We start from the raw sequence: 105669 nt of genomic DNA, 5'->3' as shown, positions 1-105669 counted from the left end.
AATGAGAAGGCAGGGGCGGGGCAGGCTTCCCGGAGGGGCGAGGCGGGGGATGCGGAGGGTTTGCAGAGGCCGAGGGGCGAGCGAGGGCCCGTGGGCGGAAGGGCAGGCACCAGCAAAGGCACGGAGAAGGGACGTGGCTTGGCAAGCAGCAAATGTGATGCCAGGCCCTGGTGCCGAGGCCGGGCGGGCCGGCTGGGGGTGTCCTCAAACGCCCCGGGTGCCAGGCAGGCTCCAGGTGGGCACTGGAGGTCCCACCTCCCACCGCTCTCTCCCAGTTTACAACGCCCATCTGGTTTCCACGCCCCCGCCCCACAAGCCTTTGCTGGCTGATTGGGGGTCCCTGTTTGGAGCCATGCAGGGCAGGACCCCTCTAAGGAAGCCCTCCCTGAACCCCAGGCCAGGGCAAGAACCCCTCGACTGGGATGGGTCCATGCCGCCGCAAGGGGAAGGCGCTGATACCCTCCCCATTTCACAGAGGAGGAAATGGGGGCTCAGAGAGGGTCCGCCTTGTCCAGGGTTGAACAGGCAGCCCAGCTTCCTCCTTTGCATCCTTCTGCTGCCCGCCCCCTCGCCCTGTGCCTCCTCTTGGATCCAGCCCCGGGATGTCGCTGACCCTGTGGCTCTCACCCTCACTTCACGGAGGAGGAAACCAAAGCCCAGAGAAGGCTGGGACGCGCCTGCTGCCACCAGGAAGCGGCGGAGCAGATCCTGAAGCCGCGGGAGGCTGACACGGTGGGGGGTAGGGGGGCAGGGAAGGGAGGCCACAGCCCGAGGCCCGGTGACAGCTGGGAGCCCTGGAAGGTGGCAAAGTAAAGTGGGGGCACCAGGAGTCCAGCGCAGACTGCCCGGTGTGTGGTTCTGCAAAAGTTGGGGGACAGCTGGGCCATGGCAAGGCGGCCAGCCCGAAATGGTGGTCCTGGAAATGGGGGGAGCAGGGGGAGAGGAGCAGGGCAAGGAGCAGAGAAGGCGCAGCTGGAGAGGCAGGACGGGAACCAGGAGGGCTTGGGGGGGCTCCCAAAGCCCGGGAAGCCCAGGCCCTGTCCAGGCTCGGCGTCCAGTGCCTGCCCCCTGGGGCCGTGCTGGGGACGGGGGTCAGGTGGCGCACACAGGCCTCTCCTACCTCTCGGGATCAAAGGGGTTGGGGCCCCCGGTGGGAAGGGCGCTTGGAGACAGGGCGGGTCACGTGAGCGTCGCCCGGTGCGGGCACAGTGCCCTCACCCCGCGTCACCCACTCGCGGAGGAGCGGAAGCCTCCAGGCCCTGCCACGCGGCACTGCCATCGGTCGGCCGAGTCACATGGGGGGCAGGCGGGCGGGGGCCACGGCGCCTTCCTGTGGCCGCCCTGCCCCCGCCCCGCCCTCGGGATCCTGCCACAGCTCTTGGAAAACAACTGAGGAAATCAAGTGGAAACACAAATCCGCCACCCCGGCCCTCCCGCTGGCTGGCCTTGGGCTCCCCAGCGCGCCCGGGAAGGGGGCTCCGCCGCAGAGGCCGCCGGGCCGTCCGCCTCGGCGAGGTGGGCTCCGGCGCTTGACCCTCGGCTCCCAGCAGCTGGGCCCGTGGCCCCATCCGGTCCCACAGAGCAGCCCCACCCCACAGGGTGCTGGGCACCAGGACTTAGCCCCAGCAACCTCCAGACTCAGGGCTCAGGGCCAGGGACATTCCCAGCCCCGCTCTGCCAAAGACCAGCTGGAGACCCTGGACCGTCCCTAGTCCTCCGAGAGCCTCAGGTTGCCTGTCTGTAAAAATGGGAGCACAAGCCCTGCCCAACCCCTCCTCACTAGGGAACAGCGAAGGGCAGCGACGTGGAAACTGTAAAGTGCTGGGCCTGCTGATGGTCACTTTGATTTTTACAAGGAGTTGCCTCCCAGGTTGGGGAGGTCCACCCCATTCGGGGGACGTGAATTACTGCTGGCAAGAAGAGGGGCCATGGGAGCCCCTCCCCAGCCCGTCATGCCAGCCTTACCCCTCCCGGCGCCAGCCACCCCAAACACCTCCCAGCCCTCTTGTCACCCCCCACACATGCTGTTTCCTCTGCCTGAAATAACTTTCTTCAACAGAACTCCTCTTCACTCCTCAAGACCCAGCTTAAATGTCCCTCCTCTGGGAAGCTCCCCGATGCGGGGTGGAGCGAGTGCCCCCCGTCACCTGTGCCCTGTGCCCATGGTATAGAATTTTCCGGGTGCGCATCATCATCGGTTTTAGTGTGTCGGTGGGCACGTGGGCGGGCCTGTCTCCTCCCCATCCTGGTGTCCCTGCCTCAGGCTCAGCGCCGGGCAGACGAGTGGGAGAGCTGGGGAGAGGGCGCCGAGGGGAGGTATGTGCACACACGAGGAGCCGGCCCTGGGGGAGACTCCCGGCATCCCGGCATGGTCAGAGTGTAAGTGGGGTGCACCCCCGTTCTCCACCAGGGCCCCTCCCTCCTCTCGCAGCTCATCGGGCCAAGCCCCAGGGCCCCGGGCGCCCCCCACCCCCGGCTCCTTACAAGCGGATCCCAGCTTTGCTCACGGGTGGAATACAGTTTCCCGGCCAGATAACAGCCTTCCTAGGAGGAGCACGTGGCGGAATGCCAGGAGCTCTACTGGGAGGTGGCCGAGGACAGCGGTGGGGGCGCTGGCCAGGTAGGAAGTGGACACAGTAGAATGAGAATACTGGGCAGGGGGTGACGGATGTGAGCAACGTGCTGAAGGAAAAGCTGCCGTGGCCGATGACCGGCCGTGGGGGCCAGAAGGGCAGGGATGAGTCAAGCATGACTCTGAAGTTTCACGGCTGGGTCCCTGGAGGACAGTGGAGCCTTTGAGGGCAGGGAAGTGGGGCGGGGGCTGGGCGGGGACAGGGTGGTGACTGGGGTCTGGGAGGACTCGGCCTCAAAGCATTTAGGGGCTGGCAGCCACCTCAGGGCTCGCCCAGTCGCACGTGAGGACCTGCAGGCTGGGTGAGGGCAGCGGCTCGGCCGGGACGCCTCGACGGGGGTGGGGGGGTCAGTCGTGTGCAAGGGCTGTGCCCGGCAGGGCCCTGGGCTGGGCTGCAGGGACCCAGAGGCCAGTGAGACCCGATCCCCACCCTCAGGCACTCGCTGTCCCAAGCGGAGACTGACACGGCCTAAATTACATCCTGAGCTCAGGGGTGCCTGAGGCATGAGGGCGATCAGAAGTAGCTTCCAGGGAAGCCGACGTGGCTCAACTGGTAGAGCGTCCGTCTACCCTATGGAGGGTCCAGGGTTCAATCCCCAGGGCCTCCTGACCCGCGTGGAGCTGGCCCACGCGCAGTGCTGCCGTGCACAAGGAGTGCCGTGCCACGCAGGGGCACCCCCGTGTAGGGATCCCCCACGCACGAGGAATGCGCCCCACAAAGAGAGCCGCCCTGTGTGAAAAAAGCGCAGCCCGCCCAGGAGTGGCGCCGCACACACGGAGAGCTGACGCAGCAAGATGATGCAACAAAAAGAGACGCAGTTTCCCAGTGCCGCAGGATAATGCGAGCAGATACAGAACACACAGCAAATAGACACAGCAGACAACAGGGGGAAGGGGAGAGGAATAAATATATAAATATAAAAATAAATCTTAAAAAAAAAAAAGTAGTAGTTTCCAGGGGAGCAGGGGAGCTCAGTGGTTGAGTGCCTGCTCCCCACGTATGAGGTACGGGGTTAGTTTTCAAAACCCCTACCTCCTAAAAAAAGTCGCTTCCATCTTACCTATCCTGGCATCCATCCTAGCAGCTTGTAGGTTATTGGTCCCACTGTCCCGGTGAGGCTGAGGAAGCAGGCAGATTGCCCAGGGCCCCACCGGTCTGATGAGGCCCACGGCGGCTTCTTGGAGGACATGCTGGAGCTGAGGCCTGACGGATGAATAGGAGTTTTCCAAGTGACCCGGAGGGAGGGGTGACCCCGGGCAGTGGGGCCAACATGCACCACAGCCCAGATGCCCGCCTTTCTGAGGCACTGGAGGAGCACCCGGGTGAGGGCAGCCCACCTTCCCCCTCTTACTCTGAGCCTCCCAAGTGGCTCTCCCGCTGCCCGCCCTGTCCTCAGGCCTCTGACTTCCCAGGACTCCACCTGCCACAGCCGCCCACTGGTCACCGTCTGCTGAGCAGATTAATTTGTCAGGGAAGGAGCTGGGTGGGGGCGGGGAGGGGCCTTTTCCAACTTCCCCACTGCATGGATCCTCTCTGCCCAGGAGTGACCCCGCCAGTCAGCCCAGCGGAGGGGGGGGCTGCCTGCGTCAGCCGGCAGGCCTCGGCTGGCCCCCGAGCTCAGGCATTTTCACGGGGCAGCTCCTCTCGGGTACCTTCCTGTCCCTGAGCTCCCGTCTGCAGGTCCCTCTGGGAGTGGACCAGGAGAGAAGGAGGGCTGAGCTCTGCGAGTCTTGGGCAACGACAGTGTACCACCAAGGCGGCAGTCGTGTGCTGCAGCCAGCTCATGAGAGCCGGTTGTTAAATTTTCAGGAATTTTCCAAGCCTGTTGATGGCACCTTGAAAGCTTGAAATCGACCACGGTAGGAATTTTAACACCATGGAAATCAGCAAATGTACAAATCACCCCTCCTAGCCCACAGAGCCGGGTAGTAAGCATTTGCCAGCCGACCACCACCGCCTTCCCCAGGGGGCTTCTAGGTTCTCCCAAGCGCCTCACCCAGTCTGGGGCTCTTGGGGGAACAATTCTTGCTCAAGACCCACCACCGTCTCCCACTTACGACAGATGAAAGCCCAAACCCTCCCCTGGGCCTCTAGCCCCAGCGTCTAGCACAGCCAGCCTTTCCACAGGCACCTTGAACTGCTCCCTCCCGCAGCCATGCTCCAGCCTCCTGAGAAGACCCCGCTGGCTGCTACGGCCCTTGCTTCCAGCAGCCTCACTCGCTCACGCGCGTCCCTTCTCCTGGAACACCCTCCCCGCCTTTCTGCTTCTTAAAACCCTCCCCACCCTGCAACCCTTATTCCTAATGAGTTTTCAATAACTGTTGGTCAGCCAAATGGAAGGGAGTCGGATTGAGCCTCTGTAACCAGGACTGACCTGGTGTCTTGGCTGAGCCTGAATCCAATGCCCTGAATTCAGTCTCCAGAAATATACCAAAACCCGCCTGTCTTCCAGCCGGCCTGCAGCCTGTCTCCAAGGGAATGGAATGTCATTGAGGACAGGCTGGCCACTGTCCTCAGGGGTGGCAAAAACAGGAACCAACTCAGACCACCCAGGTTCCCTGGAAACCAATCCCTTCATTCCCTGGTGAGCCTCTTGAACTCCTCTGCATCCTTCAAAACCCGGCTCAAATGCCACCTCTGCTGAGCAGTCTTCCAGATAGAAGTCCTCCATTATTCCTCTGCCCCTGTGCCTTACACACACCTGGATCGCTGCGCTCATGAGACTGGGTAGCAGGTGTCCGTCCATGTGTCCATCCCCCAGTAGACCACAGCCAGTCGAAGCAGGCCAGTCCCTACGTTAAGGCCGAGTCCTCAGCCCAGTACCCAGCTGTCTTAGAACCTGCTTGTGGAATTTTGCCATCGCAGTCTTGCCGTGGGACCCCTGGCAAGCCATCCCCCTCGCAGACGTTGACGCGTCTATATAAACTAGACTAGGGCTGGGGCATCCCCAGCCACTCTCCGCCTCCCCTGCTCTGTTCTGGGATCTGTGACTGCACTGCCCTCCTCCCCATCCATCTCTAGCCTCCAGTGGGCAACACCCCTTCCTGCAGGCACCCCCTTCCCCTGCAGACCTCAGCACTCACCCTCCAAAGCCCTGAACTCCTTCTCCCCATTTTTCAGGGTGCCCTCTTGTCTCAGACTGCATGCTCCCCTGAAGCTGGGCTCACCTGCCCACGCCAGCCCTGCCCAGCGGCCAGGTGCACCGTCAGCACCCATCTGTGCTCGTAGTGGGCTGCGATGGAGCGGCCCGGGCCGGCAGGGCCTTGGCGAGTCAGCGGAGGCCCTGTCCAGAGCCGCCTGCCCCTCGCAGTGGGCCCCAGGGCCAGCAGCCACAGCCCCTTCTCTGTGGGTTTTGCTGCAGTGTCTGGAGGGCACGTGTGTGCGGGACGTGTAGGGGAAAGACAGCTGCCTCTTCCTCCCCATCCCAAGCAGGTGTTGCGATGCCGTGTGGCCACCGTCCTCTCTCCAATCACCGCCTTCCCCGCCATCTCCCAGGCACACCCAGAGGCAGATGCATGTGCATGCACACCCCGCACGCCCAGAGAAAGATGTATGCGTGCGCGCGCACCGCGGTGCCCAGGGACAGATGCATGGGTGTGAACCCGCACCAGCCATCGGGAGCACAGGGGGTGTCCATCACGCCGGCAGGGACCATGCAGCTGCCAGAAGGGGCTCTGGATCTCTCACCGGTCCTGAAATCCAAGTACCCCGAGAGAGGCAGCTTCGTGCAGCGGGAAAGATTTCAGCTCAGCCTCCCGCCCTGGCCCCACCTCCGTCCGTCACCCCAAGCCCCCCATGGTTCACAGGCAGCGACCTCTTACAACTCACTCCCGGTCCCTCCTCACACACAGGGGACATAGTCAGGGGCAAAGACAGGGCAAGCTGCAGGGCGTCAGAAGGAGGAACCAGGGTGGGCCTGGGGGGCTCTCGAGCTATGCAAATAAAATGGTTTAGAGGCCAAACTTTGACGGCAGACTGCTGGGTTCAAATCCCGTCTTTTCCCCTAAGAGTCGCGTGATTTGGGGCAAACCTCGACCTCTCCACATGTCAATTCCCCCATCTGCCAAACATGGTAGGTGACAGCCCCTACCTTATAACGGTGCTCTGATTAAATGAGCTACCAGCTGTCTGCCGCCGTGGCTGGGATGCAGTAAGTGTGCAACAAACGTTAGGGTACAAGAGGTGTGTGTGCAGCCCTCCTGCTCCTGTGCCTGCGCCGGTGGGCTGTGGGATCACCCTGGGCTGGGTGCTGGGTGCTGGGGGAGACACTGAAGGTCCCTGCCCTCAGTGAGATCATGAAGACGGGGAGCACAGGGCAGACAGAGAGCGTCTCGCAGCCCTCCACGTGTGTGTTGTGCGATCACGTGCATCTGCGCCTGGGTGTGCGGGGGGAGTCGGGCAAGGGCACTTGAGGGGCCAAGCCCTGAGTGTGAGGAGGGACTCCACGCAGAAGGAACAGCCTGAGCAGAGGTGCGGCTGGTGGCCCGTGGTCAGGGGCTGCTCAAGCCACCAGCTTCAAGACCGCCACGCACCGAGCAAGGGAGGACAGGGACCTCTGCGAGCCCACCCCGTCCCCCCACCTCCCTCCCCACGCACAAGTACCCATCCCCACCTGGGAGCACACACTCCCCTTCATGCCCCTATACTTCTATTTTTGTGGTCGCCCCTCGTAGGGTCATTTCCAAGAAGTACGTCCTGTACTAGAATCATCTGTGGCTCTCAGAAGAGACCTGCGCGTAGCGTGAGCTCCCTCGTGTTTCTTGAATGAACGAATGAATGAATGAATGGAGTGACTACGGTATACCCCCAGACACGGATGAGTCACCCGACAGCTGACACCATGCCCGCATCCCACGACCACACCCCACGCTGACATCCCCAGCCAGGCCGTCCCCGTGCCCAGGAGGCGCCCGGCCGCCCCAGCCCCAGCCACGTGGAAAGCTGCTCTCCCCCCGTCTTCTACCCCATCCCCATCCTCCACCCACCCACGCAAACTTTCCCTCTTGCCTGGGGCAGCTGGTGGGAGAAGGTGGGGGCTGGGGCAGGTCAGGGCCGGAGGGGCCCAGAGGCAGCCGGGGCAGGGGACCGGGGGAGGCTGGGAAAGTCCAGGCTGTTGCTCTTGGGGGGGTGGGGGTGCGGTGGGCGGCCTGGTGGGGCGCTCGCAGGGATGGAGGGAGGGAGGAGGGTCGCCGGCCCCGTACAGCTGCGATCCCCTCCCCAGCAGCCTGCCTGGGCGCAGAAAGGCCTCTTTGTTCTCCGCCTTTAAAGGGTAAGAGAAACACTTATGCATGGCAAATTAGCCCAAAAATGTATTTCTCTAAAACACCCAATTGTCTCACCAGGCCTGCAGCTGCAGGGAAGTTCCAGGGAGCCGGGGGAGGGGGCGGCTTTGGGGTGACCCTGGGGGACAGGGAGAGGCGGTGGGGAAAAAGGGACCATCTCGCCTTTCCGCCTCTGCCCTAAGCATCTCCCAGTTGCAGAAGGCACAGTGGGGGCAGGCCCCGGGGCCAAGGAGACCAGCCTCCCGGTGTTCCGGAGGGACCCCGAGCACCAGGGGGTTACCCTGAGGGAGACAGGCTACCCCTGGGAGAGAGCTAGCCTGGGGCTCCTGGCAGCCTGCTGGCTGGTGGGGGAGCAGGCCTGAACCCCGACTCTCCTGGGCTCTTCTGTGCATCCACTGTCTCATCCATGCTCAGAGGGAAGGCGCCCTGGGTCCCCACAATCATCCAGCCGCCCTGGGCAGAGGAGAGAGAGGGCTCCAGTGGCCCCCCTTCCTCCCCAACCTGGGGCCCGAATATGAGGCACCTCAAGGCCAGCATGGGTGGGGGTGACAGAGGGTTAAGCTTTTTCCAGGAGCGGAGAGGAGGGCAACAGAGCAAAAGGCATAGAAAGAAAGAGAAGATCTCAGGATCCTGAAAGGTGCTTCAATTCCAGGTACCTTCTCCAGGGACCTGCTCTGTGTGGGCCCTGGAGCATCTCATTTGAGCCCCCAAATGCGTCAGATGCAGCCCTGTCCCCAACACAGGCACAATGGATAAGCAAACAACTCTAATAAGAGAGTCCCACAGAGAGGCCCCCAGCGAGGCTTGAACTTGCAGGCACGAAGGAAGATTCTGCGGGAGAGCTTTCCCCAGGAGGGGCCCAGGCTGGCCCTGAAAAGTGAGTCTGTGATGAGATGGGGGCACAGCCACAACTGAGGCTCCTGGGACCTGCCCCCCTCTGACATCAAATTAAGAGTCGTTGATTCAAGAGTACTAACTGAGCACCTCCTGAGTTCCAGCGCTGCAGGTGACGCTAGAGAAGGAAAAAGCATGGTCCTGGCGGATGAGAGAACTTGAAGGGGTGAGTTTTATCTGCGGAAAAGTACATGAAGCAGTCTGTGAAAAGTGCCAAAGAGAGGGGTGCAGCCGTAGTATCCTGGAGCCCTGCGTAAAATGGAGTAATAACATCCTACCCAGGGGGAAAGAGGAGAGAAATAAATAAAAAATAAATAAATCTTTTTAAAAAAAACTCTTCCTACCCAGTGGACTGTCACGAGAAGACTCTAACCTGTTGGCTGACACCAGTCGGCGCTCAGTAGTTAGCTCCATCCCTGCAAAGAAGTTTGGAGATGAGAGAGATGGGAGAACGTGGAGGGGGAGCATGTGTATAATAATGTGCAAGTGAATATTGTAATTACGTGTGAGAACATGTACATGAGTGACTTGTGTGATATGTGTGTGCACATGTCTGAGTGTGATGCATGCTTGTGAGTGAATGAGTTGTGTACATGTGTGTGAGCATAATTGTGAGCGTATGTGGGAAAGCACGTGTGAGTGCCTGTGTGTGCCTGTGGTGAGTGAGTGTGCATGGATGGGAGAGACTGGGCGTGTGAGTGCATGTGAGTGTGTGTGTGTGCAAGCATGTGAGTGAGTGTGCATGTATGGGAGAGATTGGGTGTGTGAGTGCATGTGAGAGTGTGTGTGTGCAAGCATGTGAGTGAGTGAGTGAGCGTGCATGTATGGGAGAGAGTGGGCGTGTGAGTGCATGTGAGTGTGTGTGCAAGCATGTGAGCGAGTGAGTGAGCGTGCATGTATGGGAGAGACTGGGCGTGTGAGTGCATGTGAGTGTGTGTGTGTGTGAGAGCATGTGAGCGAGTGAGTGAGCGTGCATGCATGGCTGCAGGGAGGAAGTCACGTATGGGAAGGCTCCTTGGGAAAAGGGTCTGAGCTGAGAAACGCCAAGGAGAAGTCCCATGGAATGGGAAAGTCCTCTTGGAGGGCTGGAGGGACTGCAAAGGAGACCAGGAGATGGAAGGGGCCTCTGAGAATCAGGACACCCCAAGAGGGAAGGAAGCTGCGGTGGGGTGGCGGCCTCGTCTCTGCCCAGCCTCACCCAGTTCGAGGCGGCAGGGGATGTGGGGCCAGAGCCCTGCCAGGGCCTGGGAGGAGCAGGTCTTGCCTAGTCGAGAACCTCCACGGCGTCCGCTTCCCTCCAGGGGAAATCCAGACTCTAAGCAGCGTCAGCCACGCACCCACTCACTAGCCCACTTCCCTTGGGCCTCACACCCTACGCTGCAGCCACAGGAGGTCCCTTCCACCCTGTAAGCTCACTGTGCCTGCCCCCTGGGCTGCCGGGGGACTTCTGAGTGGGCTGCCAAGGGCTGGTCCTCCCCCATTTGTCCCTTCCCCTTCCTTCCTGCATCCCCATGCATTTGTCTTGGGCTCCCAAATACATCTGTTACATTCTCGTGGTGTGCTATAATAACTGTTTACAAAACTGTGATCATTAGACCCAAAGCCATAGAAAAACGTGTCAAAGAATAATCTCCATAAAAGGCACTAGGCCCAGACGGATTTATGAGGAAGTCCTTTTTAGATGTTAGCAACCATTTTCTGCTGTGTAACCTGTTGTCGATAATAGAAGAGACAAGATGACACCCCTGCCTTTTTCAGGGCCGACGTCAAGTCTCTCTCCCTGGCATCCCAGGACCAGTGCAGGGTGTGGGTGGAGCAGGGACACGGTGAGGTCTGTTGAATGAGTGAATGACTTCTGTGGCTAGGCTCCCCACCAGGCCCTGCTACCCTCTGGGATAACCACTCTGGATGAGTCCTTTCCCCTCCAGCTCCCTCACCCCATTATAGCCCAGGAGTCTTCAGAGGGGATTGGAGCACCCCAAGGGGACACAAAATGACCCCATGGGGTGCGTCATGGCTTTTCATTTTTATTTTTCCTCTCATTATTTCAAAACATATCCTTTGTATCTTTTTCATTTAGTAGCACATTTATAATTCATAAATAAATAAATAGATATGCCTCGAGATCTGACTCAGAATGGATTCTGATCAATTCTTTGAGATAGTTCTCATTATTCAAAACTCAGGAACCACATGGATTTTAATAACCTCAATCAAATCTTAATAATCAAACTGAGCATCTGATTCTCGTCATCCAAACTCGATAGCCAGATAGATTCCAATAGTGAGGGATAGCTGTACATCATCTGAGACTCCGTGCTCCTCTATTTTCACTGAAAAGGATGCACAATCAAAAAAATTGAAGGGAAGCAGATTTGGCTCAACGGATAGGGCGTCTGCCTACCATATGGGAGGTCCAGGGTTCAAACCCAGGGCCTCCTAACCTGTGTGATAAGCTGGCCCATGCGCAGTGCTGTTGCACACAAGGAGTGCCGTGTCACGCAGGGGTGTTCCCCACATAAGGGAGCCCCATGCACAAGGAGTGCGCCCGGTAAGGAGAGCTGCCCAGCGCAAAAAAAGTGCAGCCTGCCCAGGAGTGGTGCCACACACAGAGAGCTGACGCAGCAAGATGACACAACAAAAAGAGACACAGATTCCTGGTGCCCCTCACAAGAATACAAGTGGACACAGAAGAACACACAGTGAATGGACACAGAGAGCAGACAAACTGGGGGCGGGGAGGGGAAGGGGAGAGAAATAAATGAAAAATAAATCTTTAAAAAAAAAAAAGTTGGAGACAGCTAGTAAGCTCCTTGGAGCTAGAGGCCATCTAGTGAGGAGCTCTGGCCCCACTTAACAGACGAGGCAATGAGGCTATTGTCCTCATGTCCCCCCCAGGACACAGGCCACTTTCTCCTTTTATAGAGAATGAAACTGAGGCTCAGAGAGGTTCCTTCGCTTCTCCAAGGTTGCAAGGCTAGAAAGCATCAGCCCCAGGACTCAACCGCCTGGCCTGTCGCAAAGCCTGCGCTGTTTCTCCTGGAGTACCTCTTGCCAAATATGAAGAAGAGCTGGCAGAGGCAGCTGCGTGGCCAAGTTCCCTCTTTAACAGCAAGTTTGGGGTCACCTCCACCAATCCCAGCCTATGCACCCCTCTAAGCCTCCGGCACAGCACGTCCCAGAATGCTGCAGGGCGGCCTTTCCCCAGCACGGCGGCCCTGGGTGCCCAGCAGAGGGCCCGGCACCCAGTGGTGCCCGGCGAGGGGCGTGAGCGAAGGGGCGGGGGTGACACACGAGAGGCGGCCCCAGGACAAGGCCGCGCATGCAGGTGGGCTCTGGACGACTCCTCAGGCACCTTCTGGTCTGGCCCCATCCATGACCCCGACCCCGAGGGGAGGCGAATGGGCGGCCGACCCTCAGCCCAGAAAGAAACCCCGGGGGCCTGGGGGGGTCGGCCCAGGGCCGGGAACAAAGGGGAGAGGGAGAAGGAGAGGCCAGAAGGCCGCGGCTTTAAGGGCACCTCCTCCTGGTTAGAGCTGGAGGGGGATAGCGGCAATGGGGGCGAGGTCTGCTCTGTGCCCACCTTCTCCCTCCCACTGGGCCCCTCTGTTTGCCCTGGGCGGGTTCCTGTGAATGGCGCCGTTTTTAGGGGGTGCTCGGGCAGTCTGGGAAGAAAGGTGTGTGGTCCGTGGGGGTGTTCAGAAGCCTTGCTCCATAACCTGAGGGTCTCCCTCCCCAGCTGTTTCCTGAGCATGGCCTCGACAAGGTCATGGACTGTTCTGGAAGGAATATGCTTGGAGTGCCCCCAGGTACTAGACTAAGGGGGTTGCAGGCTCTCCGCTGATGGGTGGTCCAGGGCTCAGGGCCAGTCATGTGTCGACAGCCAGGTCTCTGAGGAAGGGGCACTGGCAGCTTTGGGGATGGCACCATGACACCCCCAGAAACAGATACACCCACACACGTGTGCCCTTGGCACAGGCAGGTCCCCATTCACGCAATGTGCACACATTTCTTGCACACACATGCACGTGTCACCACACCGGGCTTATCTGCACACGTGCACAGCAGGAAGGACCAGGGCCCCGGCGGTCGTTTTCTCTCCTGTCCCAATCCCTTCCATCCCACCCGCCCCAGCCCATGCTTCTCCACACGAGCCACGTTTCCAACACCAAACCGTCCTCCAGACTCTATTGGGAAATTCTGGGGCAAGTGTCCTGACTCTGCCACCCTCTGGAGAAGCAGAATTTCCTCTGCCCATGCCACCCTGGCGCTCCAGAGGTAGCCTCCCACCCACCTCTGACCCTCCAGCCTCCCCACCACCACCGACCAAGACCTCCCCCCACTACCTGGAGAGAGGACCCCTCTGTGTACTGGCGCCAGCCCTCCCCTCCGCCGTCCTGCCCGGTACACCCCGGCGCTGCCCGCTCTGCTCTGCCCGGTACACCCCAGCGCTGCCCGCTCTGCTCTGCCCGGTACACCCCAGCGCTGCCCGCTCTGCTCTGCCCGGTACACCCCGGCGCTGCCCGCTCTGCTCTGGAGATTGGCGTCTGCCACAGAAAACCTCGGTGGGCTGAGCCAACAGGGGCAGGATGCAAAAATGCCCTTCAGGAACGCAGTCGCCCTGGGACACCGAAGAGTCAAAGACACAGCCCCAAACTGAGTCCTGCCCAGGTTCCTGCGGAGGCCTGACCCTCACCCAGCCCCAGATGGAGCCTTAGCACTAGTGAGGGGCTGACAGCCAGACCTGGGTGGTAGCCTGAGCCTTGACTCCAGCCTGAGCCTGAGGCCTGACTCTGACCCTGGCCTCAGCCTGTGGCCTGACCCTGAACCCAAAAGGTTACCGAGTCTTGATCTTGGTCCCAGACAAGGCCTGATCTCTAATCCCAGACTGAGCAGTGACCCTAACCCCGAGATGAACTTATACCCTATCCTGACACTCAGAGCCCTGTTCAAACCATGCACAGTCCCGACCCTCATCCCAGACTGAACCCTCCTGCAGGCCTCAGCCCTGATCTTGACCCTCGCCCAGAAAGAACTTTGCCCAGAAAGAACTTCGTCTCTAGCTGCAGCCTGATCTCTGGTCCTGACCACAGACTGAGTCCTGACCCTCCACGACGGGCGGCCCTCACCCCCTTCCCGAAGACACCAAACTCCTAACTGAAGCCTGGGAGGAGCTGGAGAACTTTCCAGAGGACCCAGAGGAAAGCCTTTGCAGTGCGGTGTGAGGGAAGGGGCTGTCAATCGCATTTTACAGGTGAGGAAACTGATCCCAGGGCAGCTTAACTTGTTCCATGTAGTTCCAGTGAACAGACTCGGAGCCAAAAGGAAGAAGCTGTAGGGAGACAGATTTCAGAAAGGACTTCCTAAAGGTCTGGGCTGGGCAGGGGCAGCGCGAGAGAGGGGGTTGGCTCTGTGTCTGGAGGAACGCCAGCTTGGGCAGTGACTTCTGGGCTGGGGCCACAGATAGGTGCACAGGAAGTGGCAGGAAAGACCCAGGGCCTCAGAGGTCCCCTCCAGCCCCACGATGCCGAGGGGGCTCCACGAAGCGTCCAGGTCCCCCGACCTCTTCTCCCCAACTTGGCGACCAGAGGTGGGACCAGGGCTCCACCTCCCGTTCAGGCGCCTCTCACTTGCCACCTGCTGGACCAGGCCCAGGTGGGAGATGGGGCAGTGGACACTGTCCCCGGAGGCCATGCCGGGGGACGGACGGACCTGGCACCGGGAGGACACACCACCATTTCCAAAACGCTAGTTTCAGCCTTTCTCCCCCAGCGCCCCCGACTCACAGACTTTGGACCCCAAGCCCCAGAGAGGCCAAGCGCCCTACCTCGGGCGGCACAGCCAGGCAGGGACACATCGGGATGCAGACCCCGGGCCCTGGCACCTGCCCCGCTCTGGCACAGCCCCACAACTGCCTCAGGAGGGCCGGGGGATGGTGGGGGGACCTGGTGCCAGGCGGCAGAGGCTGGGGAGGGGGGCTGACGGCCCCTCGCGCCACTGCCCCCCAGGCACCCCGGCCTGGCTCCATCCAGCCCGGCCGGCCCAGCTGCCGGCACATCCGCCCAGGCCCAGACATCAATCCACGCCCGGGCCCTCGCTCGGCTCTTTCTTTTCTGCCCTCCCCTTCCCCGCCCCCCCCACCCCAACCAGCGTCTTTCTCTCTCTCTCTCTCTTCCAACATGTCATTACAGTAGAAACAAAAAGCGCGGGGACAATGCGGGCATTGACGGCGGCCCCCTCCGCAGCCCCCTCCCCCCGCGGTGCGTGCCAGCACTCTTTCCACCCGCCCAGGGCTGGAAGCGCTGCCAAAGGAGCCCTGCTAATAAACAAGAGGAACCAGATAAACCAGGAACACAATAGAGGGATTTGTTGCACTTAGAATGGTGGGAACAATGTCAACGTCGCGCGCAGCTGCTTCTAACCCCCCAGCCCACGAAGTCCTGCCAAGCAGCCCCCTCGCCCCCAGCCCCTCTGATTTATGAAAGGTCAGAGGGCATCATGGCTAAAGGGCTCCTTCCTTGCATCGCTCGTTAACCCTTCGGACACAATGGTCCCTTCTCTGAGAGGTGGCGGGTGGGGGCGGGTGCCATGCACAGCACTTCCTGGAGCATCCTGGGGCTGGCGGGCGGGTGGTGGAGAGGGAGGAGGGGGCTCCGAGATGCCCTCGGGCCGGGGGCTTCGTCCAGTGGCCGCCGCACAGGAGGAGGCCTTCGTCTTAAGGAACGAGGGGCATGGGCATCTTCAGCATGGTGACCCCGGCTGCTGCCCCAGCTCCCCGTTGCAGGGCACACGGGGTTTGCTGATGGACCCCGCTGAGGGCCAAGTCCCTCGCTCGATGCTGGGAGAGGGGGGATGAGCAAGACACAGCCCCTGATCTGGGGGCTGGGGGTGGGCACGGCTGATGAGTGCGTGGCAGTCCAGGGAAGTGGGCCTGCTGGCACCGGGCAGGCGGTAGGGAGGGGGCCAGGGGAAGGTTCCGGGAGGAGGTGATGCTTGAGTTGAGGAGTCACAAGAGAAAGGGGGACGGCATTCCAGGCAGAGGTTGCAGCACAAGCAGAAGCGTGACTGTTCTTGGTGGTAACTGCAGAAGTCTGGAATCAGGCTCCCAGGGCCACCACTGAACAGCTGGGGACCTTACTGTAGTTTCCTCATGAGTAAAACTGGGATAATCACAATCCCTGCCTCACAGGATACTTGGGAAGATGAAGTGAGTAAATAGAAACAAGGAGCTGGAGCAGAGGCTTGCACAAGGCAAGATTCAGTAAGTGCAGCTATTATCATTGCTTTGTGGATTCTCACACTCTGTGTGCATCATATCGTGATCCCCAAGATGGGGCAGCTGAGGCTGGGCTTCCCCTCAGGCCACACAGCTGCCCTTTACAGAATCAGGATGCCAATCCAGGGCTCCTAACTCCAAACCCAGAAATCTTTCCTGCTCATTCAGATGCCTTTTGATGGGGGCCCAGAACTAGGAATCAGGGATTGAGGGAGAGAGGCATGCTCAACACTCTTCAGCCTGTCTTCCTTGTAAGAAATCACACGGAATCTTCTTAGACTCTTTAGGTTTGAGCCCAAACTAACAGAAATGAAGGTGCATAAGAAAGTCTCGTGTTTACCCCTCTCAATTCTGCTGAGCAGGTGTCTCCTGACAATCTTTTCTGCTTCTCACGAACCATCCCACAATCCCTGGTGGGGTCTTAGGCCTCTTCTGTGGGAACCAACTCTTTCTCCAATAGGGAGAAATTCCAATCCTTTAGGACATGCTTTCAAGTCTACCTTCAAAACACATCCAGAATGTCCAATCTCACTTTACTCAACATTGTACTCAAAGTCCTAGCCAGTGCAATAAGGTAAGAAAATTAAATAAAAGACATGCAGCTTGAAAAGGAAGAAATAACACTCTTTATTCAAAGACAGTATAATCATCTCTGAATGATTCCTAAGAAGTCTACAAAAAAATCAACTATAACTAATAAGTATGTTTAACAGGGTTGCAAGATACAAAGTCAATATTCAAAAATCAATTCTCTTTTTATATACCAGCAGCAAACAATCAGGCATTAAAATTTTTAAACATCATTTAAAATAGCATCACCAAATATGAAATAATGAGGGACACATTTGCATTACAGATGTATGATATAATGACTCTGAAGAGAGTGGAGAAGAAAGGAGCTGACCTAAATAACTTTGTGAAATGTTGCTTTGACTAGACCCTGTAAGAAATAAGGAAAAAAAATCTGTACACACACCCTGGTTGGTGGATTCGTTTCTCACAAGGGTATGGGTTAGCAATCCTAAAACTATTATAAGCAGAGTGGGGGTGGCTCAGTGGTTGAGTGTCTGCTTTGCATGTATGAGGTCCTGGATTCAATCCTCAGTACGTCCTAAAATAAGCAAATGAAACTATTTTACATGTATACTGAATTTGAGCAAATAGGTAGGTATACTATTGATAAGGAGAGCCAGGTTTCTCAATGTCAGAGAAAGAAGTTACAGATAAGCAATGGGGGAAAGCTAGGATGGACCCCGTGTTGCTCCTGGAGGTGGAGCTTAATTTTTCTCTTCTTACTTATGGGTTCGACTTAGTGACTTGCTTCTACCGAATAGAGCATGGAAAGGAAAAGAGTGTCTTATGGTAGAGAAAATGAACAGTAAACCTCAGCCAAGTGGTCAAGGTTGACATTGCCATTAATAAGATATAGTTATACCACATTGCCATGGAATGATGTGATGAAGACACAACACCTCAGTGCTGTCCTTCCCCCAAATCTGTATTTTCAGTCTAATCATGAGAAAACATCAGATAAACCCAAATAAGGGCACATTCTACACACTGCCTGATCAGTATCCTTCAAAAGTGTCAAGGTCATGAAAGACAAGGGACGACTACTAGAGAACCATCCCAGATTAGAAGAGACTAAGGAGACGTGACAACTAAATGTAATGCAGGGTCCTCACTTGGATCCTGGAACTCAAAAGGGACATTAGTGGAAAAGCTTGGGAGAGCTGAATAAAGTCTGTAGTTAGGTTAACAGTATTACCCCAACATTAATTTCTTTTTGATAATTGTACCATGATTATGTAACAGGCTAAGATCACAGGAACCTGGGTGAAGGGGACACAGAAATTCTACTGGATTTGCAACTTTACTGTAAATTTAAAAGTACTTTTTAAAATCCTATTGTTTAAAGTAGCATGGGGAAGCAGATATGGCTCAACAGATAGAGTGTCTGCCTACCATATAGGAGGTCCAGGGTTCAAACCCAGGGCCTCCTGGCCCATGTGGTGAGCTGCCCGAATGCAGTACTTCCATGCACAAGGAGTGTCATGCCATGCAGGGGTGTCCCCTGCATAGGGGAGCCCCATGTGCAAGGAGTGTACCCCTCAAGGAGAGCCACCCCGCGCAAAAAGCACAGCCCACCCAGGAGTGGCACTGCACACACAGAGAGCTGATGCAGCAAGATGATGCAACAAAAAAAAGAGATAGATTCCCAGTGCTTCTGTGAATGCAAGCAGACACAGAAGAACACACAGAGAATGGACACAAGAGAGCAGGCAATGGGGGGCAGGGGGAAAGGGGAGAGAAATAAATAAAATAAACCTTTAAAATAAATAAAGTAGCATGAAAATAAAAATTAAAAATAAAAAAATAGAAAAAAATTAAATACTGATGGGAAATTTTGACCAAAAAAAGTATGAGTTTGCAATGGACCTATAAAACATTGCTGAGAGAAATTAAAGAAGGTGTAAATAAATGAAAAAATATTTCACATTCATGGACTGAAAGACTTACTGTTGTTAAGAAGTCAATTTCCCTCTAAATTGTTCTATAGATTCAATCCAATCCCAATAAAAATCTCAGCAGACTTTTTTGTAGAAATCAACATGCTAATTCTTAAGTTTATATTGAAATGCAAAGGGAAATTGGAGTACTTATACTACCTGATCTCAAGGTGCATTATAAGTCTATAATAAACAAGACAATGTAGTATTGGTGTGTAGTGGTTTGAAGCTGTATGTGCCCCCAGAAAAACATGTTCTTAAATTGAATCCACTCCTGTGGATGTGAACTCATTGTAAGCAGAATCTTTTGATGAAGCTACTTCAGTTAAGATGTGACCTGGTCAGCTATGTAGTCACCAAATGCAATGAATGTCTCATGATGATGGAGGAGAATGTTGCTATGGGGGTAGTAGTGGGGTGAGGGAGGTAGGGGGTATATGGGGACCTCATATTTTTTAAATGAAATGAATAAAGACAAAAAAAAAAAAGATGTGACCCACCTCATTGATGGTGAAACTTAATCCTATTCCTAGAGTCCTTTACAAATGGAATGAAGTGGGTGGGGGAGGAGGTGGCATAGAAAGCCACAGAAGCAAGAGGCTGAAAGCAATGAAACCCAGAAGAGAAGGGAGAGAGCAGTGGACGCTGCCATGTGCCTTGCTGTGAGCAAAGAGCCCAGGATCGCCAGCAGCCAGTCTTCAGGGGAAAAGCATGGCCTTGATTAGGACATTTTTTCAGCCTCAAACTGTAAGCTAATAAATTCCCATTGTTTGAGCCAACCCATTTCAGGGCATCTGCTTTGAGCTGACTAGAGAACTGAAACAGATTTTGGTACCAGAAGAGTGAGGTGCTGCTATTGCAAATACCAAAAATGTGGAAATGGCTTTAGAGTCGGGTAATGGGTAGAGGCTGGAAGAACTGGGAGGTGCTTGATAGAAAAGGCCTAGACTGATTTGAAGAGACTGTGGATGGATATGTGGACACTAAAGGTACTTCTGAAGAGACCTTAGAAGATAATGACGAATGTGTCATTGGAAACTGGAGGAAAGGTGATCCTTGTTTTAAAGTAGCAGAGAATTTGGCAAAATTGAGTTCTGATGTCGGATGGAAGGCAAGATTTAAATGCAATGAGCTTGGATATTTAGCTGAGGTGATTTCCAAGCTAAACTTAGAAAGTGTGGCCTGGTTTCTCCTTGCAGCTTATAGTAAAATTCAAGAGGAAAGGCATAAGCTGAGAACTGAACTCTTGGGCACAAAGAAACCAGAAACTGATGGCTTGGGAAGTTCTGAGCTTCTGGAAAGTGAGTCCCCAGGGAATAATGCTCCATGTGAGGAATTAACATGGATCCAGTCAGCCATTTCAGTGCAAGTCAGGTTTGGAGGTGAAGTTATCAGGAAGGAACTGTGGAAAGTCCTTTGTCAGATGGAATGGACCCCTGGGTACCACATGCAAAACCAACAAACTTTTTGCAAGATCTATATGAAGAGAGCCACTGCCAGGCTGAAATGAAAGGAACAGAAAAGGGACAGATTGAAGGGAAAATCACTGTGGGCAGGACCACAGAAGCTGAGGTCTGGACCGAGGACACCTTTTCAGGCCGAGAAAGTGAGGCCACACGTGTGTGTGGACAGGGGAGTCTGACATGGCACGTGGAGAGGGATCTTTCGATGAAGCTACTTCAATTAAGTTGTGACCCACCTCATCGAGGATGGGACTTAATCCTCTTACTGGAGTCCTTCATATATGGAATGAATACAAAGAGAGAGAAGACACAGAAACAAGAAACTAAAAGCAATGAAACCCCGAAGAGAAGGGAGAGACCAGCCGATGCCACCATGTGCCTTGCCATGTGGCAGGGGAGCCAAGGATCCCTGGTAGCTGGTCTCTGGGGATTTTCTGGCCTCAACTGTGAGCAAATCAATTCCCATTTTTAAAAATCTGACCCATTTCCTGGTATTTGCTTTAAGCGGCCTAGAAAATAAAACATTGTGTAAAATAAAGAAGACATGTAGATCGATGAAAAAATAGAGAGCCCAAGAATAGATCACACATATTTGGCCAATCGACTTTTGATAAAGGTGCAAAGACAAGTCAATGGGGAAAGGATAGCCTTTTCAACAAATAGTACATAATTAGATAGCCATCTGCAAAAAAATGAAACTTGACACTTACCTCACACCATACAAAATATTAACTCAAATTGATCATAGATCTAAATGTGAAATCTAAAACCAAAAAATTTCTAGAGAAAACACAGGAGAAAATATGTGTGACCTTGGTTGGGAAAGGTCAACACCAAATGCACAACCCATGAAAGAACAAATTGAAAAATTGGGCTTCACAAAATTAAAACTTTTTTTCTTCTAAAGACACCATGAAGAGAATGAAAAGATGAGCCACGGAATGGGAAAAAATATTTGCAAATCCTGTATCAGATTTTTTTTAAAGCTGTATCCAGAATATATAAAGAACTCTCAAAACTCAATAATAGTTAAAAAAAAGGAAAAGAGAAGAACAAAAGATTTGAACAGACACTTCAGCAAAGAAGATATATGAATGGCAAATAAGCTCATGAAAAGATGAGCAGGCTGATTCATCATTAGCAAATTAAAACACAATAAGGGAAGCAGATTTGTCCCAACTGATAGAGCGTCTGCCTACCACATGGGAGGTCCGGGGTTCAAAACTAGGGCCTCTTTACCTTTGTGGTGAGCTGGCCCACGTGCAGTGCTGATGCACGCAAGGAGTGTCCCCCGCGTATGGGAGCCCCACGAGCAAGGAGTGCTCCCCTAAGGAGAGCTGCCCCTTGTGGAAAAAGTGCAGCCTGCCCAGGAGTGGCTCCACACACATGGAGAGCAGCAAAAAGAGACAGATTCCCAGTGCCTCTGACAAGAATGCAAGTGGACACAGAAGAACACACAGTGAATGGACAGAGAGCAGACAACAGGGGGCAGGAGGGAAGGGGAGAGAAATAAAAAAATTAATCTTTAAAAAAAAAAAACACAATAAGATGCAACTTATTAGAACAACTAAAATTAAAGAAACTGATGATGCCAAGTATAAGCAAGGATACTGAGGAACTGGCACTCTCCAACCCTGCTGCTGGGGCTGTAAAATGTACAGCCACTTGGAGACAGCCCGGTGGGTCCTTAAAAAGTTAGACATACCATACGACCCAGTCAGTCCACTCTTAGGCATTTGCCTGTGAGAAGTGAAAGCAGAAGTCCACATAATGACTTGTATCTGAATGTTTACAGCAGCTTTATTTGTAATAGCCAAAAATGTCCTTCAGCGGGTGACGAGATGAACAAATTACAGTCTAGCCATAAAAAGTTTGAACTATCGAAACCTGCAACATGGATGAGTCTCGAAACAACCATGTGGAGTGAAAGAAGTCAGATAATAAAAGAGTACCTACTACATGATCCTGTTCATATAAAACCCTAGAAAATGCCAGTTCATCTCAATGAAAGCAGATCAACAGCTGCCTGGGGATGGGGAGGGAAGAGGGGGGAGGGATGACAAAGGGGCGCGAGGAAATTCTGGGGAAACAGGAGTATCATTTTTGTGATTGTGGCTATGGTTCATGTGTGTATACACGTGTCCAAACTCATCAAAGGGCACATTTTAAATATGTGCAGTTGCTCGTATATCAATTATACCTCAATAAAGCTGTTAAAAAAATAATAATTTAGAGGGTGTTATAGCTTAGTGGGTGAGCAGTTTCTGTTTGACGTGATGATAAAGGAGGGGTCCTGGATGACGTAGCACAGTACTGTGACTATGATCAGTACTACTGACTTGTACACTTGAATGTGGTTAAAACAGGAAATGGTGTGCGCCATATTGGTTACTACAATAGAAAGGTGAAATAGTAATAACTTTAAAAAGGGCAAAAGCAAACGCACCCAGGAGTCGCCCACCCACCGCTGGGGGCCCCGGCCAGGCCCCGCCGCCTCTCCAAGGGGCCTCAGCATCCCCGTGGCTGTCGCCCATCTCCCAGCTTCTGCCCTGGCCCCAGTGGATTCTCAGCTGAGCAGCCAGAGCGCGCCAATCGAAACGCAGGTCAGATCTCGTCGCAGCTCCGCACAAGCCCTCCACGGCCCCTCTGTGCACTCGGAGTAAGCAACCGAGCAGTCAGGTGATCCACAAGGCCACACAGCGGGTGGCTCCCGGCCCCAGCCCCCACGACGGGCCCCTGCTCACTCCCCCAGCCATACCGGCCTCCCGGACCCTCGAACACATCGGCAGGCTCCGGCTCAGGGACTTTGCACGGGCAGGTCCCTCTGTCTGAAATGTCCTTCCCCTGGACACGCAAGGGCATCACTGTCCCGGCAGCTCCGCGTCTTGCCTTCACTGTCCCGTCGCCTCCTGAGTAAGGTCCGCCTCCGTCACCAGACTTGGAGCTGGGAGCCGCCCTTCCCTCTACTCCCGACACCCTTTCCCTGCTTTACTTTCCCCTCCTATCGTCCTACGTAATTAAGTTAGTGTGTCCTTGGTTTGTTTCCTTCCACGGGCATTCACACTTCGGTTGTAGTTCACGAGTGCCCAAGAGCATACACGGCACATAGCAGATGTTCGAGAAATATTTGTTAAGTCATCTTTAATGTGCACCAGCCACCATTCTGAGTGTTTTCCACGGGTCATGATAACCCCTGGAAACAGGTGTTGTCATTCTAGCCATTTTAGAGGTGAGGAAACTGAGGCGCAGAGACACAAAGCCTGCCCTAGGTTCCTCAGCCCACTGGCCTGGCTCCAGAGCCTGCGCTCTTACCCAGCGCGCTGCACTGCCCCTCCCCAGCGTCAGGCCCCACCCAGGCTCGGCTCCCGGTCACAGCTGCCACCCACCAACCAGAACCTCCCACCCCAGCTCCTATTACCCCAGCCCCGGGCCCAAGCCCGATTCCCCATTTTACAATCTCTACAGGAATAAGAACGCTTTCTGGTTGCTTTGGCCAGGGGTGTGCGGGAGAGTTAAAGGGTACAGGAACTACCAATGACTCTATGAAACGGGGGGGGCCCAGGAGAAGATGAGAGGGAAGCGCAGGCAGAGCCGAAAGGGAGGCAGGAGCAGCGCCACGCAGACCACACACCCACGTGCCCGCCGCGGGGGCCTCCGAGCCTGCTGACAGGGTCGCCATGGGAGAAGCCGGCCATGGCTGCCAGGGCTGGAGTTCCCTCTCTCTGTCCCTCGGGCGGGCCTACTGTGTGCCAGGCCCGCGCCTGGCCCGGGGATTCAGCATCAGAGAGGCCCAGTCCTGCCTTCTTGGGAAGCCGGAGCCCCTTGCCCGTGCTCCTGCCGTCACTTGCCCTCCCCAGAGCCCCTGGAGGCAGGGCGTTTAGTCCCTTTCTGCAGGTGCCCTTGGAGGGCACTTCGAGCACAGCCTGACCCCACTCCAACGGCCTCCATCTCCCACCGCTGCGTCCAGGGTTCCCGTCCTGCTCGGCTCCTGCGCCTCGCCCAGCCTCCCGAGCTGAGGCGGGTTCCGCCCTCTTCTGGCTCGTGCTCTCGGGTCTTCCCTCTGGCTGGGTCCCCACTGCTGTCTGCCAGCCCTCCCGCCACTACTGGGCCCCCTCGTGCTACCCCCAGTGAGGAAGGGGCTGCGGGTGCCAGAGACACAGTCCTTCCCGCCCAGGGGCTCACGCTGCTCTTGCAGAGCACCCCCGACCCCCACACCTCCCGCAGACCTACTAGTGTGCCGGCGCCGGGCCCAGGTTCAAGGCCCCACTCTGCTGCTCACACAAGGTGACCTCAGGCAAAGGCCTTTTCCCCTTTGGGCCTCAGTAAAATGGGGCACTTGTCCTAGACAAGTTCCAAGTTCCTTCCACATTCTATGAGCCTGTGGTTTCCAGACGCTCTAGCAGAAGACAGGAGCTGGCCAGCAACCCGGGAACCTGAGGGGTGATGCTGTCAACCCGAGGTCCCCAGCCTTCTCCAGAGCTCTTTCTAACCAGCGTCGCACTTTGATTTCACCTCTGCCAGGTGAGCCAGGAAGACCCCAGGATTCCCACAGTGCAGGTGAGGGAGCCAGAGCTCAGAGCAGTGCCGCACCCTCCCCGGGACCTGAGAAGCCGTAGAGCCGGATGCAGGCCACCGCTGCTGGCCCAGGCCCAGGCTGGCCCTGCCTCTGCCGCCTCTGCCCCCGGCCAGGCCCTGCCTGTGTGGGGGGAGTGGGCCAAGCAAGACGGACAAGCTGCCCTTTCTCCCCTCCCGCCAAGAGCCAAGTTCAAGTCTCCCCTCTGACATGAGCCCCTGGCACGGAGTGAGGCTTGTCAGCTCTGGGAGGGCAGGGCTGGGGCTGGCTCTTCTCGGTAGTCCCAGAGCATGCATCTGAGCCTGGCCTGGCGCATCGTACGTGCTCGACAAACACTTGCTGCTGGACGGCTGGAGGACGGGTGACTGTGGTCAGCCACCCGGGGTCGTTCAGACCTCACAGATAATCCCAGCCACCTCCACCGCCTTCCTGCTCCCTCTGAACGACTCTCCATCCCTCCTGGATGTCAGCGGTCCATCCAGGCCAGCCCTTCTCCAACTCTCCAAGGTGAAGGGCAAACCTTTTTATTTTAATCACCAGTCCTTTGTAGACCAATATTTACAAAATACAGTAAAAATGAAATGCTGGAGGGAAGCGACTGTGGCTCAACTAGTTGGGCTCCCGTCTACCATATGGGAGGCCCTGGGTTCGTGTCCTGGGGCCTCCTTGTGAAGGCAAAGCTGGCCCATGTGCTGTGGAAAGCTGATGGCCCGTGCGCTGCTGAGAGCTGGCACAGTAAGATGATGCAGCAAAGGGAGACAAGCAGATACAGGGGGGAAAAAAACGTGTACCAAATAGACACAGAGAAGAGACAGCAAAGAATGGAATAAGCCACAAAGGGGGGGGGGGATAAATAAATAGAATAAATCTAAAAAAAAAAAAAAATGAAGTACTTGAATATGTATTTGGAAATTGCGACAATGTCAAATTGTCCTGACCTGGTCAGTTCAAAAGATTCTGGACTGGGAAGTGGACGTGGCTCCACTGATAGAGTGTCCACCTACCATATGGAGGGTCCAGGCTTCAATCCCCTGGGCCTCCTGACCTGCGTGGTCGAGCTGGCCCACGTGCAGTGCTGTCGTGCCAAGGAGTGCCATGCCACACGGCAACCCCGTGTAGGGGAGCCCCACGCTCAAGGAGAGGCGCCCCACGTGAAAAAAGCGCTACCTGCCCAGGAGTGGCGCTGCACACATGGAGAGCTGACACAGCAAGATGAGGCAACGAAAAAGAAACACAGTTTCCCAGTGGTGCCTGATAATGCAAGCGGGCACAGAAGAACACACAGCGAATGAACGCAGAGAGCAGACAATGGGGGGGAAGGGGAGAGAAATAAATAAAATAAATCTTAAAAAAAAAAAAAAAGATTCTGCACTGAGCTTACCTGGCTGTGGGCCAGTAACAGGCAGCTCAGGAACAGCCCCAGGCTGTGTCACCCCTCCCATCCCCCTTCACCTGACACCCCCTACCCTCCCCAGACCACTCAGTCACCAACTTCTGCCATCCTAAAGAGACTCTTCCTCGCCGGCCCCCTGGCCGGTGCCCAGCTCTCCCTCCTTCCTCCTTGCCCGTACCTGAGCCAGGCAAGCTTGCCCCTGCTTGGCAGGGCACCCACCGCCCCGAGCCGAAACCCTGTGTGTTTCCCCGTGATGGCTCAACATCGAGCCCTCTCTCACAAGGCCTTTGGACTCCTCCAAACTCATCTCTCCCGTGTCCTCCCCCCTCTTTTGTAGAAAACGGAGGCTTGAAACATTAGAGGACTCCCACAAAGCCACACCCGGTCCATGTCAGAATCAGGATTCCGACTTAATTCCATCTGCCTCTGGAAGTGGAACTTTTTAATATTTTAAATATTTAATACACTGCATGTTAAATGTTTGCTGATGGTAAAGTACACCAATCAAATGCAGACAACCAGGGGCTTACAATCTGACAAAGTTAAATTTAGGCCAAAAAGCATTCAAAATGATAAGAAAGGGGGCTTAGCTAAAAGTGATTCATAATAAAAACACAAAACTGAACATTCATGCATCAAGTAACATAGCATCAAGAGCCATAATGTAGGAAATACAGGAAATTTGAGCAGAGGAACAGTTTGCTGACCTTGAGGTTGATGTAAACCTAAACACTCAGAGGCACACGCGTGCTCGGACGTGCCCTCAGACATCTCCCCAGTCCTCCACTTAGAGACAAGTTCATCTGCTGTGCACTGAGCACCGAACTGCTCAGACACACAGACACGTTCAAATGTACACAGGGCTGCACACACACAGGGATATGAGTTTAGCACCATTTACACCAAACCATTACCATTCCCTTGACAATAGGATTAGCAGGGTGAGTTTAGCTTTCTTCTTGTTTCTCTATATTTTTTTAATTGTCTACAACCAATGTATATTACTTGTATATGTTTTTACTGCCTTGTTTTTTTTGGTACTGGAGCTGGGAATTGAACCCCAGACCTCATATGTGGGAAGTAGGCACTAACTGCTTGAGCTATATCCGCTCCCCTTGACCTTACTTTTTTAAGTGCAGGGCAGGTAAGGATTCTGGTTAGTTGAAGGCTCGTGGACTTAGATTTTAGCTGAGTGAAGCCGGTCTCCCACCTCCTGCTCCGCCTGGGCTGTTGTGGGGATTCAGCCAGGAGGCGTAGATAAGCCTTTGCCTGTACCTAGAGAGCGCAGGCGCACAGGAAGCACTTACATGCTACCACCGCCTGTGTCCACAGCCCAGCTGGTTCTTGGCCAGGCCCAGCAAAGCCCTCACCATCTCTCACCAGGACTGAGGCCCCAGCCTCCTCACTGGCCTCCCAGCCTCCCGTCTCCAGCACCTCCTTCCCTACCCACTCCCCATGCATCTCTCACGAAACAAGAGTGAGCCTCCTAAAAATAAACTTCCCCCTCTCCTTAAAACTTCCCCTTAGCTCCCCATAGTCCAGGCCTCTTCGACTGGCACATTAGGCCCTGCCAACCTTTCCAATGTCACCCAGCCTCTCCCCTGTCCTTCTCCACATCATTTCAAATACCTTGCATTTCTCCCAAGGTCCTCATGTGCTTTCCTTTCTCTGTACCTTTGCTCATGTGTCTCCTTCTACCTCAACCACCATTATGCCTCTTTCCCTCTGTTTACTCCATAACCCTTCTTTAAGTTTCAAACCAAATACCTCCACTGAGAAGTCCTCCTTGATTGCCCCAGGTACAGCTTCCTTTGCTGCACACCCTCAGCCCCCAGTTTACAAAACCATTTTTATAAGACCCTTGTGGGTTCCAGTCCCACCCCACCCCGTATCAAGCATGATTAAAACATACCCACTTCGCATACAATTCTATTGATCTGTTTGACTATGAACAGGGCTTAAAGGATTTTTATTATTTTTCCTTAAAAAGTTGATTAATTTCTATTTTGCTGTTCTCTTCTCATATTTTAAAGCTGGTACTCTTTCCTTTGGTTCTTAAACATTTTTGTGGACTAATAAAAAGCCCTGTGCTGCCCACGCCAGAGATTAAGACGGTCCTGTCGGTGCTGCCTCCCTCCCAGCACTTATCACTGCTTAGGAGTAATTAGGTGCTTATCGGCCTGCCTCCTCCGTGGGACCACGGAACCTCAAGGGCAAGGGCAGGTCTGGTCACTCTCTGGATCCCCGGTGCCCAGCAAACAGCCATCATACAGCAGGTGTTAGGTGGCTGTGCAGGGAATGAATAAATTCTTAAATCTCCCTCAAATCTAGCTTGATGATTTCTGAGTGAATTGTAGTCCTTCTCTATGAATCAAATACAAAGCAACTCATATATATTTCTATACCCATCTATTGTGCCTCTATCATTTCTATAACTTTTATCTATTTTCTCTAAAGAGCTAGTTTCTGTCCCTGACACACTGTTTGAGTGCCCAGCGTGTGCGCACTTGAGGGCCTGCTACGTGCTCAGCTCTTTCACAAGGGCTATCTCTCCTGATCCTCACACAGCTCCTTGAAATAGATTCTATTCTCCCTATTTTACAGATAAGGAAATGGAGGTGCAGAACAGAAAACTAGCTTGCAAGTGAGAGGCTGAATGCTGGCCAAAGCTCCTTCTCTGACTTCTCTCAACACCCCCCTCTCACTAGCCTGCTGGGTGGGCCCATTGTCCTCCATCACTCCTTAACCTGCGCCTCGTCCATTCTCCTGTTTCCAGCAAGACACAGGCCTCACCTCCACCCACAGGCTTCCTCTCGCCAGCTATGGGTTATCTCAACAGCATCACCCCATTCAAGTCCATTAGCACTTCCCAAGTCAAGGTCACCAGGCCACAAGCTCCTCAAGGGCAGGGAGACCAAAGCAGAGAGACAGGGTGACCTAGCCAACTGCCCCAGAATGCCCCGCAGACTGTGTGTGTTCCCAAGGGAAGCTGGTCTCACTTTCAGGAAGTTGTAGGTCACCTGCAAGCGCCCACCTCCCAAGTTGGGCAGGGGACCCTGAGCTACCCCATCCTTCAGCCATGCAGCCTCTGTCTCTTCGGGTAGGGCCTCTGGGTGGGGGACCAGCCACCCTAGACCCCTACACAGGGTTCATGGAAGGGCATGCAGACGGTCCTGGCCTACCTGCCGTTGGCCTCTCCGAGTCTCTAGGCCAGAGAGGGTCAGCACCTTCATGAAGGGTCCGAAAGTGACTCTCCCAATAACCCCCCATATGTGTAGAGCACTTTGCAAGTTTCCAGAAGACTCCACCTCCTTTCCTGATCTTGATCCTCTTCCCACCCCAAATATGGGTGAGAAATTGTGCAGGGCCACTTGGCCAGGCCCCAGTCCAGGGGAGCCTGCAGGTGCCTTCATCTCTCAGGGCCTCCCTTTTCTAGATCTCCCTTCCCGTCAGTGCTCTTAGTGGGGGTAGAGCTGGCAGCCCATGAGTCTACCCAGAGGCCACCACGGTGAGGAGGGTTGGCCTTTTGGCAGAGGAGGAAACCGAGGTCCAGGTTTTCCAGAGCTCCCCCAGCGGCCTGAGGCTCCGGGCTCAGTCCCCCACACCGTGCTGTCAGAGGACAGGCCTTGAGCTCCAGCAGGACCAGCAGGACACGTCACCAGATGTGGGGGTGGGGCTGGCACAAGGGATGTTTGGGGGTCAGGAAACCCCCACAGAAACTGCAGCCAGGGAGGGGCAATGGGAGTGGGATTTCCAAGTTCAGCCAAGAGGGCACAGGCTGCCAAGTACAACTTCAGCTGTTCAGATGGTGTGCATGTGCCTTTAGGCCAAGGGCGGGGAAGCTGTAAGCTGCCAGGTAAGGAGAGGTAGCCCCACTTGAGCCCCCCAGGGTTCCAGGGAAGTAAAAAGCTCTGCCCCAGATGGCACAGCCAGAAAGAGGGCATCCTTGTCACCCACCCCGGCCAAGGCACCTCTCTCCTCAGAGGCCTGGGGGGGCCCCCAGCTCCCCGGTGCTCTGAGATGTCCCTGCAGGAAGGGAGGGGTGGAGTCAGGGTCCTGAGCTGAAGGGCAGGTGACCACAGCCGGTTCCTGCTCAGGCCCCTGACCTCGGGCAGGCAGTGCCTCCTGGGCCCCAGGCTGCACGTCCTCAAACCCTGAAGCCTGACCCTCAGAGCTTCTCCAAGGCCCTTCCTTTGAGATGTCTCCAGAGGTAGAAGGCTGAGGCTGACCGGGCCAGATGGGGAAGGGTGGGAGGGAAGGCCTCGGGACCAGGAGCTTCAGCCCACGGGCAAGCGCTTTCCCAGGAGGACCCTGTGATGGTCGAGGCGCCCTGGTGCCCCCCATGTGCGGGCAGCTCAAGTGCCTGCAGCCACCTGACCGGCTCCTGGGTCCTGGGCCCCACTCAGGACCCCAGGCTGACTCCACAGCCTCAGCCTCAGGGCTGTTCCCACAGGGAACACCGCAGACCTCTCCGCCAAGGTCAGAGCAGATGGGGGCGCCCAGGAGGAACCCCAGCCTGCCCACCCTGACAGGCCCACACCCTGGGGCCGGGCTCCAGGCCTCAGGGGAGATGGCCACCTGGGGTGGAGTGTGCAGCCAGCCTGGGGGAGGGGGAGGCAGAGGGGAGACCCCTGGGGAGGGCCTGACAGGCCCACCCCCCTCTGCCAGGGGCAGGAGCACACCTGTGAGGAGATGCAGGACCTCGGGCCCACCTGCCCGCGGGCTCCAGTTACCAGCGACCCTGTGCCCTCCTCTGACACCTCTACCTCAGCCTCTGGCGCCCCCTCCCCTCTCCCTGTCTCTCCCTCTCGCTCGCTCTCTCTGTCTCTGTCTCGCATTCCTCTGGGAGCCGATCAGGGCTTGAATGACACCCAGATGACTCTCTGCTATTAATTCCCACACACAGAATGGGCTCCTTGTTCTCCTTCCTCCTCTCCCGGAGGAATGGCCGTGGCCAAAGCCATCCCGGGCTGCTGACTTAACCCTTCTCCTGGCTGCTCCTCGGGCGTCCCCACGCCCAGCACCCGGGGGACAGCAGGGGTGGGTGGGCGGAGGGGGAGTCGGGGAGGAACAGGGGTCCCTCCAGCCCCGAGCTCCCCGAAACGGAGTCCCAGGAGCGAGCAGGCCCACCCAACGGCCCCCCGGCCTGACCCCGGCTCCCAGCCTGAGGGCCTCGGTCGCGCCTCTGCAGCCAGGCCTCGCTGCTAGGGTGGCGGGGGGGCTGCAGCATGCAGCCTCGGGGTCCAGCAGCCTTCCTAGTCCAGCCCAAGGTCCTGGCCTCCAGGGAAACCGTTTCAAGGGGCAGCTAGGCGGCTCAGGCCCTCGGCCCCGCCCCGGTCCTCAGGGGGTTAATGTGGACGGAAGGCAGAGCAGCACCTGTCAGGTAGCTGCAGAGGGATGGGGTGCCCCTGGCCTCTTTGGATCCTCTGAGCCTGGAGGACAGTGGAGGAATTACTCCGTTGAGTAAAAACCCATTATCCCCTCAATCCCTACCCCCGTGGGCGCGCCCCTCCCCCTCCCCACCTCCCCATGCCCCATAAGGGCCAGTTTAGAAAAGTAGGATGGAGAGAGCTTCACGGGCAATGTAAGCCAGCCATGTAAGCCAGCTGCACAGTTGGGGAAACTGAGGCCTGGAGAGGGGGAGGCACAGTCCAGGGCCCAGGGCCCTGGCTTCTAGACTAAAACACTTTTTCTTGGCCCCTCTGCCCCTCTTTCCCCTCTCCACTGTCTCCCTGGCTCCGCCCCAGTTTTGCAGGCCTGGCTGTGTGACCTTGAGCACACGTCTTGGCTCTCTGGACCCAGGAAAGATCTTCCATGCAGCGGGGCTGAAAACACCAGCTCTACCATCAAAACCTGCTGCAACCTTTGCCTCTTACTCCAGGATGAGGAGCAAATCCTTCAGTCTAGGACTCAGGGAGGACCATCCCCAGAAGGCTGGAACTCGTTCTCTGGCTTATCTCCTGCTTGTTCCCCCACCCACACCAGCCATGAGGAGCGGGGCAGGGAGGTGAGCTCCCTGCAGCAGCCGGATGAGGCGGGCAAGGTGCCTTAGAGGCAGTGGCTGTTAAGCTGGAAACCGGAAGAGGGAGATGGGGTCCTAGGCATGGCCGGAGGGAGGCACAGGGAGGTGGACCAGGAGGCCGGGGACAAGCCAGCTGGACACGAGGGCTGGAGGCGGGGAGGGCGGCCTCAGGTCAGGCAGGAGGCGCCGAGCTGCTTGCTTTGCACAGCAGAGGTTTCCCTAAGGTGTCATCTTTCCCCATCTCCATCTTCCCAAGGTAGGCTCCCCATAATCGCAGGCCAACAGCGGCAGCGGAGAGGTGGAGAAGGGCAGGGATAAGGAAATGCATGCAGAGAGAGAGAGGGAGCGAGGCAGAGCAAGTGGGGGAGAGGCAGAGCCGAGCCTGGAGCACTGGACAGCGGCTGGAGAAACAGGCCAAGCACCACCGAGAGAGGCAGTTTGGGTGGAGCCAGGGAAGGCCACTGAGGCCTGGAGACCACCCAGCATGGGGTGGAGGCTAGGAAGCCTCCAGGGAAAGAGGAGGAAAGGGGAAGCGCTGTAGAGAAAGAAACCAAGGCAGAAAAAGAAAAACCAAGGTGCAGAAAAGAAGGGAGAAAGCAAAGGTCAGGCAGAAGAGGCCATCTAAGGAGAGGGAGGAGAGAGGTGAAGAGCGAAGAGGAGGGAGAGGGGGGGGGGAGGGGGAGAGGGAGGGGAGGGGAGGTAGCTCTGGCTAAGCTGCCCCGGCCACCCACTTCTGCCCCTCCCAGGCTCCCCTGTGCTTCTGGCCAGTCCCTGTGGACCAAACCCGGCCCCAGCTGGCCCACTGCTCCCCCTTCCCTGCGCACCCACTCTTCTCAGGCACGTGGCTGGGGGATGTGGCTGCCCTGAGGCCTTGCCTTCGGGGATCAGAAGTGTGCGTCCATGGTCTGGACTGAGCAACCAGGAAGATACGCCCAAGGCCTCAGCCAGTCGGAACTTGGTGGCAGTTTTGAGGCTGGGGCTTGGAACCACCTCTTCTAAGTGTTCCCCTACTAGCTGCATCGTACTTGCTGGGGAGCTTTAAAAATTCCTATTCCCAGGCCCCACCCACATGTACAACTCAGAATAGGGCCTGGGAATCAGTATTTACAAAAAGCTCCCCGAGCTGCTCGCGGTAGTGCCAGGTTTGGGCAGACTGGCAGGTGAGAGAGAGGCCTCCCTCCCGAGGGCGGGGTCAGCCTGAGACGCCGTCGCCAGCACAGCGCCAGGCACACAGGAAGGTGGCCAGCGCCCTCCCCTTTCCCGGCCTTCCTCCAGCTTCGAGGCCCCCGCCGGGCCCTCCGGGGTCTGCCAGGGCAGCCGCCATCCCGGGGCCCAGAAATGAAATGGAGGAGAGAAGGCATTTGGCCAGCATGGGATTTCTGCCCCCCATTTCCCCACCCCCGTTCCCCTCGTGCCAAGGCCTGGGGCTGCAGAGCTCTCGCCAGAAATGGGGGCGGAGGGTGGGGCAGGAGAGAGGAGGGGAAGACCTGGGTGCTTCCTGCCCCCCCAGTTCCCGCAGCCTCCCTGGGCTCAGGGTAGGGTCCCCCGGGGCGGAGGCTGACAGCTCGGCCCTGTCCTTCCTGCCTGCTGGGGGAGGGGTGTGGGGCCAGCTTAGATGCCCCATCGCCTCCCCCTCCCGCCTGCCCTAGGTCTCCAGGAGCTCGGCTTCCCTCGAAACCCAGCCTGCCCCTCCTGGAGGCCCCAGTGCCAGAAGGTAGAGCACTGGACGGGGAGTCAACCTGCCTACCTCGGCCACACAAGACCCTGGACAAGCCCCAGCTCTCTAATCCTCAGTCTTGCTCCTCTGCTCTCCTGATCTCTCCGGGCTTCCCTCCAGCCCCCCACCCCCCGCAATTCATCATCCACCCTGAGGCTACTTTCACTCATTCATTCATTCATGCGACACTACAGTGTACCAGGCAATCAGCTGATCATGAAGGATTCAGGAAGCTGCCCTAAAGAAGCTGGCATCTTTGGGGGAAGACAGACAAGGAAAAACCAATCTTGCAATAAATATACAAGCATCAATTGCAATAAATGCTTTAAAGCAAAAGTCCGGGCCGGCTGACGGAGAGAATAACGGCTACGGAGAATCAGGGGAGGGATCTCTATACAAGTGACCTTTAGGCCGAGCCCAAAGCAGGAGTCAGTGAGGTGAGGGGTGGGGGCTGGGAATGAGAATGGGACCAGGTCCCCTCGGGCCGCCAGGCTGAAGAGCTGGGATTTTTACGCTGAGAGTCAGGGCAAGGAAGCGTTTACTTCTGTGACTTAAAGTTTTATTTCCCTCCGTGCACGTGTGCCTGCCCACATCTGTGGGCTCTAGAACAAGAGTAAAAGCTGGTCTGCAGGTGGGCATGTCTGGGTCCCCCCACACCCCAAGAGGCTAACAGTGCTGCTGTGACCCAGGCCAGGGGCAGGCCGTCCAGGAGAGGAGAAATCCCTGGTCGGTGAGGTTCAGCAAGCACCTATTGAGCCTTTGGTGTGTGTTCACATGTCTATCTGGCCAGCAGCCTTGGAGAGACAAAACCAGATACAGGTCTTTTTCTACAAAACCCTAAAATCCCTGGAGGTAATTCTGAATAAGCATCTGGAAATCAGAGACCAACTCCCTCATTGTACAGATGAAGGAAAGAGCCCAGAGAGAGGGACTGACTTCCCCAAGGTCACACAGCAAGAGTTGGGACCTCAGACAAGTCGGGACCAGGACAATGCATCCCGCTTTCCTGGCCGGCTCCTCCCACTACACCTGCTGAAGCCGAGTCACTAAGATGTCAGCTCAGGGCTCTAAGCCCCAAGCAGGAGACATCGAACTCCCTGGTTCCCAAATTGCCACCTGGCAGGGAGGCGTGACAAATACAAAACACTGGTGACAGTAAGGCAGATGCGGCCTCCATTTTCCCGGAGGTGCCCTTAGTGCCAGGGGAGGGAGGGGACACTTGTGGGTGGGGCCCGCGAGGGTCTGGCCCCAGCAGCCTCGTGGTCATTCCACTTCTTGCACAAACCAAAGCACTGCTTGGAGGTGAACAAACTTCCTGGGCTGTGCTCGAGTCTCCTGCTCTTGCGTCAGGAAATTCAACTCCTCACCCAAGGCAAGGAAGAGATTTTCATGGATTTTATCATATCCAAGATATTACAACCAATACATCAGCCATCCTCATGCTTTATTATGTCTGAGACATTATGATACCCAATATGTTAGCCATCAAGTGGCAGCTGAAATGACTAAGAGAAGGTGTCTACTCTGTCCTGGCACTTGACATTCCTTGCTGCTTTTCATCTTTGCCACGTTCTTAGGAGGCAGGTATCGTTACTGTCATTTTGCAGATGAGGAAATTGAGGCACAAGAAGATGACGTAACTTGGCCCGACCCCTCTACTGATGAGTGGCCCGAGGACCAGGTTTGCTCCCTGATCTCTCGCTCACTATTTCCTTATAAAGCGGCATCGCCAAAGGACAAGAGAACCTGCTGCAGGCAGGGCCCCTCGAGCTCACCACACACTCGGGCCCCTGTGGGTCACCCAAATTCCACTTTCGAAGGACGAAGGCAAGCTGTCTGAGGGCAGGGGTGCGTTCACAATGCCAGCCCCAGACGGCCATCCCGGGCCCCGTGCAAGCCAGCCTGCGGGTCCCGGGTCATATCGGGAAATAGAGTCAGAAGGGGGGGCTCCAGGCCTCGCTCTGCCACCTCCCAGCCCCTCAGCCCACCTTCTGCCTTCCACTGAGGAAGGACAGAGGCCTCCTGGTAGCCACGTGCTGCCCACCTGCTCAGGGGTCGCTAAAGGCACCTCCAGGGACAGCACCCACAGGCTTATCTGATAAAGGCCATCCTCACCCTCCCCACCAGCCCTTCCTTCCTTTCCTCTACCAGCACCGCTCTCTTCATCTTCGTGTGTATCTTCTTTAAGTGTCTGCAAACTAAGAATGAATGAATGAATAAACTCCCATCTCCCTAAAGACAAGTGGGCACCCGCTGCTCTCCATTTCCCCTAGAGGTCCAGCAGAGCCTGGCCTAGGAGGGGTCCTCAGGAAACGGGGGCAGTCTAACACCACTAAGGCCACCGTTTTGCCTTCCACTGCAGGTGACTCTACCACTTTGGTGTTCGATACAGTCAAGCGCAAAGCGAGCGTGGGCCGGTCCTCTTGGTGGCTAGCCCAGCGCTCTTTCTACAACCCTACGGAGTTTCTACAAACTTTAAAAGGCAAATAAATTCCGTGACTGAAATGCCAGAGGATCGACGTGTTTTGAGCCAAGAAAACCACCTTCCTGTTGGGGCTTTAGGCAGGCTGGAGGTCCAGGAATTCTCTAGCCTTATAAGGCTCATGTCCAAGGCCGTCCTACCTCATGATCGTTTACGAAAGTCAGCTCAGACTTGTCGGTGAACCACGTCCCAGGGAGGGCACTCCGCCACCAAAGCCCAGCCTTTCATTCCTGGTGACTTGAGATATGCTTATAACGCAGGTCCTAAGTAACCAAGACTGTTACCGTCATGTCCAAATAAGAATTAGGGCTTTTAATAAGCCGTGAAAAGACGTTCAACATCATTAGCCATCAGAGAAATGCAAATCAAAACCACAAAGAGATATCACTTTACACCCACTAGGGAAGGCTATAATTGAAAGAGAAAAAAAGGGCAATAACAAGTGTTGGTGAGGACGTGGAGAAACTGGAACCCTCCTGAGCTGCTGGTGAGATTGTAAAATATTGCAGCCACATTGGAAATCAGTTCAGCAGTTCTTCAAAATGTCAAGCATAAATTACCATATGACCCAGCAATTCCAATCCTCTGTATAGACCCAAAAGAACGCCACACAAAAATTAGGATCTAATTGTTTATAGCAGGGAAGCGGATTTGGCTCAATGGATAGAGCGTCCACCTACCACATGGAAGGTCCAGGGTTCAAACCCAGGGCCTCCTTGACCCATGTGGAGCTGGCCCACGTGCAGTCTGATGCGCACAAGAAGTACCATGCCACACGGGAGTGTCCCTCACGTAGGGGAGCCCCATGCACAAGGACTGCGTCCCGTAAGGAGAGCCGCCCAGCACAAAAAAAGTGCAGCCTGCCCAGGAGTGGTGCCACACACACCGAGAGATGACACAGCAAGATGACGCAACCAAAGGAGACACAGATTCCCAGTGCTGCTGACAAGAATACACGTAGACACAGAAGAACACACAGCGAATGGACACAAAGAGCAGACAACGGGGTGGGGGAGGGATGGGGAAAGGGAGAGAAATAAATAAAAAATAAATCTTGTTTATAGCAGCATTATTCATAATAGTCAAATGTGGAGTTGGATGCCAGTGGAAACAACCCAAATGTTCATCAACTGGGGAATTGACAAATAAAATGTGGTACATCTTTACAATGGATTAAAAAAAAAAGGCACTTACTTTAGAAAATGTGTAATTATAAATTCTTTCTCTGTCCCCTTTGAAATGTATGTAAATCTTTTCTTTAAAAGTTAAATAGGGAAACGGACTTTGGCCCAGTGGTTAGGGCGTCCGTCTACCATATGGGAGGTCCACGGTTCAAACCCCGGGCCTCCTTGACCCGTGTGGAGCTGGCCATGCGCAGTGCTGATGCGCGCAAGGAGTGCCCTGCCATGCAGGGGTGTCCCCTGCGTAGGGGAGCCCCACGCACAAGGAGTGCGCCCGTGAGGAGAGCCGCCCAGCGTGAAAAGAAAGTGCAGCCTGCCCAGGAATGGCGCCGCCCACACTTCCCGTGCCGCTGACGACAACAGAAGCGGACAAAGAAACAAGACACAGCAAACAGACACCAAGAACAGACAACCAGGGGAGGGGGGGAAATTAAATAAATAAATAAATCTTTAAAAAAAATAAAAGTTAAATAAAGCACCTTGGAAATTTTTTTTAAAAATCATGGCAGTGAAGCAGATGTAGCTCAAGCAGTTGGGTGCCTGCTTCCCACATGGGAGGTCCCGGGTTCAGTCCCCAGTACCTCCTTAGAAACAAAAACAAAACAAAACAACAAGCAAACAAATGAAAATGCCAACTCAGGGGAGCCAATGTGGTTCAGTGGTGAGCGCCAGCTTCCCACATACAAAGTCCAGGATTCAATCCCCAGCCCCGGGACCTCAAAAAACCAAAAACAAAAACAAAGTCATGGCAGAGCTGTCAAGTACCAGCTAGACAGTGAACAGTAAAGTAACCTCAGTCAATCATTTTCTTTCTTGGGCCTCAGTTTATATGTCTCCGCTTCTGTTCAATGGGATGATGATCCAGCCTTGTTCTGCCCCCTCCAAGGTTACTGGGAGCATAAACGATCATATCAGAGCATAGCACTTAGGAGAAGCAGCTATGACACTATCAAACCACAGGTCATCCAACAGCCAGCCCCTGCCGGCAGATCCCCAATAGGCTCACGACAGCTGCCGTCCACTCAGAGAGAGCCAGGCGCTGCCTTAAGTGCTTCACATACACTATCTGGTTTAATCCTTAACATCACTTGGAAGGAAACTGAAGTTCAGCGATGTTAAGTCATTTGCCCAAAGATACCCAGCTCATAAGTGGGGGAACCAGGATGCAAATCCAGAGCCGAAGCCGACCTGCTCATTCTGCCACACCCTACCGCCTATGTATGTTCACTTGCCTGCAAGCCATTCACTGACATCACCACGTGCCTGCAGTGTGCCAGGCATCCAGGCAGAGGGTAAGAAAGACCCAGCTTGTGGGCACAGACCCCAGGAAGGATGCCATCCTGCTGGAAGGGTGAGCAAGGCAGGAGGCAAGGGAGGCTCCAGCCTCGGCCGGCAGGTGAGGTGGCCCATGGACAGACCTGGGACCACTGAGGCTTGGGCCCCACGGCAGGGCTGGAGAGAGTGGGCGTGTCTGCAGTTAGGCCAAGGGAGCTGAGGGCAAGATGGGGCGTGGGGAGGGGGCGCTCCTTGCTGAGAGTCCCTGGCCAGAGTCCTCAGGGGAGCCCCCGCCTTCTTCCTTGACTCTTGGGAGAGGAAGGGGGAGGAAAAAGGAACAAAGAGAACCCTGGAGTCAGAGGAAAGAAGTTGGAGGGGCTCAGCAGGATGGAAAAATCATGGGCGGGAAGGCGACGACTTTGAAGGCACCTGGGACACAAGGGGACCCACGGGATAGGGGCCACGGATTACTCAGCCCAGGTCTGACACCGAACAGGGACTCAAAAAACGTCCAAGTGGTCCAAGCAGAACTAAAGACCAAAGCAGGGCAACCCCCCATGGAAAGAGAAGTCCCCATCTCACTTGGGGCCTTGGAGCCACAAATTCCACCACTGGCAACTATTTCCTCTCTGGAATAGAAGAAAGCTGTATCCCTTGGAAAACTCCACATGATGTTAATAAGTGATAATAAGTTGGGGATCAGTGTTTTAAACAAAGATTAACAGATTTCTGAACTGCAGAACTCAGAGCTTCTAACATGCCAACAGGCCCTGTGTCCCTAAAAAGAGGCATTAGAAAACAATGTGTCCCAAACTTATTTGCCCAGGAAACCCTCTTTTTCAAGAGAAACCTCTCGACGCCCTTAGGGACACTGAGAGATCAGAGGCACCAAGCTGGGAAACCTTGGGCCGAGCATTGGCTTCTTGTTTTGAAATATAACTCAGGGGCTATCAAATCTGGAAATGCCCTCAGAGATCTTCTAGCCCCACCCCCGTTTGACAGATGGGGAAACTGAGGCCCTGATAGGGAAGAAGTTTGCCATGGCAACACGGGGCCTCCACAGCACGGCTGGGGCTTGACCCCAGCCCCTGGGGCTCCGGGTCCAGGGCTGCTTCTCTCCTGCCGCGCTGACTCCCGACACGCCTCGGTCCACAGGTCCCCGGCGGCCCAGCAACTGCCCCCTGTTCGGCTGCGGAAACCATCAGCTGTGCCTGGATTCTGGGTTTCCCACAAAATTCTGAGCTCCTCAAGGGCAGGCTCTGGTCTCCGTCACCTCCCAGCCCCAGAGCCTGGCCCAGTGCCCTGCACAGAGTACATTCACAAAAGTTCGTCACAGCGCGAGGGATTCAGGGGAGACACCAGGAAGGGGCTCCTGGCAGCTGCCGCGCAGATGACAGGAACGAGCAGTCTCCTTTTCTGAAGGCTTCTAAGAAGAGGGCAGAGGCCAGCTGCCCTGGGGCAGCACTGGGCACTGGCCCCAGCTTCCTTGTTCCCGGAGAGGGTGGAGTTGGGAGGGGAAGGAAGATTCAGGCCCCAGGAGCTGCCTTCCTGGCCCGGCTCCGAGACCCTCAGCTTGGACCTGAAACAGGGAGAGGCGAGAGCCCCTGTTGGGACAGGCCCTGGAATGCTAGCCTCCTCCCGAGAACTCAAGCCCACCGCCTCCAGGAAGCCCCTCCTGCCTGCTCCAGCCTCCTCATCTTTTCCTCCTAGGAACTCTGATAGTCAAGTGACTAGGGGAAGACTCCCTGAGGTCACGCTAGGCCTGGAGAGGCCTGCGACCAATGAGCCAGCGAGGGAGGCACCGCCCCACCCTCAGGGGGCTGCCAGCAGGAAGTGGGGACACACCCGCCAGCCAGGCTGGGCGTGCAGAGGTGAGGCCGGTCCACAGATGTCTCTCCTCCTCCAAGGGCACGTCATAGGAGAAAAGAATTCCAACCCAGGCCTGTGGCGCACATCCCTGAGGAGAGGGCCTGAGCTGGGCCAGCAGGGAATGGGACCCGAGCAGGCCCGGGCAGAGGCGTGGCCCCCCAGGAGGCGGGCAGGGCCAGGGCAGAGGCCCCTGGGAGAGGAAGAGCAGGCGCAGGCGCGGGCCATGGGATTCTCGAGGGCAGTGGGCCCGAGTGGGCCGAGGCCGGGCTCAGGCGGCGAATGGCCGGTGTCCACCCATGCGCCACCATCGGCTGGGGGAGCCTGGAGCAGAGCTCAGCCTCTTGGGGCCTCGTTTCCTCTCTAGAATGGGAGGGCTGAGTAGGGCCAAGGAGAGGCTGCCCAGGGGGACAGGTAGGGGGGCCCAGCCCTGGAGAGCCTACGGCACACCGCCTCGGCCTGAGGCTGGGAGTCCCCGGGGCACTGTAAACGCAGAGTGAGGCTGGGAACACCTGTGGGCTTGCTCCCAGGCGAGCAGGACCCGCCCAGCACCCAGAGGCTGCTCCCCAATCACCACTGATGGCACCCTGATACGCCCAGCATGGAACTAAGCGCTATCTGTATCTACGCATATAATTATGTGTGCTATACTATATATATAATCACATACTTAATCTTCCCAGACACTTGGGGATATAGCGAATATATAAAATGATAAAATTATCAACATTTCTCCTCCAGGAGAGAGCCAAGCCACGGCCACCCAGCTATGAAGTGGCAGGGTTTCCTGACTCTAAGTCCTCTTTTCCACTCTACGACTTGACAATGACAAGGTCTGGTCCAGAGGTGGGGGTGGCCTAGAAACTGCCCAAGGGAGCTCACACCCCGCACCCAGGCTCAGCTCAGGGACTCATCCTTCCCCTCCCCAGGTTAACCTGGGGGCTGACCTCAGGCTCTGGGGACAGAGCCCCGGCCCCCCCCCCCCCCGCCCCCCACCGTGGGGAAAGCCAGGTCTCCAGGGAGCTTTTGAAAAATACAGGTGCCTGGATCTCACCCCCAGAAATTCACACTTCACAGGTCTGGGGTGGGACCGGGTGTCGGTTTTGATTTTGTTTTTTTAACTCCACAAGTGACTCTAAGGCGCAGCAAGGGTTGCTCTGGGCTCTCACCTGGGAGCTTGTGAGAGATGCGGCATCTCGGGCCCTCCCTAGACCTGGAGAACGGCAGCAGGTTATTCGTGTGCACCATTTGAGAAGCTATTCCACCAGAGAGCAGGTGGCATGAGGGCCCCAGGGCCACACAGATGGGTGGTGTGTGTTTGAGGCACTGAGAAGGGAGGTCCAGGCCCAAGGGACAAGGAGGACAGCGCGCAACCACACAGAGGTGCCCCCTCATCTGTCCCTGTCCTCTCAGGACGTTGGGAAGACAGCCTCATGCCCACTTCACGTTTGGGGAAACTGAGGCGGGGGCAGAGCCCCGACGTGATGAGAAGCATCCCTGACGCCGAGCCGCGAGGCATTTCCCTAGTCCTCACCTCGGGGTGTCCTGCCAGGCAGGTGGAGGGAGGGGATCCCCCCCATTTCACAGAGGATGGACCTGGGGCCCAGGGAGGGGACTCAAGGGCCAGGCCACTGTGGTAGCAGGGCCCCCCAGGGAAGGCCGCCCAAACTAAAGGACGCCGGGAGCTAAGGGGTTAAGGGTCACCTGACCCAAAGGAAGCTCTGCCAGGCAGTGTCATGGGGGCGTCACACTGGACTTGCAGAATTTCATCTCCCTCCTCCTCTCAGGGGCCCATCCTTTGAGTAAGTGGGGGCCTAGGCTCTATGGCACCCCGGCTGGATCCCACGAAAGTCCTATTGCTCCTGAAAGGCCTCGCCCACGGCCCCCGGGAGAATGCCTGAACCCCGCCATTGGACTCGACTTTGGGCTCCTCTCTGTTGGGGAATAAACCCCCGGCTGGAGGGCAGGCCAGAGCCCACCCACCGCCCCTACACCTCCCTGGGGGGTGGGGCAGGGAGGACAGTCATTTCAGTGCGGATTTGGTTGGGGGTGTGGTAAGAGCCACGCGAGCATCTCTAGGGAAGGGTCAGAAACGGGGGTGAAGAGAGCCACCCCCCCCCCAGAAGGGACAGGAGCGGAACCTGGCATTGGCCGACCTGGCAGCGCTACTAAGGACAGAGGCCCAGGTGCCTTCAGCAGGAGCCCCCATCCCAAGCCCCTGCTCTCCAGGGGTGGATACGGGGCCTTCACCCTCCCCTGCTGGAGAAAACCTGGGGTGCGATGGAGGGGGTCACAGTGGCCAGCCTGGTGGGCAAGGACGTGTTCTCAGCAGGGGTTCCCCCAGTCCCGTCAGGCCCACCTGCCTCATCCCACTGCTTACGGCAGAAAGTCCAAACACAGCGCTGGGAAGAAGAGGGGGGCGGGGAGAGCGAAAGGGGAGAGGCATGAGCGCCCCCCACCCCCACCCCAGTGTGGCTCGCTGCAGACCACGCGCCCACTGCTACCCCCTCACCCCCACCCTGGCCCAGCTGGGCCAGAGGGCCGGGCAGAGGCAGGGAGTGGGAGAGGGGAGCGGCTGGGCGCCTGGCACCCACCGGGCTTCCCGGCCCTGGGGCCGCCTCCCTCCACAGCCTCCCCTCCCTTCCCCACGGGGGTCTCAGGCCCGAGGCTCAGATCCAGCCGGGCGCGGGGCGGACCTTCCTCGGAGGCGGACGAAGCCGGGGTGGAAGGATGAACGGGGACCCACCGGGAGAGAGAGACGCCGGGCGGGCGGGCAGCGGGCAGGCGGCAGCCGGTGTCGGAGACGGCTGTGGGGACAGGACCAGCTGGATGGGCGTCCCTGCGTCCCTCTGTCCATCCAGGGCGGCTCCTCTCCGGGCGGTTCTGAGGCCGGGCGGGCGCTGTTAAAAAGCTTTTTATGTGTGTGTGTGTTAATCACATGATTGCCGTTCACCTGTATTTCGAACAAAGACAGCTCACTGTTTCAAGGCCCCGAACAAGAGTCTGGGCACAGGGAAGAGAAGGGAGGCGGGGGGAGGAGGGTTGGCAGCGCTGGGGGTGGCGTCGAGGAAAACTGGGGGGAGATTGTCCAAGGCCGGCGAGCGAGAGAAAGAGAAAACCCTTATCAAACTCCTAATTCACTGGGCTCCGGGGCCCCAGACACACTGGCCCGATTGTCTGGCTGGTTGTGTGTGCGAGCATGTGTGTGTGTGTGTTTTCCAATGTCCGCTCCCCCCACCCCCAACATGCCTCTGCCTCGTGTGACTACCTCATTGTGTCCCATTACCCGCCCACCCCCGCCCCCGTGGCCTTTCCCAAGCATGAGGCCTGGCCTCCCCAGACCCCCTTTCCAGCAGGACCCCTTGGGGTGGCTGGGCCTGGGGCCTTGCCCAGCGGCCCAGGGCCCCCGAGCCACCCGCCATCGTCCCTCTGCGCACACCTCCACCTCCACCTCGCCACCCCTGAGTGGGAAGAGAAAGGGGCTGTGACCTCTGGAGGCGAGACCCAGGAAAGAGGAGAGAAGCCACCCGAGGATGGGCAGGAGGGAAAGGAGAGGAGGGGAGGGGAGAGGGGGGCGAGAGGAGCAGAGAGGGGGCCGGGGCTCCTGACCTGTCTTGGGGGAGTGGGGGTTCATGACAACCAGCCCGGAGGGAGCTGGGTCCCATGAAGGAAGGAACCTGTCAGGCCTCCCTACTTATGGGTCCTCACCAGCCCCCGCCCGCCTCCCAGGCCCTCTCGTCCCCTCTCCCCGCTGTGCCAGCCCAGCGCTCACGTGGTGCGTGCCTGGTGGGAAGGGGCGGGGTGGGGGTCCAGGGTCCAGCAGCCCCCCACCTCACCAGCAATGGACCTGAGACCTCTTCAGACGAGTTGGGGCAGGAGGGCAGCCCGGGTGGGGTGGGGACAGAGCGAGACGAGCTGGGACGCAGTGCCCGGGCCCCAGTGGGCACCCGGGAAGATGCGTTCAACCAAGCCCCACAGGCCGGCCACCCTCGCCCCACAGGTCGCCATGACCGTCCCCTGCCTCCTCCACATCTCTCCTTAATCCTTTGCAACTGCCCATTTCCCCACCTGAGGCAGAGGTTTGGGGTCCCCATTGGCCTGATTTTCCTGCGCGCAGCAGGTCCTGACCTTTGCCCCCACCCCTTCGCTGGGCTGGCCTAGCCGCCCCCACTCGCCCGCCTCCCTAACTAAGCCCAGGCTGAACCCCAGCGAGGTGGGCCTTGGGGCAGCCGGGTGCAGGGAGCCGGGGTGGGGGGTGGGCCTGGGCGCCCGGCGGAGGAGCCCTTCGCGTTGGGGATGAAGGAAAGCGTAAGAGGCTCCACCTTCTGCCCTTCCCTCCCTCCTCTCCCCCCTCCCCCGTCCCCCCTCCTTCCTTCCCCCAGCCCTCTGGAGCGCTCAGTGCTCAGTCAGTCTCGGGTTGTCCGGCCAGGGTGGTTGGTGGCGAGGTTTCGGGCTCCGACCAAGCGAGGCGGTGGCCTGAGGCTCAGGGCCCCCCCCTCCGCCCCTCCCTCCCAGCCGCGCCAGCGTCACCCCCAGCCCCCGAGCTGGACCGCACACCTTGGGACGCGGTGTTCCACTTCCTAAGGACGAGCCCCAGGCTGGAGGAGCGGTCCGAGGAGGTGAGTGCGCGGCCCGCCCCGAGGACCCTGCCGTGGGGTGCAGAGAAGCCCACGCCCCGGGCTGCCCCCCCCCTCTCCCCCAGACCCCATGGGGCAGGTGGAGGGGGAGAAGGAAGGTGAGAGGAAAGGTGGGAAATTCCAGGAGCGGGGATTAGAGCAGGATAAAGAGTCCGTTTTTCTTCCTTTCTATCAACAAACCTCCACCCAAAAGGAGGTTTTAAAAAAACCCACACCCACCCACACCGAGAGACGGTTGGGACCCGGCGGAGGGCAGCGGGCGGAGGGGGCCGCGCCGACCTCGGGGCTGGCATGTGCGCCGGGCCCCTGGGGCCGCCGTGGCTTGAGAAGGAGCGCGCAGGGCCGCCACCTCGAGGCCGGGGCCGCGCGCCCCGCTCCACCGCGCCCTCCCTCCGCGTCCAGGTGGGCGTTGGACTCTTCGCGAGGACCCCGGCGGCGGGCCCGGGGGAGGCGGCCGAGGCGGCGGCGGCGGCCGGGGGCGACATGGCGGAGGAGCAGGACCTGTCGGAGGTGGAGCTGAGCCCCGTGGGCTCCGAGGAGCCGCGCTGCCTGTCCCCGGGGAGCGCGCCCTCGCTGGGGCCCGACGGCGGCGGCGGCGGCTCGGGCCTGCGGGCCAGCCCGGGCCCCGGGGAGCTGGGCAAGGTCAAGAAGGAGCAGGACGGCGAGGCGGACGACGACAAGTTCCCCGTGTGCATCCGCGAGGCCGTCAGCCAGGTGCTCAGCGGCTACGACTGGACGCTCGTGCCCATGCCCGTGCGCGTCAACGGCGCCAGCAAGAGCAAGCCGCACGTCAAGCGGCCCATGAACGCCTTCATGGTGTGGGCGCAGGCGGCGCGCAGGAAGCTCGCCGACCAGTACCCGCACCTGCACAACGCCGAGCTCAGCAAGACGCTGGGCAAGCTCTGGAGGTGAGCACCCTACCCGCCGCCCGGGGAGGCTTTTCCTCCCGCGACCCTGAGCCCCCGGACGGGGACTGCCGCCCACCAGGATGGGCCTGGGAGACCAGGTGGGGGCCCGTTCCCGCCCCGCCCGCGCCCACAAGTACCCCCTGGGGTGCTCTTGAGTTCTGGCCTTGGAGCTCAACTCCAGCGGCCTAGGCTGGTCTCCCCAGCGGGGGCAGCGGATGGCAAGGCGCCCCCTGGTGGCTGGAATTCTGTTGGTGGCGGATGGAGCGCGCCGGCGTCTTTCTGGGGGGAGCCCAGGTGGGAGGAAGGATCCGGAGGGTTCCACCCACAGGCCTTCCCTTCCACCCCCACCCCACAAACACGCAACGCACTCGAGGGTGTCACGGTCAGCCAGTTCAAGTGATGGGGGGATGTGGAAGAATGCTTGAGAAAGAACTGAAGGCCTGAAGAGAGATGTGGGGAAACTGAGGCAGCCAGAGAATTGGGGGAGGTTCAAGTAAAACAAGGAATTCAGGCAAGAGTCTTTTAAGGAGGGAGAGGTGGCGAAGTGCCGAGGGGTACACGTATGCGCTGCTGCGGCTTCCCAGCCCAGCCTGGGCGCCTTCCCTGTGCCACCCTGACCCCCACCCTCCCTCAGGCTAGAGGCTGCTTCCTCCCCTAGGGGAGGGGGCACAGAGAAAAGCCCTCCCCACCAGCAGCAGCGGAGCCACCAGGCTGGCCTCTCTGCCCCGCTGCTAGATGGGCGCCATCTTCCCTGTTAGGGCCCCACCCAGGGTTGGGTAACCGCCTCCCCACCAGCCTCAGAGCTGGAAGCCGTGGCCCGCTCCCTGCCCAGGCTCCCTGGGACCAGCCCAAACCTCTGGGAAAATCATCCCCAGGAACAGTCCTCGCCTCGAGTCTGGGGTGCAGCCTGGCCCCTTCGGGGATGTATCAAGCAGGGTACCCCATCCCCAGGAGCCCCAGGGCAGCCTGGAAAGAGCACAGGGGCTTCGGGAGATGTGGGCCGGCTGAGGTCACCTGCTCCAGCCCCCACTAGACTGCCAAGAGGCCCGGGAGGCAAAGGAACCGCGAGGGCCACAAAGCAAGTGGGCAGCAGAGCCGGGGCCGGGACTCAGGTCTCCCGACTCTCGTCCCGTGGTCTTCCCCTCGCTGGCCTTGGTGGCAGCACTTCAAGGAGTGGTCAGGAGCTTGTGAGGGGGGTAAAGAGGAGAAAGCCGGAGCAAGGGCATTGGGGTGTCAGGAGGTGGGGGCCAAGTCAGAGGAACCTGCCCTCGCCTTCTGTGCCCTCCCCTCTGCAGCCCCCACCACGGCGGAGACTGCGTCAAGAAGGCCAGAGGCTTAGCGTGGTGGAAGGCACAGGGGGACCCCCGGGAGACCAGGGAGACCAGGGAGGATTCGCATCCGGCCCCTAGGCCCCGTTCCTCGCCACGGTGTTTGCCGAAGCCTGGCGCCCCTTCCTCCTGCCCCTGTCAGCGCTCTGCACTCTGCGCATCCTGGGCAGGCCCCGGCCCTGCGCCCAGCACTCAGCCTGCCGCCTGGTCCCAGGGGGTCAGGTTCTGCCCAGGAGCAGGGGTCACAGCAAGCTCATCTGCCCGAGCTCGTCCAGGCCCAGGAATTGGGTGGGGGGGGGATTTGATCCATGGGACAGAGAAAAGCAAGAGCGAGACAGACAGGCAGACAGGGCAGACCACAGGGCGGGCTGCAAGGGAGTCGGGGCGCAAGTGTACCCACCGCCTCCTGTTGCCGAGGACTTAAGATGGGCCCTTCCGTTGCCCTTGTCGCGGTTTCCCTGGCCCAGAACCCTAGGCTCGGGATCCCTTTGGGAGGATTGTTCCTGGCCACCACTCCAGCTGGGGACATGGGGGCACAGGGTGGCCTTGTGGGGGTGGCAGTCAGGAGAGCAGGCGCTGCTTGCTCAGGGCCCAGGGGTGGTGGAGGGTGGCAGGACGATGGCAAGGCTCAAAGCCCATGACAGCCGAAGGCTGGGCCACCTGAACACTGGAAGGGGGTCTGAGATGGGGGCCAATCTCTCCCTCTGGCCAGGGGCTGCTGCTGAAGTCTGCCCCAGGCTCACGGACTCCCAAGACCTCAGCAAAGGCGGTGGTTAGGGAAGCAAAACTGGAAGGTGGGGTCCTCAAGTCGTAAGAGACCCCAGCCAGGCCGTGTGGTGTGCTGGGAGGGGTCTGGACCCAGACACACGGGGCCCAGGCTGCTAAGGGGCTGCGTGAGCCTGCGACGCCCCGTCCGGGAGACGCTGATCACATGGCGGTGGCTGGCAAGTTGGGTGAGCTGCCTGAAGAGCATGCTGCGAGCCAGAAGTTGGAAAGGGGGTCACAGCTAGAGCCTTCACCTGGCCTCTCCTGACCTCCTGCCCCCCAGGCCCCTTCCCTGAGTAATGCCTCCAGTGCCCCGGGTGTGGCAGGACCAGAAGCCAATGGCCCACCTCGGAAGCCCCTCAGCTGGGGTTTCCACTTTCGGTGGGGGCCCAGCCTACCCGCTCCCTGACCCATTCCAAACCTTGGAGACTGGGAGGAAAGAAGGCTGAGATGGAGGTGCAGGTGAGGATGGCGTCTGGTGACAGCGGGCTGCAGGGTAGCGGCCGTGCTGAGTGAGGGCTGGGGCTGGAGTCCACTTAGACTGAGGCTGGGTGGAAGTAGAGGGGTGGGCAGGGGTTAGTAGGGCGCGGGGTGAGGAGAGAGCCTGAACAGAGCTGAGGCTGGAGTGGGGGTAGGGTTAGCTCTCTGCAGGTGGGGAGGGATAGAGCCGAGGTTAGGGCTGGGGTCAGGGGTGGCCCGGATTTAGGTTTCTGTCAAGATTAAGGGTGCTGTTGGGAACCAGCCCGGAAGGCAACAGTGTTGAGATCTGCCCCCCTCTTCTTGCCCGGGCAACCCCCCGCGCCCCCTCCCCTGCACAGGGGAGGTCTGGGGTGGGGGAGAACTGACGAGGGTAGCAATGAGCTCAGTGTCCCCAGCCATCCCCAGGAGGTCTGTCTTATAGCAGTTCTCACGCAAACGCCACCCGGGTCTCCCAGGGGCACGGCTGGGGCAGGGGAAGCTGAGCATGCCTGCATCCCGCTCCCTGGCTCCCTGGCTCCCGGGGTCTCCATCCGCTGACAGGGTCTTGGCTAGAGGGACCCCTGGAGGACGCTGGGGCCAGGCTGGGCTCCACCCCCCGGAGAGGCTAAGCTGCCGAGGAATGCTGCGGCCGAGGAGCGCCTGGCGTGGCCACCCCCTCCCAGCCCACAGGAGGAGGGCTGGGTGCCTGCTGACTGGGGGAGGGGGCAGAGGCCCTCGGAGCAGAGGGACAGGCTGCTCCCACAGAGGCTGCTGGACTCTCCATCCCTTACGTCCGAGCCCTCCTCCCCCGGGGACAGCCAAAGCTTTGAACAGGGTCCCCGCCCTCGAACCCCGGCCTGAGTCACCGGCAGGTGCTCTGCCTTCAGGGCTTGCCTCCAGGGGGGGGTCCCCGGGACTGGGGAGAGGGTCCAGGCAAGGGGTCTAGCCCCCCACCCTCGGTCACCTCCTGAACGAGGCTGCTCTCCCCCATAGAGAGGGCACTCACACTCTGGACCCCTTGCCGAGCTGAGAGGGCTCATTCCTGGGTCCTCCATCCATCCACCCCCCACAGCAGCACCTCTCTCTCAAGACCCCTGCCCCCGATCCCCAGACCCCGTACAGGGTGCTGCACACCTGTTGTCTCGGCCAATCCTCGCCATCCCCAGGGAAGACGGTATTATCCTCCTCCTCTTATAGATGCAGCAACTAAAGCTCAGAGAAGGAACTTGCCCAAGGTAACACAGCTAGTAAGTAGCAGAGGCGGGGTTCCAACCCAGACCGTCCTGAAATCTAGGCTCTTCCCCCCACACGATGCTGCTTCTGTTTGCACGCCTCCAGTCCCAGGGAGCTCACCCCCTAAAGAGGCAGCTCATCCGCTTTCAGACAGCTTTAGTGATGAGGCTTTCCTTCCCTTGAGCTGACCTCTGCCCGCTGTAGCCTCCATTCCTACTTCCACCTCCGTCCTCGGGCTGCCGGGACCAGCAGGCTGACCTCTCTCACTGCAGCCTCAGAGATCGAGATCAAGGGCAGAGCGTGCAGCCCTCCGAGGCGACTGTTCCTCAGGCTTCCCACCTTCCAGTCAGCCCTTCAAAGGGCACAGGCCCGCCCCGGCCCGCCCTCCGGCTCCCTGTCTTCCGGGCCCTGCGCTCTGGTCCCGACACCAGCCCCTCCACTGTCTTTACCAAACCCCGCCCCAGGCTGCTGAACGAGAGTGACAAGCGCCCCTTCATTGAGGAGGCCGAGCGGCTCCGCATGCAGCACAAGAAGGATCACCCGGACTACAAGTACCAGCCCCGGCGGCGGAAGAACGGGAAGGCGGCTCAGGGCGAGTCAGAGTGCCCCGGGGCGGAGGCCGAGCAAGGCGGGGCTGCCGCCATCCAGGCCCACTACAAGAGTGCCCACCTGGACCACCGGCACCCCGGAGAGGGCTCCCCGATGTCGGACGGGAACCCCGAGCACCCCTCAGGTGAGTGCTGGGTGGGGGGCTGCGAGGGCTGGTGGCCGAGCGGGCGGGTGACCCTGGACAGTAGGGGGAGAAGGCTGGGCTGGCCCAAGACCCCCGCGCGCCACCCAGCTCTGGGCTCTGAAAAGGGCTTGCCCACGTCGAGGGGTCTAGGGGCCCACGGGAGGTCAGGGGGTCTCAGGGCAGAAGAGGCAAGTGGGCTGAAGCCAGGGGGCTGCCGCTGGGTGAAGAGGGCCAGGTGAGGGCCACAGGCCGCGGGGTAAGAAGTGACCGAGATGGTCACAGCAAGGAAAAGGGGGTACAGGGCGATCGTGAGAACCGGGAGGAGGTCTTGCCTCTCTTCCACCAACTAGTCTGATGGTGGAGACGTGGCATGTGATGTGGAGCACACGCCACGGACATGCCAGGTATACACGCTCTGGCTTAATTCTCATTAGTGATAGTAACAGAGAACATTAACTGAGCACCTGCTGTGTACAACGCACTGGGCTAATAATGGCTTTTGTGTATTAACTACAGTGTGGTGAGGTAGCTGCTCTCCTGGTTTTACACAGGAGAAAACAGGGCACCCTGCCCTGCAGCTGCGCTCTCAGCCTGCGCAGTCTGGCTGCGGGGCCTCCACTCGGCACCATGGCCGCCTGGCACATGGCCGCAGTGTCCGGAAGTGCCAAGCACGGGGCCTGGCACACAGGAAGGGCTCAAGGGGCGGGGTTCTGTGCCGTCAAGCCTCCTCTGCCAGGCACAGGGTAGACCCAGGGACACAAGCGAGAGCGGCTTAGGGGCTCTGCCCCCCAGGAAGAGCCCCCCCCCCCCCGTCTAGAGGAGAAGCAGGTACACAGACAAGAGAATCACAGTCCAGAAAGGCAACAGGTGTCCAAAGAGCAGAGGCAGGATCCAGAGGGCGGGGCCCAGGGTGCTAAGTGGAGCAGGCCCTGAGATGTCAGGGAGACAGAGCAGGCTCGGCCAGCCGTGCGCCCCAGCTCAGAGGCTCCGGGCCGGCTGGGGACACTGAGCTCACCAGCCAGCCAGCCTCTCCAAACATGCCCGGCTGCCTACGGACTTCGGCCAAGAAACGCTTCCAGGAGGCAATGTCTGAGTGGTTGGTATTCTCTCTGTTTAACCGATAAGGAAACTGGTTAAGAGAAGACAAGTGGGGAGTGGGTGTAGATTAGTGGTTGAGCACCTGCTTCCTATGTACGAGGACCTGGGTTCAATCCCCCGTACCTCCTAAAAAATAAAAAAGAGAAAACGAGGGATTTAGCCAGGGTCACACAGTTCAGGGGCAGAGCCGTGATTCAAGCTGGGCGGGCCTCTCAAGGTCCTGAGCCCTCGGCCTTCGAGGAGCTCCTGGTCTCAGAAGACCACAGGCGTGCTCTCTCTGATGAGATCCCCACCCCAGCCATCCGCCTCCCCCACCCCACATTACCTTCCCCCCCAAACCCCCAGAAGTCCCTGGGCCATGTGGAAAACCACCATCTCAGGAGAAAACGGTAGGTGTGGACTTTTTCTCACCCTCAAGGCCCAGTTCCGATATCCCTCCCCTCGGATCCCTTCCCCAAATCCACAAGGCAAACTGGGCAGCTCCCTCCTCCGGCCGCCTCTGGCCTCCCAGCTCCTTTGCACGGCCCGTCATCACAGCCCCTGTGAGCTGCCCTCTAGTCCATCAGGTATGGATCTCTGATCGCCCCATAAACCATGAGCTTTGGAAGATGGCAAACCATTGTACTGATGTCTGTTTCCCTGGCACCTAGCCCAATGCCTGGCGTTGAGCAGTGCCCGCTCAGTGTTTGCTGAATGAATAAGTGAAGGAGAAAATGAGCAACCAAAGAAACAGGTGGAGCAAGTCAGTTATCCAAGGGCTCTCCTGAACCGGAAGGAGAAAAAGTCAGCTCCAGGCACAGCTGGAGGGCGGCACAGCCCGGGGTGCAGTGGGGGCCAAGCCCTGAAGGGTGGGCATGGCTCCCCAGGAAGGCTCCCTGGAGTGGAGGCCTGGGGCTGAGCCTTGAGGAAGGCTGGGGCTGGAGGGGCACTTCACTGGGCACCGGCGCAGGGCGGAGGCACGGGAAGCCAGCCACGGTGAACCAGGGCTGTCAGGAGTGACGAGGGTGGGCGAGGCTCAGCGAGGAGAGGGGCCAGCGGAGGCGAGGGTGGCCTGAAGAGAGGCAGTGCCTGGGGCCTCCGTAGCTAAGGAACAGTAGGAGCAGGGGACAGCCTTCATGGGAGGCGAGGAAGCACGTCCCAGGAGGAAGGGCTTTTCAAACTGAGCAGACCTCTCCAGAAGGTGGGTGGCAGAGGGATTCCTGCATGGGGTGGGAGAGGGACGCATCACTAAGATTCAGGAGTTTTACAAACAAGTGGAGACTAGTCGGAGACCATGACATAAACAAACGCCAACTCGGGCACCAAGACGTGGAGGCTTCCGGGGCCAGCGCGCCGAGCGGAGCTCAGCGTCCTCCAGGCCTCTCCTGCAGGGTCCACTTGTGCCCACATGCCTGGTGACCTCGTACCCCTTTCTCTCTCTGCCTCCTCCCCCTCCCTTCCACCCAGGCCAGAGCCATGGCCCACCCACCCCTCCAACCACCCCAAAGACAGAGCTGCAGTCGGGCAAGGCCGACCCCAAGCGGGATGGGCGCTCCATGGGGGAGGGCGGGAAGCCCCACATCGACTTCGGCAACGTGGACATCGGTGAGATCAGCCACGAGGTAATGTCCAACATGGAGACCTTTGATGTGGCTGAGTTGGACCAGTACCTGCCACCCAACGGGCACCCGGGCCACGTGGGCAGCTATTCGGCGGCTGGCTACGGGCTAGGCAGCGCCCTGGCTGTGGCCAGTGGACACTCAGCCTGGATCTCGAAACCACCAGGCGTGGCCCTGCCCACAGTCTCGCCACCCGGTGTGGATGCCAAAGCCCAGGTGAAGACGGAAACCGCAGGGCCCCAGGGGCCCCCGCACTATACCGACCAGCCGTCCACCTCCCAGATCGCCTACACCTCCCTCAGTCTGCCCCACTACGGCTCTGCCTTCCCCTCTATCTCCCGCCCCCAGTTCGACTACTCTGACCATCAGCCCTCGGGACCCTATTACGGCCACTCGAGCCAGGCCTCTGGCCTCTACTCAGCCTTCTCCTACATGGGCCCCTCGCAGCGGCCCCTCTACACAGCCATCTCTGACCCCAGCCCCTCAGGGCCCCAGTCCCACAGCCCCACACACTGGGAGCAGCCAGTATATACGACGCTGTCCCGGCCTTAAAGGGGGGCCCATCCCCACCAAGCCCTGCCAGGCCCTCCCTGGGGACCACCCCCCCTTCCCCCCAGCCTTTGCGCCCTGTCCCTCACCCATCTCAGGCCTGGCGGTGGCTGTGGAGGAGGCTGCAGAGGCTGACGGCCGAGGGACGGCCCTCTGTCTGGCTCACTGCCCTTGATGACCCCACCCTATCCAGGCTTGGGTGCAGGCCAAGCCCAGGCTGCTCAGCTGGGCGGAGGAGAAGGGTGGCTGCTGCCCCTAGCCTGAAGGCTGAGGGGTGCACCTTCCTCCCAGGAATGACCCGAGAAGGACCCGCTCACCCTCCTCGGGGAGGGCAGCAGAGCACCCAAGGGTTGGTTGGGAACTGAAGAAGGCCTTGCCGCTCCTGGCACATGTATGTGTGTCCTCTCGGGGAGAATGAGGGCGGCCGACACGACCCCATGCCACCCGTGCCACCGTGCCCAAGAGCTAGGCCAGCCAGAGACCAACATGCCTGGAGCTGGCTGGCTGCCCCTTGGGGGCTGAGGACAGTTTTGAACAGCCTCGTGGGGTATGGAAGGGTTGGGGGCACTGTGGGGGTCCTCCTCACTCCCTCCATGCCCCCTCCCTTCCTGAACACAGGGAGGAGTTGGCACAGAGGTCCCCAGGCCCAATTCTGTGCCCATCACCTCATTCTTTGTCCAATGGAGAGTGCCCCAGTCCTGCTCCACTGCAGCCTCCCAGACCTCGAGGCATATCCCAGGAGGTGATGAGGCAGGGGCTCCCGGAAAGGATTCAGAGACAATTCACGGAGCCTCCCTCCCTGGGCTCCAGCTCCCACTTCCCTCCCCGGCTCTCTGGCCCCTGCTCTCTCAGCCCCAGCTCGCTGGGCTTCCCAGAGTCACAGCTGCACGGCAGCAGGCTGAAGACACTAAAACCCTGACATGTACATTCTGCCCCGGCCTTTTGCCCTTTGCTCCCCAGTGGTATCTGAATAAAGTATGTAGCTACGTCTGCCCTATTTTCCTGTTCTGCAGCCCCACAATCCACATGTAACTCATTACTGTCCCCCTCTTATTTATCTCAGTAGGCCCCTCTCCCTCTCCTGGCTACTCCAGCCCCTATTAACTCTGCATTAAGCATTCCACATAATAAAATTAAAGGTTCCGGTTACCTGCTTGGTAGGCCTAGCCTGGCCTGTCTCTTGGTCTCTTCTGCAAGTAACTAGGGGTAGAATGCAGCGGATAAAGAACCCAGTGGTCACCTCCGTCCCCTAAGGAGGGGCGAGGGAGTGGGTTAGGACACTGGTGCCCCAGAGGGGCCAGCCTGTGCTCAGGGACAAAAGCCTCAGATGGGAGCCTGTTTGCCAGCCCAGCTGTGGCCACTGCAGGGGAGCCGCTCCACGCCTAACTGGCGCGAGCTGAAACGGTATGAGTGCCTCCCGAGCAGCACCTTTGCGCACCCAACAGAGAAGGGGGTTTGAAAAGAATTCAAGGGACAGGTATTTACAGAGGTGGGTCAAGTCTAACACCTTACTGTCGAGGTGGCAGGCCTGGTCCTTCAGGGTGTGTGCGGGGCCTTGTCTTGCTGTACCCCTCCATGTGCCACCTCCCCTCCGCACGTGCAAACACATGCCGTATCGGCCCATTCCAGGATTTAACTGACTCTTCACAGCAGCTGCCTATGTCTAAGTGTAAACCAAGGATGTCAGGTATGTGATCGAATTCTCTAAGTGCTGAGGAAGAGCTTTTTCCTCAGAATTCCAACCTGGCTCAGAGGCCAGGAGCCACTCCACCTGACAAACCTGAGTCCTGCGAGAGGCTGTAGCTCAGGGGTTGAGCGCCTGTTTCCCATGTGTGAGGTCCTGGGTTCAATCCCTGATACCTCCTAAATGAAAATAAAAATAATAAAAGCCCTCAGGGACAGGGGCCATCTCTTCACCATCTGGCTCCGCTGATGGACAGTGCTGATGCTTGACAGTTCTTCCTTACACCCAGTCAGATGTTTCCTTAATAGCAGGAACAGCCGCCATCTACTGAGTGCTCCGCAGCCAGGCACTTGCCAATGAGGGGGTGAGTCCAATTGTTACCCCCATTTTTGAGGAGGGGAAACTGAAGCTTTGTGGAGTTGATGCTAAGTGCTGGTGCCAGATGCTGACTCCAGAGCTTGCACTAAACCATCATCTCTTCCCCCTGCCGATCCTGCATGGGCCCTACGTCCACCTTTAATCTGGAGAGGTGCCCCTTCACTGCTCTGGACCCAGGGTCCCCAGCTCCCTTATCTGCTTCTCCCATCTGTGGTCTCCAACCCTCCCCTCTTAGTCAGGACCTAGGGGCCGCCAAGAACTAGCCCAGTTCTCACACGGTGGCCAAGTTCCCTTGACCTAGAAGCTGGGTCATGCGAGCTCCTCGGGGAGCCTTCCCACATTGCTGGCTCCTGCGGAAATTGGTGGGAATTGCCAACTCCTACTCTTATTTAGACAATTACCTCCTTCAAGTCAGATCACCCCAAACTGTACCTAAGGGTTAGTATTTTGTAGATAAACAGAGGATCTTATATTGATCATTAACAGATCTCATCTTGTTGGATTCGCCATTTTCCCACCTTTATTAGTCCTTTTGAAATTCTGGATCCAAGTTATTAGCTTCCCTTCTGAGCTTTATGTATCTACAAACTTGAATGTCCTCATTCAAGTCACTTGTAAAAAAGGATGAAATGAAGGACAGGTCCTGTGTACACTGCTAAAAGTATCTCCATCTTCAATTCTGTTAGCAACACTCTCAGGGAAAAACTGTCTCATCAGTTCTGAATTCATCTAATTATATCACCATGTGGCACACATTTCTCCATCAGAGCCACCTGGAAAGACCACCAGGTGCCTTGCAAAATCAAGAAATGCTGACATTCCTGACCACCGCGAAAGGAAATTTGCTTCTTGGTGACACTGACTCTTAGAAACCCTATCACCTCTTTATTATCTAAGTGCTTTCAAATGTATAATAACCTATCCTAGAATTTTGCCAGAGACCAATCAATGAGTACTAACCCTACACATTCCTAATTGGTTTTTTTTTTTTTTTTTTTTTAAAGATTTATTTATTTTATTTAATTTCCCCCCCTCCCCTGGTTGTCTGTTCTTGGTGTCTGTTTGCTGCGTCTTGTTTCTTTGTCCGCTTCTGTTGTCCTCAGCGGCACGGGAAGTGTGGGCGGCGCCATTCCTGGGCAGGCTGCTCTCTCTTTTCACGCTGGGTGGCTTTCCTCACGGGTGCACTCCTTGCGCGTGGGGCTCCCCCACGCGGGGGACACCCTTGCGTGGCACGGCACTCCTTGCGCGCATCAGCACTGCGCATGGCCAGCTCCACACGGGTCAAGGAGGCCCGGGGTTTGAACCGCGGACCTCCCATATGGTAGACGGACGCCCTAACCACTGGGCCAAAGTCCGTTTCCCCCACATTCCTAATTGTTAAGACCCACCCCGTCCCCTTTATGATTCACTGGGATATGGGACAAGGGGAAATGGCCCAGGAAAGGACAAATGGTTCCAGGGAAGACAGAAGACCTGGTTATGCTCATCTCTTAGGCCAAATGTTCTCAATGTCCTGGGGCCTCAGGTAGTGGCTCCACTTGCCAAGAAAGGGCCAGATGAAAAAGTATGGGTAATGGGTGCTGGCAGTGCCGGTAGCACAATACTGTAAGGCGATCAATACCACTGAATTGTACACTTGAAAATGGGAAGTTTTGAGTTATATATCTATTACCACAATAAAAAGTTTAGAGAGAGAGAAACGGCTAGGTGTTTCTGGAAAGGACTGAAGAGACTGCTCATATATAGAACCAACAGCGGTGGCAGGTGATTTCCTGTGATTTTTCACTCAACAAGTCAAAATCCAGGTCTGGCCAGCTGAGTAACAAGGGACACCCTCAGAGGACAAGGATGGGAAGGGGGAGATGGAAGGAAAAGCACCCTTCTTTTCTCCCATCTCCCCTACACCCCAGCCCCTAAGGGTTAACCCCCACCCCTCCTGGCCCCTTCTCTCCTCCCCTGCCCAGACCCCACCTCTCTTTAATCACATCTGACACTGAGCAGCCCAGCAGGGAACAAAGAGACCATTTAGAGAAATGGGGCCAAGAAAATGACCCCCGTGCTCTGGGGCGGCTGCCTGGAGGCCGGCACAAAGGCGGCATTTCAGAGCTGAAATTTCAGCACCCAGCTTGATTAAAGGATTCCACAGGAGGAGGAGGAGTGGAAGCGGGTGCGAAGTCCTCTGCTCCCAGTATTAACCCTCCTCCCGACCAGCAGCACCCCTGCCCTGTCCCCGGGGATGCTCCTCACTCCCACCCTGGGCCGCGGCTCCCGTGCCTCGCACAGGGCCCAGGCACGCCGGCTCCTCCTCTTCCCGGAAGAGGTCGAGGCTGGACTACGCAGGCTGCCAATTTTCCCTTGGTGTCCCTTGGATCTGTTGGTGTTGCCATCTCCTCTGGCGGGGGGAGGGGGAGGCAGTACGACTGCTCTCACCTCAGGCTGGGTAAACAGCGGAGAGCGGAAGAGGACCCGCTGGAAACTAAATGCTGATCTCCGGAGGACAGGAAGGCGGAGCACCAGTTCTGCCTTGAACCCTGCTTCCCTGCCCACCGTCCTGGTACCCATCCCAGGCAAGGCCTTAGAACCTCACAGGCCCCACTTTGGAGGGAAAGGATGTCTCGGCAGCTGCCAGCTGCGCAGGACAGGGTGTGGGTGTGGCAGACCAGAGGGGTGGGGCACGCGGGAGGGTGTGCGGGCGGTGGCCTGAAGAGTGGGGCACAGGGAGGACGGGGCAGGCAGGTGCTAGGTCCTGCCTCCAGATGCTGAGCCCGCAGCAGGGCTCTGCTGGAGGAGGCGGGAGATCACTGCATCCCAAGCTTCCTGCTGGGGCACAGCTCCTGAAAGGGGATCCGCGCCCACGATAAGAGGCTCTAGGCAGGTCCTTAGGAAACAATGGGTGGCTTGATGAGACCTGCTCTGTGATACTCCTGAGAAGAGAGAGAAGCCCCTGCAGCCAGTCCCCACTGGAAAGGAAATTGGGGGTTTCCGTGGCAACCAGCTCCCTGGGCACAAAGGCTGGTCTGTCTGTGGGGGAGGCAGCTGAGGTGTCTCCCCTGCAGCAGCTTTTGCTCTGGTGAACTGGAGAGATGGAGGGAGGGATGGAGGGATGCGCAGGGTAAGGGCCCCTGGTGCTTCTTCGCGAGCTGACAGCTCAGGGGCCACTGGGATAGGGGTATGCTCCAGGCAGCAGGGCAGCAACAGGGAAGGGGGTGGTGGTATCACAGACAAGTGGCGGTGTCAAGGAGCTAAAAGGTTGAATACTTTATTATTTACAGGTATAAAAAACATGAGACTAGAAATTGAGGGTGGGGCAGGGGCAGGAAGATGCCTCCGGCTCAGTCGGTGATGATGAGTTCGTCCACCCCCCAGTCTTCATAGCTCCCATCTGGCAGGTAGCGGCGAATGATGATGGGAATCTTTCGGGCCCTGTGGCAGGGGAGAAGTCATAAGTACGTCAGGGCTGGCGACCCCAGCTCTGCAGCAGAAAGGACAGGCGGTGTGTGGAATGTGAGAAAAGTCTACGGAGCATCCTTGTGAGACAGCTGAGTGTACTCTGTCGAAAAAGAATTATAACAGAAAGTGCCTGCGTCCCCAAGTGTGGGACAGTGAGTCTGGAAGGGCTCTGCTGGGTGCAGCTGAAGGGAGGAGGGAAGAGGGGCATGTTGAGAGACCCCCAACCATGGGGACCAGGTCACTTAGAGCCGGGAGAGGACCGTATCTCCCCAGTGCCCGCGCCACTGGCCTGCCCCTTCTTCCTCCTTCCTGAACCAAGAACCTAGAGGAAGAAGCACTGCCTTCCCCAGTCAGGAAAGTGGGGCTGACGGTGTGTAGCAGAGAACCCAAGAGATGCCCCCCCCGGCTCTGGAGCAGCGAACCTGGATCTGGGCGACTTACTTGAGCTCTTTCATGGCGATGAGCAAGGGATCTGTCTCCCCCTCCAGCTCCACCATCACGGGGGCACACATCCTGTAGGCAGAGGGACAGTCGCTGGGGGAGACCAAACTCATGGAGAAGGGCAGGACCAGCACCCCAGCGCCCACCTAGAAAGGCCAGCTCCTAGGCAAGCAGGGGCTGCGGGCGGGGCACGATGGGGAGGGGTGCAGAGGCACTCCCAGACACCTGCCACAGCAGGGCACTGGAGTGGGAGCCGCGAGACTGGATTTAAATTTTGCCTCCAAATCCAACACTTAATTTCTCTCCAAATCTCAGTACCTTCATTTGAAAATGAAGAAAATAATCTCTGCCTTGTCTACCAGATAATGAGGTTAAGATAATAATGGCTAAGAAGCAAGTGCTTACTAAGTGCTATTTTCTGCACTTGACATATTATCTCATTGGCAGTTGGTACTATTTTTATTTCCATTTCAGAGAGGAGGAAACTGAGGCACAGAGGGGTCAGTAACTTGTCCAAGGTCTCACAGCCATGTACGGTGCAAAGCCAAGATTTGAACCCTGCCTGCTCCTGAACACCGTTCTTTGTCCCCTCCCATGAAATAAGCGAAAGATACGTCACACCTTAAGAAAGGTACTACGAAAGTGGCAAACAGAACACCGTTAAGCCTGATTACATTCGTCATGCAGCTCCCCTGCCCAAGGACCTCCCCAGGGCCTCTCTCAGGCTCCTGGGAGCCCATCAGTCAAGGCTGAAAGGAACAGCACATGCTGTACACCATTCTGACTGTGCTACTCCAACCCCACAAGCTCTGCTTCTGTGCCCAACTCCCCTCATTTTCCTTCTCTCATGTGGCAGCCACCCCCTCAGTGGTCCCACCCCTCCGGCCAGACCAGCCCCTCCCCAGCCTCCATACAGCGCCAGTGATCAGGGCACTCGCCTGCTTACACCCTGTCCATGACTCCACAGCCATCAGAAAAGGATCCAGTCTGGTCCCTGCTCACCTTTCTAGCATCTTCCCATGGTCCAGTCCTACCAAATGACTTTTGCAGTTATGTATAAGCCCCTCCTTTCCCTATAAGCCTGGGAGACGCCCAAAGGTCTCCACTCTGGAATCACTTGCTAAACCTTCAGTGCCCAACTCATTTTGCATATGCTTCTCTTAGCAACCATCTCACTATACTGTAACTACCTGTTTGGAAGTTCTCCACATCAGACCAGGAGTTCTTGGTGGACCAGGACCACCTGCGACTCACTGTGGGGGCCAGTCCCTGGCACCATGCTTGACTCAATGCAGAAGCTCCACAAACAAACAAGGGGGTGCCAATTCCAGGCCCACCTCCTCTAGGAAGACGCCCTTATTACTGAAGGCCAACCCAGGATCCCAAACCTGGCTAAATCAGAATTATCAGAAGAGCATGAAAAATATACAGCCCGCCCCTACCCCATTCACCCCCACACGTACACACACACAAAGTTCTATTCCAGACTCTGCAGAGAATCTTGAGTGACTGGAGCCTGAGAAGCTGCATCTTCAAAGTTCCCCAGATGACTGTGATAATTAATCAGCCAGACTTAGAGCCAATGGTCTGCACCATATAATTTACCAACATTAAATATTTTGATTTGTTCCTTCATGCGCCTTATCTCCCCCAAACCTGAAAACTTCCCAAGGGCAGAGACCAAGTGTTTAACTTCCCCTATTCCTCTCTTGGTAAGTATTTAAACTTCCCCAAAACATAAAAGTTTCAAAGAATATGGCAAAATTGCTTTTCCTGACCTGCATATACTTTATTTCTTTTAAGATAACAATAATTCAAGGGCATCCATTCACCCAGTGCCTACTATGTGCCCTTAAATAATTTGTTCACACCAGGACCTCCGCAAATCAACAAGTTAGCAATCCAGTGGAAACACAAAGGTGATAAAAAGCTCCAGTCACCAGGTGGTGCTAATAAACCAAACTCAAATCTCATCCAAAAGAAGAATCCAAGAAACGCTTGTTCAGGTCCTCCTAAGAGCAAGATCATCCACCAGGTGCTCATGGTGGAAGTGACAGTCCTGGCTGTCAGGGATGCTGGGAACCGCCAGGCAGCCCTACATCCCTTAGTCAGAAAGGACACTACAGGCCAGGTGACACCGGACCACACCTCATGTCCCCCCAAAAGCAATTCACTTTCTTTCATTAGTGCTCTGAATGCTCATTCAAATGCTCCGCACTGCCCACAAAATGAACTCCAACCTTCGGGATATGCCACTCAAGGCTCTGGTGACATCCTTGACAGCCTTGTGCCCCAAGCTACCTGCCATTTTTCCCACCACAATCCACACTTGCCTGCTTCCACTTGGACCTTTGCTGGGGTTATTTCTGGCACCTGGGATACCTTCAAAACCACCACCCTATACTTGTCCCCACATAAATTCTAATTCCTTCACGAGATTTGTCCAATCGCCCCTGGAACCACTCTGGCCTGTCCTTGTTTGTGCTTTTATAAAGCGCCAGGCCCGCCTCTCTCGTGTCCTGGGTGCCCGTGAGCAGGTCCATATGCCCCACCAGGCGATGCACACCTGTGGGACTGGGGGATGAAGTCCTTCATCATCTTCACATCCCCCAGAGGACTGAAATAGTGTCTTGCTCAGAGTGCGCAACGATTGCTTACAATCAGCTAGTTTGTTTGAAAAATAACTTAAGGACCATTCTTTCTCTATGAGTGGCTTTTTGGCTGAACCATCGCAATGCTCTGCAACGATGCCCTCCATCTGCACTACCCATAGCAGAATTGCAGTCGCCACCAGCCACATGTGGCTATTGACCATTTGAAACGTGGCTAGTGCGACTGAGAAACTGAATCTTAAATTTTATTTTTCATTAATTTACACTTACATTTAAATGGCCACCTGTGACTACTGGCTATCATATTAGATGATCCAGGTCTAGAGGATCCTGACCCCAGTGGTACCAACAGTAATCATGTTGAGTGTGACTCTAATTTCACCCGAAACAGCAAGGGAGGCAATGAGGCTGGCGAGAGTTCCACCACAGCGGCACGGGAGAGGAGTGATGCTGCCGCCCCCAAGCCTTTATCAGGTGGCCACAGAGGCCACCTTTACAGTGCAGGAGCGGACGAGGCAAAGTCTAATGCTGTTTGAAAGTGAGGGAGAGGGATGCAGATTCAGCATCATGGCTCCTCCAGCATTTGGGATTCCATACATCTGGCACCAGCTTTTCTTTTGAGCTCAATCTCTACTATTCCCCTACCTGAACCACCCAGATACCCGCTATTTCCCGTAACATTTTGTAAGAAGTTTTAGATGGGGCCTCCTTTCCTCTGCCTCATGTTTCCCCATGGAGAACCTTCTAGTAGAGTAATACTCCTGCCCCCACCATCCCCCATCCCCTCAATCCTCCCCAGGAAAGGAGGAATAACTTATCCGACAGGTAAGCCTGGGTAAAGAAGCAGGCAACTGTGGCCCAACCTCTTCGAGTATGCTTTTTCAAAGCCACCTCCCTGCAGAAAGGGTGTTTTCCGGTTTGTTCTCAACTATGCCCAGGTGATCTTTGCCCCTGTGGACACAGCCTCTGGACCCCTGCACTGCCTGTAGCTGACTGGCTGAGTGTGCCTCATAGTTCAAAAGCCACATCCTCCAATCATGCCAGATATTTTCATTTCCACCAGCCAACTGTCTATCAGCTAAATCTTACTGTTATTCTTCAATTGGTTCTACACTGGGGAGGTAAAAAAAAAAAAAAGCAGCGCTAGTTATCAAATCCCCAGAATCCCATGATCAGGCTGTGCTTTCCTCCTTGTAGCAGGGCCCTCTACATGGGGTACCCCTGCATTCTCCCCACCTCCTGGGTTGGTCATAGTCTACCTAGCCTCAACCGCCCCCCCAAGCCTAATGGGTACTGCTACAGTCCTCCCTCACTGGCCCAGCTCACAGTGGTCTAGGGCTCACTGAATGCATTCTCCTTTTTTGTCTCACTTATCCTGACAGATAGTCATCAAGTTCTGTATCTTTACTGTTATTTTTCTACTGTCCTCTTATTTGACTTCTCATATGGCACAAACAACCTGAGCTAGTAAAAGGGCAAGGGTCAAGCTCAGTGCCTGGCATATTGGGAAAGCTCTATCTGTGGTCAGAACTGGAGAGCAGGGAGTCTGTTTCCAGGAACCAGGCTAGGAGGGGCAGTTGCCAAGAAGGGCTCACTGCGAGAGGCCTGAGCAACAGAGATGACCTGAAGAAGCACACACTTACGCGATCTGGAGGGCTCGGGTGCCCAGCACGCGGGCCCGCTCATACTTGGTCATGTACGGTGTAGTGATTCGCTTCTGGTTGGCCTGCGGTCGCTCCCCAGAGGGAAGGATCTCGACATTTTCCTGGCCCTCCTGGACACCAAACAGAATAAAGGAGAAATCTCAGGTGCATTTTTGGGGGTAGAGAGGGAAAGTGATGATGACAACCACCCTTAACACTCATGATGATGCCGGGACCACATGGCTGGCTGGGGGAGCATAACCTTATCAGGAAAGGATTACAAGGAAGTGGATTTGGCTCAACTGATAGAGCGTCCACCTACCATACAGGAGGTCCAGGTTTCAAACCCAGGGCCTCCTGACCCATGTGATGAGCTGGCCCACGTGAAGTGCTGATGCGTGCAAGGAGTGCTGTGCTATGCAGGGGTGTCCCCTGCGTAGGAGAGCCCCACGCGCAAAGAGTGCGCCCCGCAAGGAGAGTTGTCCTGCGCAAAAAAAGCGTAGCCTGCCCAAGAGTGGTGCTGCACACACGGAAAGCTGATGCAGCAAGATGATGCAACAAAAGGAGACACAGATTCCTGGTGCTGCTGACAAGAATGCAAGCAGACATAGAAGAACACATAGCAAATGGACACAGAGAACAGACAACGGGGGGGGGGAGGATAAATAAATAATAAATCTTAAAAAAAAAAAAAAAGGATTACCATCCCCATTTTAGACGATCTGAGGAGTAGCTCACTTGGCCAAAGTCTCAGACCTAGGAAAAGGCAGGTACACGGTCCAGACCGAAATACCTCACCCAGGAGTGAGAGCCTGGGGATGGGGTAGCTCCAGAATGTTGGCTCTATAAAATGAAGTCCTGGAGCACAGACAACAAATCACCCCAAGGAAAACAGGAACATGCACCCCATCTTTCAGATCGGCTAAGTAAGCCATTGGGTCAAATGACTAGAGAACTCAGGGTGAAGGCAGGAATAGTTCTATATTCGCATACTTGACAATTATTTTTTAAGCACCAGTCCTGTACCAGACATTGTAACAGGTGCTAAGACAGACAAACATTTCTGCTCTCAAGAATTCAGACTAGGGAAACGGACTTTGGCCCAGTGGTTAGGGCGTCCGTCTACCATATGGGAGGTCCGCGGTTCAAACCCCGGGCCTCCTTGACCCGTGTGGAGCTGGCCCATGCGCAGTGCTGATGCGCGCAAGGAGTGCCGTGCCACACAAGGGTGTCCCCCGCGTGGGGGAGCCCCACGCGCAAGGAGTGCGCCCGTGAGGAAAGCCGCCCAGCGTGAAAAGAAAGTGCAGCCTGCCCAGGAATGGCGCCGCCCACACTTCCTGTGCCGATGACGACAACAGAAGCGGACAAAGAAACAAGACACAACAAATAGACACCAAGAACAGACAACCAGGGGAGGGGGGGAAATTAAATAAATAAATCTTTTAAAAAAAAAAAAAAAAAAGAATTCAGACTAGGGCGGCGGACTTGGCCCAGTGGTTAGGGCGTCCGTCTACCACATGGGAGGTCCGCGGTTCAAACCCTGGGACTCCTTACCCGTGTGGAGCTAGCCCATGCGCAGTGCTGATGTGTGCAAGGAGTGCCATGCCACACAGGGGTGTCCCCGCGTAGGGGAGCCCCACGTGCAAGGAGTGCGCCCCGTAAGGAGAGCCACCCAGCGTGAAAGGAAGTGCAGCCTGCCCAGGAATGGCGCCGCACACACGGAGAGCTGACACAAGATGACGCAACAAAAAGAAACACAGATTCCCGTGCTGCTGACAACAGAAGCAGATAAAGAAGACGCAGCAAATAGACACAGAGAACAGACAACCGGGGTGGGGGGGGGAGGGGAGAGAAATAAATAAATAAATCTTAAAAAAAAAAAAAAAAAAGAATTCAGACTAGGGAAGCGGATGTGGCTCAACTGATAGAGCATCCACCTACCATATACGAAGTCCAGAGTTTAAACCCAGGGTCTCCCAGCCCATGTGGTGAGATGGCCCACACACAGTGCTGCTGCACGCAAGGAGTGCCATGCTACACAGAGGTGCCCCCCGCGTAAAGGAGCCCTACGCGCAAGGATTGCACCCCGCAAGGAGAGCTGCCCCATGCGAAAAAAGCACAGCCTGCCCAGGAGTGGCGCCACACACACAGAGAGCTGACACAGCAAGATGATGCAACAAAAAAGAGACACAGATTCCCAGTGCTGCCGAGAATGCAAGTGGACACAGAAGAACACATAGCGAATGGACACAAGGGAGCAGACAACGGGGGGGTTGGGAAGGAGAGAGAAATAAATCTTTAAAAAAAAAAAAGACTTCAGACTAGTGTGGGGGACAAGAAAGTAAAGAGAATAGCAGGAGCTATAAAGGTGTGCAGAGTGCACAATAAAAGTTAACAATGAGGTGGAGAGTACATCTAGCTCACACTAGGGGTTGGGAAGACTATGCAGAGATGAGGCAGACTAGTCTAGAAGGATGAGAAGGAGGTGGAGCTGCCAGGCCAACAGAGGAAAGGGCATTCTAGGCAGACTGAACGGCATGTGCAAGGGCCCAGAAGAGGCAGAGAACGTATGAGGTTCGGAAAACTATTTGTGAAGCACAATTAGAGCAAAAGATGCATAAAGGGTTGGAGGCAGGAGAATAAATTCTATAATAAATATAGAATTAATTCAACAAATATTTACTGAGTGCTTACTATGTCAGACAATGTTTTAAGTGCTTGGAATACAGCAATGAGTAAGAAAAAAATCTTTTCCTGATAGAACTTACAGGATAATGGGCAGAGACAGACAATAAACTGAATAAGCAAACTATATAGTATAAAAACAAAGAAGGAAGACAGCGAGTGCCAGTGTGGTAGGGGAAGAGAAGGGGAAGAATGCTGCTTTTACTCTTGCTCCTCTCTAATTCATTCTCACTTTGCAGCCAGAAAGTTTTTTTTAAAAGTAAACTGGGGGAGCAGATGTGGCTCAAGCAGTTGAGCTCCCACCTCCCACATGGGAGGTCCTGAGTTCACTTCACTACTTCTCCTGAAAAAAAAAAAGCAAAACAAAACAACAAAAAAGCAACTCAGGGAAGCCAATGTGGCTCAGGAGCACCGACTTCCCACATACACCATCCCAGGTTCGGCCCCCAGTACATCAAAAAAAAAATTTTTTTTAATAAAAAATTAAATTAAAAAAAAGTAAACTGGATTATGCCACCCCATAGCTCAAAACTTGTCTGTGGCTTCCCATTGCCTTTAAGCCTACAAAATCCTGTCTGATCTGGGCCCTGCCTTATCCCAGGCTACTCTCCCCCTTGCTCACTATGTAGCCCACCTTGCAGAGCTCCTGGCATATAACAAGCATTCAACGCATGCCTGCTGAATGAACAAAGAGGAAGTCCATCCTCCCCATCCCACCCCCAGCTGTCAGTGCTCTAACTGCCCCCGGTGCTAAGGACTGGGGAAGAAGCAGACAAAAGCCTTCCGACCCACCTTCAGAGCTTTTTCACCACCTAGAAAAGGCACACCAGAAGGCCTCTCACTCTAATGCAGGATGCTTATGGCAGGGCCCTGACCACAAACAGGAGGCAAATGTGTCCCACTACCATGCACTGGTGATTCAGCAGCTCGGGCTGCAGAGGTGGGAGCCCAAGGCGAAATACTGACCTCCTCGGCATTCTCCAAATCATCTAACCCTTCATCCTCTTCCACATCATCAAAGTCATCACCATCAAAACTGTGCAAGAAAAAGAGGCCAGTTAATTCGGGTATCACTTTCTACAATTAAAGAGGGCAGAGATCTGGGTCTTATTACCTAGAAGGCATTCAATAAATACGAATGAAATCAAACTTTTGTTCAGCTGTACTCCCTCCTTCTTCCCCTATCCACTTTGAAATTTTGCTAGGTCTCATCATCACGGTTTCCCTCTCTATTGGATCATTCCTATCAGCATGTAAACATGCAGAAATTTCCCCATCTTAAAAAGCAAATTTACTTCTCCTTTCCCTTCCCCCAGAGCCCTATTTTCATGCTTCCCTTTGGGGCAAAATTCTTGAAGGAGCTGTCCATCCTCACTGCCTCCAATTCCTCCCTTCCCGTTCTACCACAATCTCATTCCACTCTGACTTTCATATCCCCAGCCCTGGCAAAACTACTCTTTTCAAGGTCATTAATGATCTCCATGTTGCTAAATCCAAAGAATGGTTCAATTCTTGGTTCAATTCTTGCTCTTATTTAACCTGACGTATCAGATGACATGCTAAACCACTCCCTCCCCCTCCCTGTGATCTCCTCACTGGACTTTGAGGACACCTCTGTTCCTTAGTGTCCCCACCTCACAAGCTGTCCCTTCTCAGACTGTTGGCTGGTTTCTCATCTTTTCTCCCAAGCACTCAATGTCAAAATGCTCTAGTGCTCTGTCACTGATCATCACCTCTTCCCTACTGACACTCACTCCCCTGGTGAGCTCATCTGTTTCTTAGCTTCGACTAATTTACTTATACTGATGACTCCCTTATTTTTATCTTCAGAATAGACCTCTCTCTCACCCCCCACATCCAATTCATCAAGAAATCTTTTTGGCTCTACCTTTGAAATATATCCAGAATACTACTACTACCTCCCTCATGCAACCCATTACCTTTTCTCACCTGGATTAAACCCAACTAAGCTCCTTCTTGCTTCTATCCTTGCCCCTCTACAGTTTAGCAACAAAGCAGCCAGAGTGATCCTTATAAAATCTAAATACACGCCATTCCTCGGCTCACAACTCTTCGATGGTGCCCCATTTCATTCAAAGTCAAAGTCCTGACAATGGCAACAAGCTGACATCATCTGGCAGCCTATCACCTACCTGACTTCATCCCCTACCACTCTCCCCTGCAAGAACTACCCTGGCCTCTGGTGTTCTTCAAATACTCCAGGCATGCTCCTCACTTAAGAGCCTTTGCTCCAGCTCTCCCCCCTGTCCTAACGGCTAATGCCATCACTGTCTACTCTTGCTCAATTGACACCTTCTCCATGAAGCCTTTTTCCAAATGATCTTTCTATTCAAAAATTTTTTTAATTATGTATTTTTTTTAAGATTTATTTTATTTATTTCTCTCTCCTCCCTCCCCCCTCACACCCCATTGTCTGCTCTCGTGTCCTCTCTCTAAGTGTTCTTCTGTGTCCACTGGCATTCTCAGCGGCACCAGGAATCCACATCTCTTTTTTTTGTTGTTACGTCATCTTGCTGCGTCAGCTCTCCATGTGTGCCACGCCACTCCTGGGCGGGCTGTGCTTTTACTGCGCAGGGCAGCTCTCCTTGTGGGGAGCACTCCTCACACATGGGCCTCCCCTTCGTGGGGGACACCCCTGAGTGGCATGACACTCCTTGCACGTGGCAGCACTGCGCGTGGGCCAGCTCACCACACAAGCCAGGAGGCCCTGGGTTTGAACCCTGGCCCTCCTATATGGTAGGCAGATGCTCTATCAGTTGAGCCACATCCACTTCCCTCTACTCAAAATTGTGGAACGCAGATGTGGCTCAAGCAACTGAGCTTCTGCCTACCACATGGAAGGTCCCTGGTTTGGTTTCCAGTGCCTCCTAAAGAAGCCCGCAAACAAGACAGTGAGCTGACATGCTGGGCAGGCTCGGCAAGCTGGGGCAACAAGATGATATAACAAGATGCACAAGAAGAAAAACACAATGAGAGACACAGCAAAGCAGGGCACAGAGGTGGCTCAAGTGATTAGGTGCCTCCCTCCCATATTAGAGGTCCTGGGTTCGGTTCTCAGTGCCTCCTCAAGAAATAAGGAAGATGAACAGACACAGCAAGTGCAAACAATGAGGGAGTGGGGAGAAATAAATTAAGTTAATCTTTTAAAAAAGTAATGAAATAAAACAGTGACCTATAACTTTGTCCTTAATTCTCTATTTCCCATAACAACACCTTCTAACATACTATACTTCTATTTACTTACTGTGCCTATTGTGTGTCATCTGTCTTTGCCCACCCCTCCCCCAATTCATTCGTCTGTAGTTTCCAGGCTCCTAGAATAGAGTCTGACACACAAAGGTGTGTTGACTGAATGAACCAATCCATTTGGAGTCAATACAGACATGAATAGAACAGACTTCATAACTCCACTCACATCTACCCTCTTCACCACCATTCTCAACCTCAGGCACCATACCACCATACCCAAGGAAGACAATAACAACTGGCTCCCTCTTCCCGGTTCTTCGTCATGGTTGTAAGAACTACTCAAGCTTACCCTCCATCCCTCCCTCTTCCTCATACCCATATCTTATCCATCACGAAGAACCTTCAAGTTTACCTCCTAAAGTCGAAACTACATCCTTTCTCCATCTCATGGTAACATACTTGATTCAAATCTCCAACTTTTTCAGCTTATAATTTTGCAACAACCTCCTAGATGGTCCTTCTCCTCCTTTCCAACCCTCCAAATCCATTCATCACAATGCAAGTAGAATGATTTTTCTAAAAGGCAAAAGTAACCTTAACACCCCACTTCACAAAACATTTGATGGCTCTCCTTTACCTCAAGGATAAAGAATAAAGTCTTTACGAAGGCACAACATCCCTCAGTAATCTGGCCATTACCTGCCTCTCAGCTTCCCCTTCCTGACACGTTTTGCTTTCAGAACACAAACTGGTTTCCAAATTCCCCCCAAAACCATACTATTTCATGCCTCTGTATTTTAGGATACAGTTTTCGCTGCTTGTAATGCTGATCCTGCCCTCATCTGGCCAATTCTAACATCTCATAACCTCTGTGAAGCCTCGCCAGACGACCTCATAATTAATTTTCCCTCCTCTGAATTACTTCTCTACTACACCCTTGAATTACTTGTAATCTCTCATTACCCTGTATTAGCTGTTTATGGGACTGTTCCTTCCTTTAAAGGTGAGCGCCTGGAGGTAGGGACAGTGCCTAAGCCATCTCAAATATTCTCAGTACAAGATACAGAGCCCGGCTCTGAGGAAGTCTGTCTAATAGCACTTTCCTCACTGATCCCCTCTGGTCCCTCGAAACTGGGCCTTTCTGTGCCTCGCCTGTGGCCTGGTCTATGTTCTTGGTTTCCCGGCCTTCCCTTCTCCAGCTCCGCCGGTCCCTGGAGGTCCCCAATCCCCAGGCCCCTGTCCCTCGACGCCTGGCTCCTCAGTCTTTTCCGTCCCGGCTCCGCCTCACCTGCCCCCTCGAGACTCCCGCCAAAGGCCACCCCACTCCCGCACTCACTTGTCCTCATTGTCTGACATGGCGTCCGCGCCGCAGCAACCCCGCTCAGCGCCCCACGCCGCGCGGAGACCCGCAAACAGCCAACCTCCTCCTCGCTCGGCGCCACGCGCACTCTGCGCCTGCGCTAAGACCCGGCGGAAGTTACTTCCTGGAGGCAGGCCGGAAAGTCAGGTTGCGCATGCGCTGAGTGGTGTGCGTCCGTTACCATGGTAGCAAGAGCCGCTAGCCGCCTGCTCCAGCCACAGAAATCGTAGAGAATTTCTGGGGGTTACAGGAGCGAGGTGCCTTACTTTAGGTGAAGTTTCAATTTGGGAATCACCCAATGGGCACTGTCGTGACCACAGAGATCTTAACGCACTTCTTTCCGAGGGGATTTCCCTGCCACAGGCGCCTAGTCAGGATGAGGACACTGTGTGTGTGTGTGTGTGTTGTGTGTGTGTGTGTGTGTGTGTATGTGTATTTGATTGTGCACCTAGCTTTAGGGTTGTTGGGATCGGGCACTGTCGCGATAGTGACTGGCGGCGTCACTCTTCTGCGGCCAGACTCCCGACCCCGGCTCCCATACTTCAGGTGGGAGTGGGGGGTGGGGAAGAAGGGATTGGGGCTGGGGGATAAGGGATGTATCATTTTGCCTTCTTTCCTCAGGGCCCTCCCATGGCTTCCCAAGAGAGGGTAGGAGCAATGACCAAGGGAGCAGGGCTCTCTCGCTACCCGCAGCGGGCCACTTACACCCCAGGAACGTGTGAGCTGCTCAGAGGTCAGTGAATTGAAAAATACGAGGAGATGAGAACAGTTTCTCTCAGTAACTCAGTTCTCCCCTATATGACATGTGTGGACTAGCAATTGCTATTTTCATTGTACAGATGAGGAGGATTCAGATAGGTTCTGGGTCCAATAGCTTGCAAGTGGCCCCCCAAAAATCAAAGAATTAAGAATTTTTAAAATTAAGTCTTATGCATCCTCTAAATCACACATCCAACTTCCCCAGGAATTTTTGTCGCCTCCCCATCCACACCTGTCCACACCAGGTGCCCTCACACTACAAATACCATTTCCTTCATTAAACTTAGTGGAACATGTAGATACCTTTAGTCATGTCCCTTGGAGTAATATCCTTCTAGAGCATGAACTCCATCAGAGCAGGAATTGTGCCTGCTTTAGCCCACCATAGTATCTGCTATATGCTTAATGAAAACATTCATTTACTCACAAAATTTTTAAGAGCCTGCTTTATATGTTTTAGACACTAATCAGTGCTAGGAATACAGCAGAGAACAAAAGAGGAAAAAAGAGCAAAAATTCTTGCTCTCATGGAGCTAATAGTCTAGTAGGAGGGAAACAAGTAATAAAATAAGTAAAATATGTAGACCTTAGATGGTGATAAGTGCTATAGACAAAAAAAAAATCAAGAAGGGAAGGAAGAGAGGGAGTGTTCATGTGCAGAATGAGGGGTAAGGGAAGGAGGTGACACAATTTTAAAAATAAATAGAGAGAGATGAAGGCATTTGCCTGCAGCCCAGAAGGCCTCATAGAAATGCTTTCTTTTGCAGTGATGATGAAGGAATCCAAACTGACAAACTTCCAGCAACGCCACATCATGGATACTGTGAAAAGTAAGAGGTAGTCCACAAGGCTTCCAGGCAGAGGGATTCTGGGACACATTTTTTTAATGCTTCTCCATATGGAGGCATGGGAGGACCTCATTTAAAAAGACAAAGTCCAAAAAAATTGAATAGATTTTCTGCCCTTTGTTCCTGGAGAATGTGCCTCTTCCCTGGATCCTGGCACATGGACCACCCTCCTGGGGTGGTCACCCCAATAGGGACTTTGTGCCCAACCAAAATAGTCTCAGCACAGTCATGCCTGCAATCATTCCCTCCCCATTACAAACATACCATATGGGCTCTTTTCCAAAGGAAAGGACTGTCCCGGGAACCAAATCTGGGACCTCCCAGGTGAGAGATGGGAGCTCAACCACTTGAGCCACATCTGCTCATGCTGGTAGTTTTATTCATTTGTATCTTAGCTAGCAGAAATAAGATGATTGGCTGAAGTCAAACTTAGAAAGAACACACACGGCTCATCTCTCAACAAGCCTTGTTATTTGCTTTTAAGGAAAGGGTAAAAGCGGAAGAATTATAGGCAGTACATGGGTACAATAAGGTGCCCCCTTGAAAGTAACCTTCTCTGAGATTTAGCTGGGTCAACATTTACTGGATCAGAATAGAGACCTGCCCAGTTGCCTTTTAAAGGCAGAATGCCGGGAAGCCCAAGCTTTCCTTAAATCTGCCCAAAGCTATTGCCTTTCCTTAAATAGGAATGTGCCTGTCAAGAGGGCATTTGATCAACCACAGAAGTGCAAGGAAAGGAGAAGAAGAGAGGCAAATATCGGCAGTGCCCGTCCATCACTGTCAGGGAGAGGGAGGTTCTGTCAGGTCAGTTCAGGGGTCAGAGCCACTTTATCATTGTGGACAAGGACAACTCAGGCTGCCAGAGCCTGGGGCCATCACAAATTGAATCTCATAAGTCAGTCTCCATACTCAGCAATCTATTTATAATTTGATGTCCCTGTCACGACTACAAAGAGAATGTGCTAAAAATTCCACTAAAAGTAAATGCCATAATTCCAAAGACTTGTCTTCTTTGTTCACCACTGTAGTACTGGCACCCAGAACAGGTACTCCAGTTGTTTTTATCAAGATTTATTTTATTTATCCCCCCACTGTTCCCCTCATTGTCTGCTCTGTGTCCATTTGTTGTGTGTTCTTTTGTGTCTGCTTGTATTCTCATTAGGTGGCTCTGGGAACCGATCCTGGGACCGTTTGGAGCGGGAGAGAGGCAACCACTCTCTTGCGCCACCTCAGCTCCCCGGTCTGCTGCATCTCTTACTCTCCTCTGTGTCTCTTTTTGTTGCATCATCTTGCAGCGCCAGCTCTCTGCATAGGCTGGCACTCCTGCGTGAGGCGGCTTTCCCACACAGGGTGGCATTCCCACAAAGGGTGGCACTTCTGCGTCGGGTGGCATTCCCGCATGGGCCAGTACTCCACATGGGCCAGCTTGCCCTCACCAGGAAACCCTGGGCATCGAACCCTGGACCTCCCCTATGGTAGATGGAAGCCCAATTGGCTGAGCCACATCCACTTCCCGCTATTGAACAGCTAATCACGTCAATGATTAGGCCCACACAAGTGACTGATTTGGCTGGCAGTTTTATCCTCATTAAGTTTTCTTTAAAAAGAAAAAAAAAATGCTTCCAAGCCTTGGTGTTGAGTTTGGTTTTTCTCCTGGAATTCCCTCTTTCTCTCCTCTTAACCAAATCCTACTCATTGTTTTGAAGCTCAGCTCAAATTCTGTTGCAAGCGACAAATCCCTCTGCTTCACCTGAGCTCCCAAGTTCAGGTGAGAAAGACCCAAAGGGAGAAGTAACTTTTGAACTAGGGCTTGAGAGATGGATATATAGGCATTGGACAGGAAGGAATGAGGAGTGGAGAGAATGAGAGGGACATTCTGGAAAGCCTGGCATCTCATCAGAGAAGAAAGATGAATTCCTGGTGTGGCTCTAAGAAGAGGGCATAAGAAGGGGCAGGGTTGTGGGTCATAACGGCAGCTTCACCCTTCAGGTCCTCGGGACAGAGGTGTCTGTCATCCTTACCTCTTTTCATCCCAGACCCTCACCTGACCCAGCAGCAACTCTGCTTGAGCTTCACACCGTATCCCGACTCTGACCACTTCTCCCCGACTCCGCTACCTGGCCCAGGTCCCCCTCATCTCACCCCCACATCAGTTGCCTCAGAGCTGACCTCCCTGTCCCTCCCCTGGGCCTCTCCCCGGTATTTTCCACAGAAGCCGAAGGGAAGGGATCACGTCACTCCTCTGCTCCCTCAGATGGCTTCCAGTCTCGCACAAAGCAAAAGCCAGTTCTTCTGGCCTCCGGAGCCCTCCAGGTGGCCTTGACTTCTGCTCCCATTACACCTCCCTCCCTGCAAGGATCACTCAGTACCTGCTACCCTGGCCTCCAGGCCGTTTCCCAAAGCCCAGAGGCCCTTCCTCCGAAGCGCTCCGCCCCAGGTTGGCGGCCTAGCCAGCCTGCTCACCCTCCCGTCTTTTCTCAGACGTTACCTTCTTCCCTGGCTATCCTATTTAGGTGAACCTCGCAGCGACAGTCCATGCTCCATCCCTGCACTGTCACCATCCAACCTTTTAAATACTTAACTCATTCCTCCATCATCTCCACTCCCACCCCAAATGTAAGCCCCATGAGGGCAGACCCACGTCTCTAAACTTCATCTCCAGTGTGCAGGACCTGGTGTGTACAGGGCGCTCCACATGTACCTGCTGGTGGGATGAGAGAAGGCTGCACGGGAGCCAGGCGCCTGGTCCTAGCAGTGAATGGGGCCTGCTCTGAGCTGGGTTTTAGGCGACTGAGAGGGACAGTCAGCCCGAGAAGAGGTGATGCGCTTGGCTGGGCATGCAGGGGAAGGGACTGCAGGAGGGACAGGTGTCCACTACCATCCAAACTGTCCCTCCCTGCCCTTGGATGCGGCACGTTTCAGGGCTCCATCCTATAGCAATAAAAGCATCCATACGAGGGCTTGATGTGCGGGTTGCTTCTTGCAGCACTGTTTGAAGTAGAGGAAGAAAAAACTGGAAGCAACCGCAACTTCTGAAACTGAGAGACTAGTTGAATAAATAATGCTAAGGATTAATATACACTATAAATAATGTTATGAAGATACAAAAAGAAAACAAATTTTAAAAACTATTGCAGGGACAGATGCTTTACATCGTATATCCTGCCATAACCCACTGAAATGTACTGGGGGAGAGTGTAAACTACAACGTAAACTATTATCCATGTGGTGCAGCAGTGCTCCAAAATGTATTCACCAAATGCAATGAAATGTGTCACAATGATGAAAGAGGTTGTTGATGTGGGAGGAGTGGGGTGGAGTGGGGTGTGGGGTATATGGGAGCGCATATATATATATATATATATATATATATATATATACACACACACATACATTTTAACATTTAAAAAATTTTATTTTTTCTCCCTTCCCCGTGCCCCCCCCTCCCCCGTTGTCTGCTGTGTCCATTTGCTGCGTTTTCTTCTGTGTCCACCTGTATTCTTGTCATCAGCACCTGGAATCTGTGTTTCTTTTTGTCGCATCATCTTGTGTCAGCTCTCCGTGTGTGCAGCGCCATTCCTCAGCAGGCTGCACTTTCTTTCGCGCTGGGCAGCTTTCCTTACGGGGTGCACTCCTTGTGTGTGGGGCTCCCCTACACGGGGGACACCCCTGCATGGCATGGCACTCCTTGCGCGCATCAGCACTGTGTGTGGGCCAGCTCCACACAGGTCAGGAGGCCCTGGGTTTGAACCCTGGACCTCCCATGTGGTGGGCAGACGCCCTATCCATTGGGCCAAATCCATTTCCCTCTTATATTTTTTAATGTAACATTTTTTGTGATCTATGTATCTTTAAAAAAAAAATACAATTAAAGAATAAATAAAATAATGGCCATTCTAAAAAAAAAAATTATAGGGGAGCAGGTGTAGCTCAGTGGTTGAGCACCTGCTTCTGATGTACAAGGTCCCAGGTTCAATCCTGGGTACCTCCTAAAATTTTTTAAAATTTAAAAGCTAGTTTTATTTATAAATGGATTGATCTAGAAAGGTGTCGGTGATAAATTAAGTGAAAAGAGCCCCTCCCTTCTCCAGGAGGAGACACATTGCCCCTGCAGTGCAGCCCCACATCCAGCCAGAGGGCGTCACCTCCCAAGCCGCAGGCCTCAGCCATCTACCTGCCTCCCATCCTGACAGCGAGGCCCCACCTGCGCCCGGCCCATGTGTGCCAAGCCAACGCAGCCTACAGCCGGGAGCAGTTCAAGCCTCAAGCCACCCGTAAGTGACAGGGCCTTGGCTCGAGCCTCCCTTCTACCTGGCTCCATGGGGAGGAGTCCGGGCACATGTTCAGGCACAGGGGAGCATGAGTAGGTCGTCCTCATCCTCTTTTTTGTCTTTTTCTAGAATGCCATACTGAGTATTTGGCAGTCAGGTCTCACAGGAACTGCTCTCAAGCACAGTGTCCCCCCAGCCCACTTCCCAAAGCTGTTCCCTTCCTACCTGGCCTAACTTTCAGCCCAGGCCCTTAAGCCTCCGGGTAGCCTCTGAGCGCAGGCTGCCCCTACAGGCAGCACTGAGGCCCGGGTTCGAGTTTGCTCAGCCTTGCCCTGCCTCAAAGGCTCTTTGCTCATTCTTTCAGCCCCTTTCTGGCAGTCTTGACATGGGTAGGTGTGGGGTTCCGCAGAAGCCCTCTCCCCATTATCCAGGAGCCCTGAAGCACAGACTATGAATGGGGGCAGTCCCTTAACCAGGCCGTGTCTGGGCCCTTCAGGAGACCTGGAGAAGGAGAAGCGAAAACTCCAGAACATCTTTGCCACTGGAAAGGACCCAGAGGAATGGAAAAAAAAGGTGCCCCCTGTGCGACAGGAGGACCCCGCCCCTGAACTGGACCGGTTTGAGGAATGTGAGTCACTGACTGGCCCACCTGGGCTGGGGGATAGGGATAGAGGGTCCCTGAGGGCCAATGAGTGAGAAAGAGACAGTCTGACCACAGAACCTTCTCTCCCCAAGATAGGTGACTGCCGGCCCCCCACCCCTCCCAGCAGCCTGGCAGCCCCCATTCCCCCTACGCACTGATTGCCCTTCTCCCCCGCCCAGTGGTGAAGGAGATCCAGGAGAGGAAGGAATTCCTGGCTGACATGGAGGCCCTGGGACAGGGCAGACAGTACCGAGGCATCATCCTGGCTGAAATCTCCCAGGTAGGAGAAACCACAGGGAAGTGGGGAGGGGACGGTCCACTGTGAGTGGGGGGCAAATGGTGACGTGAGTGGAAATTCAGGGTCAGCTGTGGCTCTGGCCCCACATCCGTGGTGGCTCCTCAAGTTCCTGTCCCTAACCCGGCTTTCCCTGGCGCCTTCTGCAGAAGCGACGGGAAATGGAAGATATTGACCACAAGAAGAACGAGGAACTCAGGAGGGCTCTTGTCACCTCTTAATCTCTCGGGAGACAGGAGCAGGGTGGCCCAGCCTTGACCTTGGGAGCCTGCCTCTTGGCCGAGCAGAGCATCCCAGGTCAGCCCACCCACCCCGGCCCTCAGCCCTGCCAAACAGCAGCAGAGCACTGCCCTGGCCCACAGCACCCGGGTGTATACAGCACCCTAGAAAACAGACCAACGCTCACAGAAGGAATCACCTCTGACCCTGCCCGGAGCTGCTGGTCAGCTGCCAGAGCCTCTGAGACACACACACCACAACACAGCCATGGCCACAGATGCGAACACACAGAAGATTTAGTCTTCTGAGAGAGGCCCATACGCAGTGAACGCAAGGCCGAAGTCTCACCATCTTGGACGTGTGTCTGAGGGCATCTGACAGGCCCTCTCCGCCACCCCCGCCCCCACGTGTCCTGCCTGTTTCCTTTTCTGAACTTTGGAATGGCTAGGATTCCTGCTCCCTACTTCTCTTAGGCCTACTCATTTGACTGCTTCCAGCCTTGGGCAAATGTTTAACCACAATGATTAAAGAGCCAATAAAACATGTTTCACAGAGGCCGTTACCCATGCCGTTTTGTTTTCAGAGGGATACAGCTTACTTGTTCATGGGGTTAGAAGTTCTCAAGTGCAGATGGTTTCCAGATACCTATTTGCATATTTCAAGGGGAAATGAGAAGCAGTGCTTGCTTCTTGAGCTCCCCGTGGGCCAGACTCAGTGGCAAGTGCTTAACTTCACTCTCATTTCACTCTCTCGATAAGCCTCTGCAACAGCTTGTTTTTCCTGTGCAAGAATGAAAGCTCACCAAGATGCTATATCCAAGACCATGTAACTAGAACTAGCCAACTCAGGATTAAAATTTAGCTGTCTTCCCACTAAAATACACTGCCCAGAGAAAGAAACACAGGGATGGGGAGCTCGAGACTGGTTTGAGCGTCTGGTTGGGGTTCCAACCCCAGCATGTGCCTGATGACCTTGGACAAAACCCACCTCCTAAGTTCTGATCTGTTCATCTGTGCGGCCTGCTTCAGAGGCCTGCTGTGAAGACCTTCTGCAAGGAGGCAGGAGCCAGGGCCTGGGACAGAGCATGCAGCCCCCTTCCCTCTGAGCCAGGTCCCTGGCCATTGTGAGCCCTACCTTCTCCAGTATCCTGTTATCTTCCCATCCCCACCCATCACCAAAATATTCTAGAAGTTCCAACAGCCCCTCCTGGACTGTCTCCTGCCCCGCAAGAGGACTTCATATAATCCCACGGGGTCACATGAGCCGTTTGGGTTTGCAGGATAAATATGGCATCCTCAGGCAGATAAGTGGGGAGCTCGACACCTGGCTAGGAATGTGCCCTGGGAAGCCACAGGAAGCCTCTGTGTTCACACACCCAACAAGAACCTAAGGGCAGGGGGGGAACCTGAGGTGCAGGCCACCCTCCACCTCGTAGGATCCATCACGCGGCGCGCAGGACAGATTCGACCCACCCTTGACACCACATCAGCCTAACCTTGTTTACGTCTGTGAGTTGCCAACGTTTACAGATCACACACTCATCAAGTCTGGATGCAAAGCATTGCAAAGACCTGGCAACAAGAGGCCCACAGGCCCACCTGCAACAGTTGGCCTCAGTAAGGAGAAACTTCCCTCCACAGCCGTGACACAGACACTCCGGTCCCCACCACCACCCTTTTGGTCTCTCGGCACTGAGACAGCCTGTCAGATGCCATCCATGAGGCTACTGGCCCCGCCCCTGAAACACCTTTGGGTGGGCCAGCAGGTGCACTCAGAAGCAACCACCAGGGGCTAGGGAGATGCCAGCAGCCACCCCTCCCTGCCGACGAAGGACAGTCCTGCCCAGCAGGGCTCCAGACCCTCAGGGGCAACCAGAGGAGCCAGCCACCCGGCGCGCCAGGGGCGGGAAGGAAGCAGACCTGACCGAGGGGGGAAGCACCACGTGACTGCTGGGCACTGGCAATGGGAAGCGGTCTCCATTTACTGATGCTGAGGAAAATCCTCACGAGTTAACACAGTGTGATCTTTTCTCAGAGGCGAGTCGAGAGAAGGGAGCCCTAGGGGTGTCCCAGAGATAGCTTATGGCAACAGTGCTTCAACCAGGGGCTGCTGGGCATGCTCCCTGGGGTCCCCATCGGCTCCTCTCCCACTCCCGTTGCAGGGGAGTGGGCCGCCGGTCCCATGGTGGTGAATGAGTCAGGGAACTGACAGCTGAGGAGGGTGAGGCATGGCTAGCTATGGCCATGGACAGGCTAGCCAAGGCCATGGACACTCTCCTAGACCTGAAGCAGTGGAGGGAAGCTCTAAATTAGGGATCAGACTACAGGGGGTTAAAGAACCAGGGTTAGCACCGCCTCAAAGGGCACTCTCCAAAGGCTGATGATCAAGAACTAGAAGTGGGACACAGCCTGCCACCCAGAGGCCCTTGCCAGGGGCACGAGCCCTAGGGCGGAGTTACCAGGGGGGCACCCACAGGCCCCAGCACGGCCCTCACAGCCCTGAGGTCAGGGAAGTGAAGTTTCCTATGGAATAAGGAGAGATGCAGGAAGCCCCTCAAGCCTAGGGGGGGAGAGGAAGGGTCTTGCCTGTCAGGCCCCCGCATGTCTGAGGACAGCGCATGGACCGCTCAGGGACTAACTCACACTGAATGAGGACTTCATAAATAGAGCTCCTGAGTGAGGCGGAACTGGGACGAGGGGCTGCGGGGCCTGCTGTCCTGACGGGGTAGGAAGCAGCAGCCCTGCCGGCTGGCCTGCCGAGAGGGGCAGAACCCTGGAGGCAGGGGACGAGGCCACAGCGGTCTGCGGGTGGGAAGGACGGCTAAGTCTCCCACCTGGATTTGGTACAGCAGGGAAGGGGGACCAAGGAGCTGCGCCATCAAGGCAGTGGCCGGGAGGGGGTACGAGGGCAGGCGTGCTCAGCCACCGCCCCTCCCTGCACCCTGCTCGCTCCTTGGGTCAGTCACGGCCTCTGGGGTCCTAAGAAGCAGCTGCTCGGGCTGGGAGAAGAGGGAAGAAAACTCTTTGTCCCAGACCAGCCGGAGGCCCCTGGGGAGGGAGCGGCCGTCATCCAGAGGCTTCCTCCGTAACTCCACTTTCCTCTCGCCTGATCTGGAAGGGCAGCAGGGTGCCCCAGCAGCGGAGCACAGCCCGGGGCTGAGCCGGGCCCAGGTGGCAGTCTCTAGCTGGCTCCCTCCTCGACCTCAGCTCTTGTCCCTGGGGGACTTGCTCTTGGTGTCGCGCTTGTTTCCCAGCAGCTTCAGCATCTTCACCGTCTTGAACTTCCCCTTCTTCTTGCCCTCGAGTGCTGCCTCCTTCTGAAACTCTGCATGAAAGAAAGGGAAGCATTTAATAAGAGGTGGGGGGCGGGGGGCGTCCATCCCTGGCAGGCCAGAAGGCTTGTGACAAAGGCACAGGCATGCCACCACAGGGCTCGGCCCCCCACCTCCTCCGGGGGCACCTTGAACGAATCGCTTCACCTTTGAGCCTCTTGTTTCTTCATCTACAGGATGGGGCCACACCCCTCTCCCAGGGTTTTGACTGGGATCAGGTGATAAACAGATGTGAGAGCACTCTGGGAACGCTGATGCAGGGCCTAAGTAAACTACCATAAAAGGCTCAGTTCACCCGAGCTGGTGCTCACAGCTCTGTGGGTTACTGAGACCAAGACAATACAGTCACTGTCAGGGCTAGAAGAAACCTCAGAAAACGGCTGTCCAAGCTCCTACTTTTATAGACCAGGAGACTGCGGGGCCTTTGAAATGGCCCGACACCCAGTGAGCTTTCTGTGCTTTCTGTGTATCTCAGGGGACCCTCAGCACATGCCTGTGAGGTGGGTGCAGTCTCTCCCCCAGTTTGCAGATGAGGAAAGTGAGGCTTAGAGGGGCGAAGTGGCTGGTTCAAAGTCATCCAGCTACCACATGGCAGAGCTGGACCTGGAATCCGGACTGAACCACAAAATCACAAAACGATTCACTGGTGGAACCAAGATCAAAACCCAGGTCTCCAGGCGGCCAGCCCGGTGCTACGTTACCCGTTCCAGGCACTAGCTTATGCCCCTGTAGGCACTGTTCTTTGGGCCCACTGACCCCACCAGGACAAGCTGAGGATCTCCAGGAGCAAGGGACAGCTTCAGGCCAAGTCACTCTCTCTCCTGAGGGCCCCAGGCCATCCCCACGCCCACCCTGAGAACTTGGCCCACCCAGTCTTCCTGGCTGTGGGCTGACCTGCCTCACCCTGTGGGCTTCCCAGCCAGCCCTGCAGGGCCCACTCCAAGCTTCTGCTCAGCCCGCCCCCACCCCTGCAGCCCCCAGGCTGAGCACCACAGTTCACGTGGGCCAGAACCCCCAAGCAGCAGCCTCATCCCCAGGGGGGCTCACCTTTCTTCTTGATCATCGCTTCCAACATCTTGTCTTCCTCTTCCTCCCTGAATGAGAAAGGAAAGCTAAGCAGCCCACAGGAGGAAGGACGAGGCCATCTCCAAGTCCCTTCCAGCCTGAGGCCACATGGAGCAAGGATGCCCTGGGGTCTCTGGCCGGGAGAGCAGGGCTGGCGGCCTTGCCTTGCGGGACTGCGCCTTGGGCTCTGCCAGGGAGCAAGGCCCGCCCGGGGCCCCGCCCCTCCCTCAGCCCTATCACCTCTGCCGGTCCTCGTCCAGGCAGTTGACGATGGCATTGCGCTGCTCAATGAGCATCACCAATTCCTTCATCAGCACCTTCTCCCGGCCCTGGTCCTCTTCTGTCCAGTCCTTTTCTATCAGGGAGAAAAGGTGGGGTGTAAGTGGCAGGAAACCTTCTTGCCTACACCAGGAGGCCAGGAACCATGACTTAAGGGCTAAGTGCAGGCTCCAGGCAGCCCGGCTAGACACCATGAGGACGGAAAGGAGGGTCCTGGAAGGGTGGAGGTTACAGGTTCCTAGGAAAATGAAGAGACCAAAGATTCTAGGCTGAGTACCCCAAAAGAATCCTTCAAAGGGACTCAGGTGGGGGTGGGGATGAGGGGACAGGGACAGTTGCAATACTAGTCCTGAGAATCAAGAACAGCCAAATGAGGCATGCCAAAGGGTTTCCTGCTTATGTTCATTCAACAAGCGTTTCCCAGGTGGTTTCTCAGGGGAAGCAGGATTCGTGCTGGGCCTGCCGAGAGCCCCTGAAGGCCAGGTGGCCGGCAAGGCTGGGGCCAGAAAGGGGTGGGGGTGGGGGGATGACAGGGAGCCCCAGGGGTCCTCATGCAGGAGGAGCAGCGTGACCCAAATGACATGGTGGGACATTCATCCAAGCCGTGGAGGAGAATGGACCAGAGGGGACAGCAGGGCAAGGGAGCTACACACAGCTGCTGCCACTCCGGCCTCCTCTCCCCGGTGCCAGCCCCCAGGACCACTCTCAGGCCCACCTGGCCTTGAGCCCAGGGGATGGGGCCCACAGCTGGCCCTCCCTCCACAACCTCTGCCACCACAGGCCTCCCCATCTCGGGCCTAACTTCCAGGGCCCCTCGGCCATGGCCCCATTCCCCGACCACCTCACCGTGTCAGAAGTCAGGAGCAGATGGCCCAGCTTAGTTCTGAGCACAGAACAGGGGCTTCAGCGGCACCCACAAGTTCAAATCCTGCTCTGCAACTTCCTAAACCTGTGGCCTCAGTAAACTATTGGCCCCAGTCTACGGGGGGGAAACTGAGGCTTATCTGGTCACACAGCTATGAGGGAGGAACAGTACTTGAACCCAAGCAGTCTGATACCCCTCGAGCTACAGGACTTGTGCCATCCTGTGGGGTCTCCAACCCACCCAAGGCCTCTGTAAACCAGTCTCACCCCCAAGAGTGATGTCCAGGACAGCATGAGAAGCCCAGGATGTGCTGCCACCACCCAAAGGGCTGGAGCGACGCCACAGGCCCAGGGCCAGGCTGGCCAGGGGCACGCAGGTGCTGCGCCCACTCCGGCCACAGGGTGTCGCTGCGGCTCCCACCTGGCAGTGGCCACCCAGCCTCCAGGAGACTTGGGAGTGACTCATGGGCAGGAAAGGAAGGCTGGGACATTCTGTGGCTTCCCCAGAGACGCTCCAGACAGCAGGGAGGCTGGAGAGGCCGGGCCACCGCCCCAGCAGGCGGGAGGGGCTGCGTGTACAGGGACAGGCCCAGTCAGAGAGCCCCGTGGGAGCCCAGCTCCACCACCAGCGGCGCGTCTCGCCAGCTCTCTGGCCTTCCACTTCTTTCTCTGTTAAACGGCAACAACAGTGACCTACGGCTCAGGGTTGGCGCGAGGCTGCAACTAGGCAAGCCGGGTGGAAGTGCCACGTCCAGGCCGTAGGAAGCGCTCAAACCCCCGGCTCCCCGCAGCCTGGCTCTGCCCACAGCCGGGGCTCATGTTTTGTCGTCGCCACAGGAGACACGTGAGGAGCCGTCCCCTGCCAGCCCCCTGCTCAGCCACAGAACTGCCAGCCGTCAGCATTTCCAAGCCACTGGACGTGTGGTGGCCTCTTCATTCCTAACACACACGCAGGCATGGAGGCCCAGGGAGGCCGAGACCTGCCTGAGTCGCACGGCCGGCCAGCAGCAGGACACAGGACTGTCCGGCTCTCGGTCCCACCCTTCCCGCTTCCCGTGTCATTCTGAGCCCTGTCTGCCCGTCCCTCGGACGCTGCCTCCCACTCACCTGGGGCAACCCTGCCCCTGGCACCCCCAAATGCAGGTCTGCTCCCCATCCCCCCACTGTCCCCATGCCGCGCTGTCCATGCCACGCCATCAGCCTGCATGGCCTTGAGCCCATTTTCACCCCTTATAATGCCTTCCCTCCTCAGAGACTCAGCCGGCACCTCCCAGCCCCACTTCTCCTCCGCTCCCCCCCAGTCTGCCTGTGTACCCCCACTGTGCCTCCGTCCATGCACTCCCCAGCCAGGAGGCAAGAACCAGATTCCCCCACCCCCATCCGACGCCAGGGCTGCACTCACCCGGCTTGTTGAGAAGGCACCGGAGCTCGTACTCCACATCTGCCTGGCGCTGCTCCAGGTTCTGCTGCTTGAAGCTAGAGGGTGGGAAGACGCTATTGGCAATTTTGCCTCCATTCCAAGGCCGTCCTGCCCTGTCCTGTCGGGGCCAAGGGAAGAGGCTCGCTCCTCAGCTGTGTGGACTCTGGGGAGGGGCACCTGGGGGCCAAGAGAGCGGCGAGGACTCACGTGTAGATGAGCTCGGACTCCCGCCGCACCAGCAAGTGCTTCTCATGGATGAGCCTGAACCAGTCCACCAGCATGTCATCTTCACGGCCCTCTGGAAACCAGATGCTCGCTGAGGCTGGGGCAGAACCCCCGGGGCGTGGCCCCCTTCCAGGGTGTGGCCCCTGCGCCCCCCGATGTCACCCCGCCAGGCCCACCCCAGCAGGTCCCGCACCGTGCATGCCACCACGCAGCTTCTCTTCCAGCAGCACCCCACGGTGTTCAAGGGCATCCAGCTGGCGCTCAATAGTGTCCATCTCTCCGTGGATGTCCTCCTCAGGGATGTACTGGTCAGCCTGGACCTGCCCGATAGTGCCCCAGTCACCTGGAGGACAGGTGACGCCTCTCACCTGCCTGCCCACCTGTGCCTGACGCCAGAAGCACCGGCCAGCCCAGGATCCAGGGGCCCGCGTGCTCCCCACACCCCAGCATGGCCAGTGCCAGGATCCCAGGGTGGGGGAGGGGTTGCTCTAAGGATAGCCACAAGCCCTCCGTGCTGGTCCCAGCACCTACAGGCCCACCCAGGGGGAGGCGTGGCTTCCTTTCCCCTCCCCTCCCCTGCCACTCCAGGAAAGGATATCATGCAATTAGCAAGAGGGACCCTACTACAGAGATAAACTGGAGAACACCCTACGGCGATTAAGTAGAAATCCACCCTCTAAACGCTTTGGTATTCCATCTATTTTATAGTATCAAAAAAAATACACCACCCCACAGCTCCCGCACGGCTGGCCGACTCTAAATCCTCCTGGCTGCAAGCTGAACCTTCCAGATGGCCACCCGAGAGCCCCCTTTGGACATGAGGGCAGCTGTCCATCCCCTCGAAGAGGGGAGGTGTGCAGGCCCGGGGCGGCCGCCCCTGGGGACTCCAGGCTGGTACCTTGCGTTTGATGAGCGGGAAGCCGTGTCCTGGGGCAGGCGGCCTCGCCGGCTTGGAGCCCTTGGCGGCCTTCTTGGTGGCGGGGGAGGCTGCGGGGGAGGCCTTCCGGTTAAAAGGATTCTCCTTGCAGGAAGACTACAGGAGGGAGACATGATGGAGGGTAAGTCTGGGCAGGGGGCGGTGAAAACCCGGGCCCTGAGGCTGGCCTGGGGAGGAGCCCCTGTGGGCGTGGGAAAGCAGTCCTGGACGGCCGGGCAGGGGCTCGCTGCGCAGGGCGGGCCCCGGCAGAGAGCACCTCCCTGTTCAGCTCGGGTGCACGTGGCCATGGCACTGACACTACCGGGGCGCCTCCAGGTGCAGGGGCTGCACTGGCTGCTTCGCATTTACACCGCCCTAGTTCACAACCGCCCTGCGCGGCGGGCGCTGTAGCACCCATTTAAAGCGGAGTGAACTCAAGTCCAGCGCAGTTAAGTCACTTGCCCAGTCACACGGGTCTCAGGGGCCGGAACGGAGGTGAGAATCTGTGTGTTTCAGGGCCTGGGCAGCCACCCGGCCTCGGGGGGCAGTGGTCAGAACATGGGGGTCAGCACCTGTGACCCCCCTTTCGTCCAACAGGGACTCTAAGGCTCAGAGAGGCGAAGAGCTCACTCAGGCTCGCCCAGCCAGGAAGCAGGAAAGCAGGGGTCCCAACCTCCAGCTGACCAGTAGACGAAGGAGCGGGGCCCTCCCTCCCGGCCTGGGAGGGTCCCCAGCCGCTGGACTCAGGCGAAGCTCGCCCGGCTCTGTCGTGGCCTGTGTGGGGAGACTCCCGCCGCCCCTGCGGCCAGCAAGGCTGGGCAGCGCCCCAACAAGGGCCTGCTTGCCACATGGGCAATGTCATTGTTTTCCAACCACTTTCCCCAGCTCATGGGAAGCAGGCGTCACCACAGGCCCCTTAACGAGGCCTCAACGAAGGCTGTTCACTGGCCACGAGCGTTCACCCAGCTTGCTCCCAGGAGCTGCGGGAGGGAGCGAGGGACCCTGCTCGCCTCACCTGTGCCAGCCCAGGGGTTTTCTTTCAGGCTGGCTGTTGCTCTGGGATTTCTGAGCAGGGAAAGTGCCGGGGCCTGGGCTCAGCAGGGAGCAGGGCTTTGTTCCCGCAGGGGAGCACCCACCACGTGAGCCAGGGCCAGGGCGGCCCACCCAAGACCTCTGTCTCCTGCTCCCTGCCTCTGGGATTCTCTCCTAATCCTGAGCTTGGGGCGAGGGATGGGGTGCCCCAGGCGGAGGTCCACCTGGGACTCTGCCCATCCCTCCACACACACGCTGGGGGTCCCAGCACAGCCAAGCCCCTGGGCCAGCCTGAGCACCAGGGCCAACAGCCAGCCTTTCCCGGGCTCCTCCTCCAACCACAGCCTTCCCAGATGCCCAGAGCAGGAAATGGGTGTTTCAAAAGGAGCTGCTTGAAGGGTGTGGAGGGAGGCGGGGAGTCCACGGCTGACCCACTGCCCTGCCTCCACCACCAAAGAGCCCTGGGACTCCTCAGAGCCATCTGGAAAGCTGGGTGCTGCCCACCCCTCCTATCAGTGGAGCCTGTGGCCCAGAGAAGGGGCAGGGCCTTCTCGGGTCACACAGCACAAGGGTGGCAGGGCTGGAATTAGTGCACCGATCACAAGGTGATGTTTGAGAAGCGGACGTAGCCTGCCTGGGTGACAGGCAGGGCTGGCTGGCAGTCACAGCACATGAATGATGACGGTGGCCCCATGTGAGGTTTCCTGCGCCCTGTGCCCAGGGGCTGGGCGAGTCTTGGGCACTCAGAGCGAGTGGGGGTGAATGTGGACCACCAGAACCAGGCTGTCCGAAGGGAGGGAGGGCCTGACCCCGGTCACCCCAGGTCTTAGCCTGAAGCTGACAAACGAGCAGACAACCCCAAAAACTCATGTGGCAGACATGGAGCCTCAGTGAACGGCGGGGTGGGCAGGGGACGTGTGGCTGAGGGTGGCTGAGCCCCAGCAGGGAGCACATGGAGGTCAGCAGGTGAGCGGGGCCCGGATGCACAAATGCATGGAGCCCTGGGCAGCTGGAGGGCGGACAGGCAGCTGGATGGGCGGGAGGTGCGGCAGATGGACGGAAGGATGGAGCGCTCGACTGAGTCTCAGCGAGCAGAACGGTGAATGGGCAGATGGGCACAGCGAGGACTCTGAAGCAGTCAGGGGCCCAGCAGAGATGGACGGCCACGGACGTCCTCCCGAGTGCGGGCCCCTGTCCACTGGACAGGACGGCAGCCTTCGGGGGTGCCGGGCACTCACCTTCACCTGGAGCTGGGGCGATGAGGTTCCAGGGGAAGGCGCAGGGCTCCTGTCTCCAACCAGCGAGAGCGGGGTGGGGGCGGCGCCGCTGCAGGGCTTGGCTGGCTGGGGACCCGGGCTGCCCCCAGCGCTGGTGGCAGGGCCAGGGCTGGCTTGAGGTGTCCGGTCCACACTGGGCTGCCCCAGCTCCCCAGAGGAGGACAGGGAGGAGTTGGTGGAGAGGCTGGCAGTGGTGCTGGGGGTGCCAGGGGCGTGGACGGCCGGCTCGGAGGAGCTCTTGGGCACGGCAGGGGGCTCCAGCAGGTCCCCACTGGTGGTCTGGCTGGAGCTCTCGGACGACAGGCTCTCCACGCTGAGGGCTGGCGACGGGGTGGACGAGGAGGGCTCCGAGTGGGAGAGGCGGGAGGCGTGGAGAGCTGTGGGAATGAGCAGGGGCGCCACGGGGGGCGAGTCAGGGCCTCCAGCCCCACCTGGCAGCTCCCTGCTTCAGAGCAGCCAGCGGCCCTGGAAACCCGGCCCCCTCCGCGTCCACGGGGGGAGGCCAAGGCCCAGGAAACAGCGTATGCACGACACGACCAAGGTCACGAAGCGCATCACATCACCCTAGTCTATCTGACACTCAGCTCCAGGGTGTCACCTCATGGCTATGACCCTGGGGTCCCTCCTCCACTCATGTCCTCCCCGGAACACCTGCTGCCTCCACTTCCCTACACACCCCACAGCCACTCCCGTGTCAGAATCTCACCCAAAGCAAAGCCAAACCTAAAAGGCCCTTTTAACGGGGAGTTGGTGCTTGGTGGGTACAGAGTTTGTCTGGGGCGATGCGGAAGCTCTAGTTGTGGACAGTGGTGATGGTGTCACACCACTGCTGACGGTCACGGACACCACTGCACTGTGCACTTGAAAGGTTACGCGGGGAAATGTTGTGCTGCACATACGGTCCCGCCTTCCTAAAAAGGCTAATCCACCAGGTGGGGGAGGCATGGCCCAGGCGCCCTGGAGGCCAGGGGAGCAGGAGGGGTGGAGGGCGGGCAGCAGGAGGGCGAGGGGGTCAGCCTGCACCCCAGCCGGCTCAGGCAGGCACTGCCTGCCCCAATCTAAGCCTCACCCATGCTTCCGAGGATCACATCCACATTTTCCAGACGAGGCAACCGACTCGAAGAGAAGGGACTTGCTCTGACAAATGTCGGGGCTGGGATTCGAACCCACCTGTGTCTGACACCAGAGCTCATGCCCATCCCCTGCCCCCACCGCCTCCCCTCTCCTGCACTCGGACAGACCAGACACAGCTAGAGGGTCCCAGGGCCCCGGCCAGGGGCCAGGGCAGGGTCCCCAGGGCCCACTGAGCCCCAGCCTTGGGCTCCTCCGACACGTTCTGGGCCCCACTGTCGGACGGGATCCGCTGAACTCCCAGAGCACCCACTGTAGAGGGTGATGGAGCCCAGAGCCCTGGTCCAAGACTGAAAGTAAAAGCCAAACATGCAGGGTACCTGGCGAGAGGAAGTGCTGGGTGGGGGAGGCACAGCACACTGGCTGACCCACACCATTTCACAGACAGGGAGACGGGTCAGACTTGGGTCGGAATTGCCCAGAATCACTGCACCTGTCATACCCAGCCAGGCCAGAGCCCAAGCCATCTGGCAACTGGAGTGGTGGCGGCCGAGTCAGGCGGGATTTGAGCTAACTCCTTCTGGTGCTTTCTATGAGCCCGACACTGTGCTAGGCACTTCACTGGATAAGAGCTAATTCTCCCATCAGCCCTATGAGGTGGGTTATGAAGGGTTAAGAGTATGGACTCTGGAGCCAGACTGCCTGGTTCAAATCCTGCCTCTACTGCCTAGCGCTGTGAGGCCTTAGGTATTTACCCTCTCTGTGCCTCAGTTTCTTCACCTGAAAAATACGGTTAATACCTACCTCACAGGTTTGTTCTAGGATCAATTGAGAAGACACCCGTAAAATACAAGACACTCAACCGGGAGAGGTTCTGTTGCACTATAGCCCCCTCTCCCCGTCCCTGGGCTGACCCAGGCACCCAACACCCCAAGTTCTGACCACCAAGAGGACTCCCAGGAGGCGGCACTCACCCAGCGGGGATGCATTGGGTGCACGGGGGGCAGGGCGCTTCTTTGTCTTGGGGCTGCTGGTGGGGGTGATGCCATACCAGGGGTGCAGGGACTTGGGTGTGGGCTCCGGGTGGGCCGGGGCAGGGCTGGTGGCCGGGCTGGGTGCAGCCGGGGGCTCCTCCTCCCCATCCTCCTCAAAGGGGTTGGAGGGCTTGGGCTCCGGGCGGGCGGCCGGGCTCTGCTGGGCCCCCTCCCCGACCTCGCCGTTCACCCGCCAGCCTGGCGGCTCGGGGCTGCTGCTCGGGGGAAGGGGAGCCGGCTTCTTCTTGGGCTCTGCCTGCACCAGGGTGATCCATGGGGGGTCCTTCCTGGGGGCTGGTGTCCTGGGGGGAGGCAGAAAGCAGCAGGAGCCATTGGCGGTGGTGAGCAGTTCAGCTTCCTTCTCTCCCTGCACGGCACTGAGGCCAAGTCCCATGTGCCGTTGAAAATCTGCCCCTTTCCCATCCCCAGGCTACTGGGGCCAGACAGGGCCCAAGGCTGATGAATGGACTGTTCCAGTCACACCCCAGCCAGGCCGTGAGGCCCAGAGGGGTGAGCCTTCAAGTCCAGCAGTTGTTGCTAAGCCAGCCCAGGAAAAGAACTGACGGGGGCTCGGGCACTTCCTACCTGGATGACAAAGACCAAGTTCCCTGGCCTCGCCATGCATCGTTTCCCCACCTACTAGATGGGGCAGTAATAACACCTGCCTCCCAGGGCTGTTGGGACAACCCGGGGAGCTCCCACCCACGTGCTCAGTGCACAGCGCGAACTCCTGGGACAGCTGTGGCCCACCTCTCTCCTTGCAGATCACACGGGAAGCACAGCTCCCAAAGGACAGCTGGAAATAGACGGCCCTCTGCAGAGCTGGGAGAGCCAGGCCCCCAACGGAGCTTTTCTGGGCCTTTCTATCCTCTGCTAACCCTCGCCACCAAGTTAGGCCCTGGCCCCCCACGTTACGCAGGCACCGACGCTCGGAGGGATGGGGCGATCGGGCAGGCGGCCCCCCCAGGCACTGCTGTCACAGGAGCAGGTCGGGCGGTGGTAGCGGGCATCCCAGAATGAGCCACCCAGAGATGGGCCTCCCCCCCCAGCCCAGCCCTCCCCACAGGAAGCCCTTCTCCCAACCCACCCCCCCACCACGGGGCACCCCCATCCCCCCATCAGGGTCTCCAAAGCAGGGGAGCTCCTCGGGGACCAACCTCTCTGACAGCTTGGGTGTCCCTCTCGGCTTGGGGACGGGGGTTTCATGCAGCCTTCCTAGATGGGAAAGGAGAGTGAGACAGGCCTTCACGGGCAGCCGCGCACCGGACAGCAAAGCCGGAGCGGCTGCCCCGCCAGCAGGGCCCTTCCTGCTTCCCTGGACAGGCAGCGACTCGGGGTTGACAGGGCAACCTCCCCTGCACCCTCTAGATAAGCTCCAGAGGGGACCAGGTGGAGCACAAAGCAGGGAGGCCTGGAGAGCCCTGCATTCCAGCCGAGAAGTGGGCAGCCGAGCATACTCCACCCACAGAGGCTCCCACGGTGGGGGGCCCTGGCCTCCATGCAGCCCAGGTGCCACCTCTTTGGAGGTGTACCCCCAGAGCCCACACCAGCCTCTGCTTCCTGCCACCTTCAGGGGTTCTACAGTTCTGAAACCCCTGGGTCTGTGCCTGCACTTGCGGGCACCCCCAGGTCGGACGGCGTCTGTGCCGTGGTGCCAGCCCAGGCTGGGTGCAAGCAGCCTCCACGGTGCTGACCGGGACAGAAACGAGAACGTTCCGGCGCAGGCCCGAGGCCTCCGACGCCTTCCCTGCCAGAACGACAAGGCTGGCCCTGCGCATGTCAGGTGACAAGGAGCTGGCGGAAGCCCAGGGCGGGCACTGGGGAGGGTCTGGGGGGGGCAGAGAGTGGGGCAGGGCTCTCCATGCAGTTCCGACCAGCCTGGAGGGAGTCCTCAGGGGCCCACGTCACCAGGACACACCCACCCCTCCCAGGCCCTGCCAGGCACCAACAAGCACGTGGGTGGGGGCGGGGGTGGTCACCTTTGTGTGCCCGCGGGTGGCGCTCGGGGACTCACAGGCCGCATGCTCACTACACAGGAGATGGCCACGAGAGAACACCCACAGCCCAGGCACCCCGGGGTGGGGCAGGCCGGGGCAGGGGCGGGCGTCGGTTTTGTCCGCGCTGGGTCCCCAGCCTCCGGAGCGGAGCAAGGCACCAGAGGCGCTCGGCAAATATTTGTTGTGTGATTAAGAACCTCCAAAACACAGGGAACACCCCCCCCCCCGCGCATACACGAGCACGAGCGCAGAGCGGCCTGCAGCCCCCAGACGTGCATACGTGCCCCCGGTCCCCCAAGCCCCCCGTCCCGCCGGGCCCCGCTCACCGTTCACGAGGCCACCGCTGCCCTGCTCCGCCAGGTTCTCCTGCTGCAGACTGGAGCGCGGCCGGGGCGTGGGGGCGGTGGGCGCGGAACCCTCAGAGACTTTCCGGGGCGCGGGCCTGGGGCGGCCAGGTGGGGGGCTGCCCAGCTCCTGGGGTCTGCTGGGAAGCCGGGGCTTGGTGGGGACCTGGGGCCGGGCCTCAGCCCCCGCGGCAGCACCAGGGCCGGGGCCGCCACCCTCGACGGCGTTGGCGTCTTCTCCTGCCAGCTGCTGCGGGGGCTGCTGCCTCGGCTGTGGGGGGCGCTGGGGCCTGGCGCCTGACGGCCCGCCCGCGCCCAGCCGGGTGCACGGCTCCGCACACACGAAGGTGCCCTCCTCGGGCCCGCTCCTGTAGGCCCCGGGCAGCAGGGTGCTGGAGCACTGCCGACACCTGCCAGGAGACAGGGTGGGGGCTCAACTCAGCTGCACAGCCTGGCCAGGGCTGGCTGCGCCCCCACCAGCGGCCGAGGCCGTCTGCTCCCCTCCTCCAGCCGCCAGCAGATCCCGGCTGAGTACCCTGGACTGCCAAGGGGTGGGGGGACAGTAACTGCTAGAGACATAGTAGTGCAATAAACCTACGTGAAATCAACATAAATTGTGAAACATGCCTTCGGTTTGGGCTACAAGAGGAAGCAAAGGTTTCACCGCTAAAGCACCATCCAGTGCGGGGCTCGTTACCCACCAGTGGTTCAGGAAATCAGTTTGGTGGTTTCCAACCAAACCAGTTGTTTGTTTGTTATGTAACTAAAATAGAATATATCAGGGTACATTGTACAAATAAGGACAAATATTGCTTTGTGAAATCTTATTCCAGCTGCCCATCTATATATACCAGTTTTATTTCAGTTTCGTATTTACACTGATCCCAATATCAACTCTTACTGGAGGTCACAATTAAAAAAGGTTTAACTTTAATGTCCTGAGGCCAAGATGTGACAGCACAGGTGTACCCTGTTTCCCTCCTCGCCATTTCCCCCCCATGACACCTGAATTCTGCAATCAGCTCCCTGGGGAATTGGCTTCCTCGGTTTCAGGGGCTGTGGTCACCCCCACACACCTCCCCCCAACATTCTAAGTCTCAGGCGGTGGCTCCCCTTGAATGTTTTATTCTCTTTTCAGATCTCTTTTTGTAATGTAGAAAGTGTCTTCATGACTTTTCTGAGTTATCAGTATTTTCCCTGCCCCCGATTCAGTCTTTTTAAAACTCCCAGGAGCCACACACCGAGAACAAGTTGATACTATGATTCTTAAAAAGGTTCTTTCTTAATGGCACTTTTTTCTTGACTTAGTTTTGATTTACAAACACTCTCTACCCATCGCAATGGCTTTAAAGCACATACTGCTCCTTAATTCATTGTTTCGCATAGCTATCCTCAGAGAGCTCAGTCACTGGAAGCAGAAACCCTGAGCTCTAAGCCCGTTTGTCCCTAACGATGTGACGGAGCCAGTCCCCTCCCCTCACTAAGCCTCAGTTTGCTCATCCATAAAATGGCGCCAAGCAAGATGGTCTGGCGTGAAAAGCCCTCCCTGGTAGCGGGGGCTCTGGGGCGAGCCCTCTGCCCCCCCGCTGCCCCAGCCTCTCACCGGAAGCAATGCCGGTGGTACAGCTTGCCCTCGGCCAGGAACCGCTGCACCAGGTGGACGTGCTGCCGGCAGGCCGCACACGTGCTGCTGGGTGCCCGGCGTGGGCCCTGCTCCGACAGGCTGCCCGGGGACAGCTCCGCGTCCTGCAGGGAAGGGGACAGGCAGATTGCGGGGGGAGCACAGTCCCAGCCAGCCTGGTTCCCGAACACCCCCTTGCCCTCCCTCTCACAAGCGCCGGCCCCCGGGGGGTCCCGAGCTTCCCCATGTAACGTGCCTCGCAGGACCCTCGAGGGGGCAATGGCGAGCAGGGTGTCACTGTTTCACAGAGGAGGAAACTGAGGCCCAGAGAGGAAGACTTCTTGAGGCCACTCTCGGAGCCCAAGTGGAGACACCCAAAGCCTAACTTCCCGCATCGGAGGGGCCTCCCCCAGGAAAGGCAGCCCTGGCTCCCCGGCCCTCCCCCTTGCTGCTCTTGCGCCGCCACGACCTCAGCGGGCCCTCCCTGACGGCTACTGTGCCCTCGGCGCCATCTCATCTGCCTTCTCTGTCTTCTCCGCCTCAAGCTGCAGCAGATTTAAATGCCAGTGTCTCTACTTCTAAGTCCAGTGACTTAGAGAAAGGCCACTCCTGCCTCTGGGCCTTGGGCTCCCACCCACAATTTGGAATTGTCTAACCCCTGCCCATCTCAGCCCCACGCATGCTCACGGGCACCCACCCTGGGTCCCTCCAGCATAACTGAGACGGGAGCAGGTGGGGAAGAGCCCTTCGCATACTGTGAAGTGCTGTCCGATGTGAATGGCTAGTGTCACCACCTGGAAGCTCCTTGGAGCAGGTGCCTGGCACAAGCTCCACGTGGCCCCACTTCCCAGACAGGTGACCTCAGAGGAATGACTGAACCTTCCTGAGCCTCAGTTTCCTCATCTGTATAGCAGGACCCATAACACCAACCCCCAGTATCGCTGAGAGGAGTCAATGAACAGCCGAGAAAGCAAAAGCTCTGTCCCAACAGCAATCCAGGGGAGGGTTCATTTCACTAACATGCACAGTCCCGGGGGCACCACCCTCTCTCCCCTTCCCAGGCATGCCATCTCCTGAGCCCACCTCGAACCCCGGAGAAAGTGGGGCTCCCTGCCCAGAGTGGACACCTGCCTCAGACACATGCCTCCCTCCTCGTCTCCAGGGGCCCCGAGAACTCCCAAAGCTGACGGGGCCCGGACAGAGAAGACCCCGTGGACACTGTCAGGGCCTCCCTCCCCAAGGGCAGTCCCTGCGGTGACAGCCATCTCCTCGACCCACCCTGCCTGGCCAAGGCATCGCCTACCTGAGCCCCGTCTTCTGGCTGCACTGGGGTGGGTGCTTCAGACGGCGGGGAGGAAGGCGCCGGGCCCTTCTTGGGCGATGAGGCCCCAGCTGCCACGAGATTGGAAAGCGGCGCTGAGGCAGGTGGAGACCCTGCGTTCTCCGTCTGGCCTATGCCTCGAGCTCACAGCCCCTTCGCAGACCGCCCAACGCCGGGAGGCCGCAGCAGGAGCCGGCGTCGCCCAGGCTCCGGGCAGGAGAGCAAGCTGCTTAACCTTGCTGAGCCTCAGCGAAACGGCGACGGTGGTAAGAATGGCAGAGCGCAGCAGCGAGTCAAGCAGAGCGCCCAGAATGTGGTGGCGCAGACAGCTTTTCTCCCACCAGGAAAAGCAGGGGACCCACAGGGTGCTGGCTCGAAGGTTCAGGACAATGAGCCGCTTCCCCGGGGTCGACACGGAGCTGCCCTGCCTCTCCCCACGTGGACAGGTGCAGCCCAAACCCGGCCTGCCCGCCCCTCCCACCCGCAGGCCCCCTGGCCCCCCCTAAGGCCCAGCCAGCTCCTTCACGGCTTTGGCAAATATTCACTGAGTACCCATGCTGCATGTACCCAGTGATTAAAAAATAAAGCCCCCAAATTCAGGGAACTGTACACCAAAAAATAATTACTGTGTGATAATTTTTAAAATAAGATAAAAGCCACATTCCTTACCATGGCCTAAAACAGCATTTACCAAACTTTGGGCCACAACCCATTAGTGGATCACGAAATTGACTGAGTGGATTTCAACCAGCGCATTTAAGAAACGAAATAGAATAGAAAACAGCAGCGTGCATCACATGTTGTAAGGGGAAGAATCATTTCCTGAAACTTGTTTCAGTTACATACGTGCGCACGAACTTGGATTGTGCTGGAAAATGTATTTCTTTTACCGTGAGTCATGGTCAAAACTGCTGAAAGCCTGGCAGCCTCATCAAGTCCCGACATGATCTTCCCACTCCCCCCACTACATCGCTCATCTCCTCCCTCTCGCCCGACACACTCCCGTAAAGCACACAGGCCCCGCTGCTGCCCCCTTGCCTGGAACACTCTCCCCCAGATCTTCACCTTCTCTCTTTCAGGCTCAACTGGAATGTCACCTCCTCAGAGAGGCCCTCCCTGACTACCCATTTAAAGTGGCCACTCCCGCCCTCCATTGCTTTGCATCCCTTCCTATGGCTTACTTTCTTTTCTCCATTGCATTGCACCCATCTGAAAAAACATGACAGTGATTTTTTTCCCCTCTCTCTTCCTCCTCCATCCACATAAGAGCAGGGACCGAGTGTGTCCTGTTCTCAGTGCTCTCCCTGGCACCTAGTACACTGCCTGGCATAGAGGAGAGACTCAATAACTGTTTGTTAAATGAATGAATCAATGCCAAGGGCTGAGGTTACATGGCCATGAAAAAGACAGAGGCATTCTGCAGGGGAGGAGACATGAGCCACTGAGATTATCATGACCAGTGGGCAGGGGACTACAAGAGCACCTGGAGTATCAGGGCAGGCTGCACGGAAGAGGCAAAATGTTAGCTGAAGAGTAGAGGATGAACAAGAGTCTGGCAGGAATGAAATAGAAAACGGTGTTCCAGGCAGGAGGACCAGCAGAGGAAAGTCTTAGCAGTGAAAGAATGTTACGAAGTCAAAGAAGAGCAAGAAATTCAATCTGACACCAGAGTCAGGGCAGGGAGTGGCCTGAGCTCAGCGGGGAGAGGCCAGCAGGGGCCTGCCAGGCCTCAGAAGCCACACCTGTTGGGGCAGGTGTACCCTGGCTTCCCACAGCTGCTGGGCTCCCTTCAATCACACTCTGATTCCCCAAGCAGGCTGAGGCTCCTTGAGGACGGGTCAGCCTGCCGCGCCCTGCGCACCATGGCATCTCGGCTGGCGCCAGGTTTTACAGGGGCCCCGTCCAGTGAAAGTCAAGTCTGATCAAAATCACCTTGACATCCCTCCACTCGCCCAGAAAGTACAGTACAAGCCACTCTGTGGGAAAGCCTAACTGCCAGCTTTTCCTCCAGGGGTGGAACACAGCACTGGGTTTTCTCTGGTTGAGTAGCAGATGGAATAAAAATGGTTTGCACTGAGGGGCCAAGTTGTTGGAAAAGCACAAACAGTACTTTTATTAGCTAGAATCGCTGCAGGGCAAGGGGGGAGCTCCCGCCCGACACAGTGGAGGCCGGGCCCAGCAGGGCGCTCTCACCCTACCTGGGGGCACGCCCAGGGAGAGTGGGGGTGGGAACAGGCCCACCCACCTTCTTACCCTCACCACCACCGCCACCACCGCCACCGCCACCGCCACTGCCGCCGCCTCCACCGCTGCTGTCACCACCAGGGCAGGCCAGGAAGGGGTGGCCTTCTGGAGAAAAGCTTTGTAAACAGGCTTGGTTTTGGCCACAAGGAACCCTCAGAGAGATAAGGCTGAACTGTGATTCTAAGTCAGGAAGCTAAAACTCTATACTCAACGGCACAAAGAAGAAAGAATAATAAGACTAACTTGGGGCCCTTACAAAGGGCCAGAGACAGAGCCAAAAGGTTTACACTGCCCTGATCTATTCCTCATCAATCCTACAAGATGGTTGCTCATCTTGCCCCCACTGCAGAGAGGAAACTGAGGCAGAAAGGGTACGTAAAGGGCCCAGGTCACCCAGATGTAAAAGGCAGAGCCAAAGCTGAATCCACACCCTTAATTCCCATCCTCAAGAGCGTCTCCCCAAAAGACTCTGTGATCTTGAAATGCTTTTGATTTCTATTAAAATACATATTACGTTATTTGTTCAGTTGTAAAGTTAAGCCTGCCTGTTATCTCTGGGTCAGAGAAAGAGATTAGCTTAATATTTTTATGCCTTCTTCTATGTTCTGAATTTTCTATAATAAGCATATTTTACTAAAGTAAGGAAAAAAACAGGGAAGCGGACTTGGCCCAGTGGTTAGGGTGTTCGCCTACCACATGGGAGGTCCAGGGTTCAAACCCAGGGCCCCCTGACCCATGTGATGAGCTGGCCCACGTGCAGGGCTGATGTGCGCAAGGAGTGCCGTGCCACACAGGGGTGTCCCCCATGTAGGGGAGCCCCACGTGCAAGAAGTTGCCCTGTGAGGAGAGCCAACCAGCGTGAAAAAAGTGCAACCTGCCCAGGAATAGCGCTGCACACACAGAGAGCTGATGCCGCAAGATGACACAACAGAAAGAAACACAGATTCCCGGTGCCGCTGATAAGGATACAGAAGCGGTCACAGAAGAACACGCAGCAAATGGACACAGAGAGCAGACAAATGGAGGCAGGGGAGGGGAAAGAAAGAAAAAATAAATCTTAAAAAAAAAAAAAACGGACTTCAGGAAACACTTTTTCTTTAGCGAGACGGGCTGGGATTGTCCAGCTGAGAGCAGAGGCAGGAAGTGGGACTGAAAAGGGGCAGAAGCGCAAGGCCCCCGTTGCCCTCTGAACCCACAGACAGCAGGGCCCCACAGCAGGAGTCAGAACCCTGGATTCTGGCTGTTTGGCTCCTCTGCTGTGTGACCCGGCACTCCCTAAGGCCCCTCTCTGGGCCTCTCTCCAGGCAGGAGGCTCAGCAGCAGCCCAGTGGCCTGCCTCGGGGCAGCAAGGCAACCCTACCGCCCCATCCTAGCTCCCCAGCCTCTCGTTTCTTGGGCCTGGAAGGGCACTTCTGGGAAGACAGGGACACCCGCACGGCCACTGCCCCTCTGGAGGAAAACTCCCAGGAAGTGAGGCTGGGTACCAGGAGGCCAACTCAGACGACTCATCCTGTTTGACCTCCTCTGACATCGGCTTCTTCATTTATTGGTCTATCTGTTGGTTTATTCATTGGTGGTTATTGTCTGATCCCCACAAGACTGAGATTGTATCCACAGCTGTATCCCCAGGGCCCAGCTCCGAGCTAGTTATTGGTAGGCACTCGATTAGTATTTGAACGAATGAATGAATGGTTGAATAGATGATCCACTGCCTCCTCAGCTCCCTGTTTACACCTGCGGCCCACCGCCCCAGGCTCCCCTCCGGGAAGGCCCCCCCTACCTTGGCCAGGACTGGCAAAGTGGTTATAGTACTGCGACACGTAGGTCATGACGCTGAGGCAGTCGGGCACGCTCATAGAGACCATATCGTTGGGGTCCAGGAGAGCCGGGATCCCCAGCTCCTTCTCGGCCACTTCAAAAGCCTGGAGCAGGAGAAGGTGCAGGGGTGGGGGCAGGAGCAGCCGGCAGAGGAGGAAGCAGTGAGTGGGCGCCCCTCAGCCCAAGCCCCGCTCCCCTCGGTGGCTTGAGGGGGCAATGGGCTCCGGTCCCACCCTGGATGCCCAGCAGCCAGGGCCTTTCCCGGGTCCCGTGGCCCACCCTGGCCTCAGCCCCTGCCTCGCAAGCCCCTGCCCGATATACCCACACCCATTCTCTTTTTTTCTCTCTCTCTCTGGCATCTGTCTGGGAACTCACCAAGCGGTTATTCTCGAAGACATTGTCCTTGGAAAGTGAATCAAAATCTCTGCAAGAAGCAAAGGAGAGGAGGCTCAGTGAAAAAAGGATCTGGACGAGGAGGGGGCTGGGCAGGGGTATGCAGCCAGGAAGGAGCAAGGTACCGGGACCTCATCCCAGCAGCAGCCTCTGGGAGAGGGTGGGGGGCCTGGAGACAGAGGAGGGGACTCAGGCAACAGGCCCTTGCTAAAAGAGCCGGGGCTGAAGGGGGTGAGAGGGGGCGGGGGGGGGCCTGGAAGCTTTCAACCAGAGCCTGGGCCACCACTCAGCAGGGCCAGGGCTCAGGCCTCATTTTTGGAGTTGATGGTCCCTTCCCACACTCAGATTCCAGACCTTTCCTGGGAAGCCTGGACTGAGCCGTGGCGAAGACAAAATGAAGGCCACGTCTAGCACCTGTACTCGCAGGGACCTCCAGGGACGGCCCGCTGTACCCAGGCCCTATGCTGAGATCCTTTCTGCACTCACTTTATTTTCATTCCAACTCGACGAGGCAGGCTTCTACCCCATTTTACACAGGAGGACACCGAGGCCCGAGAGGGGAGGTCACCTGGCGGCGGGGATCCACAGTTCTGGCCCCCTCCTGCCGTCACCACACCGACCTGCCAAATCCCCAACACAGCCCAGCCTGGGATTTCTTTTAAGGGCGCCAGGAAGGGAAGAACAAGTTTGAACTGGACTGGAAATCATATATACCCCAGAGCTGCTGGCACTGGCTGGCCAGGTCGGTCCTGGGGGCATCTTCCCTTGGGGGCAGTAAAAGATTTCCCAGTTTCTAAGGCAGGACAGGTGAGAGGCGGTGGCGTCTGAAGGCAGGGCAGGCAGGAGGTGAGGGGGGCCTGGGGAAGGGCCAGCTGGCCGGCAGGCTTTGTTTATCCCCCTCCTTCCCCTCCCAGCTGCTGGAGCGGTTGAAACCAGCCGAGGCAGCCCAGCCTTCCCACCCAGCAGCCTCCTGGGTACCTGGCAGCAGTCTTGCCCTTCTAGGGCTAAAAAGGGCCTCGAGGCCTGGGTCCCAGGCCCCACTCTTTCAGGCCAGACCACGTGACCTTGGTTAGGTCAGCAGTCCTTCAGGCCTTTCTTTTCCCATCTGCAAACTGGGGAAGGCACTCGCACCACCTCCCAGGTGGCAGGTGAGAGAGGTTCACAGACAGGAGGGAGCAGGGGAGCACACACTCCCTCCCCACCCCCTAACTTTTTTCCAGGCAGAGTTCACGTACAATGAACCTTGGACAAAGGCAGGCTGGGGCAGCCCGAGAACCCCAGAAGAGCTGGGTCGATTGAGGTCGATTGAGGAGAGGGAATGCCCCCTTTTTGCCACATCTGGCCCAGCCCTTCCTTCTCCCCTGTGCTACCTCACCAAGCCCCGACCCAGCAGGCCAAAGGTGTGGGCTGCCCCTCCAAGTCTGGCCTTGGCCTCAGCAGCCAAGGGAGCCTTGTTCCCCGGCTCCAGCCCCCCCAGCATCCTAGCCCCCCCCCCAGCCTGGGCTTTTTGTTTTACCCTCAACTCCAGAGCTGTGCTGGGGAAGGGTCACTGAAGGAGGCCATGAGAGCAGACTCTGGAGCAAAGCTGGCGGGGTTCAAATCCTTGCCTTGCCACCACAGGGAGTGTGGCCTTCAGCAAGCTGTCCACCTCCCAGCCTCAAGTCTCCAACCACCCAGGCTGGGGACACCAGCCCAGCCCCCAACAAAGGCCTGCTCTGCCACCCAGTGAGACAAAAGCAACTTGTCTCTACCCGTTTATTTCAATCTCCCCAGCGGTGCTCCTAGAAGGCCCAGGATTTTCTTTACCCTCTGCCCCCAGCACCCTGTGCAGTTCCTGGTATTTAGTAGGTGCTTAATAAATATTTACTGAATGAAAAAAAAAAATGCTGAATCCATAAAAAGCCCCCAGGATACTCCAGGACTTCTAATCAGCACCTGGACTTTGGTAACGTGGATATTTTCTGAGCGTTTCCAAAGGCCCGGGAAGTTCTATTTGGCTCTGGGGAAGAGGAAGGACAGAGAAATGAAACCCACCTGGTCCTTGTCCTCAAGGGCACTTTGAGATCATCCCACTAGATGGAGACGGGCAGACACCAGCCCCCTACCACCACAGCAGGACCCTCCCCCAGAGCAGAGGCCGGGGCTGCCCACGGGGCCCACAGCGCCAGGGGCTTGAAGGGGGGTCGAGCCCCACTGTAGATGACCCTTGCCTTCGCACCTTGCCCCACCGCGACTCTCAGGGAGAGGCTCCGTTCCCCTCGCTAAGGCCTTCTCTGTGCCTTTTGTGAAGCCTGGGCCTCGGTTTCCCTCCTGTGCAAGGCTGGTGGCCCAGGCGCTGCCCTTCCTTGCCAGTGAACATGACCCTGGATCTCCTTTCAGGAGGAGCCCCCACACCTCCTCTGGGCACATCCCTCCCTTGCCAGAAAAGTCGCACGGCTGCCCGTGGCCCCCGTCCAGCCAGAAGGCCTGAGTGGCTCCTGACTCTGGCTGCCAGGTGCTCTCGACACCTGGTGCCAGGTGCCCGCAGCACTGCCAGGCGCAGGCACACACACGGGGCCTCGGGCCTCTGCCCAGAAAGCCCTTCCCCTGGCCCCTCACCTGGCTGCTGCCATCTCCAGGGGGACCGTGCTCTCCCCTGGAGGCCTTCCCAGCCCTGCCCTCAGCTGGAGCACTTATCTCAGGGAACCCGCATCACTGTTTATACATCTGTTTCCTCCCACAGGTTGGGGGAGAACGTGGGGTTGTCTCGGTGGCTGCCATCTCCATTACCAGGCATAGTGACCAACCCGGAATAAGTCTGTATTTGTTTTTTTGTCTTATTTTTTCTTAATTAATTTTAATAAACCATATTCATTAAAATTGATTAAGAAACCATACACTCTCTATATTCGTTGAGTAAATGGAAGAATAAAACGTGCACTGCCCCCCATGCCAAATAACACTACTTATAATAACTACCACTAATTAAATGCTTATTATCTCGTTTAATCCTCACAGCAACTCCAGGAGGTGGCTCTAATTATCAATCCCACTTTAGAGACGATGCCTGGAGGAAGCCAGTGATTTACAGGAGTTGTACACCTGCCACGGAAAAGATGCCCACAAACAGGCAGCCTGCGCCACGAGGCCGTCCAAACCCAAGCCCCCTGGAGTGCCCACCCCAATGTAATCCAGGGGGCCCATCCCAGTGCTCCTCTTTCAAGCCCTGCTCCCGGGCCCGGAGCCCCATCCTCTGCCGCCGTACGGGCAGTCATCACAAGCGCCCCAATTTCCAGCTCGGCCTCGTCGCGTTCACTTCCGTATCCCCACGTCCAAAACCGACTCGGCCAGCGCCGGTACAGGGCCAGCCCCGCCACCCGCAGGCCCTGGACCTCGCCGTACTGAGTGAGGAAAGAGCACCGTGGAATCCTCCGGGCAATCCTTTCCTTCCTCCCTCCTTCATCAGAGCCCCCATCCGCACACTGCCCTGGGGAAGCGCAGGTCTGGAGGTGGGACAGGCATGGACTCCTGACTCTAGACCCTGCAAGGCCTGGGGAGCCCTGGAAGGGCCATTCCCGGCAGGGGACCTGCAGGCCAGGGAGGCAAGAACCGTGGCTCTTCTCCTGATTTGCAGATGAGAGGCCTGAAGCTCAAGGAACGGGGGACACCAACGGAACTTTCACGCGGTGTTTTAGGAAGGGCTGGCTGGCTGGCAGGGAGGAAGAGGTTCCAGGCCCAAGGCAAGGCGCTGAGCTAGAAGCCCCAAGGCAACTGCTCTGGGTCGGAATATATTTCCCAGGAGACCCTCCCTGGGCAGCTCTGGAGCCGCTGGCTGGGGGCTGTTAGGATCCTGGGGGGCTTCTCCAGTGACACCCGCCTTACTCTTTCCTGGCCCCACTGAGGAAGGCGGCAAGGACAGGGAGCACACGCCTGGGGAGAGAACAATTGTTATCCGGGGTCTCCTCTGTGCCAGGCACCGGATGATACTGGGGAGAAGCCAAGTGAAGGTTCACTCGCCCACAATGCAAGGGGGTCCCAACGGGGTGAGCAAGGCCCCCTGGAGAGGGGCCGGGGGCCCTGCAGGTCCCTGTTGGAGAGGAGTTCAGTGGAGGAAAGGACGAGGGCTCCCAAAAGGGGCTCAGTGCCCCTTCAAAGAGAAAGACAAGGTCTTGGGGGCTCAGCGTCCCTCTGGCGGATATGAGTGCCCTGTGGGCGGGGTCAGTGGCCCTGGGAGGAGGGGACCGGCCTGGGGAACCGGTTCAGGGTCCCAGTGGAGGGCGGATGTCCAAGCGGCTCAGAAAGAGGGAGGGAGCCCCGGGTGGGGGTTCTCAGCGGCCCGCGGGGCGCTCAGCCGGCGGAGGGGTCGGCGTCCCGTCTCCGGGGGGCGGCGCCTGTCACCACCAGGACGCGGCGACACTGAGGGGGGCGGGGGTCCCCGCACCGGCCCGCGCCGCCCGCCCGCCCGCCCGCCCTCGGGGACTCACAGCAGGTCGGGCCGGTGGCGGTGCAGGATGGCGCAGAAGGCCAGGCCGTCCCGGAAGGAGGCGCTCAGGTCGCGGATCTCCACGCCGCGGTAGCCCTCGCACTGGCGGCGGCACCAGGCCAGCAGCGCGCCCCGCGGCCCCGCCATGACCCGCGCGGTTCCGGCCGCGCTCGGCGGGGCGGCCTCCCCCTCGGGCCCCGGGGACCCGGCTCCGGCGCCGCCTCGAGCCCGCGGCCGCCGCGCAGAGCCGGCTTCCGGCTGCGGCTGCGGCGCGGCTCTGCCCCGGCGCGCCCCGCGCTCCGCGCCGCCCGCCGGCCGCGGGAAGAGGGCGGGGAGGAGGCGGGGCCGCGCCGGGGTCCTCGCTCGGGCCGCGGCGCGGGCTCCCGGGTCCCGGGCTCGGCCCCTGCGCCGCCGCCGCCCGGCGCTGCCCGGACCTGCCCGGCGGCCGCCGCTGACTCACCGCGGCCCGCTCGCCTCCCCCGGGCGGCCGCCGGCGTCGGTGCGGGGCGCCCCCCGCCGCCCTGCGTCCCCGCCCGAGGCCCGCCTGCCGCCGCGGGGGAGCGGGGCGGGGGCGGCGGCGGG

At 57.1% G+C, this 105669-nt stretch overlaps 4 protein-coding genes across 4 annotated transcripts; 2 read left to right on the top strand and 2 right to left on the bottom strand.

Annotated features, from left to right (window-relative positions):
- Nucleotides 1–44986: 44986 nt before the first annotated feature.
- Nucleotides 44987–55024, top strand: SOX10 (SRY-box transcription factor 10). Its single transcript, XM_004466210.4, has 4 exons — nt 44987–45186; nt 45607–46112; nt 50362–50630; nt 53175–55024. Exons 2-4 carry the CDS (start codon nt 45688–45690, stop codon nt 53876–53878), a joined length of 1398 nt encoding a protein of 465 aa, XP_004466267.1. The 5' UTR covers nt 44987–45186; nt 45607–45687; the 3' UTR covers nt 53879–55024.
- A 4156-nt stretch (nt 55025–59180) lies between these two features.
- On the bottom strand, nt 59181–71440 carry POLR2F (RNA polymerase II, I and III subunit F). The gene is made up of 5 exons (XM_004466209.3): nt 71315–71440; nt 67735–67804; nt 64084–64214; nt 59829–59900; nt 59181–59360 (listed from the first exon to the last, which is right to left on the bottom strand). Exons 1-5 carry the CDS (start codon nt 71332–71334, stop codon nt 59270–59272), a joined length of 384 nt encoding a protein of 127 aa, XP_004466266.1. The 5' UTR covers nt 71335–71440; the 3' UTR covers nt 59181–59269.
- Nucleotides 71441–71502: 62 nt separating this feature from the next.
- Nucleotides 71503–78928, top strand: C12H22orf23 (chromosome 12 C22orf23 homolog). The gene is made up of 7 exons (XM_058308800.1): nt 71503–71609; nt 71960–72071; nt 72865–72927; nt 77037–77219; nt 77713–77844; nt 78039–78139; nt 78304–78928. Exons 2-7 carry the CDS (start codon nt 71969–71971, stop codon nt 78373–78375), a joined length of 654 nt encoding a protein of 217 aa, XP_058164783.1. The 5' UTR covers nt 71503–71609; nt 71960–71968; the 3' UTR covers nt 78376–78928.
- Nucleotides 78929–80327: 1399 nt separating this feature from the next.
- MICALL1 (MICAL like 1) lies at nt 80328–105343 on the bottom strand. Its single transcript, XM_058308799.2, has 16 exons — nt 105089–105343; nt 100608–100656; nt 100195–100336; nt 96153–96241; nt 94832–94974; nt 93211–93638; nt 92045–92102; nt 90828–91189; nt 88744–89159; nt 86456–86590; nt 85751–85877; nt 85540–85630; nt 85315–85388; nt 83010–83124; nt 82752–82798; nt 80328–81697 (listed from the first exon to the last, which is right to left on the bottom strand). Exons 1-16 carry the CDS (start codon nt 105232–105234, stop codon nt 81576–81578), a joined length of 2544 nt encoding a protein of 847 aa, XP_058164782.1. The 5' UTR covers nt 105235–105343; the 3' UTR covers nt 80328–81575.
- Nucleotides 105344–105669: the final 326 nt, after the last annotated feature.

This window comes from Dasypus novemcinctus, chromosome 12 (genome assembly GCF_030445035.2).
Source record: "Dasypus novemcinctus isolate mDasNov1 chromosome 12, mDasNov1.1.hap2, whole genome shotgun sequence".
Lineage (NCBI taxonomy): Eukaryota > Metazoa > Chordata > Mammalia > Cingulata > Dasypodidae > Dasypus > Dasypus novemcinctus.
Note: the sequence above shows the minus strand (reverse complement) of the source record. Positions and strands in the feature narration are given on the sequence as shown.

What these genes read in the sequence shown, in the direction of transcription:
- MICALL1 (XM_058308799.2), bottom strand. Translation starts at nt 105,234, where the DNA reads ATGGCGGGGCCGCGGGGCGCGCTGCTGGCCTGGTGCCGCCGCCAGTGC. An exon ending in CAGCGGTGGCCTCGTGAACG is followed by an intron (nt 92,103 to 93,210) that starts GTGAGCGGGGCC and finishes TTTCCCATCTAG; the next exon opens with GAAGGCTGCATGAAACCCCC. An exon ending in GTGCCTTCTCAACAAGCCGG is followed by an intron (nt 83,125 to 85,314) that starts GTGAGTGCAGCC and finishes TCTCCCTGATAG; the next exon opens with AAAAGGACTGGACAGAAGAG.
- POLR2F (XM_004466209.3), bottom strand. Translation starts at nt 71,334, where the DNA reads ATGTCAGACAATGAGGACAA. An exon ending in ATGTCAGACAATGAGGACAA is followed by an intron (nt 67,805 to 71,314) that starts GTGAGTGCGGGA and finishes TTTCTTGCACAG; the next exon opens with TTTTGATGGTGATGACTTTG. An exon ending in ATTTGGAGAATGCCGAGGAG is followed by an intron (nt 64,215 to 67,734) that starts GTCAGTATTTCG and finishes TTTGGTGTCCAG; the next exon opens with GAGGGCCAGGAAAATGTCGA.
- C12H22orf23 (XM_058308800.1), top strand. Translation starts at nt 71,969, where the DNA reads ATGGCTTCCCAAGAGAGGGTAGGAGCAATGACCAAGGGAGCAGGGCTC. An exon ending in AACGTGTGAGCTGCTCAGAG is followed by an intron (nt 72,072 to 72,864) that starts GTCAGTGAATTG and finishes TTTCTTTTGCAG; the next exon opens with TGATGATGAAGGAATCCAAA. An exon ending in ACTGGACCGGTTTGAGGAAT is followed by an intron (nt 77,845 to 78,038) that starts GTGAGTCACTGA and finishes TCCCCCGCCCAG; the next exon opens with TGGTGAAGGAGATCCAGGAG.
- SOX10 (XM_004466210.4), top strand. Translation starts at nt 45,688, where the DNA reads ATGGCGGAGGAGCAGGACCTGTCGGAGGTGGAGCTGAGCCCCGTGGGC. An exon ending in ACGCTGGGCAAGCTCTGGAG is followed by an intron (nt 46,113 to 50,361) that starts GTGAGCACCCTA and finishes ACCCCGCCCCAG; the next exon opens with GCTGCTGAACGAGAGTGACA. An exon ending in GAACCCCGAGCACCCCTCAG is followed by an intron (nt 50,631 to 53,174) that starts GTGAGTGCTGGG and finishes CCTTCCACCCAG; the next exon opens with GCCAGAGCCATGGCCCACCC.